Raw genomic sequence first — 139,078 nt, forward strand, 5'->3', positions numbered from 1 at the left:
ACCTTATGAGATACGTGCTTTTATCATGCTTGCTTTATGGCCAGAGAAGTGAGGTGTGGGGAGAGAGAATAATTTGCCCTAGAACACACAGCTGATAAGTGGCAGTTAGAACCCAAAGCCAGGCAGGCTGGCCCCAGAGCGCATACTACGGTCAAACGCTTCCATTGGTACACACGGCAAGCAGCAGTCGCCATTTGCCGAGGGCCTACTCTGTGCCAGTTCCCACGCCAGGTGCTTTCCACTCACCATTTCACTTAGTCAAATCTTCTTAACAACCTTGAGAGGCACGCACTATTAACTTCAATGTATAGCCGAAGAAATGGAAGTGAGATAATTTTGGCCAAGGTGACTCAGCGGTAATGACAGAGCCAGGATTATGAGAGATGGTTATTGTTTGAATTCCCTCGGATACTTGAGCTAGTGGATGAGGATGCTATGGTAGATTGCATTTTCCAAAGATGACCACAACTATATATTTATCCTGTCCCACATCTTCTGCATGCAGTGTTAATATGGGGGTGGGGGGTGTCTGTATTCCTCCTCCATGAGTCGGGGTAAAGCTGGCGATTGCTCCAAAGAATGGAGCACAACCAAAGTGATGCTGTGCTTCCATTCTCTCTTTCTGGAGACACCTGCCCTGGGCTTCAGTCACTATGTTATGAGGAATCCCAGGCCATCCAGAGTCCACAGGTAAGCTCCAACCGACAGTCCCAGCCAAGGACACTGCTAATAGCCAGCATCACCCGCCAGACATGTCAGTGAGCAAGCCTTCAGGTGACTACAACCCCAGCCAATACCTAATTCCAGCACAGACAGAGTCCAGGCTGGAACCGTCCAACTCAACTGCTCCTGAATTCCTGATAGAAGCCACCAAATTTGGAGGGCAATTTGTTATGCAACAATATATAACTAAATCGGATGCAAAGGAAGTGGTAACAAGGGCTAAAGCCAATGATCTCCCTTATCACAGTCATTATAGCAACTTACTCACCCTTGTGTGTCACCTCTTGAAGAAAGACTCTGATATGATATCCCTGGATCCTAGCACAGAGCCTATGGGTGTACAGCAGGCATTAATGGTGGGAATATTCTTCTCTGCCCGTTTTCTTTAGCTCAGTCCCATCACGGGGGAGGCAAGGAGACAAAGGCAGGATGGGTGGTGAGCTGGGCCAACCTCCTCAGTTCCAGAGAAGATCAGCAAGGACTCCCCTTTGGCAAGAATGGGAGTGGATTAGAGTGGGGGCTTATAGGTGGTTATGGAGGCAGGAAGATCCAGCTCCCAGTTCCAGGTTCACCATCTAATTGCTGGGTGACTTTGGCTGAGTCAAGTTACCTCTCTGAGCCTAAGTCTCTCAGCTGTAAAATGAAGCTGAGAGCAGACCCTTGTTACAAGGAGGTTGGAGGATGAATAAGATAATGTGCACAAAGCCCCTGGCATGGCACTGGGCCCATGAGAAACCCTAATAGATAGCAGTGATCATGGAAAGGAATTTCTTTTTTATTTTTTTAATTTGTTTTTAAAGAGAGAGCATGAGTGGGGGGAGAAGGGCAGGGGAAGGAGAGAGAGAGAGAGGGAATCTTAAGTAGGTTCTGTACTCAGCACAGAGCCCAAAGTGGAGCTCGATCCCATGACCCTGGAATCATGACCTGAGCCAAAATCAAGAGTCAGATGCTCTGCTGACCGAGCCATCCAGGCACTCCTGGAAAGATAATTTCTTATTTAAAAAATTTTTAATATTTATTTTTGAGAGAGAGAGAGAGAGCATGAGTAGGGGAGGGGCAGAGTGAGAGGGAGACACAGAATCCAAAGTAGGCTCCAGGCTCTGAGGTGTCAGCACAGATCCTGCTGTGGGTTCAAAGTCGCAAACTGGGAGATCATGACCTGAGCTGAAGAGGGACGCTTAACCAACTGAGCCACCCAGGCGCTCCCTGGAAAGGTAATTTCTTAATCTAACAGAGGTAGCTTCTTGAGAATCACCTGGAATTTGTTTTTAATACTATAGAAATTGGAAGGGAATGTCCCCTCCCCACCCCCCACTCCCCACTCCCTAGCCCCCACCATCTCCAGTCCTAGGCCTGGGCTTTTTCTGTGTGTGTTGGAGGTGGAGAGGAGATGGTATGAGCCCAGTGGGGAAGGGAGGAGGCTGAGAAAGGTCCTCATCAGCCTTTCTTGTAGATCAGGACTGACAGTAGTTGCTTTCCAGAAGTCTAGACCAGGGGGTAAAGGATTCAAATGCCTTCAGGAGCCAGGCAAGCAGCTCAAATGAGGGAAGGGGCTGCCATGCACTGGAGGGCAAGTGCCTTTCAAAATGTGTGATTTTTACAAGACACTAGCCAACTGCACCATATGGGAGATGTGGACCCCTTCTGGCTAGAACTTAGAACTTTCCAGAAAAGCGGGGATTTTTTTTTTTTTTAATTCTGATGAAGTGCCTGTAAATGTAAGGTCCTTTTTTGGCAAGGTCTTTGTTTTGTTCACTGCGTATTCCCAGCCTCCACAGTAGGGCCTGGCTTATCATGGACACACACACACACACAACTTGTCAAGAGCGTGAATTGAAACTTTTGATTTTAAGATACTGGCAACTAAGTCAGATTTCAAAAGTTATTCAAATAGGGACGTCTGGGTGGCTCAGTTGGTTAAGCATCCAACTTTCGGTTTCAGCTTAGGTAATGATCTCACGGTTCATGGGTTCAACGCCTGAGTTGGGCTGACAGTGTGGAGCCTGCTTAGGATTCTCTTTCCCTCTCTTTCTGCCCTTCTCCTCTTCATGCTCTCTCTCTCAAAATAAATAAGTAAACTTAATAAAAAAAAGTGATTCAAATATATGTTGTGGGACACACGCACACATGTGCACACGTGTGTGCACTCACACTGCTGGGCTCCATCCCTGGGACTGCCAGTTTAACAACTCAAGCCCCGAACTATAGCTGAGTGAGCTGGATGGAGGGAAAACAGACACAAGGAGCTTGGGATTGGAGGTCACCAGAGTAAGGCAGACCTCACCCTCCCTGGGCGTGAGGAAGCAGATATGGAATGTTGGGTCTGCGCTCTCACCTGATGGATGCTCACGAAGGCTTGAATGTGAGAAATGCTGGAAAGAATGGCCTGTGGAGTGCCTCCAGGCCTCAGGTTGACCAGAAGGCTGAGGGAGGAGGCAGCAGGACCTCCCAGGGCCACTCTGCAGCCTGGGTGAGGGGCAGTGGGCACAGCCAACACACACAGGGGGGACTTGTTTGGGGCCCAAGTGCATCCCAGGGAGGGGAGGGCAGAAGAAGGGAGGAGCGAGGGTTCCTGGACTGGATTTCATTTGAGTTAGAAGAAAGAAATATGAGAGAGAGCTGACAGACGCAGCGACACGAGTGGATCTCACAGGCATTATGTTGAACAAAAGAAGTCAGTACGATTCTGCTTCCATGGAGATCAAAAGCGGATGAGACAAGACTCCCCCATGGGGATAGAAGTCAGAAGAGTAGTCCCCTCTGGGGGCAGGTATGACCAGGATGGGGCATAGGGGAGACTCTTGGGTGATGGAAGTGTTCTGTCTTGAGATTTGGGCAGTGATTACATGGGTGTACACATAAGGAAAGAGTCATCGAGATGTACATTTTATGTATGCAACTCAATTTAAAAAGAAATTTTAAAATTTAAAGAAATTTTAAGAAATGTGGAAGAAAGGAAGAAAGAAGAAAGACAAAGGAGGGAAGGAAAGAAGGAAGAAAGAAGTAAAGAAAGAAGAAAGAAAGAAAGAAAGAAAGAAAGAAGGCAGTGGGGAAGAAAGGGAGGGAGGAATTAAGGAAGAAAGACAGGCAGACAGTGGGCAGGCAGGAGGGCACTCCTTTGCTGGAGGACTCAGAAGCTCATCATATCTATTACACCATCTGGTTTTTACTACCACGTTTATGTGGCTTTGACCCAGATTTTTCTCTCACAGGACTGTCTCTGAAATCAGGTGGCATCTTACAATGCATGTGTTTAATTCGCAGCACATTGGCTTTCTTGGTAGTACGTACAAAAGACTGGTGTCATGTGGTGCCCGCGGGGTCCCCTCTCGAGCACCCTGCAGATGAAGGAGGGGGGAATTACGCCCTCATAAACTGGACCGAGAAATGGAATAACTACAATTATGATTGTTGTTTGCAGACTCCCAATTGCAATCCCCACCCCGCCACCCCCTTGGACCTCCCACAGGACCCCGGTCATGTGAAGGGAGCTCATGCCCCCTTCCAGCCTGGAACCTGCGGGGAGGTGGCCGAAGCAGTCTCACACACGAGCAGAGCACCTGTTCTCTCTGGGCTAACAGCCCCCAGAACAATGACAATGACAATTGCGCCAGCAGATTCTGGGCCCTGTGCTTAGCACTCATCTCTCATCTCTGTGTCCCTTCCTCCCAGGCAGAGAGTGCTCTGAATCCTTAATATTTGCCACAAATGAGCAAAATCAACACAGTGTGTTCATAAGCCGACACATTTCTGGTCTTTGGACAAGTGGGCTTTGGATTTCCCATAGGTGTGGTGTTGGTTATTTGACAGACATAATATACCAAAGGTTGAGGGTCTCCATTCTGCAGATCTGGAAACTGAGGCCCCAGGGTCATCTGGCAGGTCAGTGTCACAGCTACGACCAGAACCCAGGGCTCCAGCTCCTTATCCAGCATCACCTGGCTGCTCTCCAGGCCTCTGAGAGCAGGGAATGTGGGGCCCTTACCTGGGTTATGGCTCCCGTCACCTGGGACCTTCGGGTCTCCTCCACCTGCCCCTGGAGTGAGAGCCAGTGTTGGAGAAGAGCTTAAGTAGCAGGCAGGAGGGGGCGGGCAGGTGCCCTGGGGGCCCTGAGCAGGGCTTCTGGAAGACTGGCCACTTGTGGCTGATACCAGCAAGGAGGTAGGGTGGAGAACAGGAGGCCTGAGGAGGATGAGGCCATGAGGTCAGCTGGGCGGGAACTTGTCACTTCCTGAAACCACCATGAATCCCTGCGTGTGTGTGTGTGTGTGTGTGTGTGTGTTGCATCATGTACGCAATTGTGTGTGTGGGTGTGTGTATGGAGGGGTTCTCTGCAGGCACCCACGTCTCTTGGTGTGCATCTTGCAAAGTTCTGGGAAGAGGCCACGGCTTTTACCTGATTCCCTGAGGCATCTTAAGTGCCCCGGAAGTTAGCTCCCATTTTTAGGCAACTTCCTGTGGAGTCTCTTAGTTTTCTTGGGGGAGAATCACTGACTTGGGGGAGACTGTCAGCCTTTCTGTGGGTGTCAGAAATCTCAAAATTCGTAAGGAAACTCACATTTCTGAGAGGACACTCGAATTCTTGAGAAATGCTAACCTTTCCTTACGAAATCTTTCTATGTTGAAGAGCCTTTGTTTCTAAGAATTCTAATGACAGCTCAGAAAGACCAGTGTTCTGTAAGAATATAGTGTCTGGGGGTGGAGGGCGGGGCGGTGCACTAATCCTGAGGGAATTCCAGGGCATTGTCAACATCCCTAAGGAGTCTCAGTGTTGTTGGGAGAATTCCGGTTCTGGTTGAGAGAAGGGCCACATTTTCTCTGGAAATGCCAGTACTCCTGTGGGAATTCTCCCTCCTCCCAGGGGTCACCAAAGGAGCGGCAGAGCCCCCAGGCTGGGCTCAGAGTCCCCAGAGTGGCTTTAGGGGCTCTGTCATTGGCCAGCTGGGGAATCTTGAATGTGTCACGTCCTATCACAGGGTCTCAGATGCCCTCCAGGCACTGGCCTCAGCAGTGCTTCCCTGGTGGTCGGGAAGGCTGACCGGCAAACTCTAAAGGGTGGTGCCATTGGAAGGCTGTTGTGGCCACGAGGATGGGTCTTTCTGTCGCCATTCACTCATCCTCAGTGTGTTTCTCCTGGGAGAGGAGGCTGTGGCCCAGAGAGGCAAAGGGGCTCAGCGAGATCACACAGCAAATGAGTGCTGCACGAGGAGGGACCCAGGTCCCCTGACCTCCACAGGGGAGGAGGTCTCACTTCATCTTAACCCCACTTTCTCATCCCTCCCAGGCACCCAGGCTGTGCCCTGTGTCCTTAGGATGCCACTGGTGTGGGAATCCGGACCTGGCCACAAGGTGACCAGGCCAAAGGACGCCTGGGCTGGGCAGGCTGCCTGGCAAGAGCTGGCTGGCCTCCCTCTCTGCCTGCAGGCTCTTTGCCCATTTTGCACCTCGCTCATGGGAAATGGTGGGACGGTGCCAGGCCTGAGGGATAGGACAGTGTGACCAGGCTCAGTCAGGGCTGAGGATGCTCACAACCAAACAGCCAGGGTGGCTTTTGGGTAAGTCCCTTCTCTTGAAGCCTCAGTTTGTACCATCTGTAAAACGGGCATATATGGGTCTGGAGACCTCCATCGGGGAGGGTTGGGAGGAGGTTTATCTGCTGAGATGGGGGGATGGGGCAAATCAGCCGGGCCAGCTCTCCCTCTCATCTCGGGGTCCGGATGCAGAACCTTGTGGGCTGTCCCTTTCTCCACCTGCCCACAGCCCCGGGGATTTACGTGCAGCATCGCCCCAGAGCCTCGGAAGACACACTAATTGTTAGTCAGAGAAACCTCCACCTGAGCAGACTCCAAATCATTTTGTTTGTACTAATACAATTTGGTTTAAACCATGTGCCTCTCACATCTTTACTGAAGCAAAACATGCAAACACGAAGTGCACAAATCATAAGCATAGAGCTGGCGGCATTAGCATGAAGTGAAGCTTCCTGCGTGCTAAGGGCTGGCTTGTGTCCACCTCCCAAATCGATATACTGAAATCCCAACTCCCAGCACCTCAGAATGTGCCCGCACTTGGAGAGAGAGAGCCTTTAAACAGGTCATTAAGTTAAAATGAGGTCATGAGGGTCAACCCTAATTCAATCTGAATGATGTCTTTATACAAAGAGGGGATTGGTGCTAAGAGGGAAAAAGGCAAGGCAGAGAGTATGAAGCATTGAGAGAAAGGGGGAGAAATTTTTGATACAAAGGTCGGAGAAGTCCTCACTGAGAAGGTGACTTAGAGCAAAGACTGCAGGAGGTGAGAAAGGAGGCCATAATTATATCTCGGGGACGAGCTGTCTGGGCAGAGGGGGCAGCATGTGCAAAGGCCCTGGGGTGGAAAAGGTGCCGGTGTGTTAGAGGAGTCGTTAGGAGGTCAGCAGGGCTGTTGCAAAGCTAACAAATGGGAAAAGAACAGGGGAGGGGGGTGGCAGGCAGAGAGGAAGGTGCACTCCTCTGAATCAAAAATATGTATCTTGATTAAAAGTTCTTCAATTTTGTTTTTTACCATAAGGCACTGTTTAAAATAATCTTTTACATTGTTATTACAATTAACATTCATGGATAGTCTGTTAACAATTTAATAATGGTTAAACACAAAGTAATATTGATTTGGAAGTGGATGTTTTAAGGAAATGAACAGAGCTTTTTCTCAATTTGTTCTTTTATCTGCACATGAATTTAGTCACTGCTGGAAGGGACAGGATTCAGCTAAGCAGCAGAGACCTAATTTTCAACTTCGGAGAACTAAGTGCTATAAAAAATTGCTGTTTGTTTGTTTGGCAAACGGGTGGACATGGGGGAGTTTCATTAAGACGGTGTTGCTCAATTCTCGGAACTGCTTCCAACATTTATGCCAAAAATCACAAGATTGTGATCAAAGATCGTTTCCCAATAACTCTAAGTAGATCGGTAGCAGCAATAACACTCCTCTTCTGCTGAAAGCAAATTGAAAACCACCTGGCTCGCTTCCCGGGCATCGGTGGGGCCATCACACCCCTTTTGTTCAGAGCCCTGGCGGCCAGGCTCCCAGCCGATGCCCTTGAACAGGGATTAGGGACGGAAAGGGAACTATCTTTCAGAAAGGGGGAGAAGGAATGTCTGTAGAAGGGAAGGTGGGGAGCTTTGTGGGAGAAGCCACTTTTGAGAGGAAGGTTCTTGGGAAAAAGAACACAGTTCTGCAGATGAAGCCATAGAAAGTTCTCTTGTATCCCCGCTCCATCCCCCGGGGACTCAGTGAGGAAGCGCATTGCGGGCTCTGGGTTCAAATCCTGAGTCTGCCCTTCGTTATCAGTGTGTTCTCATACTGATTGACCGACTCGCCTACGCCTCAATTTCCTCATCTGTAAACGGGGACAAGAATAAGGCAGTAACGAATGGTCTGGCCAGCACATGGCAAGTGCTCAGAGAATCTTGGCTGCTTCTGTGAAAAGATTTTAATAGGACTTTATCTCCACTGTCACCACTATTATCCTCATTGACCAGGGGCTGTCTTGGGAGGGAGAGGGCCTGGAGGGGCAGGGCTTCCAAAGCCCACTGTCCTGCAACCCAAGCGGCCCAACCCCCAAAGCTGTTTTTCTATCAGGCTGCCCAGAAACTCTCATTTGGTCAAAGAGCTCAGTTTGAACACTCTGGTAAGATGTGGACTGCTGATTCCCAGCCTCACACCCCGCTCCTCTGGTCATTTTGCATGACCCCGTGTTTGGCTGTGTTTAAATGTCACCCCATTGTCTCTGTGGCTTAGGTTAGAAGCACGTGCTCTGAAGTCAGGACAACCTGCATTTGAATCTCAGCTTTGCTCTTCACGCTTGAGGTGGCCCCAAGCTACCTTTCTGAGCCTCCGTGTCCTCGTCTGTCTGTCAGATGCAGTTGGCGCTTGTACGTGAAGTAAAGGGCTATTGCGACGGCTGGCTGAGTCGCCTGCCAAGGGCACATCACGTGTCAGGCACCAAGTAAGCCCGAACCACGGCTGCTCTTAGGATGAGGGCGAGGAGTCTTTTGGGCGTGAGCAGGAGGCCTGGCTTGTCACCGAGCCCTGTCCTTTCCTCACCAGGTGGCCTTGGGAAGTCACACCTTTCCATGCCCCATGCCTCAGTCTCCCATCTGTGAAATGGGAATCCCAACCCCTGCTCTGCCTCACAGCTCCCACGTCAGGGTCAAATGAATCACAGCTACAGCACATTCTGTAACCCTCCAGTCGGGGAGGGTCTGCCCAAGTCTGGGAAGAGGAGCTGGGGCCTGCACCCTGCTCTCTGCCAGTGCCGTAGAGAGAGGAGAGGACCCTGGCATTTAGAGGCTGCGTAGCGGCCAAGATCCCAAGACTGGCAGCCTTGGCAAAGATTCCCAAGATCCAGCATGGCCTCTCAAACAGTAGAGACGCCTAAGCTCAAAGGACAGGAGGCAGGGGAGGCTGTCTTACTCATCCTGTGCCCCGGAACATAGTAGTTGCTCAATGAACGATCAGTAGATGAAGAATCAGATGCGTGGCCCATGAAAGCGTAGATCTGGGCAAGGGCAGGAGCCAGGAGACTCTTCTGGTGCAGAAACCAGGGAACAAGGCCCTGAAGCAGGACAATGCCAATAAACAGTTTGAGCGATCTGGGCGACTTGGAGAGAGGGTAACGGTTGCACATCCGGGATGAGGGATGAGGGCAGGTAGAGGGAGGACAGAGAGAGCTGTGAGGGTGCAGCCAGAGAGACTGGGGGTGAGGGGTGGTGCAGAATTCCCCAGGGGGCAGGTGAATCGGGGCGGCGGGGGGGGCTTCAAGTGAGATGTTAGTGTTCAGATGGGGCGGAGGTGGGGGCCGGGCCAGGCAGGGGGCTCAGGGCTGACAACAAGGGCTCCTGAGAGCTGAGCCCTGTGGCTCCCCTAGGGCAACAGCCCGGCTTGTTTTTATCAAGCCCAGGCCAGGCCAGTTTCTGCATTTGCCCTTTTCCAAGTCACCTCTTGTGGGGAAAGTGCAGGGGGGCCAGGAGCTGACAGCTGGGCTGGCTCTCTGTCATAGTCACCTCCATGCAGGGGACAGGAGCAGACTCATGGGATTTGGGGAATCGCTTGAAACGCCCTCAAGTCCGTCAGGCCCAGCTGGGTTCAGCATCCAATACCTGGGTCCCAAAACCAACTCTGTCACCTGCTTGCTATGTGCCCCTTGCTCTCTCCAGACTCAGTTTCACTGATTGCACAATTAAGAGTGTCGACTAAAACAGTGTTTCTCCAGGTCTTTCCCCCAGTCCGCCCGTGAAGCTTATTAAACTCAGATTCCAGTTCCCCATCTTGAAGTTACTGAGTCAGAAGCACTGCGAGGGGGCCTGGTGGCCTGCATTTTTACATGCTGCCCTGGGGATTCTATGTTCACCAGGGTGTGACACAGATGGTCACAGTGATGAAGTGGAAGGGGCTTTGATGTGAACTCAAGAGACTTGGTCCTGACCCTGCCACACTACTGGCGTGTAGCCCTGGGCTAGCCCCTTTGCCTCTCTGGGCCTCAGTTTCCCCATCTCCAAAATGGGAAAGGCTATACTTAATGATCCACAAGGGGTGGGGGCGGGGTTTGCATTTCTCGAGCACCCGCCAGGTGTTCAGAACCCCACCTTTGGGGCTTTTAGGCTGATGGATCACTGAATCGCAGACATTGACTCTTCCCCCAGAATTGTGCGAAAAATGGAAAGCTGAATCATTTGAGGGCAAGCTTTGGTGACATTGGTGAAGTCCTGTGTCCAGTCAGAGAGCCTCAGTGTGGCAGCGGGCAGTTGGGGGCATAGGACGGCCCTCTTGCCTAAGCTCAGACCTCAGGGCTCGGGGGTAGGGACATCGCAGGGGTCTGGGCCTCAGACTGGGTGGACATCCTTTTCACACAGGGAGGTCCTGGGAAAATGAAATGTCAATGTCCGGTTAACCAGGCCTATACCAGTGGTCTCCTCTCTTCCTCCAAGGCCCTGACCGAGGCTCCAGCCTTTCCCACTGTGGTCTACCTTGTCCACGCTAGCATAGCCAACACCAACATCAGGTTCCTCTCCTCCTCAAGAACCTTCCATAGCTCCCCACTGCTGACGGGAGGAAATCCAAACTCTTCAGCCAAACCTGCAGGCCTCCACAATCTGCTGTGAGCTTCCTGCTAGTTAAGTTCCACCTTCCACTGCTCACTTGCTCTGGTCAGACTAGTCTTTTTTCTACTCCCCAGAGTCTCTGGGCTTTCCTCCTTCTGGCCTTTGCTCTCTGTGGTGAAGTGAAAAGGAGCAGGTTCTGAAGTCAGACCTGGGCCACGCTCCTGTCCCTCTACTTACTTGCTGTGCTAACTTGGCCAAGTCCCTTGAGCCCTCTGAGCATCACATCCTCATCTATGAAGTGAGGATCATCCCCTTTGTCCCCCAGAATGGTTTCAAGGATTTTGCGAGATAATGGGTAGGAAGTGCCTGTCACTGCTCCTGGAACTTGCTAGAACTTCCCCTTCCATCCTTTTGCCTTTGTTAACCTGACCTGCCTTAGTGGGTATAAACTCAGAATGTCGTGTCTCCCTCCCGTGCTTTGCCCGACCCAAAGACCAACCCAATAACACCAGAAGGATCAAGGTTCTTTTTACCTGAGGAGCCCCAGGGTGGGGCCCTGGGTGCTGCCTTCTCAAAGATTCCCAGATGGCTTTGAGAAGACCGTGACCAGAGGTGTGGGGATGGACAGGCAGAAGGGGCCTTGGGAAGTTTGTATTCAAAGAAGAGGCTCTCTCAGCGGGGTTGGTGCTGCTACAGGGGAGGGCCACGCTCAGAGCTGAAAAGCTCCAGCCGTGGGGAGTGTGGGAGCCACGGGCCACAGGCCAGCGTGTGTGGCTCATTGTGCGTTTTCTTGTTTATCAGATGACATCACCATCTTTGAACAACCCTTCCAGGGGACCCAACGTGGGTGCTCCACCATATGGACCACTGGACAACAGAGATGACCACCACCTCCAGAAAAAACCAATACACCGAAAAGCATGCGTGGGGTCTCTCTCTCTCTCTCTTTCCTTTCAGCCTTTTTCTTGCTGTGCCAACTGCTTGTTACTCCTCGTAAGACCACCACCACTGCCTCCCCAGCTGTCACCATCCCCCACCCCCCCGCCACGACCACACGGCACCAGCTAGAAGCTCCGGGAAGCCGTGGGGCCGGTCGATTGTCTACTGTCCTTACGCCACTCCTGTAATTGTCCAGGCGCCCCTTGCCCAGATATTAAATCAGCAAAACTTGTGTGTGGCACATAGCACTGTTCTGAGCACTTTCTCCACATTCATGCATTTAACCCTTACACTGCCCTGGAGAGGTTAAGGAGCCTGCCTGTGGTCACACAGCAGGGGTGGCAGGATTAGACCAGGCAGCCTTACTCAAGGCCATGCTCCACCCTGTGTCGGATCCCTTTCTGTGTCAGAGACAAAGGAGAATGTGGGACACGCACGCATGTGTCCTCCACAGAACATCTTTACCTGCGGGGAGTTTTGCTTGTCAGATTGTAATGTTTCTAAGGAAGACCAGGAACCCCACTGAGTCTCTTAATGTCCTGTGTGAGTTAAGAGAGGTGGGATGGGCCGTCACCACAGGCCGCAGGGTCTGCTCTGGGGAAAGCCACTCACGGGATCAGGGCACCTCCTCCCCCAGTCCAGCTGGCCGAGGCCAAGTGCGACGGCCGATGCCAGCTCTCGTCTTCCCCCAAATCTAAGTGAACCGAGTCGGTTTTGGGGCTTGGACATCTCAGAATTTGAGGATGCCGGCTTGAGGCCAAAGTGAGGCGTCTTGTAAATAACACCTGGGTTTTCCTGGCACTCTACTTAATGGGGAATAAAAACCCGTAAGTCTCCCTGGCTGGCTTCTGTCTTCTAGGGTCCCGAAAGTTCGCCTTATTGTTATAAAAAAGGAATCCAAGCGCCATCCTGCCTAGGGATACACGACATCTCTGGTTTGGGCAGATTCCAAAACAATTATGTTCGATTACCCAAAGGTCCTTATAACTGCTCCTCAGAATGATCGCTCCCAGTGTACAGATGCTTGATGACAGAACCAGTGATGATACTGGTCTCTCCCCAAGTAAAGACTTGTGATGCGGTGGCGGGAGGTGGCTGGCTGATGTGGGGTTCTGGCCATGTTTGGGAGTGACAAGCTACAGGCTGAACGAATGTCCTCTCTGTGCCTGGCTCGGGACTGGGTACCCACTTGGTGCGTGTTTACTAGGGTGATCTTACGTCCCTTCTGCAAGGTTCCGGCGGTGCCTGTCCTATGTACGTGTTAATAGCGCCCCTTTCACTCGCAGAACTGTCCCAGGTTGGATGATGGATTAAATGGCTTCACCATGTTTAAACCTCATGACAATCCCACGTGGCAGTTTTGGGGAGGTCTTCATCTGACAGCAGGGCACCAGCTTCAGAGTGTCCTAGGCCTGGGAAAGAATCCCAGTGCTGCCACCTGCATACCGTCTGACGATGGGAACTTAGCTTCTCAGAGCCTCAGTTGCCTCATCTGTGTAATGGGAAGAAGTAATCATACTTGCATGATGGTAGTTGTGAGTGCTTAGCACAATCCCCAGCACATAGTAAGTGCTCAATAAATGGCTGCTATTATGGCAATGACTTCGATGACGACGATGTCTTCCCATTTTTGACCCAAAAGACGTACCTTCTCAAATCGTCAGAGAAAGGCCGAGACTCCACAGTACAGACCAGATGGGCTCAGCGTGGGACTCAAGGAGTGGTCTGGTGCCCTTAGGGACTACAGTCCACTTCACAGTGCTTCTAGGTCAGAACCATCTGCTTAAACAATTGTTTTTAATGTTTACTTATTGTTGAGAGAGAGAGAGAGAGAGAGAGCAGGGGAGGGCCAGAGAGAGAGGAGGGACACAGAATCCAAAGCAGGCTCCAGGCTCTGAGCCCAATGTGGGGCTCCAACTCACAAACCGCGAGATCACAACCCGAGCCGAAGTGGGACGCTTCACCGACTGAGCCACCCAGGCGCCCCTGGAACCATCTGCTCCCTCTGGGATTGGCGATAGGGTCTTGGCACTCCCCCCCTCCCCAGATGGGACCTGGGCTCAAGCAGAGACTGGAAGGACTTGCAAGGGTGTCAGCCAAATGCCAGTGTAAATGGCCTAGGACAAACAGGTCCTACGGGAGGACACTGGCAGGGCCCAACCTCTTTGGCTGCCTAACTGACACCAGAAAACTAAGCAGGTGCAAGGAAAGGCCTCAGGCTCAACACTGGAACTCGCGGCCACCCTAGCGCCTAGTCAACATCACACATGGCAGAAAAATGGCCCCGTTAACCCACAGAAGCAGGATAAATAATCAATTGTTGGGATTTTTAAGCCATTAAGTTTTGGAGTGGTTTGTGATATAATAATAAACGATTGAAACAGAGTATTTCCTAGGAATCACCAGCCTCAAAAGCAATGTTACTGAACACACCAGCATCCTGTGTTGTGCCTGCTACTTCGACCTGGGGACGGCCTTCCCCTTTCTGCACCTCCCCGTACTCATCTGAAAAGTGGGAGCACTGGACTAGAATAGTACTGGTTCTAGTGGAGGGCCTACAAGTGGGTTTTTAGGTGTGGGGCTGAAGGTGAGGGTGGTGAAGGTAAGAGACAACGAAGTGAACTTCACAGGCAGCAGGGACGCTCACAGGTTTCCATGACATTGTGACAAAGTAGCCGTTTTGATGAACCTGGAAGGGCCTTTGTGACTGCTTTGACTGAGTACAACAGGGGGGAGCTTGGGTGGCTCAGTCGGTTAAGCGGCCAACTTCACTCAGGTCGTGATCTCATGGTTCATGTGTTCGAGCCCTGCGTCGGGCTCTGTGCTGACAGCTCGGAGCCTGGAGCCTGTTTCGGATTCTGTGTCTCCCTCCCTCTCTGCCACTTCCCTGCTCACGCTCTGTCTCTCTCTTTCTCAAAAATAAAGCTTAAAGAATTTTTAATAAAAAAAATAAATGAGTACAACAGGAGTGACACTACATGACCTCCAAAACTAGATCATAAAGTGCCACACAGGTTCCATTTTGTGCCCTTGGGAGGCTCACATTTTGAACCCAGCAAGCACATGGACAGGCCGCGTGGAGGTGTTCTGGCTGGCAGCCAACATCAGCCCCCAGACGGGTGAGTGAAGAAGCTTCCAAGTGATTACAGCTGCAGCCCTCAAGTCACTCTCGGCCATTCTTCCCAGCTGAGGCCCGGATATCTTGGAGCAGAGAGAAGCTGTCATGACTCACAGAATCTGTGAGGAAACTGAGACTGTGTTTTATGTCACCAAGTTTTGAGATGGCTTGTTACTCAGGCTTAGCAGCAGAAACTTCTACATGAGCTCCTGGCGGTGGGGGGCTTCCAGAGTTTGCTATTCGTCAGCTATGACTGAAGAAGACCAGTGAAGTTACATGGCAAGTCTCATGGCCATGTCCTGCCAGGAACCTGCTCAAGCAGCCCCACTTGCCTCGAAGCTTGTGGAACTGCTTAATAGAGGCTCTTCTCGCTTTTAAACTTAAAACAGCAGTTTAGGGGCGCCCGGCTGGCTCAGTCGGTGGAGCGTGCAACTCTTGATCTCAGGGTTGTAAGTTCGAGCCCCACGTTGGGTGCAGGCATCACTGAAAAATAAAATCTTAAAAAGTAAAATGAAACAACTGTTCACTTGGTGGTTCGGTCAATATCATTGTGAGCTGAAGGAGGATGGGGCAGCGTGGTCCGAGGCCTGAACAATCCGGCCAGGTGTTGATGATCCTCTATCAGCTGCACTAATCCCATCATGCCGCACTCCTCCACTAGCACCTGCCAGTGCCCCAGAAGTCCAAGCATTCTGGACCATGTATCATCATTTGGACCCTCAACCCCGTGCTACTCTGCCTAAATTCTAATATGATCCAACCTCGTCCCTTCCTCCTTCCCTATTCTTCCAAATCTTTCCGTCTTCCTACTTTAAAGAATGACTGAATGTGTCCTTTGAATGTTGAGAAACCACAGTCGATGGAAAATGAAACGAGTTATTTATAATCCAAAAGTTCTACACCCGCCCCCCCAAAGTTTTAGAAATCCCCTAGAACATTAAATAGCAGAAGAAATTAAACTTGTTGGAGCATACGGGTGTGTTTTAATGTCTGAGGAAGGGTTGTAAGGGGCCTATAGAGAGTTTCACTGCCCCTCCTCCAGGGAGGACCAGGGGACACATGGCTGGGGGCAGACCCTACAGGGGGCCTTGTGGACAGTGATGTGGGATTTGGATTTTGCTCTGGATGCCATGAAAAGCCCATAGAAGGGCTTGAAGCAGGGAAAGGAGGTGATTGGATGTCTGCAGTTACAAAAACCTTCTGGCCACTGAGTGGAAAATGGATAGTATGTGCCAGCCTGGAAGAGGGGAGACCAGTGACAAAGTTGGAGTGGTTCAGAAGAGAGATGATGGGAGGAACCCAGGTGGAGGTAGAAATAGAAACAAATGGACGAATTCATGGGAATTACAAGAGTTGGTTCTAACACAATGGCAGTAAGAACAGCAAAGCCATGCATGACCCATCTGCCTGGGAACCAAGTTTCAGATTCTCTTCACAGACACCGCCCTCTAAGGCGGGACTTCCTCTCCTCTAGCCTTTCCCAGAACAGACTGGACAGGAAGTCCTGCCCCACTTCTCTCTGAGCTGCCCCTCCCCCCCATCTCTGGGGCTAGGATTTGGGCGTTACCAAGGAGACCAGGGGAGAAAAAGACCTTAGATCCTTCCGCTAGGAAGAAGAGTGATAATACAAACGTTTCAAAAAAAAAAAAGTTTTAAAAATCTCGTAGAAAATTAAATGGCAGAAGAAATTAAACTTCTGCCCCAGAGAGGTCTGTCTGATGATGGTGTGTTTCCTCTTTGGAGAGGTTGACCTTCCTTGACCACCCAATGGTGCCTCCCCCTCTCCTTTCCCTCTCTGATATGTGTCCCTGTTTATTCCCTCCCTTTATGACCCTCAAGACAATCTCAAAATAGCCTTTTTGGTCATTTGCTTATTGTTTTCTTCATCCTTATTATTTAAGGTGTGTCTTGTGGACTAGAATCTAAGCTTCTAAACTTCGTGAGGGCAGAATGGGCACTCAGAGAAGGAAGGAAGGAAGGAAGGAAGCAGCCAGGAATACACCCAATACACTATTGAGTTACATAAACTATTGGGAAAAACCAAACCAACCAACCAACCAACCAACCAAACAAACAAAAACAACAACAAAAAAAGTCTTTAAAAAAATCCCTGGGAGGAAAAGCTATCTTAATTCTGTAAAAGGGACTTCAGTGTTTCTGTGCCCTCTCAAGGCTGGAAGCTGGGATCAAATAGCTCTGCTGAAACCGCTCTGAATGTGCCCTGTGGCTCTAAACATAGCCACGGAGCCATTTGGGAGAGCAGCCTCTGCCTTGCTCTAGGAGGGGTTCCTTGGGCACTTTCTTGCCAGCATGTCAAATGCCCTTTCTTGTTCTCAGTTTAGCTCTGATCAGAGGCAAGGGACCCTGAGTGCTCACACTTGCGACACTAGCACTAACCACAGCAAGCCCAGATTGAGTGCTTAACTGTGTACCAGCCTTAGTGCCAAACATTTCAGAAAAAAAAATCTCATTTAAATAGCTTCACACTTAGAGTGTAATAACAATTATTATTATCCATTTTACAGATGGGAAAACCGAAGTTCAGAAGGCTAAGGGTCTCACCAAGTCAACCAACTGGCAGAGAGGGAAGAGCCCCATCCTTCTGACGCCAAGATGCTTATTCTCCAGTGACCTCCTGACACCAGAGTTGAGTTTAGTGACGCACAAAGCTGTCTTGTTGGCAGGGGAACCTCTCTGTAGAATGCCGTGTGATTGTTTTGAACATGAAGACGCTGGCTGTTCCCCTCGCTGTCTGGCAGACAGGGTTTCCAGGGTCCTTTGGGTGTGGGTTAGCCAAACAGGTACTCTGAACTGACAATACATTGGCAGGGTCTGGGTTTCAGCAAACCTGGAGTCATTGGGCTTTATTTCTAGAAACCAAGGGCATGCATGAGAAGGACCAGTTTGTGAACCTCATTTTCTGGGCTGCTGCTGCATCTGGGCCTCCCCAGTTTGGACCTGAAGGCATGAGGTGCCTTGGGTTTCTGTAGAATCTCTGTGCAACAGGAGTCTCGCTATCCCCCTGTCCTAGCCTCATCTCCCCAGGAGGACATGGGAGAGCGTGGAACACAGTGCCTATGCTCAGCAATATGTCTGGTTTTCCTCCCCTTCCTCGCCATAAGAAAGGATCACACTTCCCTACCCCTTGAGGTCAGGCAGGGTCATGCGACCTGCTTTGGCCAATGAAATATGAGAAGAAGTGATATGCCTCTCTTCCTAGCAGATGCATGGGAGCAGTACAGGTGTGTGACTCTCTGTGCTTTCTTTCTGCTCAGGACAGTTTTGGGGCCAAACTCAGTGGGGTTTCTCCCTGCAGCTTATGAACAGAATCAGTGTGGTGGGTGGTTAAGACATGGGCTCTGGAGCTCACTCATCAGGTTCCAACCCCAGCTCTGCCACTTTGCAGCTGTGTGACCTTGGGCAAGTCCCTGCATTTCTTGATCCCTCGGTTTCCCCATCTGCACCTGGTACCTACCTCATGGTGCTCTCATGAGGTTAAATGAGATCAAGACACAAAGCCTGAGTGCAGGGCTCAGCAGGTAGTTAAGCCCTTGACGAACATGAGCTCTCAGAAAGATGGGGCAGAAGGGTATCTTTTTTTGTCCCCTGGGACCTGGGATACAGCCATCCACCCTTTAGGACCTGGGAAAGTCTTTCTGGGGACACAGAAGAGGAAAGGAAGGGAGAAAGCAGATGAAAGCTGAGAAAGGAGAGGAGACCCTCATCATCATGGCACACGGGAGGTAGGCTAGATGGCAGTTCTTCTGGCAGTGTGGAGCCTGATGATTCTGAACTTGTTGCTTCCGAGTCTGGGCCCTCCCTGTGTGCTGAGGAGTGGTGGGGGAAACCGAGGCAAGAGGAATCAGCCAAATTGAGCCCTGAACCAAGGCAGTGAGAACTGAATTAAATCCCCTCCTGTCCATCTGTAGGGTCCTCATAGGTATCTGACATTGTTTTCACTCATGACCTGAACCATCCTCCATCAGGTCATAGCTACAGCTGCCAGGTGCCCCTGGCCAGCCATCGAGGGAATAAACACCCAGACCCTGAGGGAAGGTCTTTGTGGAGACTTGCCCCAACTGCAGGGAAATTGGAATCTTTTATTGAAAGTGTAAAGTATGCAGTGTGGAGTCTGGCATGGAGTCCAAAAGGCCTCAGTCCTCCAGGTGACCTCCTTCCCCCTGTGGGTGCTGACTGTAGGGCTAACCGTGGATGGGACTGTTTGCCCACAGGGCCAATGGCTGGTTCCTTTTTTGGGTGGGGGCATGTGGGAAGAGGGTTGCAGGGCTGGGGAAGGACTGTCATAGGGGGCTGAAGGGACTCAGGGCCAGGGGCTGTGTTAGTCAGAGCCTTTCCAGGGCTGGTTCTGGCTTCTTCCAGGGCTTCGGCAGCATCTCTGCCTCTGCTGTTCAGGCACTCAGCACCAGAAGGTCCTTGGAGAACAGAAGAGAGAATCCAGTTAATGGATGAGATGACTTCTGCCTGCAGCCTAGTAGTCACCTGCCTTTGGATTGGGCAAGTCACATTTCTGGGAAGGAGCAGTTCTGAAGAGAGGAGACAATTGGGGGCAAGGGGTCTGAAGATCACCCTGGCCATGTCATTGGCTTGCCCTGTACAGGGGAATCTTGGGCAAGACACTTCCCTCCCTACCCCTCATCTCTTTCTTCTCCCAGATAAGAGAAGCAGGCCTGGGCCTCTGTCCACACTCTCCCCAAATCCAATTTCCACAACTAAAAATATCTACAACAAAGTAAATAATAGGTTTAACCCACAGAACAAAATAAATACCCATGAGTCTGTACTGATATAAATTATTGGATCAATAAATAAATGGTGAGCAGGGATGGTTCTTCCTCGTAGGAGATTTCTACCTAATAAATGTGAAAGGAGTTATAGAGTCTCCATTGGGCAAACACCGCACTAATAACTGTTGCAGACAAGAACCATTAAAGAATGCTAAAATGAGTGGCAGAAAGCATGATGAGAAGTAGGATATTTGGGTCATCTCCAAGTATCTCCTTGTGAGTTATTAGTTACAATGGGAAAAATCGTAACTTAGCAGTGGGGGAACTGGCAGGAACCACCTTAACCACATGATCAAAGTCAGTATCCCTGGGAAGAAGGCGTTGACATTGTGTGCCCCCGATACGGTGTACTGAGAAGGCACACAGCATCGCTTCAGTGGGGTTCTTGCCAAAAATACATAACCTCAATCTAATCATGAGAAAACATCTGTCAAATCCAAATTGTAGGGCACCCCACACCACAGGCCAGACTCATCAGAAATGTCAAGGTCATAAAACACAAGGGAAAATTTAGCAACTGTCACACATTGGAGGACACTGTCGCAGATTTGGACTGATGACCAAATGCAAAGTGGGATCCTGGATCCTAAACCAGACAAAGGACATCAGTGGGAAAACTGTCAAGGAAGGCCTGTAGATCAGTTAATAGTTTTGTATCAGTGTGAACTTCCTGGTTTTGATCATTATACTCTGGGTATATAAGATGGCAACATTAGGGGAAACTGAGTGAAGAGTGTTCTAGTGCTCTGTGTACTATTTTTGCAACTCTTCTGTAAGTCTAAAATTGTTTGGAAATGAAAAATTAGGGGTGCCTTGGTGGCTCAGTTGTTAAGCATCTGACTTTGGCTCAGGTCATGATCTCACAGTTGGTGAGTTCAAGTCCCACATCGGGTGAGCTCAAGACCTGCTTTGGGTGAACACGAGCACACTTCAAGTAAAAGATGAACCCTGCTTCGGGTGATCCCTGCTTCTCTCTCTCTCTCTCTCTCTCTCTCTCTCTCTCTAGCCCTCCTGGGATTCTTCCTCTCTCTGCCCCTTGCTCACTTGCGCCCTCTCTCTCTCTCTCAACAACAAAAAAAGAAAATGAAAAATTAAAAGACATGGCTAGACCCATATAATAATAAGAAGAAAGAGGAAGAGGAAGAAGAGGAAGAAGGAGGAGAAGAGAAGGAGAAGAATTAGCTACTATTTACAGAGGTTGTACGAGACCAAGACTGGACTGGGTCTTTAAATCAGTGGTTCTGCTACTAGGAATTTATCCAAGGGATACAGGAGTGCTTATTCTTAGGGGCACATGTACCCCAATGTTTACAACAGCACTTTCAACAATGGCCAAATTATGGAAAGAGCCTAAATGTCCATCAACTGACGAATGGATAAAGAAGATGTGGTTTATATATACAATGGAATACTACTGGGCAATGAGAAAGAATGAAATCCTGCCATTTGTAGCAACATGGTTGCAACTGGAAAGTATTATGCTAAGTGAAATAAGTCAGTCAGAGAAAGACTGATATCATATGTTTTCACTCATATGTGGATCTTGAGAAACTTAACAGAAGACCATGGGGGAAAGGAAGGGGGAAAAATAGTTACAAACAGAGAGGGAGGGAGGCAAACCATGAGAGACTCTTAAATACAGAGAACAAACTGAGGGTGGATGGGGGGTGGGGAAGAGAAAGTGGGTGATGGGCATTGATGAGGGCACTTGTTGGATGAGCACTGGGTGTCGTATGTAAGTGATGAACCACAGGAATCTACCCCAAAAGCCAAGAGCATTCTTTACACAGAGTATGTTAGCCAATTTGGCAATAAATTATATTAAAAAAATAAAAATAAAATGTTTATGCACAAAAAATAAATAACTCAGTGGTTCTATACCTTTCAGAACCAACACTCCATTTTACATTTTATTACAGGTATTTGTGTTATCTCTCTTATTACTCTTTTTTTCTCTTTTATTATTCTGCAATAAAATTCATAACCTATATAATCTACTTACATCCCTTACTAGAATATAAAGAAGAAATAAAAGGTAAGTAGTTTATAATGAAATAATATGTATTTTGATGTGAAATACTCAAGCATGATTATCCAGGAAAGAAAAAATCATCCCCAGTAATTTAAAAAGGGCTCTCAGGTTGGGGAGGGGGCTTGCAATACAGCCCCCGTCGAGAATCACTGGTTGGCGCCACTTCCGTTATTTCAGTGCAAAACCTACTTCTCAGGAGCTGGCTGACCTCGGGCAGGTGGCCTACCCTTTCTGACCCTCAGGTCCTACATCTATGACATGAGGGCAAACAGCAGCCAGGGTCGTGCTAGGGCCCAAATGCGTACGAACTAGTGCATGGGACACAGGATGTGCTTGGGAAATGGCATATGATGATGATGGTGACGGTGATGATAAATTTGTGCCAATCCCATCTGTATTTCCTAACCCCCCTTTAAAAGTGAAGAGTAGTTAACACCAAGATGCTGTATCTTGGGGCGCCTGGGTGGCTTAGTCGGTTAAGCGTCTGACTGTAGATTTCAGCTCAGGTCAGGATCTCACGGTCGTGAGAGCCTGCTCAAGATTCTCTCTCCCTCTCCCTCTGCCCCTCACCCCTGCTCACATGCGGGTGCTCTAAATAAATAAATAAATAAAATGCTGTATCTCATTTAATTTCTCATCACAAACCCTATGAGAGGGGCATTACCGTTCCCATTTTCAGATGAGGAAACTGAGGCTCAGGGCAGCACTGAGGCCCTCCAGGAGCTCAAGAGATGGGACCAGGACACGCACCACTGAGGACCATCCCAGCGCCTACATCTGACCTCTGTCCGCACTGCCCCTTCAAGGTCACTGCCCGCCTCCTTTGACTGCTCCCCTGAGGTGGTGGTGGGGGCCACCCCTGGGCTGAGACCCAAGCCCGGCAGGTGTGTGAGGAGCTGGGCTCTCTGCATGCTGCTGGAGGCGGTGTGGACGGGGTCATCTTTTGAAAAGGAAATGGTTGTTCTGGGGGAAAAGCCCATTCTTTCCATTTCTGTGTTCTGAGGAGCGTACTGAATCCCAGACCCAGAAACACCTTTGTGCACCAGGATCTTTATTACAACGAGGACACTGAGGATGATGGACCCTTCTAGACTCCTCACTGTGTGCCAGGGGCTGTTTAAGGCACTTTACATGTAGAATCTCACTTTATTCTAAAAGTAGCCTTATAGTTAGTTACTATGGTTAGCCCCTTTTTACAGAGGAGAAAACAGGCTCAGAGAAGTTAAGTAACTTATCTAGGGTCTCCCAGCAGGATACTGGCAGAGGCAGGATTTGAACCCAGGCTGTTGGGTTCTAGCATCCTCATTCTTTAATGCTAGTGCCCTACTGATCAAAATTGTGTTTAAAAATAAAACTCCAGAAAGACTGAGATGAAAACAGCGAAATGCTCTAAATGTTCATTTCTAGGTTGCAAATATGTCTAAGAGGATAAACAGGTGTTTGTTTAATCTTATCTGTATTTTCCAAATTGCAGATAATGAGAATATGTGGTTTTTATAGTGGAAAAAGACCCCCTGCATTTGAATTTCAAGGCAACTGCCATGATTATAATTAGCAATTACTTCAGGAATATTTATCCAAAGGCCCATCTTCCCACTGGCTGAGCGAGCTTTGCAAGGGTCAGGGTTGTACATTTTGCTCACTGCTGTATTCCCAGCCCCTTGCACATTGTTTGGCACTCAGAAGGTGCTCAGTAAAAGTTTTTCCAACGAACTACATCACACTTCCACTTTGGGTGAGCCCCTTACTGTTCTGAGCCTCAGTATTCCCATCTGCGAGATGGGGGCGAGGATGTCTGCCATGAGGACGAAATGAGATGGTTGGTTGGAAAACTTTATTTAAGGGTTCTTAAGCTTTATTTAAGCGTTCTTAAGGTTGTTCCCCCAGCCCCGCCCTTTGAGGAAACAGGCCCCTCTTGCCCCACCCTTCACCTCCCTTCTCTTCCTCCTCCCAATTCCTGGGCATGGAGCGGAGAGCGAAAAGAGCTCTTCCTCCCTTACCTCCAAGACGTCGATGTCTGCATTGCTGAAATCGATGTTGAGGATTTTGGGGAGAGGGACGCCAGAGCCCAGCACGGCTGTGAAAAGAGACAACAACAAAACGGTCAGGCACAGTCAGCGTGGCTAAGAAGTGTCAGCCACACGGGAGGCTACCAATATTTTCAAGGAAACCAGCCATTTCTCCTCTGTCTCTAGGCCTTTGTCCTTGTAGATGCTCCCACCCAGAGCACACTCCCTCACCGTTGCCTGCCTGCCGGTTCTGAGCCTTCCCCGGGACTGTTTGGATGTCATGCCCTCTATGAGATTTCCTCCACCCCAGGCCGAGCAACCTTGGGCTCCTGCCTCTTCCTCGAACTGCCCCCCCACCATTATTGAAATCACAGAATGTTAATTCTCTGCTTCCACATCTGTCACCTCTACCCGTCTTGTGAGTTTCTTGCAGGCAAGGACTGTGTCCCCGGTGTCACCCAGCTCTGGGCTGGGCACAGAGAAGTGGACAGATGTTTGCTGAATGGAGGTATGGAAGGATACACATGGGGCCCCAACAAGTGACTGCCATGGGATGTGCTGTTTGCTTTTAGATTGGCAGAACTGAAGTAGATTCATACTGATTCATGTTCTGGGAAGGAAGGAAGGAAGGAAGGAAAGAAGGAAGGAAGGAAGGAAGGAGAGAAGGAAGGAAGGAGAGAAGGAAGGAAGGAGAGAAGGAAGGAAGGAAGGAAGGAAGGAAGGAGAGAAGGAAGGAAGGAAGGGAGGAAGGAAGGAAAGGAAGAAGGAAGGAAGGGAGGAAAGAACGTAAGAAGGAAGAGAAGGATGAAAAGACAAGTGAAGGAATCTGGATTAAATGAAGTCAAACAGATTTTCTGCCTCCAGCAGGACTTTTCAGAGAGCAAGGGACATTGTAAACCTACCCCAGAGTAGTATATTCAGAATTTCCCAAACTTGCTTGGCGCCACAGAACCCTTTCCTTAAGAGTATCTTATGGGATGAATTTTTTTTCACGGAACCCACTTTGAGAATCCTGGCTCTTCTCCAATCTCTCACTTTTGAGAATGGTAAATTGCATTACAGCGAGACCAAGGGGCCTCCACCAAGAGGTTCACACCACCTCTTAGTGACCAAGCCAGGGTGAGAGTCTCCACCTTTTGCCTCACAGGTCAGCCCAGCCCAGCCTAGCTCCTGACATCGTCCTCTCCCGCTGGCGAACGTGCCTGGCCTTGGTGGCCAGGGCTTTTCTGTGATTGAGATTTGGCCTCCTCTGGTGACAGTTTTCGGGATAAAGGTCCATCTGACATCAAGAGCACCCCCAACGAACCCTCGCTGGTAGAGCTCAGAGCAGCCCCTCTCTGTCCTCTTCTCCATGATGCAGAAGCAGGGAGAGGGAGGGTGCGGCCAGACCGGCGGAGGCCTTGGGGGCGAGGTTTCCAGTTAAAACGGGGTTCAGCTACCTCAGCCTCCAGTGGCCCTGCAGGTCAGGTGGCTTCCTGATAACATCCTTGAGGCACCACAGAGTGGGGGAATCATACTCAGTCCCTTCTTTTTATGAAGTTGGGCAAGAAAACCCTCTCATGATAACGTGGCTGCCTAGGGTCGGATTCTGGGTTAGGAGGCTGGGGAGATCGGTAAGAGCAACTTTAGCTTTATCTGTACTGACGAAACTTTCTACAACAATAATGTATTCACACTGTCTCTGCATGTAAAATTAAATACGTGATATCAAAGACAAAAAAAAAAAAACACAAAACGCAAAACACAAAAAACAAAAACAAAAATCAATCAGGGACATAACAATGTCAATATACCTAATAATACTAAACTATATACCTAAAAATGATTAAGAAGGTAAATCTCACATTATGGGTATTTTACCACGACTAAAAATAAACCTCAAAGATTACAGGAAATATCTTAGGCCATATATATTTTTTTAATGGGGAAAAAAGAGTTTAATAGGAAATATAACCAGGGGTCGAGATTAATTGCCTCTGGGAGGTGAGATTTTACCTTTTATTTATTTTTTATTTATTTATTAAAAATTTTTTTTAACGTTTATTTATTTTTGAGACAGAGAGAGACAGAGCATGAACAGGGGAGGGGCAGAGAGAGAGGGAGACACAGAATCTGAAACAGGCTCCAGGCTCTGAGCTGTCAGCACAGAGCCCGACGTGGGGCTCAAACTCACGGACCGTGAGATCATGACCTGAGCCGAAGTCGGACACTTAACTGACAAAGCCACCCAGGCGCTCCGAGATTTTACCTTTTAAACTGTTCAGGACTTTCTAAAACTGACACACATGTAATTTTCATGAGTGATCAGAATTTTACCTGGATAATCAGAAAAATCAGCCAAATAAGTGAAGAAGAAGGAAAGGGAGGAGGAAGAGGAGGAGGAGGGGGAGGAGGAAGAGGAGGAGGAGGGGGAGGAGAAGGAGGAGGAGAAGGAGAGAAAAAGGAGGAGAAGGAGGAGAGAAGAAGGCGGCAGAAGCAGCAAATATGGAAGTTGATGCACGCTTGGGCAACATTTGCACTCAGAGGGTTAAATACATAAGCTTAGAATGAAGTTCTCAGGAATACGGTTGAGGTAGAATGGCTGTGTGTCAAACATGCCCGACAAACCAGCAGCCACCAGGTCCCCAAGCCACCCCCCACCCCCGCGGAGGCACAGGCACCGCTCTCACCGTTCATGGCAGGCAGAAACGCCAGGTCGAAGATCTTCCCCACCAGCACCTCCAAGAGGCCAACCTGCAGGGGAAGGACGAGAACTCAACCCAGGCATTGGTTCGCTCAGATCCCCGGGGGCCCCTTGAGGCCCTGCCCTGTGGCCGGAAGGCGCAGAGCTGCTCTGGGAGAATCTGGGAGCTGCCGTGACTTTAGAACCACCTAGGTGGACAGCCGCAAGGCGCATCTGTGCACCTGCTCTCGGTGTAGTTGGGGAGACTGAGGCCCAGAGCAGGGCAAGCACCGGCCCCAGGCTCATGGTGAGGCAGGGACTGGGGGAGGCCCGGAGCACTGGTCTACCGTGGCTCGCTCTGCAGCCACCCTGGTGTCATGGAAGGCCCTCGGGCTGTGTAGCCAACACTCTGGGGTTCCATCCCAGCTCAGTCTCCGTGGGCCTCTCTGAGAAGTCTCCCTCACCTCTCTGACCCTCAGTTTCCTCAGCTGTAAAATGGGCCAGCAAGCCCAGCCTGCAAGCTGGCTCACACAGGCAGATCAGGATTACAGACAGATCAGGTAAAATACCTGTCCTTGAGACTTCTCATGTGCACACGCTCTTGACTTCTCTAAGCCCTGGTTTCCACAGCTGAAGATAGGAGTGAATACTCCTTTCTCGTACAGCGGTTGTAAAAGCCGAATGTAAACTCCTCCGTGTAAAGTCCCCACCTTGCTGTAGAACCGCATGGTGCGGCCGCGACAAGAGCATGGGACTTTCATCCCAGCGCTGTGACCTTGGGCAAGCCCCCCAGCTTCTCTGCATTGGGCTGCCTTATCTGGAAAACGGGCTAATAGCTCTACCCAAATCATAAGTTTGTTGTGAGGATTAAACGAGAGAAATTTGGTTAAAAAAAAAAAAAAAAAAAAAAGAAGCTTAATTTGGTGCCAGTCTCTGTGGCCCCAGAAATAGTCTCTAATTTCACACTGTGCGAGCTTCTTTTCTTCTCGGAGTCCAGAGATGCCAGTTCTGGTCCCAGCTGTGCCCCAGGCAGCTGTGAGGCACGTCGCTGCCCAGCCCTGGGCCCCAGCTTCTCCATCTATAAAATGCGGCTGGTGACACCAGCAACATGGGTTGTGGAGGCTGGGGGTGGAAAAACCCAAAAATAGGCAACACGGTAGGTATTTGACTCTCTCTGTGCACATGGAAGTCTCACCACGACTGTTCTAGAAAGCAAACGTCTGTTGTCAATTTGTAAAAGAGAAGAGGGGCATTTCTGGAGACTCTTGGTGGTGTGGGGGGACCCAAGAATAAACAGATGAAACGGGACCCACCCCTAGAATCTGAGCTTCTCTGGTTAGAAAGGCAGAATTTCAGAACGTGGTGGTAAAGGGGTGGTTAGAAACATATCCGAAACTGTTTGCTTTACAGATGAGGAAACTGAGGCTCGGAGTGGGTTGGTATTGCCGAAAGTCACATAGGAGTCAGTGGCAAAGCCAAGCGTCCAGATCCAGAAAGGAAGGGGTCCTGGGACGTGGCTGTCCCTACCGCCCCCCCGCTTCAGAGCAGAGGGATTTGGGCCACGTTGCCTCCACGGGAACAGGTGGTTTAAAATGGGACAGCCTGGTGGCGCCTGGGTGGCTCAGTCGGTTGGGCGTCCGACTTCGACTCAGGTCAAGATCTCGCGGTTCATGAGTTCGAGCCCTGCGTCAGGCTCTGTGCTGACACTCGGAGCCTGGAGCCTGCTTCGGAATCTGTGTCTCCCTCTCTCTGCCCCTCCCCACTGGTGCTCTCTCTCTCTTTCTCAGAAATAAAAAATAAAAACCATTAAAATGGGACAGCCTCATTGGCAGAGTTGGAGCTGTGAGTCTGTACTCTGCCCCTCACTGGCTTTGGGGGCCTCAGTTTCCCCACCTGTAAAGGAGGCCTCACAGAGATGGTGCCAATGTTTTGGAATTCACAGACTCCCTCGGCCCCAGCTAGCCACGTGGGGACACGGTTCCCAGAATATCTTGCCCTTGAGCTTGCGCTTAGTACTTACATCAAAGTTGCCTACGTTTGAGGTTCTGAGGTTGAGGTGAGTCCTGCCAATAAAGCAAACGACCAGTTAGAAGTGGTGATTGCCTGAGAATCATAAGGGGTTTATATTCCCATAAACTATCGAAAGCCCCTCCGCGAACATCCTCACAAAGACCTTGCTTGACCCGGGGGGCAGTCAGTAAGAACGACGTTGATCTCCGCGTATTGAGCACCAACTATGTATTAGACACGACGCGGAGGCTTTTATACTCTACACAGGAGCCCCTTAGCGGAAGTTTTGTTTTCCGTGGTCTCAGTGACCCGCACTCAGCTGCAGTCTGGAAGAGATGATCCCCCTTCTGATGTGCTGCCGAAGGTCAGTGGTAGCCTAATGCTACATCACAGTGCCTACATCATTCACCCGGCTTCATTCATCTTGGCACCTAGATATTTTATCGTCTCGCATCATCACCAGGAGGCGGGTGAGTACAGCACAGTATTTTGAGAAAGAGAGACGTAAATTTTATTATGGGGTGTTGTTATAATCGTCCTCTTTTATTATGGTTGTTGGTAATCTCTTACCGGGCCTAGTTTATAAATGGAACGTTATCACAGGTACATTTGTACAGGAAGACCTAGACCCAGTAGAGGTGGGGTTTGGTACCGTCTGCACTTTCAGGCGTCTGCTGGGGGTCTTGGAACGTATCCCCTGCGGATAAGGAGGGACTGTACATAAGGCTCCAATCATAACTGTGACCCCTACTGGCTGTATGTCCTTGGCCAAAGTACTTACCCTCTCTATGCCTCAGTTTCCTCGTCTGCAAAGTGAGTGGCTGCAAGGACTAAAGGAGTCATCCAAGTCAAGGCCTTGCCTGGTACATAGTGCGTGCCGTGCACACATAAGCAATGATCCCTACCTCGCCGGATCCTTCCAGCAACCCCGTCTGGGAGTAACCTGAGGCTCCCGGGGTAACCGACCATGGCCACAGAGCTCAGAGGGGAGAGCCCAGGACTCTGCCCTGAGGTGTGTTTTTGGCTGCTGGGCTATTCTGAGGAGGGAGGCTCGAGGCCTGGGTTTGAGGTCCCTGTCTGTGCTGTGAGGGTCTCAGTCTCACTGCACTTGAATCTTACCTGCAAACCCACAGCCCTACATGCGGCCAGACCAGACTCACCCATGGGGCAAAGCCATTGGGGCCGTAGGGCATCCAGCAGGACAGAAACCAGTGTTTTACTGCCGACTTCCACTCCCTTCCCTCCTTTTCCCTCAGACCCTCCATCCACAACACCGCAGCTTTTTCCTGACCTTTAAAGTTTGCCTGCACTGCTCTGGCTGCCCCCAAGCCCCCACTGGCCCCTTCTCATCATCCAGGACTTAGGTCGGGCATCACCTCCTTAGAAACTCTTGGATGGCTCTGAGTCATGTCTTATTTTGAGTAATTCCCATTGTTGGGCTTGATCAACTGTCCTAAGAAGAAAAAGTGATAATGAACGAGGCACACGCTGACAATTTTACACACAGTCTCGCTTATCTTGAAGTGGGAATGAGAATAGTACTTACTGCCATAGGCTGAGGTCAAGAATGAAATGAATTGAGACACATTCAGGGCTTAGCTGAATGCCTGGCACGTAGTGTTATTATGAGTCCTATGAGGTAGGGACTATTATCCCCATTTTCAGATGAGAAAGCTGAGTTTCAGAGAGGCAAAGTCACTTGGCCTCTGTCACACAGCCTGTCAGTGGTCACGTTAGGATCTGAGCTCATACGGCCTGGCTCCAAAGCCTGCACTTGTAACCACGCGATGCAGCTCCAGCTCAGACAGACCTGGGCTGGCCCAGAGCCCCTCTCTGGACCTGCTGTGTGGGCCTGAGTAAGGCAACCCGCCTCTCTAAGCCCTAGTTGTCTCCTCTTTAAGATGGGAGATGCCGCAGGGCCATTGCAAGGCTGAACAAGAGAAGGCACATAAATACCTAGTGCAAAGCCTGGCCCATCATCATCACGGCTGTCATTATTATTATTGATATGGTAGTTGTTGTCGGCAGTAGGTTCCTTCTAGCAAGCTCGCGGCATCACCCCCATTGCCCAGCTCGTGCCAGCGGCCTTGGCGGTCACAGCCCATTTTCACCTTTGCAGCCTTTTGGATCTACCCAGCCCTGACAGCCATGCTGGGGGACCTCCGGTGACCTCCCAGATGTCCCTTCAGGAGCTGGCACCAGGCACAGCAGCACCAAGGAGGCCTTTCTGAGCAGCAGGGGCCCGAGTCTGCAACCCCCTTACTTGTCCAGCTTGGCGTCGATCATCAGCTTATCCCCCTCCACGGAAAACATGGCCAAGAGTTCTGTGTCCTGGAGGAAAGAGGGATGAGAATGAAGTGTCGCCACTGGGAGCGCTCTGTGCACCAGGCGCTGGCTGGGCGCTGCGTCAGCACTCAGCGTAACACAGGCTGTTCCCCGAGGTCTTGGCCAAACCTCCTTTTACGGGCCGGCCGAGGCCCCAGTAACGCTCACTCGGCCAGATGAAAAAGAAGGTGTGAGAGTGATCCAGGCAGTGGGAAGGGTATGTGCCAAAGCCCTGGGGCAGGAAAGAGGATGGCGTTAGATGGAAGAGAGAAAGCCGGAGAGCAAGGAGGTAAGAGGGCTGCAGGAGACTGAGTGGGAAGGGTCCAGATCGGGCAGGGCCAGAAAAATCAAGGCTGCATCCTGGAGGCACTGGAGAGCCATGGCAGGACTCTGAGCTGGATCATACAGACATTTAGGCTATTGATGGGAAAATTTCCACACAGCAGGGGCTGATCAACAGGGGACTGAATCAGGCACAGCCATGTCCACTCCCTGGGTGAGAACCAGCCCTTTGAATCTGACATCTGATGATGCCCAGAAAGGACCCCCAATACACCATGGCTTGGCATGGTCTAGCTGAGAATGCCCACTTCCCGGATTAGAAGTGGCTCATTTGGTCTTGAGCCCTGGGAGGAAAGACTGAGAAGACATAGCAGATGGGGCAGAACCCTAAGTGTCTGAATTAAGCTTTAACCACCAAGGGGGAAATGGCACTTAACACAGCACATTGCTTCAACAAATAGGTGCTTTACTGAGCACCTACTATGTGTAGCACTCTGTGGCTAGGCTGAGGATGCTGTAGTGAATAAGACAAATTACATCTCTGTCCAGAAATAAACTAACAAATGCATTTTATAGTGTCAGGTTAAGGCTACAAACCAAGTAACGCAAGAGAGGCCGAGAGAGAGAGAGAGAGAGAGAGAGAGAGAGAGACGCATCCAAGCTCACATAGCTAAAAGTGCTAAAGGTTGAATTTGAATCAGATCATCTGGCCCCAAGTTGGGCTTATAGTCACTACGGTTGGTTTTGTGGGGGATCTGAGGGGGTCTGGGGACTCCGGAAGACCACTCGGCGCCCCCTCCCCCCCCCCCACTGATACTCACCACATCGATGAGGCAGATGGTGGTCTCAACGTCATTGGGCTGGGAGACCATGACCTCGGAGGTGGCGAACACCCTCACCAGTGCCTTGTCCTTCTGAAGCGTCACTGAAGGCGGGTTCGGTACCTGGATCCTGATGGTGAGTGGGCGGGACTCGGGGTACTGCTGGAACACCTTGCGGGGGGGACCCCAGGCCAGAGTGAGTGGGGCCCTGGGTAGCGGGGTCAGCAGCCAACTCTAAACACACGGCACAGGTGTCACCCCGGGCACCTGCAGCAATGCCCGAGCCCTACATGCATGTGAGGGCTCTTACCTGCTGCCGCGTTTGGGGAGGCGGCTGCCCCCTCCGAACCCCTCACAGGGCGTTGCTACGAGAATTAAATGTGGGGGTGCCGGCAAAGCCTCGAGCTCAATGCCCGATGCATGGAAATGCTCAGAATTTGCGACTGAGCAAGATGGGTTTGTCCGGACATTCACGGTTGCATCGAATCATTACCACAAATCCATAGGGTATCATTTTCTCCGTGTGACAGAGTTAAAAAACTGAGGTTCAAGCAAATTGTCCAAAGTCAGCAGGCGAGCTGAGATGGCAGCCCAGGGCTGTGTCACTCAGAAGCCCAGGGCCCATCTCCCCTCCCGCTGCCTCTGGACACCCCACCTGGAATGAGAAAGTTTGTATTTTGGGGCACCTCACAGTGAAAACTCAGAGCAAGGCACAGCCTACCTGGGTTTGCAGGGGTCTCTGGAGCCCCCCAGGTGGGAGGAATCTGAGCCTGTTTGCTGTGAATGGACTCCCCAAAAGCTAATGAGCTAAAGGGACGGTTCATCAAAAAGTCAGTTCCCATATGTGCTGAATTACTGCTTTACCAAAAACTTTATTTTAAGGAACATTCTTCTTTCTTCTTTCTTTTTTTTAAAAAAGACTTTAATCTCTACACCCAGCATGGGGCTCACATTCATGACCCCCAAGATGAAGAGTTGCATGCTCTTCTGACTGAGCCAGCCAGATGCCCCGAAGGAACACTTTTCTTAAAAATACTAAATGGCGGCGCCTGGGTGGCTCAGTCGGTTAGGTGCCCGACTTCAGCTCAGGTCATGATCTCGTGGTTTGTGAGTTCGAGCCCCACGTCGGGCTCTGGGCTGACGGCTCGGAGCCTGGAGCCTGCTTCCCATTCTGTGTCTCCCTCTCTCTCTGCCCCTCCCCCACTCACGCTCTGTCTCTCTCTCCTTCAAAACTAAACATTAAAAAAAATTTTTTTAAATATATATTAAAAGAATTTATATGGGAAAAACTACAAAGTTACTTTAAAAAGAAATCCATGTAAATGGAAACTTCTCCACAGGCAATGCAGCAGTGTGGATCCTGGAACTAAGAAGATTCTACTCATGTTCTTGAACACATTGTCAAGGTGAAATTCTTTTATTTATTCTTACTTATTTTTAAAAAGTTTTTGTAAAGTGTATTTATTTATTTTGAGAGAGCACAAGCGGGGGAGGAGCAGACAGAGAGGGAGGGAGAGAGAATCCCAAGCAGGCTCCATGCTTTCAGCACAGAGCCCGAGGTAGGGCTCAAACTCACGAACGGAGAGATCATGACCTGAGCCAAAATCAAGAGTCAGATGCTTAATTAACCGCATCCGACTGAGCCGCCCAGGCGCCCCAAGGTGAAATTCTTTTAAACAAACTCTTGATCTGTTGGCAAATCTAGCAGATTTAGCCAAATGACCACTGAGCGAATTCACCCTTTGGCAAATTGGCTTTCAACAAATCAATAATTTGGTAACTGGCTTTTCACAAGGGGATTTTGGGGATACCTGGAGGAGCCAACCCCAACATACACGGTCTCCAGTAATTAGCAACACCTTCCTTCACAGGGACGCGGAGAGGTTACCTCAAACTCTCCCCACAGCAGCAGGAGACCCAGGATGCACACCCCAGCTCTGATTAAGCCTGGATCTCCGGGGGACACTCTCCCGTGTCTAGCCTGAATCTCCGCTGCTGCAGACCCAGAGTCCCATTTCAAGGTCTGAGTCTTTGTGCCAGCACAGCATTTGCCATGTTGTGTGACTTCTCTGAGCCTCTGTTTCCCTGTCTGTGAAATGGATTGCTCCCCTTTTCCGGCCCCATGAATGAGGGGGATGATTAAAACCAAATAAAAGAGGGAATTCTTAAATTTTTTTCATAAACTGTAAAGTGCAGTGGACATAGAAGTGGTCCAGTAAATAAAAGGTCCATTTGATAGAACTCTACCTGCCCCTGACCTCAGATAATGGTGCTATGCCATTCAGCTTCCAACCGCATGAGGGCGATAGTGATCATTTGTTGACTTGGGTCTCCTTTCCTGCTTCTGAAGTCGAACCAGCAGAACAGAACAGGTAGAAAAGAGATGAAAAATGTCTAAAATGGTCGTAGGTTACAGCAATCCTTTGTACCTGCATAGCGCTTTCTGTGTAAGAAGCTCTCTCCTGCCAGGTGCAGGCTAACAGGTTTTGGACCAGCGCTGGGGCAAGAACTGGGATCAGAAAGGCCTTTGTTCCAACCGTATATAGCTAATAATCTGACAAGAGCACACTTGCCCTTTTTAAAAAAAAAAAAAAAACAAACGGTTTTGTTATTATGAACAAGAACAATAATAGTGAACATTTATCAAATGCCTACTCTGTGCTTATGTTCAACTCCCAGGTTCACAGCCACATGGTGAAGTGGGCATTGTTAGCCCCATTTCCCAGAGGAGAAAACGGAGGCTCAGAGAGATGTCATTTGCCTATGGTAGTATGGTTGAGACATGCTTAGCTGGAATTCAAGTTCATGTTTGCTCCAAAAATCTGGCTCCTCCCATCTGAGCCACCATGCACCTGCGGGGGTCAGCATCTTTACGTGAACCATCACCTTCATCTCCTTCACTCTCCTAGACGAAGGTGTGGAGTAGGAGCTCGCATCCGTTTTTTAACGATGAGGAAGCCAAGGCTCAGAGATGTTAAGACTCTTGCCTGAAGACACACAGCGATGAAGTAGCCAGACGAGGATTAGAAAGGTGCAGACCAGTCCACTGCTACAGCTCAGGGTCTTTCCACCTCAACCCTCCATGCCCTCCTGGCATGGGGATTTGGACACCACACCTTTGTCACTGCACTCGGATCACCCCACCCTGGTTGTGGGCGTCTCCCCTTCTGACCCAGTTCCCGGGACACCTAGAAGGAGGGGAGGGCTGAAGACAAGGGGACGTGTCTGCTTTACGTACCTTGGGAATCAGAGCTCCCAGCGTGGACGTGGTGAGAGGAGGAAGTTCTTCAAACTGCAGGGCAAGAAGGGGCATGTGAGTCCCTGAGGCTGCAGGGACAGACAGGAGTTGCTAACACAGTGCTTAAACACCTACACACCCTCAGGCAACCAGCAGGGGCATCTTCTTCCCTTCAAAGACCCCTTGGGAGGTCCTGCCTGTCCAATGGCAACCCACATACTGATCACGGCAGCCGTTTTGTGGTTAAGGGGACAGGGCCAGCCACTTAAGCTTACTATAGGCATGACTTTATGGGGCAGGAGGTAAGAAAAGACCTGACTCTTTCTCCTCTAGATGTAATTCTTAACTTTTTTGTTTATTTATTTATTTATTTATTTATTCATTTATTCATTCATTCATTCATTCAGAGAGAGAGAGAGAGAGAGAGAGAGAGAAAGAGGCAGAAAGAGAAGGAGAGAGAATCCTAAGCAGGCTCTGCCCGCCAGCTTGGAGCCCCACGTGGGCCTTGAACCCACAAATCGTGAGATCATGACCTGAGTCAAAGCCAAGAGTCAGATGCTTAACCGACTGAGCCACCCAGGCGTGCCTAAATGTAATTCTTTATCAAAACAAGGTGAACATCCGTGAGTCCATGTGGATAACCCAGTGTCCACTAAATGCATAATTCTGCCATATCCAAAGATCTGCTTTTGAAAACCTCAAATACTAAAAAATGAAAAGTCAGTACCACTTGACAGAAAGAAATGGCAACTGTGAAAGTAAATGCAATAAAAATGAAACAGTGCCATTATATTCTCCATGGATCTTGTTGTCTGTGGAGGGCTTTGAGGGGGGTGAGTCCTGTTCTCTCTGAGTTACAAAGAGGACACTTAAAAGTACAAGAGAGGATTAACTATGTACTATCACCAAATGGAGACTTCTTGGTGGAATCAAGATGGACGTAATTCATACGGTGGTTTTTTGGAGAATAGCTTGTTCTTAGGAGACACACACAAATTTATGGAGTGGGATGTCATGTTTCTAAAAACTTAAATTGTTCAACAATAGCTAGCTAGCTTGCTGATAGATAGGTTAGATAGGTGGATGAATGGAATGATGGAAGGAAGGAAGGAAGGAAGGAAGGAAGGAAGGAAGGAAAGAAGGAAGGAAGGAAAGAAGGAAGGGAGGGAGGAAGGAAAGGAGGGAGGAAGGGAGGAAGGGAGGAAGGGAGGAAGGAAGGGAGGGAGGGAGCAAGGAAGGGAGGGAGGGAGGGAGGGAAGAGGGGAGGAAGGGAGGGAGGAAGAAAGCATGGATGAGTAGGTGGGAGGAAAGGAGGGAGGGAGGAAGGAAGGGAGGGAGGAAGGAAGCATGGATGAGTAGGTGGGTAGATCAGTGGGTCAGCAGATGGATGGATTCGTAGACATGAAGCAAATATGGCAAAATATTAACTGGTGAATCTAGGTGAAGGATATTTGGGCACTGATCGTGCTATTTTGTAACTTTTCTGAAGACTTGAAATTTTTAAAAGAAAACATTTGGAAAGAAAATCATTCTGGAGCATACCTTATTCTTATGTATCTTTTAGTTATTTAATACCAATGTTTACCAAGTAAAAGGATCCTAAGCATTTATATTGAGATACGTATGTAAGAATATATACTATGATTTTAAAGAAGGAGTGACATAAAATTAAATAGAACTGAATAGAGATCAACTTTCTCATCATATGATTTGATGTTCTTTAATGCCACGTCTACGAATCGCCTAAAATCATCTCAGTCACCGTGCTTTGGTAAACACTGACATAACCAATACATGCCCGTGAGTGCGAAATGAGTCAGGGGCGCACTGTCTACTTACTGTTCTCACTTGAAAGCAATTTGCCCAAGGCTGTGGGGACTAGACAGGACCAACGGGGAGCTGTTTGCTGCCCGGCCCAGCCCACCTCCGGATGGGACCATGACTCACCATGCCGTTGGTGATGTCGATATCCAGTGCCCCTTGTTTCTGCAGGAGGGCCAACACTGAGCCCAGGAAGTTGGCAGAAATGGCCAGTTGGGAGTTGGTGTTGTCGCCCATGGGGGGTAATTCTGGCATCTTTTGTCTGGGAGTCATGGCTGGTCGCCCCAGTGGATAGTCAATGAGCTCTCCTCCAGCCTCCCCGACCAGAGTCTGGGGAAGCAGAGAGGGAAGGGGTCACAGGGAGGGTTACAGGGAGATGAGCGGAGGAGGCTGAGACTGGGGTGACGCCCTGGCAGCCTTCCTCGATTAAACCCCCTGGGTCTGAGTTCCCCTTTCTTTTATGGTCCCTGGCTTTTCTTTGTTTGTGATGGCACGGAACCTCCTGCAGTTCTCACTTCATGACCACTTACAGCCATGAGCCCTTTATTTTAAATACGTGTCCAACATGGATTCTTGCCCCTCCGCCCTGCCAAAAGGAGCTAATTACGTGTCCGCACAGTGCCCATGGCGTATCTACTCCCTGAAGACCAGACCCCTCTCCCTGCTCTACAGATGCTGTGTGGTCTGCCCGTGGGGACTTCTCCGCCTCGTTGAGAGCCACTCCGTCCCTACTGCCCCTGGTCAGTCCCTGCCACCACCTCACTACTCCCACCGTGGCTTCTTCCCACATACTGTTCCCTGACCCACGCTCTTCTCTTATTATGGCCCACTTACTGGCAGGTCTCAGCTTACATGTCACTTCCTCCAGGAAGCCCTCCATGACCTCCCTGGATACAGCCTGACTCCTTGCTTTAGGCTCTGATATCCTGGGACCCTCTTGCACAGAACTGATTATCTTTAATTGTGTATTTGTTTGAGTGACTCTTGGATGGCCTAGCCCCTCCAACGGATTGTAAGCTCCATTAAGGCAGAGGTCTTGCCTTGTTCACGGTGCACCCCCAGCCCCAGCACGGAGTCTGGCACACAGCAGGTAACCGACAAACACCTCTTGAATGACTACTGTTTGTGAATAGACTGGGGGGCACGTATATGTGTTCACACGTATCCTGTGTACGTGGCAGCGTGGGGTTCACCCACAGTTCTGTAGCTGATAGAGCAGCGGGGGAAGCACCCATGTTGGTACAGGCTGGGCAGGGGGGGGGGAAGAACGTGTGTGTGTGCCCCGTGCACAGGTAGGGGTCAGATTCAGTGGTGTGCTGGAACCCGCTCACACCAGCTCGGAAGAGCAAAAGTTCCATGCATGTGATATAAAGTTAGTAGCTTGAAACTGGCCATGGTGGGAGTCTTTAGAGCATGGACATCAGCACGGAGGTCACCTTATTATGTCATACAGTGGCTGTGAAGACAGACGGAGTCAATCTACATAAAGCACTTGGAACGTGCCTGCCACGCAGCGAACACTTGGTAAGTGTTGGCTGCGATTGTGTTTCCTGATGTGGCTTCTGGAAGGTCTTCAAGTAATCAGAAGAGGGTCCTGGTCCAACACTGCTTCCCAGACACTGAGTAGAAGCCCATGGGTCTGGCGCTCACACCCCTGCCCGCCTTCCCTTCCCTGAGGCCCCGGCACTCACGTTGAGGTCCAGCTCCAGGAATTCCCCGGTCACAAGCGGGAGGCTGGAGAAGGTATACTGAACACTTCCCAATATCCCCAGAGGAACCAGAGCTGCAGGAAAAGGTGGGGTCATAGGTAGCACCCTTCATCCTCCCAGATGCCTTCCCTTCTTATGCCTCAAGGCGGGCGGGGCAGCAAGGCTCCAGCTCCAGACGGCAGCATGAAAAGAGCAAGAGTTCTGGGTTCAAATCCCACCTCTGCCTCTTCCTTGCTGTGTGACCTCAGGCAAGACACTGTGCCTCTCTGAACCTCAGTTTCTTCCTCTGTAAAATAGGTTTGTATAACTCCTTGGACTATATTGTGGGGTCTGTGGGATTCTGGATATTGATAAGCTTTGTAAACTGTGGAGCACTGTGACCAGGGAGGAAGTTTTAAGGTTCCACAACGTGGTGCTTAGTTGAAGCTGGCATTTCCCTGACTGCTTATGACCAACAGCCCCATCTTCTGGGCTCTCCCTCCCTTGTTCCTGGCCACAAAAGGACAGAATTTCACCCATCTGCAAAAGCCATCCCCAAACTTCCTGGGGTCCCAGAGAGACGGGAGCGCCACCCAAGAGGGCCGCCCTGTATGGCTATAGATACTGTGCACCTCACAAGTCAGGTGCCTCCGTTATGTTGCAGTCTATGTGAAAGGAGGTCCCTGCCATCCTGCTGTGCGTGAACTGCACAACCATACGGGGCAGGCTTGCCTCCAGGTATGTTCACTCAGAAATCGTGGACCACGGCTGGTGTCGGAGCCTGGTTCTAGGGACCTGAACGGTATTCATGGTGTCTCCTGTTATTCACTCTCCGATCCCTCTGTGGGCTGAAGCCAGCCCCCCATATTAGAGTTGAGGAAACTGGAAGGAGTCTTTCCAAGTCCACACAGCTGTCAGGAAAGAGCCAGGACTCTGACCAGCCTCACTGTCTCTGTCCAGAGACTTAGCCACCGGGCCAGGTGGGATGCTCCTCCCTCCGGAGGCATGTCTGGCGCCAAGAGGGAAGGCCAGGTAGCCTCTCTCCTGTGACATCAGCCACACCGCGCTCTAAGGGCCCGAGAGGGGCCTGGTGCCCCCACCACACTGGACCTTCCTCCCAGACATGCTATGCCCCCCGGCGCCTTCCCTGGCTGGGCCCAAATCAGGGCTGGAAGACGCTGGCTGAATGAAGCAAAACAGGAAGGACTTACAGTCCACGAGACCCAGCTGGTCGTTGACAAGACCCAGCACCACATCCACGATGGGGCAGAGCTGTGGGGGGAGAGATGGCATGAGGTTCTGGAGCCGGGGCTGGGCGCTGGGGCGCGGGGCTCAGGAATAGCAATGACAATAGCTGTGTTTACTGCCTGCGTGCTCTGTGCCTGGCACTGTCCTCCCCACAGCCCTGCGGGGAAGGCGCTCTCCTGATCCCCATTTTATAGATGGGAAAAGCGAGATCAGAGAGGTGATAGGATTGTCACGTGGCCCGGAAGTGCCCGAGCTGGGATTCAAACCAGAACTGTGTGACTCTTAAGCTCCACTTCCTTATCCCGTCACTCATCTGTCCCTCCACATTCGTCAGGGTCCTCCCCAGACCCCCAAGAACAGGCCCCAGCCCTCTGGCTCCTCTGGGTCACCTGCACGCCCGCAGGGATGGAGGCTGGACTGCGCTCCCTCTGTCTGGGGAAAGTCTGTGCTCCTTGCTCCCCATCCCTGGATAGGTTCTTACCAAGTCAGGGAGGACGTTGGCCAAGACTCGGTTCACCAAGTTGTCCACGAGGTTGGGGAGAAGCCTGAGGAGAGAGGAGTGGGGGAGGAGGAGGGAGCTCACCAAGCTTGTCCACGCAGCGTCCCGAGCCAGGCCGTGGGCAGCGAGAACCCCTGAGTGCTGGAAAATTGTTCCGAAAGCCAGACAGACAATGTACATTCACCACAGACCTGGCTGGAAAGGCTGCCCAGGCAAATTGCTTGGCTTTTCATTCGCTCATTCACTCATCCATCCATCCATCCATCCGTTCGTTCAACAGACGCTCCTTGAACTCTGCACTGGGTTAGGCCCAGGCTGGGATGCTCCTGTGTGCAGAAGTCACTCCCTCCTGCTCATCTGCCCCTCTAGCGGGCTGCTTGCTGCAGGAAAACGAACATATTCCTCTGTCCAAGCACCCAGCACAGTACCTGGGGCACCGTACGTGCTCGATAAATGTGTGTGGAAGGGAGGGGAGGAGAAATACTGGCCGACAAAATGTGCTCATGGGGTCCACAGGAGAAAACGAGCTGTTGCTGTTGAAAGTCTGGGAGATGGGATTGGTTCTCCAGACAAGGAAACAGCTCTGGAGAAGTGGTCCAAGTGCATCATCCAGCTGTAAACAAACGTCCTAACCAGTTGGTTAAGGGGGGAAAGAGATCATAGTATTGATGCATAGGCAAGACACATAGATGGACAGACAGACAGACTTGTAGGGCAAGGGTTTATTTCCCGAGGCCCCGCAGTGATGAGAAGGTGAGCGAAACATGGTCATCCTCACGCAGTGTCACCGATAGCTTGGCCCCTTAAAAATCCGCCCTTCTGTCCCCACTGAACACTGCCCTGCCTGCACCCTCCCAGCTTGTGTCCAACGCTTGCCAGTTTGACAGAGCAAAGTGTTTCTTGAGATCATGTCCTAATTAGAACATTTCTGTACACGTTTTGGTCTCCTTCTTAGGTGGATTCACAGCTTAAGGGACCTTGTGTTAGTTCCAATGCTCTGTGGATGATAAGGCCCTTGAGAATTTATCCATGTATGGGTGCGTGCGTGTGTGTGCATATGTGTGGAGGGGGGGTAATTTGAATTTAACCTATGTCCATTCAGGGCACAGACTGTTGTCTCCTTCTGAGAAATTATCCAACAGATACACCAGCCCATGTTTAAAATGTACATAATTCACTGTAACCTATTCGTCAGAGCAGAAGATTAGACAAATTGCAATGTCCCCACACCAGGGGACTGGACGAATACATGATGGCTCATCCGGACAACGGAATACCACACAGCTGTAAAAAGTTGAACAAAAAGGAAGCTCTCGCTGTCCAAATACAGGAAAATCTCCAAATAGAGTAAATGAAAAAGTGCAAGGTGATGTTTACAGTATGTGTCCACTTGTGTTAAAAGGAGGGTGGGGAATGAGACTCTATGTTCATGTTTGCTTCATTTGTAGAAAAGAATTGGAAGGAGAATCAAGAAACAAGCACAGTGAGCTTGTTGGGGGGGGGGGTGGGCGGGGAGATGGGAGACAGGGTGAGAGGGGGCTCTCCGGTCTGTGCCTTTGTATTTTTTTTATATCTTTGAACCATGTACTACCAAAAATATTTCCTAGAAAATTAAAAAAAAATCTGTGAGATTTTAGGATGCCTGGGTGTCTCAGTCGAATAAGCATCCAACTCTTGATTTTGGCTCAGGTCATGACCTCGTGGTTCATGGGTTCAAGCATCGCACCCTCTCCCTCACAATAAATAAATAAACTTAAAAAAATCAATCTTTGAGGTTTCTGGGTGCTTCTCTCCCCTCCTCTTGTCACCAAAATATCAGGGGCCAATTTTCTCTGTCCTGACCCACTCTAGAGCAGAAACAAAGACTCAGAGAAGCTCACATGAATCAGAAATTCTTGGGGTCAAGTCGTACAGTGAGGTTATCTGCTCCCAAAGTCTAGATAAGATGAGCACTGGAGTGACAGGGGCAAAGAGATTGATAAGACAGGAGGGGGAGGAGCAGGCAGCCAGAGGCCTCAATGGAGAAGCCAAAAAGACACATTTCCCATGATGAAGGCTAGGGAGGGAGGAGAAAGGGGCTCAGCTCTGAGCTGCCCTGGTGTGCCCTCATCCAAGACCATCACCTGGAGGCAGCGTACCCCTCAATACACACACACTTGGAACGTCTCTGGTTGTGTTGGCCACTTTGTGGGGAGGCTATGATAGAAAAAAACCCAACCCCTAACCAAGGTTGCATTGAATAGAACCAACTGGGAAACTTCCCCATGAGTTGGGGCTCGAAGGGACAGAAAATTCCTGCTAGACAGATGTTCAGAAAACTCTTAAAAAATTTTTTTTAATTTTTATTCATTTTTGAGAGAGAGAGAGAGAGAGAGAGAGAGAGAGAGAGAATGAGCGGGGGAGGGGCAGAGAGAGAGAGGGAGGCACAGAATCTGAAGTAGGCTCCAGCCTCTGAGCTGTCAGCACCGAGCCAACGTGGGGCTCGAACCCCCAAACTGCGAGATCATGACCTGAGCTGAAGTCGGATGCTTAAACCGACTGAGCCACCCAGGCGCCCCAGAAAACTCTTTTTCAAAATATTTATTTATTTTTAGAGGGGAGAAAGGGCAGAGAAAGGGAGAGGAAGCATCCCAAGCAGGCTTCACACTGTCAGCACAGAGCCCAACACGGGGCTCGAAGCCACAAACCGTGAGATCATGAGGTGAGCCGAAATCTAGAGTTGGAGGTGTAATCAGCTGAGCCACCCAGGCGCCCCTCTTCAGAAAACTTAAAATGTGCCAGGTTCTGTACTGTTTTGCATTCGTTATCTCCATTCCAAAGGGAAAGAGAATTAGCCCATTTCACAGACACAGCAAGTGGAGCTCAGATTCAGAGGGCAACAGAGTTGCTCAAAGTCACACAGCAAGGAATCGTGGAGGTTGAACCGCAGGCTGCTTCTAGAGCCTCTGCTCCTGACCACATGGCTTATCAAAGATAGACCGCTCCACCGTCCACCGAGGCACTCCACTGCCCACCGGTACTCACCCTCGAAGCAGCTTGACTTTGATACCCCCCAGGAGGGTGTCACATCGCTCTACAACTAGCCGAGGGTAGCCTGTGCGGTCCATGGTCAGCCGGACCTTGGCCGTGATGTTCACTTCCACCGCGATGTCCAGGAAGCCAATGAGACTAGAGGAGGTCGTGGGGCCAGGGAGACGGCTAGTCAACCTCAGCCTCCAGGCCTCCAGCCTCGTTCAGTTCTACCCAGCACCTTGCACCTTGGGCTGTCTTTGCTGTCCCCGCCCCTTGCTGTCGTGTATCTATTCTGTGCCTTGCTCATCTCTCGGGGTCCCAAACCAGAAGGCTTCCCAGGTCCCTCTACATCCATGAACAAATCCATCTCCCACTTAGTCAATGAGAGAGCCTCAGAGGCTGGGAACAGGAGTCAATAAATGAACTCTACACATACATTCTGGTTTTCAAAGTGACTACCCACTGACCTAGCCTTATAGACAGGACCTCGTCCCATGGGGAGAAATCAGCACAAAAGTCCACTGTCTACAGTCCTCTGCTAAGCACCTACTTTGTGGCGGGCACTATCAGGGAGACATTTTCTTGCTTTCCCTCCCTTGTGGCCACAGCCACCTGGAAAAGGAGATGTCACTATGTCCGTGGTAGGTGAAGACACTAAGACTTGGTGACATTAGGGGCTGACCAGAGGTCACACAGCTTGTAACAGAGTCAGGATTCAAAGCCAGGCTGTCACCTGTCTCTAGTCTCCCAGATCTTAACACCCATGCAGGCTACCTTCACTGCTGACCGGGACCGGAAGATGGCCTGAGCCCAAGGGTATAAGTCAGGTGCCGGTAACACATTCGGTGTTAGTATTCCTCACATTACGGACAAAGAGGCTGGGGTGCAGACAGGGGAAATGACCTGCTCAAGATCTTTCATCCAGGACCTCGGGTGGTGGGGACCCCTCCAGGGCTGAGGGTACACACCTCTTCCCATTGATGGCCACGCGGGTGTACAAGCTCAGGTAGACGCCCACACCAGGCAGGAGCCGCACGGACACTCGGGGGAGGGTCAGCTCCACGATGCGCAGCCTGCATAGGACCCAGGCTGGTGAGATGGTCATCCCTGGGGTCTGCCACGCTTCACTGGGGGTGCCCTGTGTCATACACCCCCTTCTCTGTGCCATATTCATTCCCGCTAACTCTAACGAGACCTGAGGTTTGTGGATAGAACTTGGAAAACACAGAGAAGTGACAGGGAAAAAATGCCATGACCCACACTCTCATTGCCTGGAGGCCCACTGTTTACATTTCCTTGTATTTCCTTTGAATTTTTTTCTTGTAAAGATGCCATTCTCCCTGCTTATCCTTGCCCTTCTTTTCCTGGTTCCTTCCTACAAATTCTCTGCTTTCAGTTTAAGACCCTCTTCCTCCAGGAAGCCTTCCCTGACCTCCCCCACTATACACATCCTTATTTCTCCATGAGCTGCTAACCAGTGTTATAATTGCATGATTATTCTCAGGCGTCTTTATCAAAGCTCATATACCCCATCGGCCTGCAAGCTCTGTGAGGACTAGAGATGTGTCTTTTCTTGGTTAACCATGTGTCCTTGTCCCCAGTGCCAACACAGTGGCCTGCACATAGGAGACGTTCTCAGTATTTGTTGAATTAAATAGTGACTATGAGAATATGAGAAGGAGACTGGGCATAGCTGAAATTATATGTGTGTAGTTTTAAATCCTTGCACATTTTCTACTTTAACTATGATGAATGACCATTCTGTAGATGAGGAAATTGAGACTCAGAGAGATGAAAACAATGGCCCAAAGTCACACACATACATAAAAAGGTGAGCTGTGACTCAAATTCAGGGTTGTTTTGTGACTAGACCCCAAGCCACACAACTTGGGACTCTCAAGACGTCCAGTCCTGAGGCCAAGTCTTGAAGTGCATGGGGCTCTGAAGACTGTCACCCCTCCAACTCTAGGCCCCTGGGGTGATCACCATGTTTGTTAAGTTCATCATTTGGGCTTGATAGGGAGAGCCTGGCCCCTCCTTACCCGGTGATGCCCTGCACGGTGCTGAGGATGCCGCCCTCGCCAAGCACGCCCAGGACTCCACCTCCTCCGAGAAGTCCTCCATCACCAAGGAGACCACCTCCTCCGAGCAGGCCACCTTGGCCCGACAGGATGCCATCGGCTGCCAGCATGCCCCCAGTGCCCAGCAAACCACCTGGGCCCAGCGCCCCAGTGGCTACACCGGGTGGTATCTCTCCGGGCCGCAGCTCCCTCCGGTGAAGCCTGCCCACGGCTGCCGCACCTTCGGCCGACCTGTACTGCCCACGGCCCCTGTGGCCGCTATATGCATTGTCAGCATTGCGGTAGTCACCTTTTCGGAGGTCCCTGATGCTTCCATCTGACTCAAGGATCTCACCGTATCTGTATTTGCCCCCCAGCTGAGCAGTGTTGTCATTGGTCTCGATGTGACCATACTTGTAATTACCGCCAAGCTGCTTGCCATTGGTATATTTGGGGGGGCGCTCTCGAACATGGAAATCGTTGTAGGGAATGCCACCGACACCTCGGGGGAATTCAACGCGTCTGTAGTCATCGTAATGGTGTCGGCCACCACCCAGAAGACCACCACCGCCACCCAAGAGACCACCACCACTGCCACCCAAGAGCCCCCCACCACTGCCACCCAACAGCCCCCCACCACTGCCACCCAAGAGCCCCCCGCCTTTGCTGCCTCCGCCGCCCAACAGCCCCCCACCACTGCCACCCAAGAGTCCCCCGCCACTGCCACCCAAGAGCCCCCCACCATTGCTGCCTCCACCACCCAACAGCCCCCCACCACTGCCACCCAAGAGCCCCCCGCCATTGCTGCCTCCGCCACCCAACAGCCCCCCGCCACTGCCACCCAAAAGCCCCCCGCCATTGCTGCCTCCACCACCCAATAAGCCTCCCCCAACCCCACCCAACAGGTCACCACCACCCCCTCCGCTCCCACCACCAAGCAGGCCCCCCAGAAGGCCACCGCTCCCACCACCTCCACTTCCACCAAGCAGACCCCCCAGGAGAGGTCCTCCACCATCACCACCAGCTTTACCCATGGGCACCTCTCTCAGGGCTGAGCGGAGAGCATCACTCTGCTGCAGGGTGCCTGAAATGGCTGCAGAGAAGCAAAGGCATTAGTGAGGGCTTCCTCCCCCAGGCGCCACCTCTGGCCCACTCCTTGGCTCTCTGGGCCCCACCTTTCCCACCGGTAGAATGTCAAGGTCGAATGGGAAGACTCCCCCAGACCAATCCAGCCCTGACATTCAGGTGGGCTCACTGACTGCTAACCTGGACCTGCTCTTGCTTTAACTAGATTTCAACATCATTCACCGAACCTGGAAAGATTCTCTTCCTTCTACTCCCTTTCAAGTGCTCCACACTTTAGAGCTTATAAACCTGCTTGGATGGCATCAGAGCAGGTCTTTGTTTGCCAGATGACAAAAATGAGCTCCCAAGAATTAAAGGGGGGAATAATTACAGCCCCCACATTTGAAGGCCTTCAATGTATGTACCAGGAACGGGACCACGCTTTCAGAAGGCTACCTCGTTCATTCTCAAACCAGTCCTCTATGATGGGGGCCACAATCACATCCATGTTGCAGACGAGAAAACTGAGGCTCAGAGAATTCAAGTTGTGGACTTAAGGTCGGTCAGTATTTGAACGCTGGGAAGGCTGACTCGAGGACCCAAGCTCTTAGTCACTGCTTCTACCGCCTCAGGCATGAAGTCCTCAACATGGCGTGAGTGTGTAGGGAATGGTAACCAAAAGCAAAAGGGGGAATAATTTACCCACCCACCTGATGTGAAGAGGGTCCTTGGGACTTCAGAGTTGGCTGGACTGCCCTGCCCACCCCACGTCACCCCTGACTGCCGCAGGCCTGGACTCACCATTGCTCAGCACGTCTTTGGTAACCCTGAGGACAGTGTTTGTTTCTGCACGGGTGCCACAGAGAGCTGCCACAGACAGAGCAGCCACGCACCAGGCTGTCCACATGCTGGCACTGCTTCCCTGCTGAGGAGACAGTGCATCAGAGTCACCACCCTGGAAGTAGGTGGAGCTAGGCACTCCCTGCCAAGAATCATATCGGGATCCCGAGGCCCAGGGACATACGGGGAAGGGTCCAGAATTCCCAATACCATCTTCTAAGTTGAATGAATGAAATGAATCCGGAGACACAGAGCAGACCCATTAACCAAACTGTCCTAGAGCCATGGATGTCTGATTATCCCCCAAGATGAAATTTCCAAATGGAGCATCAGGGAGAGAGGTCATGAGGACTCCAACCAAAATAGCAAACTCACAGCAGGCAGACTCTAGGGAGAATCTCTCTAGCATCTACCCATCTGTTCACCCACCAATCCATCCATCCTCCCATCCACTCATCCTTCCTTCCTTCCTTCCTTCCTTCCTTCCTTCCTTCCTTCCATTCATCTGTCCATCCATCCTTCTGTCTACCCATCCACCCCTTCATAAATCCATCCATCCATCCATGCATCCTTCTATCAGTTCATCCATCTATCAACACATTCATCTAGCCACAATTTCATGCATCCATCCAGCCAAAAATCACTTCTACCTCTTTGAAGGAGACAGTTCTATACCAGGTACTTGAGATTAAGAGCTCTGGATCAGAGCTATCTGGGTTCTAATCCTTAGACAAGAGAGTTTACCTTTTCGAACCTCTGCCTCCTAATCACTAACACACTGTTTCTGGTACATAGTAGGCAATAAACAGCAGTTACTGTTACTGTTTTGGCACTATTATTTTAGACCCCTAAGAAGTGGGTGGGGGGCGCCTGGGTGGCTCAGTCGGTTAAGCGTCCGACTTCGGCTCAGGTCATGATCTTGCGGTCCATGGGTTCAAGCCCCACATCAGGCTCTCTGCTGACAGCTCAGAGCCTGGAGTCTGCTTGGGATTCTGTGTCTCCCTCCCTCTCTGCCCCTCCCCTGCTCACACTCGCTCTCTCTCTCTCTCTCAAAAATAAACATTAAAAAAAAAAAAGAAGTGGGTGTGGAGTGTTATCGATTGGGAGCGAGGAAGCATGCATTTTGGGATAAGCTGCTCAGTCTTTAAGAAACCTTATTTTGCTGCCTCCATGCCCTCACCCACTTCTCTCACTCTGTCAACTCAGTCTACCTGAGCACCAGCTTCAGAGCACCACGGACTCTCCTCTGGGCCACATTGTAAAATCATTGGCTTCAGCCCCCTCCACTTATGCACCTTCTTCCCTTTTCCAAAGCCTCCAGGTTTTTTTCCCCACTCCATCTACTCCCAGAATATTGGAAGCACTCATTTATACTAGAATATGAAGGGTTAACATGTGCAAAAAAATCTTTTTCTGGTTTCCTTACCTCATCCTAACCCACTACCCAGAAAGTTCTCTGTTCAAAGAGGGATCATCACCTTCGGTTAAAAAGATGGCACCAATGGAGGGAGATCTGGCAAGCAGCTGAGGAGTCTCAGAGAAACAGCAAAGGCACCAGATACCCCAAATCCCTGAGAAGTGTAAGTGCACCTCTGTTAACTCAGGTCACTGGGGTGACTCAGGCCCTTTTCAGAGCCTCCCTGAGAGGCTTTTCTATGTCCATGTTATAGGAAAGACAGAAGAGGCTCAGAGAGGGGTTACGCAGGCAGGTTTCCAGTCTGAGACTCTCCTCATTGCCTCCTGAGGCCTCAGCCTCCCCAGTGCCCAGACACTGAGTAGGGAAGGGGCTCCTCCTTACCCTGCAAGGTCCCGGCAGCTCAGTCTTGAGAGGTCCTGTTCACCAGGCCCTCTGCTTTTGCCTGAGTCTATTCAGAGGCTGGCCTTATATAGCAGCTGGGTCTGAGTCCAGACCTAGAGAGGGAAACACCATGTAATTATGAGAGACTGGAATCCAGATTTGCTCTGCAAATCAGACATCGAGCTCCAAAACCACAAATAGCTGCGGTTTGTGGCTAATTCTGAGAGCTACGTTCACTCACTCCCGGATGGTGTCACATGAGCTGAGGTTTATCAGCCCCTGGTCCGGACACGTTACTGGAGACTCCAGCTAGGCCCCCACGTGGGGGAACCAAAAACACCTACAGGTGCGTCTGGTTGCCAGCTCTAAGTCAGGCTCTGCCCACTCCAGATGGCCTGGGCAGCCAGGAAGTGCCCCCAAACTGGACTCAGCAGCAGGCTAACTCAGATTCAGACTCCGCTCAACCCCCAACTCGCCACATGACCTTGGGCCAGCCACTTCCCTTCTCTGTGCTTCTCATCATTTCCATCTGCTAAATGGGTATAACACCTGCTTCACAGGACTGATTTGAAGATTCAGGGAGATGTATATAGATCTGACTCTCCAAACTTGGGGCTGGTGTGAAGAGAACAAGTAGATGGGCTTCTTTTGACCTGAAGATTTTTCTCCCAATATTTCATTATGAACTATTCACACATACAGTGAATTTGGAAGAACTGTAAACTTCAGGGAGCGGTACATTTCCCCGTAAACACTTCAATACGTATGCCATTGCGATTGTTTTCTTTGGGTATAAAGCTTACAGATAGTGAAATGCACAAGTCCCAAGTGTTTATTTGTTGAACTTTGACAATTTTATTCAATGATGGAGCCCACACCCCTGTCTCAATATAGAACTTTCCATCACCCCAGAATGTTCCCTCCCGCCCCTTCCCAGGTAACGCCTCCAGAGGCAGCCACTGCCCCTCCAAGACCTGCTGGGACACAGCCCAGGTCCCTTCCTTGGCATCCAAGGTGGGTCTGCTCCTCTCTCCACTCCCCACCTCCGTTCCCTGTCTCTGGGCCTTTGCACGTGCAATATTTGCCACAGAACACCCTTCTCTAGACTCCACTGGTCATAGTCATACAGAAATGTCAGCTACTCTGCAAAGCTGTGACAACCCCAAGCCTGCCCCTTCCTTGGCCCACCCAGCACCTTCGACAGCCCATGTGATATGGTGTGGCTCTGGCGAACCAGGCGTGTGCCCCACCGCCAGCCAGCACAGGCACAGACGCCAGTGTAGGGAACGGACCACGCATGCTCTCACTCCCCACCGGGTGCACTGTAAACTATAGAGGGCGGTGCACACAGGAAGGTGGTTCTCTCAGTCGCCTGAGGCTCCGTGCCCTCCTCAGGCCCGAGACCAGCCAGACCCTGGGGGCCATGAGGCTGGCCTGTCCCCCGGGGCACCAAGAGGATTAGTACAGCACTGGCGCCAGGGAGATCACCTGGACTTAGTGTCCAAAAGGCTCCTTTGTCTGGGGCTGAAGCAGCCAGGCCCTGGGAGGTGACTGAGTCACGCAGGGGGCCAAGTGGGGGGCTCACGCAGGGGGGCTGAGGGAGCAGGAAACAGAACCGCTCCCATTCCTGACCCCTCCTTCAGCCCGTTCCTGTCACGAATGGTCAGCGGCCAGGGCTGCAAGGGAGCTGTCCATGGTGGGGGGGGGGGGGCTCCCTGCACATCTCATTTCAGGCCTCTACTCTAAGTGCAGAGGTTCAGAGCTGGGCTGTGGAGCCAGGGGGCCTGCGTTCAAATCCTGGTCTTGTCACTTCCCAGCTGTGTGGCTGTGGGTAAGTCACTTAACCTCTCTGTGCCTCAGCATCCTCACTTATAGAATGAGGGTAAAAGCAGTTCCTAGAAAGCACAGTTGGTTCACAGAGTCAAAAACATGGTGTATCTAAATAACAGTAAATACATAACAAATGTAGCAGGTATTACTTTTAGAGCATAGCAGTGAAAAATCCAGGCTTTGGAACTAGGGTCAGAAGGATCTGGTTCAAGTCCTGGCTCCGCCACTGAGAAGCTGTCCAATTTCGCGTCTCTGAGCCTCCGTTCCCTCACATGTAAAACAGAGAGACCCTGTCCACGGATTATGGTCGCGATAAAAATGAAGTGAGGTAAGGGGTGTGAAGCATGTAACACGAGACTGATACACGCTTGGGGCCCAGTGGAGACAAGCTTCTCTCACTGCTACTCCATGAGGCCACAGGACTCACCATAATGAAGTAGATACCTGACCTGGCGGCGCTCTTGGTCGAGCGGGACAATGGGACCAAGGGGTGACAATCCAATGTGGTGGGTACAATAATGGACCCTGCCTGTGGCACGGAGAGGCTGGGGGCTGAGGTGCCCTGCGTGTTGAGGGACAGCAAGTTTGCCAGGCACACTTGGGGGGAGTGTCTGGTGCTCAGGAAGACGGAAATGCCATCCAAGGGCCTGGTTCCACATCACGTACATTTACCACAGGCCAGGCACTCTTCTCTGTGCTTCACATTTTCTCATTTAATCCTCAGATGACCTCTGAGTGAGTCCGAGAGTGTTCCCATTTCACAGATGAGGAGCCTGAGACACAGAGACGACTCCGCTCCTTCTCCGTGCTCCCAGAGGAGTTGGCGGAGGCCAGGTCACAGGCGGTCTCAAATGCCACCCTGGGATTTTGGATGATTTCCTGCTGGCAGTGAGAATCCAGACAACGAAGGGCTGTCAGCGGTGATGAGATGGTCAGATGAGGACGAGGGGGGGCTGGTGGAGGATGGGACGGGAGAGAGGAGGGAGGGACAGATTGATGAGGAGGGTGTGCGGGGTGCAGGCGGAGAGGAGGGAGTAGATGAAGCCATGGTGAGAGGGCAGAGCAGTGCATGAGCCCACCATGCTAAGTGCTGGGTAACCCTCAAAACCTTATTACTATTATCCCCAAGTTACTGATGAAGAACCAAGAGTCAGAGAGACTGAATGACGTGCCCAAAGTCACGTGGCTGATCAGCAGGGAAGATGGGATTTGAACTCGGACAGCTAACCCGGGCCACTCAGTTAACCATTGCCCTGCTCTGGACAGGAGTGGGGGGACAATGGAAGTGGGAAAAGAGTCAAGATAAATCCCAGCATGCCACTTCGCACCGGGCTTGGCATACATGCCGATAGGTTCCCATAACTGTAGGGTGAGTGGATGAAGGGGGGCAGAAGGGAAGGAGAGAAGGAGGGTGGGAAGGTGGGAGGGTTGATGGGTGGTCACGGGGTCATTCCTATGGTGGACAAACTTTGAGATGGGCTCCAACTCTGCCTCCCCAGATCCTGTGTCACTTCCCAAAACTTTATTGGCACCTTGAGCCCACCCATAAATGCCAACTTGAGGCCATTCCCCAGGACCCAGGAGGCCCATCCTGAGCAACGGGGAGGAGCCAGGACCGAGGTGGGACCCCCAGTTTCCCACCCCAACTCTGCCGCTGTATGGTCTGGGGTCCGCCAACAGTTTCCCCATCCGCACTACGAGCATTTAGCGTAGCTTTGTTCTGTCCCCAGGTAAGTCCACCGCCAATGTGCAGACAGTAGGGATCCCTCCAGGGCAGGACCAGGTCACCCTTGCTTCCTGGAATGCTGGCTCCTTTTCTCCCTAGAGGACTCCTATTCACCCTTTGGCTCAGAGAGAAGTCCCATTCTGTTTCAGAGACAGAGAGAGAGACGCAGAATCAGACAGCTCAGAGAGACAGGGTGAAAGACACAGGTCCTGAAAAACAGACAGTGGGGAGGGGAGTAGAGGACAGGGGAGGGGACAGGAGGAGCTCGAGGCAGAGGTGAAGGAAGGCAGGACAAGACACAGAGGCTTCCCAGGCCAACCGGGTAAGTCTGGGACGCAAAGCTACAAAGACCAGGCCCCAAGTCCCTCACCTCCCAGGAGCCCTGGACTGGAGCTGGAGAGGGTCCAGAAACGGAGGCCAAGGCAGCCCCTGTGTGACTGGGGAACAAACCAGCCGGGAGGTACTGAGATAGAGGAGTGGTTTATTGAAAGCTCACAACTCTCCCCTGAGGCCAGAGCTCTCTTCGAAGCGGAGTCCTGTGGCCAGCCCTGTAGTCCCCACCCCAGGCTGGGGGGCAGAGCTGCAGGGCCAGAGCACCTGGGTGGTCCTGGGTGGGTAAGGGACACTAATACTGTCACCGACACAGGCTAGAGGCTGGGAGGGAAACTGAGGCAGAGTGGGCAGATGTACAGACTCTGGCAGTGAACGGGGAGGGAAGGTGGCCGTCTCTCAGCTTCAGGATGCCACGGTCAGCACAACAGCGTTCTGCAAGGAGCGATGGTTCTCAATTACATCATCTGGGTCCTTGTGCCCAAGACCCCTGCCATGCCCTCCGTCCCTGCAGCCACCTCTGTGTCGTCCTCCTAATTCTCCCCTTGGCCCCGCACCCTGGAGTTAGCACTGAACCTGGAGCACAGCAGGCACTCAGGAACGGGATGAATGAGCGAACGAATGAATGAATGAATGACATCCAGTGCGGGAGAGGTCACTGACTTTCGAACTTAAGTCAAGAGACCCAAGTTCACGGGCCATTTCTCCTGCTAATTTCCTGCGTGGCCTTGGGCCAGAAATTTGGCCTCCTTTATCCCTGATCCTCATCTGAGAAATGGATCCATAACTCCTGGCTCTGCCCACCTCCCACAGCCATTCCAAGACTCAACACTGAAAAGGATTGTGAGGCCATGTTGCTATTGAGCAAGAAAAAAAAAACTGTCATGATCTACTAGCCATGCCTGCCACAGGCACAGGGTCAAGGAGAGACAGGACATGTATTTGCCACCCCTGGGCCAGCAGAGCTGTGGTTCTGGGAGCAAATCTGAGAGTCCATTCTATAGGTCAGACACGTGTCTGAATTCAACAGGAAAGGACTCTGTGACCGACGAACAGTGTCAGGAGTTTTAAGTGAGGCTCTCCAGAGACAAGATGAAGGCCTGGCGAGGCCACACCTGTACGGGAGGCTCACCTCTATGATCTCCAGGGCTGCAGTGGCAAAATTGACATTGAGAACCTTAGGCAGGGGAATTCCAACATCCAGGTCCACTGCGAAAAGGAAATGGTTAAAAGCAAAGGTACGTGGAGGCTGGGACCAGTTTCCTTAGGCCAGCCATTTCTGTTCTTGGGGACTCAGTTTCCCTTGTTGGCGGACTCATACCCATCCTACTAAACCCAAACAAAAGCGCTCCTTTTCTGTATCTATATCATCAGAGTCTCCCCTCAGGTTCTGTCAGCCCCCTGCACACTCTGAGTCATCTATATTCTTTTTTTTTTTTTTTAATTCTTTAAATGTTTATTTATTTTTGAGAGAGAGAGACAGAGTGGGAGCAGGGGAGGGGCAGACAGGGGGAGACACAGAATCTGAAGCAGGCTCCAGGCTCTGAGCTGTCAGCACAGAGCCCAACTCTGTGGGGCTTGAACTCACGGACGATGAGATCATGACACGAGCTGAAGTCGGACCCTTCACCGACTGAGCCACGCAAAAGCCCCTGAGTCCATATTCTAGTCATTCGTTTATAGGACTATTTCCCTCTGGATTGTGAGCTTGAGGACAGGACACTGGTCAGATAGCTCTCAGGGCCCGGGGTCTGGTGTGATGGAGGTACTAATCAATGTGGTTTGAAATGGAACATTGGTGCCTCAGTTTCTGCATCTTGGAAATGGGGATCAACCCCCCTCCAGCCTCAGTGTCTCTATCAGAGCAATGAACAATCCTGAGTTCAGACACTCCATGTTTCCAAGAAGATAGCAAAGTCCTCCCATACCATTGAGCTTCGGCACGTAGGCCACCCGGACCACATCACTGAGCCATTCTTCTAAATGGGATGCCTGCAACAGAGCACAGGGACGGCTGGGAGGTGTGGCTTCACAGGGAGCAGCACACCTCTCCCCAGGGAGGGAATCTAGAGGTCCAGCTTCTGAGCCTCCCCAAAGCCTGAGGACACAGTTCCTGGTGGGCACAGGGCCCACTGGGGTGGCTGTCAATGACCCCAAAGGGGACTCTGATTTAGGACAGCTTCACGCAGGCCCCGTGAGCTTGGAAAAGTTGCCTTCCTAGAGGAAGGGTCTGTGGGGCCTGGAAGGGGCAGTGCCTGCGAAAGAGAGCAGAAAACATGCCCAGCTCCCATGTCCAGCTCCAGTAGAACTTTGAGCGGTCTGCTCTTAGATTCTTATTCATTTAGGGACCCTTAGAATGTTCTAGAACCTGAGACCATTGAGAGACTCCAGGACTCTCAGAACTCTGAGAAGCAGGACACTAAGGGCTCTCTGGGGCTCTGAAGTGCTAGAACTTTCTGAGTTCCGGAACATTATTACTTGTGCAAAGTTCCAGAATTTTGAACCCTTGTGAGATTCTGGATGTTTACGATTTGTGAGCTTCCAAGACTTGGCAAGACGATGAGATTCACCTTCCTAAGACGATGACTCTTTCACACACACATACACGCACATGCACACCTGCTCTGGCGTTTGGCCACTCTGGCTTGCTGGGGCAGAGCTCAGACTGAGGCCAGCTCAGTCGTACGACCGTGACTCATCCTGCCCCTTTCCACCCCCCACTTGAAGACCCTCACCACTGGCAAGCTGCTCTCTCTCCCAGGAACTTACATCAAAGGCGTGGGCAAAGGAGGAGGCCAGCTTGACACGAAGCCTGGCGGAGAGAAGAGAGGTGTTGGGGGGCCCCGCCGCCCACCACACCCCCAGTGCACCCCACTCCTAGCTCTCCAGGATCAGGAAACAGGGTGACAGCTCCAACACTGCCTCTATCCGGCCTCGACTCAGAGACTCAGTTTTCTCACCTGTAAAATGGGCCTGAAGGGATCTAACTTCCTTCTGAGATATCATGACTGCCCCCTCTGATGCTCTGGCCCTGGAGCCTTGGTGTCACTCCCAGCTGGCCCCGGGCCAGTGGCTGAACCTCTCACAGACCAAGCTCTGGGCACAGGGTTCCCCGCATCCAGCACACAAGCACTAAAGACAGCAACACCGACGGATCCCAGCTGACCCAAATGCAGGGCCAGGGCCAGAGCCCGGATGCACGCCTCTATTTCCTGAAGCCTGAGGCATGAACTGCCACCAGGAAGGGGAGGCAAACCCAGGCAGTGGGCAAGGTTGGAAATGGTGGTAACGGAGCCTTGCAGGGGGGTGCAGGGGACACTAATGTGGGGTCAGGTGAGCCCTGGGGGCCTACGGTTCAGGACAGGCAGATCCCAGAGGCCCCTGGGAAATCCCCTGCACCCAGAGGAGGGACAGGCAGGTCCCCAGGCCTCAGGCCAACGTGACAGCACTGGGTCTGGAGAGCGGAGGCCCAGACCGCAGACCTGCTTCTGGGGACAACCCACTGTGTGAGCCTGGGCTTTGCCGACGATAAAGTGCTGGGCGTGTGTCGGGAAGGACTGCCAGCAACATCACCGTCTCGGTTCTTGTGATTACCATGGGGCCTAGTTACCACGGGGGTGGGCCCTTGAGAGAAGTACGCAGTCTGCATGAATAACAAAGCACGTCACAGCCATCTCTGTGGCTAGCCTCTGCGGCTGATCACTCAGAAGTTCAGACTCCGTGTCCTGGCAGCAGGTGCATCTCCCAGGGTCAGATTTGGAGCAGGTGCGATGGAAGAAGCCTGCTCCGGATCCTGCTTCCCTGAGCCCCTATTGTCTCATCTGAAAAGGGGCTAACACCGACCCCTCCCTGGCAGGTCCTGGAGGCAAGGAAGATGCTGGTAACTTAGTTGATGCTCAGTGAATGGGAGGCGGTTCTAGCGGGTCCCTCATTCTTGTTCCCAAAGACAAGGCCCAGGACCCAATGTTACCGTTCCAGGGACAGCGAGAGGTGCAGCTTGGTAGCCGAGGGGGCCAGCTGGGCATTTAAAGTCAAAACCTGCATGGGGAAAGCAGGTGGAGGTTACCCATGAATTCAGCAGGAGGAGCTTGAGGGCAGGTCCCCTTGGGCCAACAAGGGACCCACCCGTTCCCTCCACAAATCCTTGCTACGGCCCTCTTGTGTGTTAGGGCCCGTGCTGGGCTCTGAGGAGGTAGCTTGAAGGTTCTGGTGTTCAAAAACCGGAGGACTGAGAGTGACTGACGTTGTATGAGAGGAAGCTCTGGGCCTCCAGGAGCCTGGAGAGACCCTCAATCCAGCCTACAGCGAGGAAAGGTGTCCCCAGCGAGGTGACGCCTGAACTGAATCTTGAAAGATGAAGCCAAGTGTGGGGGGAGGGGACGGCACTGCAGGTGGTGGACCCTGCCCAACAAAGGTGGGGAGCTGGCACCTGGCGGCCCTGAGTAACTGAGGCTTGGGGAGAAGGAAAGGCAGAAGATGAGGCAGGAGGGCACTGAGTGCCAGGCGAAGGTGCTTGGTCCTGGGGGGGCAGGGCAGAGAGTGAGCAGGGGAGGGACCCGCCTCTGCCCCGAGGTGCCTTGGGGAAAACGAGCAGAGGTGGAGGGCCGGGAGGAAGCCCGAGGGTCACCCGAGAGACGTCTGAGCACACAGAGGCTGAGGACATGGGGAGTCTCTCCTGAGATCCGAGGAAAGCAGAGCGGACGGGACTCGGGCCAGGACAGATGTGTGACGGGAGCAGGCAGGAGTCTAAGCGGGCACCGGGGCTTGGCCCAGACGATGACAATGGCAGGGGACACTTCCTGTGCTGTGCCACGCAGGGCGTCCCACTCTGAAATCAGGGGGAAGGCCCCCCAGCATCTCGGAGAGGGCAGCCCCGCTCAGAACCCCGGTGCCAGGCCCCCTCGGGCACTCACCGCATTCAGCTCGAAGAGGGCTTCAGGGGTCCCTTTAGGGCGGTAGGACAGCACACGGATGTTAGCTGGGATAGACACTGTGGCCTTCTTGTTCTGGAGAGTGACCGAGGCTGCCTCTTTCACCCGTATCGAGAGCAGGAGCTGCTGGCCCGGGGGCAACTTTCCCAGGGCCTGGAGAGAGGCAGGGGCCGGGCAGAGGGCATGAGGGCAGCTTCAATGCCCCGATAATCGAATCAGTCAACAAACACTCACTGAGCACCTAATGGGCCCTGGGCACCATGCTGGGTGCTAAGGTTATAGCTTGAACCAGACTGTCTTGCTCCTGGCCCTCTGAGGCTAATATTCAAGTGGGGAGACATCAACCCATGGGGCAGATGAATCAGACTCCCACCTCGCAGTCAAAATCCCCTGCAAGAGCCACAGGCTCTACATGACCCGTCCTCTGCCCTCCTCTCCATCTCACCTCCAACCACTGGCCCCTCGTTCTCCTCTCCAGACTCACTGGCCACTCTGCTGTCCCTCCAACCTGCTAGGTACACTCCTACCTCAGGGCCTTTGCACTTGCTGTTTCCTCTGCTGGAAATGTCTCCCCCAGGTATTTGCGTGCTTCCCCCCCTCAGCTCCTTCAGCCTACTGGTCAAATGTCACCTTGGTGAGGCCTTTGCAGAGCACCCTGTTTAAAAGCACTATCTCCACCTTCCTAATCTGCCTTCACTGCCCCATTCTCTTCCACCTTCTGATGCTATGTATATTCTACTCATTCATTTGTCTGTCACCCCCCCAGGACGGCAGCTCCTGAAGCAGAGGCCTTTTGTCTGCTTTTTGTCTTTTGCTCCATCTGTGTGCCCAGTACCTAGCACGGGGCCTGGGACTTAGTAGGTTCTCAGTGAATGGTAGTTGACTGACTGTATGAATCACACACTCAAGAGAGTCCGAGTTTCATAATCATGACGTCATAGAATGATAGAAGTGCTGGGAACCACGGAATCACAGAAGCTTAGAATCACTTGAATACTGGGATCTGGGGACGAATCCAAGCCCAGACTCCCAGAGTTGCAGGGTCATAAGGACAGGGAGTCACCAGATTCCATCCTTATGTGTCCACAGGTTCTGAAGCCACGGAACCAGATTGAGAGCGGGGGCCATGGGGCTCTGACGCTGTGAGAACAAAGGCTACAACCTCCCGAGACAGGCCCAGCCTCCCTGAGCTGGAGGGATGTGGCCCGGCTTACTGCAGGCATGGGTCCCCATTCCTGCCACTTCTGCCTCCCCAAGTCTTCTCCATCTTACAACTCCTGCTCTCAGGAGGTTCTTCTGAATGTCTAGCCCCATCTCTTCCTTTGCCTAAGACTCCTGTGCCCTTTAGCCAAGGACTCCAAGAAGCAGAGGCTTCTACGACATCCACCAAGGCTGATCTGAATCACCACCACCGAGAGTTCAATTTGTCCTCTGTGTCTCCAAACTCAGCTGCCCCCTCGATCTTCCCCAGTGGAAACCTTCTGGGCCTCACCCCCACCCCTATCAGAATCTGCTATTACATAAGGACCTTGCAGGAGTCATTTCAACTTCAGTATGAGTTCAGATGCCCACGGCTAGCAAGTGGCTGGTCCAGCCCTAGTGGAACAGTCAGGAAAGCTGAAGCCAGGCCCTGAAGCCACACACTGATTGATGTGCACTAGTCAAACCCCCCTGCCGAGTCCTCTCCTTTTCCTTCCCTCCTCCAGGCCAGCACCCAGAGTCTTCTCCCTGGGGGCAGAGAAGACCGAGACCAGGATGAAGCTGGGCAGGTGGAAAGAGGGGAAGAATCTCCTGTCCTCTGTCATGGAGAGGACAAATACCCCAGCTGACTTCTGGGCAGTTAAACTCTGATCCTTTCCTCTCCAAGCAAAAATCTGCTGTCAGGAAAGTTTAAGTGTAAGGGATTCAAACTTGAGTGGGGATTTGGACCCAACATTCAATTGCAGCTGTCTGGAGAGCTGTATTGGGAAAGATTCTGGAGTTCACTCAGGCTCATCGGGAAAGAGCTACAAGGATCAAAGCCCATGAGAGGGTCACTCACCTCGGGGACCAAAGCTGCCAGGTCTGTCGTTGTCAATGGCACGTTGCTGGGAACCTGGACCCAAGACCAAATGGGGTGTAGGGTGAATACAGAGACAAGACAGGAATTCTTGAGCACACACAAAGCTGTTTTGCCCACACCCCACCCCACCCCTGCCAATTACGCACACACAACCTTACACACACTCATGTTCCTCCTATTGGCCAACGATGAGTGTTTACTACTCGCCAGGCACACGCTAAGGGTTTTGTGTGCCTTTGCTCACTTCCGCATCTATGACATTAACTCAGAGAGGTAGGTGCTATGATTACTCCCATTTTACAGACAGGAAGCCTGATGCTCCTGCCCAAGGTCATAAGCTGGTGAGTCGTACTGCAGGATTTGACCTGGGCAGGCTAACTCCAGAATTTTTAAACTCCTCTGCCAGAGCTCACAATCTGAAGGTCCAGGGATCTGGTCCCAGACATTTCTGCCCTTTATCCAAACAGTATTTTCAAAAATGATGAGTTTGCTTCCAGTGTTAACAAATCAAGAAATTTCATATAAATGTGCCAGGCTCTGGCTAAAAATTTGGAAAACCTGGTCACACCGGGCCTGTACCCCATCCCCTTGGGGAAGCGGAGTGGCAGGCAGGCACAGACTCCCTCGTTCACTACAGTCCGATCAGGCAGGCTTTCACTGATAATGGCCCAGCGCCCCCAGCCCTGATGGTTGAGGTCCCTGAACTACACGTGCCTACTTCTCAGAACATGCCTGTTCACACAGGATAAATATACACACACGTTCTCTCCTGACCAGAGGATTCCAAGACACTTACCCAACACACAGCTATCTCCCACAGGGGAGGGCAGCACCAGGACATAGCCACTATGGTCCCTTTCTCCTGCCACCCACGCACACTCACAAGCCGCTCGGACACACACATTCTCACACTCGGTCTCTCCCTGGCCTTCCCAGTCTCCTCCCCCTGGCTCCCGGCTCAGGGCCCTATTCCCACCTCCCACAGGCCTTGTCAGTGCTCTCTGGACCCCTACCTTCAGGAAGTGAGTGATCAACCCTTGCTCCCTTCAGCCTGAGCTGCAGGCAAGGGCCCCAGTGGCTCAGACTCACTGCCTTTGGAAAGGGTGAGACCAAGAAAAATGTCTCTGGGTGGGGCTCCTGGGGATTAGGCCTTCCAGACATCCGTGAGGGTATGAAAAGGGCCAGAATGGAAGCAGAGAGGTCCGAGAAGCTTTAGAACAAATGTCCGAGTGACTTTGGTATAGTCCAGCCCTAGTTTTCTTTTTTCCAACTCAACTCTGCTCTTGAGAAAGCAGTGGAAATGTGAGCCACTCACACTTTAGTATAAAATCGGGCTCCAACTCCAGAAGAACTCATAAGGTACAGGGATGGAAAACTAGCTACATTTCATATGCCAGTTCTGACCAATCGAAGGTCACTTCCTGGAGTGCCACGTTGAGAAGGATTCAGAGGTCCCATTCAGATTTAGCCAAGCAGAGGGCCATTATCGATTAGCGATGCCTGCCACAAGGACAAGAGTGGGCACGTGCATGCCATAAATTGTCCAGCCCTCTCCAACTATAGAGAAGAGGGCTAGTCAAGGCTGACCAGTGATGATGTGACTAGCTCATCACTAGCACTGCCAAGCCATAGCGGGACAGGGAGCCACACTTACCAGCTCGGGGGTGATGTCTATGTCGAGGGCACCGTTGGCCTGCAGAAGCCCAAACACAGTGTTGAAGAGGTACAGAGGCACAACCACCTGAGATGTGTGGTCATCCTTGGGGGGCACCTTGATGGGTTTTGGGGGCTTGGGGAAGTCAATGATGTCACCGGCTACGCTTTTCACGATGGGCTGTATGGGAGGAGACAGAATGGCTTATCCACCTCGCTCTGAGCCAGCATCCCCTACCCAGCCTCTGCCAGCGCCCCAGCACACCCCGGCGGTGGGCAGGGCCTTGGCGGGGACTCACGTTGATATCCAACTCTATGTACTGGTTAGAGATAAGAGGCAGCGTGGCCAGAGTAAATTCCACGGACCCAAGAGCCCCAATGGGCACCAGGCCTGTATGGGGAGGGGAGGAGGGAGAAAGACGCCATGAGCCCAGCCCCCAATAACAATAGGCCCAACTACTATTTATTGAGTGCCTGGCCTTCCACTAAGCATTCACTTGAACACTATGGTCGTCCCCATTTTATAGATAAAGAAACTGAGGCTCAGGCAGAGAAGTCACCAGCTCAAGGTGACACAACGCCACATATAGAGACAGAGGTGCTCCTAATTCTCTCTCCTTATCCTGGTTATGCCGTTTGGTATTTTTCAAAGGCATCCCTGTCTCCGTAAGGCTCAGGGAGACTGGGGACCACTGCGGCTGTGGGACTTTGGGTTCCTGACTTAAATTAAGCTCTGGGCCTCAGTCATCTGGTCTGTCCAGATAATAATATCTGCCTCGTGCTCCGGACGGTGCCAAACACACCATCAGTGTGGACAAGTGGCCTGCAGCCCCCGGCAGGGAGAGGCCTGGGTGGCTCAGGGCCTCTAAGCCCTGCTGAACTGGCCTCGGCCTGGAACCCCACCATTAGACCTCTTCTATGTGGAGGCCTCATCAGTCTGAGGAGGGAGTGAAAGGTCCCGGAATTCTGCCCCTTCCTGTTTCCCTTGGTACCCCCACCCACCGGGGTGATAGGAGGGAGGGGTAGGAGAAGAGGCAAGGGGGAGGGGGTTGGGCCCCAGCTTACTCAGCGCAGTCCCCAGGAGTTCATTCACCACGCCCAGCACACTGTCCACCATGGGGCACAGCTGTGTCCGGAAGAGACATGTGTTACAGAAAAATAGAAGTGGCCCCAGCCCAGTGCAAGGGACAGGCTACATTTTCTCTAGAAGATTTGCTCTGTGGTCCTGGGGACCAAGGCAAGTCAGAATGTGAGACAGATTGGGGGACACACGGGCGGGAGGCAAGGGGGGGGACTGGAGCCTGAAGTGTCCGAGGGGGCAGGGGGTGGTACAGAGGGCCAGTTCCATGGGCCCCCTCAGAAAACCTCGAAGGATGCCGGAGGAGCGGGGGAGGCACTGTTCAGAGGCCAGCTGGGGTGTGGGGACAGAGCCCTCCACTGTGGAGCAAAGGCAGCTGCCCCCTCTGAGGTCTCGGGCCCCTCCCACTATCCGGGGGGGCACTGGGCAACCTAGGATTCAGACACTGAGTGGGGGGGCAGCCCCAGAGAGTCAGGCCTGTGCCCTGGGGCATCTGCTGCACACACAATACCACTGTGTGTTCGCTGGGCTCTGAAGACGGAGAGACAGTGGTGTGGCTTCCAGAATCCCGGGTCTGGAAGTCATAGAATCTGAGTCCACCAGAGCAGGAACCCCAGAGTGACCCAGTCCAGCCCCTTCATTCTACAGCTGGGACAGGAGAAGAAAGGTGACCGGCCCAAGGTCCCAGAGAGACAAGAAGGTCACAGAGAGACAAGAAAGGGCTGCCTTTTCATTACACTCAGGGCCCCCAACTCCAGGGCTTCTGGGGTCAGGCGTGTCACAGAAACAGGAGGAGGAGACCAGAGGGCCCAGGCCGGGCAGGAGGAACTCCTTCCTGGGTGCCAGCGTGTGTCACCTGCAGGAAGGAGGCTCTGTGAGGCTAGGGTGGCTGGCTGCACGAGAGAAGCCAGAAATTGGATTGCTACGAGAAACCTCCAATCTCTAAATGCTAGTAACTAAGTCTTATTTTTAAAACCTCTTAGAGCTACACAAATCCTACTTTGCAGTCAGTTGTCCAGGTTAGGGGCGGTGATTTATTGATTTATTGATTTATTGACTTTTAATGTTTATTTATTTTTGAGAGACAGAGACAGAAGGCGAGTGGGTTGGGGGCAGAGAGAGAGAGAGAGGGAGGCACAGAATCCGAAGCAGGCGCCAGGCTCCGAGCTGTCAGCACAGAGCCCGACGGGGGGCTCAAACTCACAGACGGCGAGATCATGACCTGAGCCGAAGTCGGACGCTCAACCCACTGAGCCACCCAGGTGTCCCTAGGGACGGTGATTTAAACGTACCCACTCCCGCTTGTTGAAATCCGCCTGAAATGGGCCTGGGTCAGGGTCCTTGCCGCCGGGACCTTCCCTCCTCCTCCTGCACTTCGTTCCCGACTGGCTTTGTCAAGCCCAGGCCAGTTTTGCCAACCACAGGCTCCCACAGCTATTCCTCACAAGGACTCACAAGAGAGGTCCTGCCAGAACTGTGGGTCTGGAGGTCTGGCCGCCCTTTGCTGGCTGTATGACCCCAGCAAGACCATCCCCTCACTGGCCTCAGTGAAAGGGGGCTGTGGACAGACCAGCTTTTCTCAGGTGTGGCTCATGTCCCCTGGAGGAAACCAGGACGGCTGGCGCAGGCCATGAGCAGGCATCCTAGAGCAGCTTAATTATAACACGTTTAACTTCCGATGTATCAATATATGTGTATGCAGTTTCCTGAACATGTTTGCCAAGCCCAGGGCTCTGCTTTAATTTAATTCAAAGTTAGTTTGAAGAAAACCATAGGGGCGCCTGGGTGGCTCAGTCGGTTAAGTGTCCAACTCTTGATTTCGGCTCAGGTCACGATCTCAGGGTTTGTGGGATCAAGCCCTGTGCCGGGCTCTGTGCTGACGGTGTGGAGCCGGCTTGGGATTCTCTCTCTCCCTCTCTCTCTCTGCCCCCTCTTGCTCTCTCTTTCTCTCCCTCAAAATTAATAAATAAACTTTAAAAAATAAAGAAATCGAGAAAACTATTAAGTCAATAATGTAGGAGGCAAAGACAGAGCAGGGAGGAAGAAAGGGGCTTGGATTTGGGAGCAGGGGACTCAGGTCATCTGGAGCTATAAAGTCAGGATCCGGAAGTCTCGGGATGGATTGTGTCCTGCCACCTGCAGACTTGCCGGAGGCACCTGGGGGACTCGTGGGCAGACCAGGATGGGATTACCCAGTGGGCGTGGAAGGGAGGAACAGCCTAATCCTGCCTGGCGCCCGGATTTACTCAAAGCCGAGGAAGGAGAGGCACAGTCATGGGGAGGGGCATGCCTGGCCCGTGACTCACACACTCACCAATCCCGGGAGCACCTTGAAGAGGGTCTGCTCCACGACCCCAAAGAGCGGTGCGGGCAGCAGCCTGGGTAGAGAGAGAAGTGTGAGGGTGTGGCCACCACACAGGGACAGCACCAACTGGGATGACAAGGCAGAGTGGGCACTGGGGGCTCTGGATGTCTCCTGTCTCCTCTCCTGGGGCTGAGGGGGTTGACTGAGGCTTTGGAGACCTGGGTTTAAATCTTGGCTCTGTCTTGCCATGGAAAGCAGGGGGATGACTTCAGTTTCCCCACCTGTACAGTGCCCACCTTAAAGAATTGTTGCTGCCGAGATTAAGTGGGAATGTACTCATGTCTGGTATACAGTCTGTGCTCCGTAAATGTCTGTTCCCTGCATCTCCTCCAACATTTATAGACAAATGACATTTGGGTCCAGAACAGGACCTGGCTTAGAGCGGGGGCTCAGTAAATATCTGTTGAGTGAATTCATGACCATTTGCTGAATGATTGAATGACTGAATGAATAAGAAGATGTTCAGGTCTGTTTGGATTCTAGGGGAGCCTGGAGAGCAGGGGTGGCAACCACAGAACCACAACCACAGGTCGCCAACACCATCCAGGCTCTACTTCCTCCAAGGCCGCCTCCAGCCCAGAGGAGCAGGAGGGAGCCACTGGAATTTAAGGAGCCCAAAGACCCCACCTAGAAACTCTGGAAAGCCCTTCTGGAAACATAGGCATCCCTGGTTCCCCCTATTTATGGGAGCTAACACAGAGCTGTCTGATTACCCCTCGCGGCTACAGCCACCCAGCAAAGATGGGCTGGCAGTGTGGGAATCAGCCTGGAGTCTAGAAACTAATGGGGCGGCGCAAAGTGTGAGGCAGGGGAGGGGTAGGTGCCCCAGGGGTGTGGGGAGGGTGCAGAGCCCTGGGGAAAAGCCTTGGATGCAATCTGTGTGAGACCTTTGACAAGTCTCTTGCCCTCTTTGGGCCTCAGTTGTCTCATAGGAGTGATGGTTCAACACAGGTGTAGGGAGGGCCACTGTGTCCTGAACAGTTGGGGAAAGAGAGGGAGGTAAAAGTGCCAGAGCCTTCTGGATCATCAAATTTAGGTATTCATTATACAGACGGGCCCAGAGGAGGAGGCTCCTCTGGGGTCACACAAGTCACAGGCAGAGCTGGGTCTCTGATGTACTGAGTTGGGGAACTGAGATGGCCAGGGTCTGCTCTATCTGGGAGAGGGGACGACAGGATCTCGGGCCAGGGTGGCTGGGGTGGAGAAGAGGGATGCCCAGGAGTGGGTGATGCTAGCTAGGGGCTGGGCAGTACCCCCTGTCCGTGCTGGGCCTCAGTCTGCGGGTCCACGAAGCCGGCTGAACTTGGCATGACCGACAGGAAGCTGGGTGGTATCAGGACCCGCCCAGCCGGAGACCCAGGAGATGCCCCAGTGTGCGCCCCTCGAGGAGCCCCCCACACACACCCCCGCACGTGCAGGCGTGGAAGCCGCCCTCTGTGGGCTCGAGCCCGCGGACTCACCCAGAGAGCAGACTGATGTGGCCCAGGAGCGTGCTGCAGCGCTTGAGGACGAGCGTGGGCGTGCCCCGAGAGCTCACGCCCAGAGCCACCCGCGACGACACGTTCACCTCCGCGGCCAGCTGCAGGAGGCCCCCCAGGGGCCTGCGAGACCCGCTGCTGGGGGCGTGGCCAGGCTGCCCGGCCGACCCGACAGCGCCCGCCCAGGCCACGCCCCCCCCCGCCCCCCCGGGGGCTGCGAGGGCCCTGAGGAGTGAGTAGGGACCAGCGAGCTGGCTGGTCCCCACGCCTTCCTGCCACTCCCTGCCCCATTTTCGTGTTCCTGCATCCTCTTCTCCCACCTCCTCGAGTGAGCCCTGAGCCACGGGGCAGGGGTCTCCAGGAAAGTGAGATGGAAGTTGCTGGAGAACAGTGTGATGGAGGTCTCCGGGAGGGGAAATGGGGGGGAGAGGGGGGAGATCCAATATGGTGGGTGTCCCTTCGGGAGGAAGTAGGCTGGGAGAAATGGGGGGGGTCAGTGAGATGGGGATGACAGGACAACAGAGTGGGGTCCCCAGTGGAGCAGTGGGCTGGGCTGGGGAGCAGTGGGGTAGAGGTTCCCCGGGTCGCACTCACCCAGAGCCATGCAGGCCCACCTTGGTGTGCAGGCTCAGCTGCACCCCAAACCCAGGCAGCAGCTTCAGCGACACCTTTGGCAGTGTGAGCTCCTCAATCTTCAGCCTGGGACGGCGACAGGAGTCAGGGGGAGGGCCACTCACTCCCAGCCATCCTCCAGTGTCAGTCCCTTAGTGCCTGGGCCATCTCGGACCAGGTGGTACCTAGACCCTCCAGGGGGGGTGGGGATGTCCCAGATCCCATCTGTAACCCATAAATCCAACTGTGTGCCCAGTGACTTCACCTCTCTGGGCCCCAGTTTCTTCATGTGGAAGGTGGGACGATACAAACACCCACCTCAAATGTTGCAAAGACAAGTAAGACGATGTGGGTACTGACGCTGGTACAGCATGTGTTCAATAAATGTAATATCATCCTCATTAGAGGCTCAGTGTATTAAAGTGATCTCCCCACCCCATCCCCATGGCCTCAGTCCTGGTTCAGTCTCTGACCTGGACCATTGTCTCCCTACTCCTATCTCCAGGCTCATGCACGTGCAACTCAGGTGGCTTCTTGAACACAGCTCCTTGTGTGTTCAAGACAGCTGATTGTTTTCTGTCTTTTGAGCCTCTGCCCAGGCTGTTCCTTCTGTCTAGAACACTTTTCCTTTGACTTTCCTTCGGCTAACTAACTCCTCCTGGCTATCCAGATTGACCTTCCCCTGATTCACCACCAACGAGGGAATGGTTCCTACCCACCTGGGGCAGGCCGTAGGGCCGGTGATTAAACACCCGCACCCCCACCCACCACTCCCTACCTGGGTGAACTTGGGCAGGTCCCCTCACTGCTGGGGGCCTCAATCTCACCTGTTAAATGCCATTGATAACAGTCCTCTTCTGGATTACATGGGATAATTAATTTACAGTGTTCAGCACAGTGCTGGTTACATAGAAAACCCGGCTAAGCGGTGATTAAGTTATAAATATTAGCTATTATGTGATTTCATTCATTCATTCAAAAATATTTTTTGAATATCTATTACGTATTAATGATATTAATGATATTAGGGATATGGCAATGAACAGGCCAGACGAAAGCCCTACCCCTCCTGGGGTTTATAACCTAGCAGGGGAGGCAAGAAACAAACCAGTAAAGATAGGGGGTGCAGGGGAGTGATACATCTTCTGGAGAACTTGAAGGCAGGGGAGGGGAAAAGGAGGGGCTGGTCGGCATAGGGCTCTTTGGAGCAAACGCCCAAAGGAGGTGAGAGGGAGCTGTGCAGATACCTAGATGAGCCCAAAGAGACTAGGCAACTTGCCCTAGGTCACACAGTGAATAGCTGAAGTCAACCCGGAATTGGAACCCTCAACCGCAGGGACATGCTGTCATTCCTGTGTTTCCTGATACACAGTAGACTCATTATTTTCTGACTCAGGCCCTGGGACTCCTTATGCAGGGCTCCCCACATCACCCCCACTGCCTGCCAAGAAATCGAAGACAACTTCTCCTTTCTTCCCTGAAGCAAAAAAAAAAAAAAAAAAAAAAAAGAAAGAAAGAAAAAAGACCAACCTTCCTGTAGGGCACATAGCATGTGGGCAGTTGAGAGGCCACAGTGAAGACTCACCCAGAAAGCTCTTCCACAACGCCAAAAATCCCTCCATAGCTCAGCAGGCCGCCTCCTCCGAGCAGTCCCCCAGAGCCCAGGAGGCCCTGGTTCACAGATGTGACTGTGCCCAGCACGTTCTGCAGAATGGGCCCTCCAACCAGCGAGTTCTGGATGGCTGCAGGGAGGATTGAAGGGGGAAGTTCATTTTACAGAAGGGGAAGTAGGGTCCAGAGGAGGGCAGAGACTTGCTCAAGCTCATACAGCAAGTTGGGTTTGGGGCCAATAGTATGACTAGAGCTCCTTGACTCTGGGCCACCTCATAGCACCAAAAGAAAGGGCAGAAGCAAAGGAGGGAGCACATAGCCACCAGGGCTTGACCAAAATGGAGGAGGTGACCCCTGCTCTTCCTGGGCCCCCCTGGCCTGGCTCTGCAGAGAAAGGCAGGACAGAAGAGGCCTCCTTGGGAGGGCTGGGGCAGGCCAGGCCGATTCCCTGAAGAGTTTCCTGTTCACGAGTGCCCTACTCTACCCCCGAGACAGTCACCCTGGGCCATTGGGCCCCAGAGCATGCAATGCCTCGTTGAGTCCCCCCACCCTGGAAACGTGGGGCAGAGACTCTGGGCCCGCCAGCCTCCTCCATCCCACCCGGCCCCATCCCTGAGGCAGACACAGCCCTCACAGGCCTCATCCAGTCCTCCTCTCCGGAGGAGGTCAACTGATCACCCAAGGGGGCCTGCAAGCAAATTTTAACACCTGAGCTCTCCGAGCAGATGAGAATCACAGCCTTCACTTCCTTAAAGCAGCCACTCTAGCATCACCATGCGGATGTCTACACTGCAGCTGGGCCCCTCACAGACTGCCCGTCTTGGGCTCACCTTTGCCAAGTTCATCTTTGTCAATCCGAGCCAGCGTGCCCACCGTCTCAAGTAGCCCCTGGCACGGAGTCGCCAGACCCCAGAGGAGGAGCAAGGACCACATGCCCAACATCATCGATGGCACACCTGTCAGGGGCAGAAGCAGGAACTCTGAGGCACTGCTCGTGCCCAAGACCTCACCTGACCCCCGTGCCGCATCACTAGCCTGGGGCCCTCCCGCCTGCCTGGCCCAGCTCCATCCAGCCTCACTCCCAGGAAAACAGCATCTCACGTCAGCCCTTTGCGTCCCTGGTGAACGTGGACCTGCCAGGCCTCGGAGGGAGAGTGACAGAGGGGCCTTCCTTTCCAGGACAGCAGGATTGGGAGCTTTGTTTCCTGGACCTGCTTTCCCATTGGCTCATGAGACCGTTTCAGAAGGTGTGGCTGACTGGGGACCCCCCCATTAACAGGCCCCATTTCTCTCCTCCTCCCTGGCCTCTATCCTTCCATGTTGGAAGGAATGAGATGGGAGGTGAGAACAGGGCTAACTTACTAGTTTCATAGCATGGCACTTGTCTTTATGGAGTGACTGCTAATGCGGTCACATATCCATCTAACCCCTCATGTAATCTCTGCTTAAACCCCACTTCCCACTGCCCTTGGGATACAACCCAGGCTTCCTGCCATTCCCCACTAGGTCCCTGACTGCCTTTTTGACCTTCTCGGTCTTAAACACCTAAGCCCCTTTCCACCTCAGGGCCTTTGCACATGCTGTTCTTGCTGTCAGGAAGGCTCTTCCCCTGGTTCTTCGCATGACTGACTCCTCATCCCAGGCTCTGAATAAATGTTGCCAGCTTGGAGAGGCCTCCCTCCTTTACCTTGTCTAAAGAAGCCTGTTGGCCGCTAAGCATCGCTTGGCGTATTTATTTTAAGGTGCTATTATGCTATCATACATTATGCGTTCGTGTCCTTGTTTGCCATCTCTTTAAGCTCCCCGGGGGCAGAGACTGTATCTAGGGCTTCTGTGCATGATGTGTGCTGGATGGGTGTTTGCTGAGGGGGCAAGAGGGGATGGAAACCCAGCTGCGCTTCACTAGCCCACCGTTTGCCCTGGCACAGGCTGTGTCTGCCCAGAGAGGGCGCTTTTCCTCGTCTGCGCAAAAGTTCATATGGGTGCCATGTGCACCAGGAGCAATCTCAGCAGTGTCCGTCTTCTGTCTCCAAGACTCATCCCAGAGTGGCTACCTGAAACCTTGGGGTCCCTTGCGGAGGGAAACAGTCCCACAATGGGAAACCAGTTGGTTTCCATGGCTTAGAGAAAAATGCACACCCCTAGAGCCCTGTCCATAGGACATCCCTGCCTTTGCCCCCATCTGAGCCCCAGTTTTCCCGTCTGCAAATGGGCTTTTTCTCCCATCACCCTCCAGGCAGCCCCAGTGCCCTCCTATGGTGAATTCGTTCTGTGCCCATTATTCAGATGGGATAGCCGGGTGGTCGCAGGGTCAATGGTTGGGGATCTGGATGAGGCTAGGGCTGCTGCAGGCTGCCTTACCCACACCTGCAGCTCCACGAGGGGTGGGTGGAGGCTCCCAGCCTCTTGCCGGCTCCTCCACCCTCTTGGGCCCCGGGGCGGCCCTTATATGCCCACATCAGCTCTGGGGACACAAAGGGGCACAGCCGCCAGAAATCCGTCAATGTGTCATGTCAGAAGCAAATTGCGGTTTTTCCTGAGGGCCTGGGCTAAGCCTTCCTTCTGGGGGGAGAGAAGGGGGAGCGGGTGGGGGCTGGGGTTAGTGCCCAGGGGCGGGAGTGAAGGTCTGGGGCTGTGGAGGCAGCCACCTCCTCCCAGAGCTGGGGGCAGGATGGGGCGTTCCGCCCGCCTATGGAGTCTCCCTCCAAGGTTCTCCAAGGGCCCCTGATGGCACAGAATCTACCCTGCCTCCCACCTACTCCAACTAAGGCCAGGGAAGAGAAGAAAGGAAGACCCCTGCCACCCCTACCCCAGGCCTGGCATGGAGATGGCCATGGGACCTGGAGAGAGGAACTCTGCACCAACTTGGGGGAGGGGCACCAACTCCCCCCCACTCCCTACCTCCCAAGGCCCCGTGTCCCCTGGGCTCCAGAACAGGCACTTTTCCCCATTCCTGAGGCTGGTGCCAGTGATAGTGGAGAGAAATTCATTCATTCGTCCACTCATCCATCATCCATCATCCATCCATCCATCCATCCATCCATTCACTCATCCATTCATTCATACATTCTTCAGCAGGCATTTGTGGAGTAACTACTACTTGTTAGGTGCTGGGGATACAGCAATAAACAGGAGAAACAAATCCCCACCCCTGAAGGAGATGACCGATAGAAATACAAGGCAATTTTAAATGTTCTAGTAGCCACATTTTTAAAAATAAGTATTTATTCATTTCTGAGAGAGTGAGTATGAGCTGGGGAGGGGGAGGGGCAGAGAGAGAGAGAGACTGAGGATTCAAAGAGGGCTCTGCGCTGACAGCAGCGAGCCCGATGTGGGGCTCGAGCTCACGAACCTCGAGATCATGACCTGAGCTGAAGTTGGACACTCAACCGACTGAGCCACCTGGGCACCCTCACATTTTTTAAAAAAGTAAAAACATACAAGTCCACTAATTTTATTGTTTTTTAAATTTTTTTAACGTTTATTTATTTTTGAGACAGAGACAGAGCATGAACGGGGGAGGGTCAGAGAGAGAGGGAGACACAGAATCTGAAACAGGCTCCAGGCTCCGAGCTGTCAGCACAGAGCCCGACGCGGGGCTCGAACTCACGGACCGCGAGATCGTGACCTGGCTGAAGTCAGCTGCTTAACCGACTGAGCCACCCAGGCGCCCCGAAGTCCACTAATTTTAATAGTACAGTTTATTTAACCCAATATATCCAAAATATTATCATTTAACATTTAATCAGTATAAAATTATTGATGGGATGATTTATAATCTTTTTCTCATAGTATATCTATAAAATCTACCAACAGCACACCGAATTTAGACTCACCACATTTCAAGTGCTCGATTGTCTTTTAGGGATATTGCCACCCTATTGGACAGTGCAGCCCTGGAGGAAACAGATAAACCCGTGATACAGTAAGTCAGAGGCTAATGACAAAAATACAGCAGGGGTGGGATGCAATTTTCAATATGGTGGTCAGAGGAGGGCTCGTACCGGAGCAGGCATGACTTTTGACCTGCAGGACGAGAGGGAGTGGGCCCAGGATGTCTGGGGAAGAGCCCACCAGGCACAGAGAAGGGCAAGAACAAAGGGCTGCGATACTGTGTTCCAGGAACCCCAGGGAGGCCTGTGCGGTCAAAGGGCAGTGGGGAGCATATGGCCGAGGACACGATGGGGCCCTACAGGCTACTATATGGACGTAGGGTCTTAGGCTTTTGTGTGCCATTCTTTTCCGGGAACTGGCTTAGGCATCCCTTCCTCCAGGAAGCCTTCCTGACCCCCAAGCTGGCTGTGATCCCACAGCCCCCTGGGATTCCCTCTGTCAAAGTCTGTGACCCATAGGGCTGTCGCCTTGTTTCTGGGTGTTTGTAGGTCTGTCTCCTGCATGGAGCCCTGAGCCGCTGCCTGGTGAGATGGGAAGGTGGCATAGTATTTGCCTCATTCACCCCATAATCTCAGAACCCCTGCCGGTACAGTGTTCATCCTGATGACTTCAGACGCTGAGCCAGGTTACTCTTTAAAAATCAACTTTAGGGGTGCCTGGGTGGTTCAGTCAGTTAAGCGTCTGACTCTTGGTTTCAGCTCAGGTCATGATCTCACCGTTTGTGAGTTTAAGCCGCACGTCGGGCTCTGTGCTGACAGTTCAGAGCCTGGAGCCTGCTTCAGATTCTGTCTCCCTCTCTCTCTGCCCCTCCCCTACTTGTGCTCTCTCTTTCTCTGTCTCTCAAAAATAAATAAACATTAAAGAAGAACAACAACAACCTGAATCAAAGACCTGCTTCCTTCTCTCGCTGTGACCTTGAGCCAATCACACACCTTCTCTGGACTTCGTTTCTTTGAAGGAGGATGATGCATCCTGCTACTGAGTGTGGTGTGCGGAGGAAGGAGGAGACACACTCGGGCAGACAGGGTTCACGTCCCATTCACACACACGTGTGCCCTTGGGCCACTCACTTCACCCCTCTGAGCTTCCATTTCCTCATCTAGGGCTGGGAGAGTCTTGGAAGGTGAGCCATGCACATGGGTAGAGAACCTCCATCGTTACCTTCCCAGGGGGTGGGGTCACAGCACCGGGCTCCCCTTGCCAGCCCGGCCCCCATGTCTGCCCAGGGTAACTGACCACTCAAATAATGTTGAAATCAGAGTGGAGGTGAGAGCATCTGACCCCTCTCTCATTTCCCAGATGGGAAGACTGAGGTCCAGAGAGGAGCTGGCACACACAACATGCCCCTGGTTGTACCAAGGTGAGAGCCCAGGCCTCCTGACTCCCACAGATCTGTGCCTTGGTTTCTCCCCGAGCATGGGCCTGGGGAAGGTGGCAGCGAGGCTCTGGTGGCCACGAGCGTACTGTATGCACATCCAAGGGCGGGACTGGGGGAGTGGAAGGGGCGTCTCTGGCATATCCAGGGAAGAGTATCAGCCACCCCTGGATCACACAGGCCTCTGTATCTGCCAGGCCTGCCTCAATGCTGCCATTGTTCCAGCGCTGGGGAAACGGTGGGTGATGGGATTAGGCCTGCGGCAGGAGACAAGGAGACAGCCTTGGCGTCTGGGTCTGGGCCAGGGAGGACCCCCTCTCCTCCCTCCCCTCTCCTCTCCCTCCTCCCTTCTCTGTGGCAGGCATGGGTCGGGGCCAGGATGGGACAGGATGGACCTGTCCAGGCCCCACAGGCTCCGGGAGTGCTGGCCTCCTGACCAGAACTCTGGCCACACCATACCACCCACAGACACCTATGTGTGCCCAGACATGGACCCCCCACTGTCACAGACCCACCCAGACCCCCCCACATACAAAGACTCATCCCCGAGAGGGGGGATAGAGACATTCTAACGGACGCATGCACCCACACCGAGAGATACAGACACATGGCCACCACCCCAGTAATTTCCAGGACTGGAGTACCAACCAATCTCCCCTCATGTACATTTTTTTTCAAAGTTACGGATTTTTTTTTTTTACCTTCTAGCAAAAGACACTGATTTTGAGGGTCCACATAGAAGACACTTGTTTTAAAATGCATTGTTCACTTTATTATGTATAAACTACATTTTCTTTTATTTTTTCTTCCTTTCTTTTATTTTTTAATATCTTTTTAAAAAATGTTTATTTATTTATTTAAAGAGGGAGCACGAGTGGGGTAGAGGCAGAGAGAGAGAGAGAGAGAGAGGGAGAGAGAATCCCAAGCAGCTCTGTGCTGTCAGCACAGAGCCCGACGTGGGGCTTGATATCACAAACTGGGAGATCACAACCTGAGCGGAAATCGAGTCGGACACTTAATCGACTGAGCCACCCAGGTGCTCCTTTATTTCTTTATTTTTAGTTGAAATATGCTTGGCCTATTGCCTTGTGTAAATTGAAGTGTCCCACATTTGCTATTAAGGGGAGTCGATTTGGAGACTAGGATCAGTGCCAGTCTCGGGAGAGGTGATGGGGCAGATATGACAAATATTGGGAGCCAATCCCCCCACGAGTGTTGTCTGTGAGACGTGGAAATGCCCCCGGCACAGACCGCGTCCACAGGAACACACAGACCCACAGACATGGGTGGACAGGACACCGGAGGCCTTTTCACACACAAACCTCTACAAACGGACCTTCCCGTCTGCACACGCGGCTCAAACTGCCCCCACCCGTGGGCTCTTCACACACTGACGGGGGCTTGAAAACACACAAGCTGGCGCTTGGTTTTGCACAGTTAGCACCCCTTCCCCGACCCTGACCAGACACACCTGTTCACATCTCTTTCGGCCTCAACAACTCATCTGTGCTGAGCGCTTATTGAGCACTTACTGTGTGCGCAAGAACTTTTCATCGCTTGATTCATTTAATCCTCACGACAATGCTGCAGAAGTTAGTACCGTCATCATTCCCATTTTCCAGGTGAGAAAACAGAGAGGAAAGTGACTTGCCCAGGGCACACAGCAGCGAGGAGGCAGAGCCAGGATTTGAACCCAGACAGACGGGCTCAAGAGCCCAAATTCCAGTTCGAGCCCTGGCCTTTGACTTGCCAGGTGGCACTGGGCCAGTAGTTCTACTTCTCTGAGCCTCAGTCTCCTCATCTGTGAAATAGGTACTCACCTCCCTTAATTGTTGTGAGGATCGGAGGGGGTGACACAGGAGAGCTGGGAACACACTGGGCTTCTGCAGGCTCCCTGTCGTCAGAGCCACCCTCAAGATAAGATTTGGGGCAAGTAGCTGAGACGGGCTGCGAAGAGTTTTGCTATTTGCTAAACTGTGTGACCTGGTAAAGGGAGCTGGCCCTGTGCCTCAACTTCCTCGTTTGTAAAGTGGGGATGGCAATGGCTGCCCTTCTCTCATAGGGTTATTGTGTGGATGAAATGAGATAGTACAAGTAAAGCCAGAGCATGGCATTCAGCAGGTTTTCATGAGGGAGCCCGTGCCTGCCCCCCAAGGCCGTGACCAGCATCCCTCGGACTCCAAGCTGGTCTGATACCCCAAAACCCACGGAGGGGGAAGAAAAGGCAGACGTCAATTTATTACAAATAAAGAGATCAAACCATCAGATGTTTGTGAGGATCTTTCTCCTGTTTATTGACAAGGCCCAGCCCGGCCTGCCCTGCTTACTCCTCTTCAAAGGAGGTGTCCACTGGTGGGAAGGGGCCAGGCCCACCGGCTCCAATCGGGGGCTCCTCCAGAGGGCACAGCCGGTCGGTGGCACACGGGCAGACCCTGCCCCCGTCAGTCCAGCTTCAAGTCGAGCACCAGCACCAGGGCATTCTGGCAGGAGGCAAAGGGCCAGGTGGGGATGAGTGGCCGTGGCAGGGGATAGGACCGGTCGGGCTCATGGCCAGGAAATGGAAGCCAGGAGCAGAGGCTAAACTAGACCCGCCTGTGGCCCTTCGTGTCTCCGGGTGTCAGTTTTCTCAACGGTCAGGTGGGGACAGCATCCCTCCCTCTCGGAGTGGAGAGATCAAGTGAGAAAAATGTACATTTAATGCTCCAAGCACAATACTTGGCATGTAACTTAAAGCTGGTATTTATTAAGCACTTACTGTATGCCTTCAGGTGAACTATCTCAATAGCTCTCTGAGGTGGGTACACCCCTATTATCAATGGAAACACGGAGGCAGAGAGAAAAGTGAAGTAATTTGCCCGAGGTGACGGAGAAGGAAGGCAGCAGAATCCAGGGTCCCTCCTGGGGAGCCCCTGGCCAAAGGGGGCCCAAGTCCTGAGGGGCAGGGTCTTGCTCAAGGGAGTGGCAGGATCGTACTGATGGCCACTGCCCTCCTCAAGCCTCCTCCCCCCAGGCTGAGAGAGGAAGGCTTTTGCTCCTGATTCACTGGCCAAACGTGTTGACTGACACGGCTTTTCTCAGCTCCTTTCCTCACCTCTACTATGTCCAGCTCCGCCAGGTTGTAATCTATGTCCAGCAAGTCTGGAAGTGGGAACCCGACTTGGAGCACATCTGAGAAACACAGTAAGAGTCATTTCAGCGACTGCTCTGTAGCTGACTACTCCTTAAAGCCACTCCTTGGCTGTCTGGAACAGAGTAGTGGGAAACAGCACGGTGAGTGATGGATGACGTCTGCCAGCCGCACAGGCACAGAGCACATAAGCCTTACCACCATGTATTTATACCCCAGACCTGGGTCAAGATCAGACCCATGGCATAGGGTCAAGGGGCAAGGGTCCCAAGTTGTGGGAGGGGCCTTTGTCCCCAGGTAGGTGACATTAGACTACATCAGCCTTGGGGCGCCTGGGTGGCTCAGTCGGTTGAGCGTCCGACTTCAGCTCAGGTCACGATCTCACGGTCCGTGAGTTCGAGCCCCATGTCAGGCTCTGGGCTGATGGCTCAGAGCCTGGAGCCTGCTTCCGATCCTGTGTCTCCCTCTCTCTCTGCCCCTCCCCCATTCATGCTCTGTCTCTCTCTGTCTCAAAAATAAACATTAAAAAAAAAATAGACTACATCAGCCTCAAAGACTCAGCAGTGACTATTCACTCCCTTTTAGCCTCCCTTATCTGGGGTCAGTGAAAGGGCCTTGAGAGCACCCAGGTGGCATCCCTTCCTGCTTACAGTGCTTCTTAACAACCAGCAAAATCAAAGCCCACAGGAGCCCTCACCATTGACGACTGGGACATATGCCTCTTGGAGATAATCAGTGATGAAGCCAGTCAACTCCTTCTCCTGAGGGTGAGAGAGGAGAGGGAATATTCACATCCATCATTCACTTCACTTCAATTCACTTCACTTCACTTCAATTCAATTCAATTCATCCAGTGTGAGTAACTGGATGGAAAAGTGGATGTTGAAGTAGGAAATCTGATGCTCAGATTTTCACAGCCCTCACTTCGACTGGGTGTGGGGACCACAGGAATGAATATTAGAGACATCAAATAATTTGTCCACCTAGTGTCAAAACTGGGCTGGACCCTGCTTAACTGTAGGCTGATGCCCTATACCTCCACTTGGTCCCTGTTGAGTGACATATGGGCCTGGGGTCATAGTGCAGGAGGAATTCAAGACACCGTGGGTGACCTGTGGACTTCATTTTGCTCCTACAGAAAACTCAGTAGTTTCAATCAGTCATTCACTCACCACCACTCTGTACCTCAGTTTCCCCATCTGTGAAAGTGGAATGTAATAGCACCTATGCACAGGGATTTGGCAAGTTTGGGTACAGCCCAGAGCAGAGTGAGGACTCAACAAGTGCTGTTGTTATTATTGTTGACCAGCTGCTCAGGTTCCATCTTGGGCCCTGAGGCTACAAAGACTAATAAAAATGACAGCTGGGCCAACTGAGCCAGCCTCAGGCTGCTGCTATGCATGACAGTGTTATTAAAACCAATCCAGGGAGATGTCCAGAATCTATCCAGAAAAGGAGATGGACTCAGAGAGGCTAAGTGACTCTCCCAGGGTCACACAGCACGTCAGCTGCCCCAAGACCCACAGTGGTCGCTCTATTCACTCTGCCTCCATTTCAGGGCCCGTCCCCGCAGTGCCGAGGGAGAATAGGCACAGTCTTGCCCCCACACCAGGTCAGGCAGAAGAACTTGAGGTACTTACACTGAAGGCACCAATCGAGGAGGACTCCCGTGATAGGCTCAGTAATCTGCATGGGGTGTTGAGGGGGACAAGGAGCAGGCAGCACAGTCAGAGCCACTGCCCCTGGCCATGGATAAAGGGGATCACGAATACCCACAACCCCTCTCTGAGGCAGAAGTCCCTGTACAGCCTTCAGACCAGGTGCTCATAAGCCTCTGCTTGGACACTACCTATGACGGGGCACTCATCACCTTTCATTATAGCCCATATTATTTGCCACAGCTCAAATCACTTCCTCATCTCATCGGTCCTGACTCTTCCCTCTGGGACCCCCAGTCACATCTATTGCTCCTGCCCAAGGCCAGGTATGCAGAGGTTTGCTGCCCAACCAGTCAGCTCCAAATCCTTGCAGGGCACAAGATTAGGACCCTTCACGTGACCTCCTTCCCTGCACAGCCTCCAATAAGCACTAATACATGATGGCACCAGAACAGGCCACGTGATAGTCGTCTGGGGGCTTTATCTTCCCAAATTCTATTCTTTATTCCAGTAGCAGACCCTCCATTTTCCACTCTCATTCCAAGGCCTACAGAGTCGCAGTGTGAGCACATGACCCAGACCTGGCCCATCTGAGCATTTCATCTCTGGTGTCAGTGATTGGTTTAGGATTGGCCATGTCGTCCATGCTAAGCCAATGAGAAGCAGTCTTGGTAATTTAGTTAGAACTATTGGACAACAGGCCTCTTTTGTTGTTGGCCTCTTTGCCACCACCCGGTGGGGAGAGGCTGCCTGAGAATTTAGCCAACAAAGTGGACAGCAAAGGCCAAGGGAGGAGGGAGATCCTGAGGACTTTGGGCACCTAAGATCTAGCCATGCCTGAAATTAAGATCTACCCCTAGAGTCTCCAATCACGTGAGCCCAAAGATTCCCTTTTGGGCTTAAGCCAGTTAAGTTGAAATTGTCTCTGAAAGAATCCTGGCCGAATACAAGTCAGATCAAAGATTAAGACAAATATAACAATTAATGAGTAACTGGATGGAAAACTAGGATGTTGAAGTAGGATAGTGAGTATAATATACGTAGCCACTGCTCCCATATAAATGTTAGCAGTTGCTAGCATGACAGGCTTCCAGGAGGAGGCATTTGAAGTGGCACAGGGAAAAGCCTATTAAGGGAAAAGGGGACATGGACCCACGATCAGACGTGCTGTGCAAGAGCCTAGTGGGAGCACTGATGGGAGAATTTGAGAAAGGACTTGAGGGCCAGGCTAAGATTTGAGAAAAGATCATGCAGATAACAAGCTAGTGAGGATTTTAGGACAGGGGTAGTGACCAGAGCAGCCTGGCAGTGTGGGCCATGCTGGATGGACCAGTGGGAGACTATGGAGCAGAAAACCAAGCACTGGTGGTAATGCCCACGCGGGAGTACAGGGACACCGGCACAGGCAGCAGACTCCTACCTGTCCAGAGAGGTGAGCATCAGCAGCCGGTCCTCACGAACTGAGTACTGAATTTTCAGGTTGAAGTGCTGGTGGGTGGCGGGTGGGGACAAAAGCAAGGAGAAGGCAGTGGTAAAACCAGGGGCCCCACCTTCCCAGTACTATTGCCGTAACAAAGCAGAGGTCTTCCTCTCTGCCCATCTTATCTGCAGGAACTGAATCCAGTAGTCTCCCCTTGCCCCCAGCCCAGGCTCCTTAACTTCTCTGTACCTGCCCCAGGACAAAACTCTCAGAATACCTAGCACATTTGTAGGTCCTTGTGTACACCGCATTATTGCTTCAGCCTTTGAACATCCTGTGATCTCTACCTGGAGTGCCCTCCATCACCAGCCTCCCCAGCATCAACCCTTTCCCTGGCCAGCTCCTGCTCAACCTTCAAAACACAGCTCAGGCATCACCTCCTCTGGGAAGTCCTCTGTGATTTCCTCAACTAGATTTGGGATCTTCCGAGCATCCCATAATCCCCTGGGTGAGCCCTTCTCTGCCTTTGTAGATGCTAATGAAGGTGGGGGGGGGGAGGAAGGGGGGGGAGAACAAAAGGAGAGAGGAAGGAGAGAGAAAGGAAGGACTGAACTCTTGACCTCAGTTTGTTGATCTTTCTAGCCATTCAAAGGTTTAGTGGCAGAGCCAAGGATCAGACGCCAGGTGACAGTTCCCAGGAGGTTAGGATCACATAAATGACAGTAATTAAGGATTCTTCAATCCATTACTTGGCTATTAACTAAGATCCTACACTCCAGTCTTGAATAGCCACAAGGCTGGGCCTAAATGGGGAACAGATTCTACTCACAGTTTCCAGGAGAAAGAGGGATACAGGAGCCTTCCCTCGCCTCCGAGCAGCAAACATCTCCAGGGTGCCATGGAGGTGCAGCAGGCTCTTGCCTGTCTTCATGGTGACCTTGGGGGGCTTGTTTATCCTGATCTGGGTCACCAAGGGCTTCGGCTTGGGATAGGCCTTAGCTACCTACAGAAAGCAGGAAATTCTCCTCAGGGAATGCCACCTCAGACTGGTGGCTTCAGTTGAAACCAGGAGTCCCTCCTGAAATAAGGCGATTTGTACCTTGGACACAGGAAACATGGCATGCAAGGGCTGGAATGCGTCTATCAGGAAATAAAACAGACAGTCTGGCTATTTCTTATTGGACATAGAAAGTAAATCTCACAAAACCTGAGCTGCTTCTATGCTGGACCCAAAGAGCACTTTATGGAGACGTTGGGATGATTCCACATCAGCCAAGGGAAATGTGGTCTTGAAAAGCTGCCTCCCAAGGGTGCCTGGGCAGCTCAGTCAGTTAAGTGTCTGACTTCAGCTCAGGTCATGATCTCACAGTTCACGAGTTCAAGCCCTGCATTGGGTTCTGTGCTGACAGCTCAGAGCCTGGAGTCTGCTTCAGCTTCTGTATCTCCCTTCTCTCTGCCTCCCCCTCCACCCCCGACTTGCACTCTGTCTCTCTCAAAAATAAACATTAAACAAAAAAAAAATTTTTTTAAGAAAAAAAAAGAAAAGATGCCTCTCAAATCCCTTGTCCCTTCAACTGGAAAACAAGGCCAAGTAGGCATGGTGGTCATGGCAGGTCAGGGCACTCACTTTAGGGATGAAGCCAGCCAGTGTCTTAGTGGTTTGTGGGGGCAGCTTACCAATCTACAAAACAAAATCAAGGTTAGGACTACTAAAGCCCTCCCCCACCCTTCCTAACAGACTCTATAAAGTATGCCCTCTGAGGTTCCCTTCATCATAACCTTATTACTCTGTGATTAAGTAGATAAGGAGACCCTGGCTATCCCAGACTGTGGCTTATACATCCCAATGCCCATGGTTCTTAGCGTAATGTCAGATGCTGAGAAAATGTTGGATGAAAAAGTGGCAGACAGATGGACGGATGTGATGTATGAGAGGGGGTGGGTGGACAGCTTTGTGGATGGATAGATGAATGGGAAATGGATAAACAAATGAGTGTTGAATGGATGCATGGATGGATGGATGAACACTTATGTAGGAGAATGAATAATAGATGGACAGGTGGGGGGTGGATGGAAGGATGAAAGGAATGACGTATGGGAGGAGAGTGGATATGAAGATGTGGAATGGTCTGATAAACAGGTGGGAGAATGGATGATGAATGGATTGATTGGTGGGAGGATGGATGAGAAAGTACATGGATGGATGGTGGTTACATGGATGGGAGGATGAATGTCTTGATCAGTGATGACGGATGAATGGATAGATGAGTAGGAGGATGAATAATGGAGAGTTGGGTGGATAGATGGGTGTTTGGGTGACCAAGGTCAGATACGTGGACTCACTTGTTCAGTAGTACCAGACCCTGTTCTAGGTATGGATGGCATAAAGGGTGGATGGATACTAGCTGGAAGGCTAGAGTCTACAGCATGAATATATGATAGCGAGATGAATGAATGAGTGGCTGATGACTGGATAAAAAGGTGGATGGATGGCCAGTATATGAGAGTTGTAGGTTGATGGATATATACCTGGCTGTGTCAACAGTTGGAAGGATAGATGAGTAGATGGTGGTTACATGGACAGAGAGATGGTAGGTGTTGGGGCAAACTGATGATAGAAACCCAGATCAGTCCTGGCATCTCCCAGTCTTGGTGTTGCCCATGGCCCCAGGATAATTCTCAGAATAGACACACCGGGCAAGGACTGTCATTACAGGGCAGCTCACCTTCATATCCTGGACATTCACATTAAAGGACTTCTGCAGAAGGGCAAGCTCTGTGGTGAGGAAGGTGGCCGAGAGCAGCAGCTGTGAAGAGCCTTCAGCATAGCCCTCAGGGAACTCGAGGGCCTCCCCGGCATCAGCAAGCTGGATGGTGTTGCCCTCTTGCTGCTGCACCACAGGCTGTGGGACAGCGGGGAGAGACATGCTTAGCCTTGGCCATGAAGAACTATGGCTGCGGGCAAGGCTCTGTCCTCAAAACTAAATCAGCCTCCAAGTTGGCAAGTCCCTAGATGGGAGAGCCAAGAGCAGGCTACCCTCCCAGTGTACAGATGGGCAAACTGGGACCTGTGAAGATAAGGGAACCAGTCACTAATCGATGGTGGTTGCTGATGGGATTGCTTAAGTAACCTCATTTAGTCTGACTGACCAGTTGGAGCACTCATTGATACAGACCTGCTTTCTGTGTATTCTCAGAAGAGGTAAATAGCAAACAACATGGGGCCTGGAAGAACCACACCAGAGGGAGACTTCACAGGGAGATGACATTGCGGGATTTTTCTTCCCATTCCTGGAAGAGGCATCTCACCTAGTCACCTGGAGATCTGGAGACCTGAGTGAGGACCCAACTCTGCCACCAGCTCACAGTGAGACCCTAACCAAGTCCTGCCTCCTCCCTGGGCCCCAGTGTTCCCATCTGTACAACTGGGTGGGCCACTCATTGGGAGAAGCAGACAGCCTCGGAGAAGGTGCATGTGTGGGGTCAGCAGTCCTGGAAGTCAGCTCAGGACGAAGGGTTCATGTTGAGAGCAGAAAGAGGGAGAAGGTTTCAGTTTCGGGGAACACTTTTCATGGCGGGCCTGGTCTGCCAGGGCCCGAGGAGCCCTCGCACCCTCCACAACCCAGTCCAGCCGCCTCCCCTGGCAGAGGCAGGCTGGTGAGAGCCCTGTCCCCTGGTGGCCCCCTGGCACTTACACTGAAGTCTACTTGGAGATAGTTGGCTGTGGTGGTTGGCATGGATGTCAGGACATATTTGACGATGCCCATCTGGCCCACGGGCATGGGAGCTGTGCAAAAGGAGGTTCTACTCAGAGAGGCACCAACTGCAGGCAAGCCATAGAGGCTGGCACCAGTCAGCTGCCACCTGAGCTGGCCTGGGTGCCAGGAACCCTTGCCCTCTGTGTGACCCAAGGCAAGTTACTTGAGCCTCTCGGGGTCTTAGTAATTCCATCTGTAGGAGGGAGGCCGTGGTGGCTGGCCTGGAAATCCTCCTCCCACACACCTCTCTGCAGGCACAGAGCTTGAGAGTTCCCGAGGGGTGTTGTGGCTCAGTTCCCACAATAGACTGGCGTGATTAGGATTATTGGCTCTGTTTTACAGACGAGAAAACTGAGGCTCAGAGGAATGAAATGATTTGCTCCAGGCCACACTACTGAGCACACGAGCCAGTTTTCTTCAGGCCCAGCCATTGGGCTCTCCTCTCACCTGACTAGGGAACCCTATGAATCCTGAGAAAACAGAGGTAGTAAATCCCCTCGACAAAGGAAAGAGAGGTCACCACTATAGGATTACTATTCAGGGTGTAGGCTTTGTGGATGAGCCTACGATAGCTGCTGTTCTTGGAGTCTAGGGGGTGAGGGGTAGAACACTGGATGGAAAGTGGAGACAAAAAGCCCAGAGTCCCTCAGGGCCTCAGGCCTCCCATCTGGACAGTAGGCAGATGGAGGGACACCATGACCTTAGACCTCCTCAGTCCCAAGCCTGGGCTTGGAGCAGGTGCTTGAATGGAGAACGGGGGCCTCAAAGTCCAGCCATCCTGATGTCCCCATGTGTGAGCGAGGCATGGCTAGGGCTACCCACCATTCAGGTTGGCCCACTTCCTGTTCACATACACCAGGACCGCGTCGATGGCTGGACACATCTGGAAGCAGAGAAGGTACTGGGCTGAGGGGGCCCCTGCATGGAAGGCCTCACTTCTCACAGCTGAATGGTACTCCATGGGGAGACCCAAGAGCCCTGGAGGGACAAGGGCTGAAGGGGAAACCGAGTCTACACATCACATGGAAAATCAATGGCAGAACCTGGACTAGGATCCAGAGCTCCTGACCACAGCCTGAAAATCAGTAGACTCATTCCCCAATGAGAGGAATGAGTAATGGAGGCGGGGCAGGGGGGCAGGCTGTGGTATGTAGTCTGCCATTTTCTCCTTCTGTGCTCATGGCAGACATCACTAGAGACACCAACAGCCTCAGAATCCTCCTCAGCTACCATCAGTCAGTCAGGGTCACAGCCAAGGGAAAACGCACTCGCCATGGTCTGAGCACGCCTATGGATGTGGGTTGACACTTGCCCTGGTACTCACCAGGCTAGGAAGCACTTTGTGTAGGGTGCTGTCCAGGAACTTGTTGACAACCTTAGGCAGCATGCTGGACGCAGAGGATGGGGACAGGGCACAGATGGCAGGAAATTAGGCACAGGACATTCAGGGACACAACTGGAGAAGTGCAGTGGCTCGGGAAGTGGGAAGCTGGGCAGGGGTGGTAGCGTGGACCCCAACTTCCTCCCCAGCCACAGAGACCCTCACTTGCTAGGCAGGTTGGTCTTCACGCTGACCAGGATGACCTCACAGCCCTCACTCTTGAACGTGGGGAGACCCGTTTTCTCATCCTGCAGAAGCCGGTTGGTGGCTGTGATGTTCAGAACCACGATGATCTCCATGTTCCCACCTATGAAGCTGGAGGAGAGGGCAAGCAGGCATCATGGGCAATCTTTGCCACTGTGGCCACTCTCCCTGTCTCCTCTTTGCCCTCAGTCTCAGCAGCTCTGGGAGGAGGAAAGGGTGAGGCACCACCCCCACAGGATAGAAAAGAAGATGGATTTGCCCAAGGTCACAAAATGGGTCTTTCCTGTTCCCTCTTGCTTTGGTAACCTCCTACACATCCTTCAAAACCCTACTCAGCTATCATTATCTCCCCCAAAGCCTTTTCTGATTCCCCTCACGCTGCCAGTGCTTCCTCTGTCCGAGGCTAGTCACTGAGTTTGTGATCGTCTGTGCTCGTCTGTGCTCAAGTCTGGTTCCCATCAAATGCAGGAACCCAACATGCACTATCTCAGACCACAGTGCCCAGGTGGCTCCCAGTAGGTATGCAATACATGTACATGTAAGAGTAAGACGAGGCCATCTCCCTTCCCTCCCGCCCTCCTCTGCTGTACTCACCTCTTGCCAGTGATGGTCATGCCGGTGGACACACACTGGAAGATGCCCACCCCAGGTAGGAAGCTCAGTGTGATGACAGGCAGCTGCACATCCTTCACCTTCAGACTGGGAGGCGACAGACATCCACAGCAATGAAACCAGGCAGGTGAGAGCCAGGCTCTTAACCCACTCCTCCACCCCCTGGCTGGGGAAGTCTTGCGTTAATCCCCCCATCCCATGTCATAGGGAGAAGCCTGCCTGGCCATTGAGAAACGCAAGGGCTGGACACAAACCAGTTTGTACACAGAAGTACTTGTGTACGACTTGGCCGGGTGATCTGGGGCTGCACCCTTCCCCTTGGTGGGCCTCAGTTTCCCCACTGGCAAAATGGGGAGGTTTGCCTGGATCAGGGCTTTTCAACAGTGGCACCATTGACATGTGGGCAGAATAATTCTTTGCTGTGGGGGGCTGACCTGTGCCTTGCAGGATGGTTAGCTGCATCCCTGGCTTCCACCCCTGGAGGCACCATATGCACCTCCGCCTACCCTCTCCAGCAAGTCTCGATAACCAAAAATGTTTCCAGACATTGCCGAACGTCCCTTGGAGGCAAAACGCCCCTGGCTGAAAACCACCAGTTGAGATCCAGGATAACAAAGACATGGCCCGCCTAATCCTCCCCTCCATTCCTGAGCTCTTGGCAGACATTGCTAATTGATCACAGTCTGTGCCACAGAACCCACCCTCCCCAGCACCTCATTCCAGGCAGCCCCTACCAATCGATCCCACCGAGCACTTGCACTGGAACCAATTTGCCTCATCATTAGATGGTGGTTGATACCTTTCTGGCTCTGTCTTTTGAGAAATTTTCCTTCAATTTCACGTGCATTCAGTGAGTCCCGGCTGCATGCAGGGAGCTGGAATTTGACTTCTCAACTTTACTTCCTCCTCTCAATGCTCACAAGAGGCAGGAATTGTCTCCAGTGGATGACTGAGGCCCAGGTAGGAGCAGTGACCTACCCAGGGTCACATAGCAAGCCACCGGCAAAGCAGGGCAGAGGCCCCAGGCCCTGCCCCAGCTCTCCCTCCTGCCTTCTCAGGTCCTGGGCACAGCGTTCCCCACCACCCTCTCCCTGCCACCCCCAAAGCCCTTCCCCTGCTCACTTGGTGATGCCCTTGATGGGTTTCATTCCCGGCCGCTTCTTGCCGGCCTCAGCTGCCATCTGTTCCAGGATATGGCTCTCATCCATGGCACTCTGCACCTCTGGAAAAGGGGGGTATCCAGAGAGACACTTAGCTGGTCTCCCCGCTACTTTCCTGCCCTGGGCCAACCTCTCAGGCATCCCAGGCACAGGCCACTCACAAGTGACACCACTCTGTGCCCAGAGTCACTGTGCCCCACCCTGGGCTGGGTGATCCAGAGACCCAGAGAGGAATCATGCCTGACCCCTGTCCTCCTCCAGCCTCACAGGGGAGACAGTTGCCAGCAACGACGGTAACAAGTGACAAGAGCCATAATACACTGGGGCAGCTGGAGGAACCACAGGAGGAGTTTGGGCCAGAAGAGAAGAGCTGGGGAAGGCTTCCAGGAGGCGGTGCCATCTCAGTTGGTCCAGATAGGAGCAGGAAAGATAGGAATTTTCACCAGGAAGCAAAGAGGTAAACGAGGCCACTGCTGGCAGTGGGCATACAAAATGCAAAGGTGGAGAAGCAGGGAAGAAGGTGGCAGGGTGAGGCAAGGGTGAGAAACCCAACATGGCTGGAGGGTGGGGAGGGGCATGACAGAGACTAGAACAGTTTGCGGGGGGGGGGGGCGTATCAAGAGGGGGCCCTAAACCCCAAGCCAGAGTGGTGACCTTATCCTGTGGCCCAGCCACTCTCAAAGCGGGGGGGGGGGGAATAGGGAACTCGTCTGACAGCTTGTTAAAGATGCAGATTCTGCTGGTTCCCCAGGCCAGGAGGCCCCAACCCTGAATGCCACGATGCCAGAAACAAACAGAAACAAACACCTGCACAACGGTCATAGGCCGATTCCCAGAGAGGGGACAAACACGGAGCCGGGAGAGCTGTCACCACCTCTTTGCACCTCCGTGCGACTTCATTTCCCTCAAAGTCATGGAGCTGGGAGGTGGGAAGTAAGTTTCACTAAAGCCCCTCCAGGAGGTTTTAATCTCACATTTCATTTCATCTGCCCAAGTAAGGACCAGTCACCCTATTTTACATTTCTTTACATTTTATATTTACAGATGAGCAAACAGTAACGCGGAGCAGTAACACTTTGCCTGAGGTCACACAGCAAATCGGTAGCTGAGCTGGGATTTGGCTCACGTCTGTCTTCCCCACAGCCCTCTTAGGCCACCAGCCCTGCAGTCGGGGCCAGGAGAGGCTCCGGGGAAGCAGGATTTCCTGTTCTGCCTCCAACTTGCGGAGGGACCTGGGCCAAGTCACCCCATTTTCTCTGGGCCTCAGTTTCCTCCTCTGTAAGATGGCAGAGTAATATCATTGCTGCTCACTTTGTTTTGAGGCTCATAGGGTGTTCACGGCCATGCAAACGAGTGATCGCTACCTGCCCCTCAGCCCCGGCCCCGGGCCCGCCAGCTTACCGCGGTTCATGATGTCCAGGCCCAGCCGCAGCAATGCCCCGGGGTCAGCTCGTGTGTGGGTCAGCAGGCCACAGAGTGCCAGAAACAGGATCCGCAGCATGGCTCCACCTGTGCCGTGGGGCCTGAATTGGTTCCTAGACCCTGGTCCCCTAGACCCTGGTTCCTCCGGGGACCTCCTGGGCTCCAGAAGACAACAGGCCCCCTGGATGGTCTTGGGGGTCCAGGGGCCTCTGAACTCCAGTTCAGCAAACCTTATTTCTGACGTCCAGAGGGGTCAAAGAGTGTCCTGATTGAACACGGGGCCTCTGCATCACCCCAGGAAGGTCACTTCCCCCTCTAAGCCTCAGTTTCCCCATCGGTCGGCGTGATGCATGTTCTGACCAGCCCGCTTAAAGGCGGTGGTGGGAGGTTCAGCTGCAGGTTTGCATGAGTCCAAGTGTAGCTCAGTGCCGGGCAATGCTGGGGCCACAGAGGGGACTGGGAACTCCCAAGGCAGCATGGGAACGGGGGCCCTCTGCTCCCCCGACCCTGACACTACAGCCAATGGCACCCCCACTCCCTCCAGCTCAGTCTCACCTCCAGAAATCTCAACTTACAGCCCCTTAAGACCCCTTGAGATGAGACACTACCACACCAAAAGAGAAACTGAGGCACACACCCACAGTCCCACAGGCAGTGAGTAGACCTCCTACTCCAGACCCTTCAAGGTGCCCAGAAAAGCCTCACCCCCAACCCTGGGCCCCCAAAAACCCCTCCCTCTCACCTACTGAGACCTGAAATGCTCCCAAGCAGAGGCCAAGTGTTTATTTCAGGTTTGAGCTGTGGCTGAAAAGAATCCAGAAGGGACCGCAGGGCCTGGCCCGTGTCACCCAGAGACGGGGAGCTCTAGTTGGACTCCTGCTAACAGCAGGCTCGGCCACTGAGGGCTGCGCGGATCCAGAGAGAGGGGCGCCTACCGGGGCCGCCTCCCCAGTCCGAGCCCATACCTGCGTTCATTCATTTGCCTCACATTTATTGAGTGCCTAGTGTGTGCCAGGCAGGCCGGGCTACAAGGTACACGTGGCAGAGAGAGTCCTGCTCCTCCTGAATCTTAAAGAGAAGTGATAGAATGGGATAAAATGCATGAGTTGTGTATGTGCGTGCGCACGGGACACGGGGTGGGGTGCTCAGGGAAGGACTCTGAGGAGATATTTAGGCTGAGATCTGAAGGATGAGAAGCAGGCAGCTTTTAAAAAGCCAGGGAGGTGGGGCGCCTGGGTGGCTCCGTCGGTTAAGTGTCCGACTTCAGCTCAGGTCATGATCTCACGGTCCGTGGGTTTGAGCCCCGCGTCGGGCTCTGTGCTGACAGCCCAGAGGCTGGAGCCTGTTTCCGATTCTGTGTCTCCCTCTCTCTCTACCCCTCCCCTGTTCATGCTCTGTCTCTCTCTGTCTCAAAAATAAATAAACGTTAAAAAAATTTTTTTTTTTTTTTAAAAAGCCAGGGAGGGGCACCTGGGCGGCTCCGTCGGTTGGGCATCCAACTCTTGACCTCCACTCAGGTCCTGATCTCAGAGTTCGTGAGTTCGAGCCCCACTGCACTGACAGTGTGGATCCTGCTTGGGATTCTCTCTCTTCCTCTCTCCCTGCCCCTCCCCCACTCTCTCGTGCATGCTCTCTCTCTCTCTCTCTCAAAATAAATAAACAGTAAAACAACAACAACAACAACAACAACAACAACAACGACCGCCCCAGGGAGACCATTCAGGCCTATGATCACAATATTTGCTAAATGAAAGTGTGATCTATTTCTCTCTCATCCCATTCAATTTGTAAAGCTCTATCTGGGCTTGAATATAATCACTCTTGGTGTTTCCTTGACCTCTATGGACACACACACTCGTGTGCCACGGGCATGTGCCGGGTACATGCATGCCCAGTGCCAAGTGTCTTTGAAAATCATCCCCAAGGGAACTGTGAAGTTTGGTGTCAGGGTGTCAGAGCTGGTAGGGGCTTGGTGAAGGTCTCCTCCAGCCCCAGCCCCGGCTCCCAGCTGGGGAGACTGAGCCCCAAGAAAGCACCACCTCAGTCTCCACATTCCCAGGCCAGACCTATTGCCAGGCAGTAAGGTTACTCGGGCAGGATTTTTTGCCCTTGGGGTAACAATGTCACGCAGGTATTTCTAGGACAAACGGCCAATGCCAGGGTTTTGTTTCTGACTTTGCTTGACTTTTGCCTGAGCTGTTCCATCCTCTTAGAATGCCCTCCCCCCACCCATCCACAGCCCGCCTGTCCATCAAGTCTTAGTTTCAGTCTTTGCCTCCTCCGCCGGGAAGCCTCCCCTCCATCCCCAACCACCCTCAGTTTCAAAGATCACAGCTTGAACTTGATTGTATTCTTAATCCATCCCACCCAAGATGAGTGTTCCCTGCTGCCCCCACCCCATCCTTTGCTCACACATTTTCCTCCACCTGAAGTCCCTTCCTCCCTCTCTTTGCCTGACAAATGCCTAGCTGCCTGCTCCCTGCCGCTGTTGTCCCAGCTCAGCTCTGAGCTCCTGCAAAGAAGGACCTCCATGGTCTTCCCTCAGCTTCAGATGGAGCCCAGGGAGGCCCCTCGGGTCTTCTGTCTCCTTGATCTTGCCTAAGTCCTGCAGCATCTGAAGATTTCAATGTCCAGTGGCTTCCTGTTAGGTGGGGAGCACTGGGTAGCCGTCAGGACATACATCCAAGCCCTTGCTGTGTGATCTCAGGCAAGTCCCTTCCCGTCTCTGGGCCCCAGTGTTCTCAACTGTAAAAGACATTCTCTGGGGAGAGCTCCACAGGTGGGGCCTGTCCTTACCTTGCTGAGCCCAAGGATATCCTGCAGATGACCGACCTCTGCCTCCTGACCCAGGAGCGAGAAAGTCCTTATATTCAGGAGCCTGATTAGCTGTTTGGATAATTAAGGGCTTAATAAGGCCCAGATAATTATCTAGAGGTCCAAAGAACAGAGCCCTGATGTTCACGTGATGCTTCAGTCCGTTCCAATGTAAATAGCACAGAGGAGGAGAGTGGCTGGGGAGCCTGGGTGGCTGCATGAGGGTGGGCACTGGGGAGGGGATGCGGTTGCCTTAGCAGGCCGCAGGGCTCACGCTGCCCCCTCCCCTGGACTCAGCACCTCCCACCAGGCTGGACACATAGTGGGCACTCATCTGTTTCTTCCACATTGATTGAGAACCTACTGTGTGCCAGGCCTACTAGGGGTGCTGCAGTGAACAGGGTGTTGGGGCTCCTCCTGGAGCCTACAGTGGGAGACGGGCATGTGACAAATCAGTAATCACAGAGCCAGGTCATTCCTGGGGAGGTAAGGGTGGTGGAAGCCACTGAACCAGGGGGATGGGATAGGAAGGGAAGAAAGGGGTTGACATTAGAGCCAAAGATTCCTGGGGCAGAGGGTGTTGGAGCTGATGCCTGAAGGGTGAGCAAAGCCAGCTCTTCAAGGCAGTGGACAGGTGTCTCAGGCAGGTGCCGGCGATGCAAAGGCCTGGTCAGCATTGCCTGGAGCATCTGAGACTCATACAGGGCACTGGGAGCTAATGGCCCAGTGGGGTATCATCAGAGGGACCCTCCTGGAGGAAATGCCAGGAGCTGGCAAATACCAGGTGAGCTTCTGTCGAGCTCCAAACCTAGAGGACAATGAAGGCAGAGTGATCCCAGGGCCACACGCAGGCTGGCCACGGAGCTGGGGCCGGAACCCAGGCCTTGGGTGTCCAGCCTCTGGTGTGCTTACCATGAGACCCTCAGGGGGCCTGGCTGGGGGCACCTCGAGAGTGAGAGAGAGTCGCAGGGGGCTGCTGGAGGCCTGAGGTTTTCCTCATCTACCCACAGGGAGCCCATAGGTCTGAATGTTGGAGGACGCTGCTGTGCCCAATGTGCACATGGGGCCACTGAGGCCAGAGGGGGCAAGGGCCTGCCTGAGGTCAGCAGGACTGAAGCCAGGTTGGGACAGGAGGAGAGAAGGGCCTGGGCGGCCCAGCCAGACTTCACCCTGATCCGAGCCCTGAGCTGGAGGAGTCAGTCTACAGATAGCATCATTTTATCCCTGCTGATCCACCCCCAACAGACAGAGGGACAGACAAGCCTCACCTGCCCTCCCCCTGCAGTGCAAATCCGCCCTGGTGTACCTCAGGTCACCTGGCTTTCCTTGCCTCCCCCTAGAGCCATCCCAGGTACTGTGGGGAGAGCGGGAAGGCTGGAGAAGCCCCCTGCCTAGTGTCAGCGATCTGGGCCCCAGCCCCAGCCACTGTCCCCACAGTGTGGCCTTGGCTGTTGTTTTATCCTCTCTATAATTGTGAGAAGAATAACAATACGCTTTCCGAGAGGGAAAAGGACCTTCATGTCATCCCCTGTCCCCCCCAAGTTCAAAGTAAACTGGTCCTAACTGACTTCCAATGGCCAGGTAGGAGGCAATCTCCTTAAAAATGAAATTATTGTAAGGAAGCAGAGAGTTTTTCCTGGGGCCCTGGGTCGCCATGTGGCTTCAGGGTTCCCGCGGGGAATACTGGTCCAGCAAGCTTGTGGCTGGACCTCTCAAAGCTGCTCGGACCCAGCTTTCATTCAGCCAATAATAAAAACAATAAGAGGGCCGTTTACTGCGCCCGTGACCTGCGCCAGGCATCCTGCTAAGTGTTTGATCTGCACTAGAGCATTTAAACCTTAGGACCACCCTATGAGATGAGCACTTTGGCAATTTTCTCCATTTTACAGATGGAGAAACTGAGGCTCAAGGTCATACAGCAAGTGACGGCACAACCAGGAGTTAAATCTGGATCCAAGGGACTCCAGATCCCAGGCCAAGACCTTCCAAGGCACACCCAAGAAGGCTCCCGCCTGCTTGTCTGACCTCCCTTCCACACACCCCAGGATCGCCCTGCCTGGTCCCCTATAACACCCGCCCACCACTGCTCCAAATTCAGCCTGCTTCCTCCAGGGAATCCTCCCAGCCCCCCTGCTCCCCCTACATCTCTGACACAGAAGACTGGGCTGGTTCTGAAGTTCGGTGCCATCTTTCCCCTTCCTGGAGATGCTTTGGGGACACAACAAAGGTGGCTCCCCCATTTACCTATGGGGCTTGGTCTCCACGCGGCTTCTTGGGGCTGGGGGCTGGGGCAAGCCCGGACCAAGCATATGCAACGGTCAGCAGCTCACTAACCACACATTTATATGCACCTGCTGTGCTAGGCTCTGTGAGGGAAGCCACAGGCCCCAACGACAGTGGTCTGAAATTGAAGGACGTCAGAGTCACCAGGGTGGAGGGGTTTGGGTGTGACCAGGGGAGACTGCATTTGAGCTGGTGGACAGGGGTAAACTGGTTCAGATTCAGGTGTCCCAGGGGGAGAAAGAGCAACGGCTCAGAGAGAAAGTGTGTGCAAGGTGTGTGTGGGGGGCGGGGGGACACGACCCGTGAAGGAGCCAGACCAGACCTGAGAGGGCGCAGGCTCGCCTTCTCTGCCCCACGTGTCAGCAGTGACTGTCCCACTGCTCTGCATGCACCCTCCCACACTCAGATTTGTTTCAGCGTTTCCCCTTTAGAGTGAGTGTGCCCTCAGCTGTGGGCAGGGGAGGGGCGTATAAGAGGAAGGGGCTTCCTGCACTTACTTAGTCGTGTGGCTGCCAGACCGTCCAACTGGCCCAGAATGTGACCCCCTCTGCCACCCTGCAGCCTCAGCCTGGGACAGGCTCTCTGCAGCCCTTTCCAAACAAACCAGAGCGCTTACCTCACCCCCCACCCCACCCCTCTGGTGCATCCGATCTGAAAGCCTCTTGCCCGTGCCAGGGCCCGGACTCCCTCTGTAAGCACCCACATGTGTCTGCATGCAGCCGCCACCTCCCCAGTGCTCATCCCCTCCTCTCGAAGGAGCATCTGTTGTAGAACCTGGCACATCATGGGTACAAACAAAGGCCTGTCTGGGTGAGGAAGCTGATTGGATAAATGGGTAGATATGTGGATGGACAGATGGATGGAAGGAAGGAAGGAAGGAAGGTTGGATCACTGGACTGGCCACTTAATAGATGGACCCTATATACCGAGCTTACAATCCTTTTCTAAGCTATTAACTTTCTCTCCTGATTGGGTCTGTATTCTTAAAATTTTTGCCTTTGTCATATTCCAAATCACCTAACCCTGGACTGAGCCTATTTTAAGTCCAAATAAAAGCAGGATTAATGAATGAATTCACTAAGCAAGCAAATGAAATAACAGCCGTGCTGTCCTGAGCACAATCGCGAGGTTGGATGTTAGGGTCGGGCCTTCCCTTTTCTCGGTGCTGCCCGTGCCCCTCCCTACCACCCAGGCCCTGGGGTTGCTCCAGGCCCCTCCGCCTGTCGGGATGAACCTGTAACCCTTAGAGGGTGACCTGTTAGTGTCACACTGTACCAAAGGTCTTGGTGGGAATTCAGGCCTTTTCCCGCAGAGAAATAAACAGAATGTGAATCCCGTATATCTAGGCAGGAAGGAACACTCTGTCTGGCTAAGAGCTTAGCTTATCAAGGGAAGAAAATCACATGGCTTTGGCTTGCCAGGGTTCGCGTCCCTTGGTCTTCCCTAGGCCATCTTGTCGTGCGTGAGCCGCTGAGTCTGAAGAGCTTTCAAAGGGAAAGGACTTAGACACACTTGAGGCCACAGGCCCAGGAGGAGGCAAGTCCCCTCCTTCCAACAGACCCTTACCTGTGTCCCGGTAAGCCAAAGACAGAGACGCCGGCCAAGAAGACAGTGCACTCCCTGTCACCTGAGGCTCGTGACCCAAGGACACCCCAGATGGGGTGCTGGTGATGGAAGAGGGCACTGGACATCTTATTCCTGGAGTCCTGGAAGGGCCCTCTCCTAGAAGTCTGCCACCATCCCACTCTGCGACTTGCCATGTTCCTCTCCTTGCTGGGCCTCAGTCCCTGCATCTGGCAAATGAAACCCCACGGCCTGCCTGCCTGACTCATGAGGCTCTTCTGAGGTGCTAGGAACAAGATGGGACTTGACGCTGTAGAGGGGAAATGCCACCAGCTGAGGACACAGTGCTTAAAGTGCCACTATGACATTGGTAACTGCCAGCCATCTGTGCTGCTCTCCAGGGTCCCCTTTCAAAATATGAGCTTCCCGGGGCAAGGAGGTGAGGGAGTCAATAGATACAGTCAGCAGAGATGTGGTCACATCCTCTTCTGTGGCTCTGGTGGCTCCGGGGACAAACAGGACCCAAGAATTGGACGTAGGCAACTAGCCTCAGGTTTGCACAGAGTTCGCTGGGTCTGGCTGGAGGTTGCAGCGAGAAAATGTTTAATGCGAGAGGGGACAGGTCTGTACAGCCTGGAGAAATGGTCTGTGCTCACAGGGACGGAGGAGGGAGGGGGGAGGAGGGGAGGGAAGGAGGGCGGGGAGGGGGAAAGAGGGAGAGAGGGGAAGGGGTAGGGGAGCTCAGGCACTCAGTGGAGATTAAACAGCCTGGCTGGATCATCTGGCTTGCCGGTGATGGCTAAATGTGGCTTTGCCTCAGTTTCCCAAGTGGCTTGAGGCAAGAGAGACCTTGAAGCAGGCAGCCGGCCCACTCTCAGCTCCCCTGGTGGTCCCACCTCAGCGCTGGTATAGGAGTCCGCTGGATATCACGACGTAGCCCTGGAGGGCAAGGAAAACCATGGGCCAGGTCAGAGGCCACACGAGGGCCAGTAGGACCTCCAGCCGCCCCATCAGCCTGGCTTTGAGCTCATGTTCTGCCACTCTTCCTGCAGGTATCCTGAGGGCCGTCTTTCGCCTCTCTGGGACTCAGCTTCCTGCTGTCACTTGGGAGTGGCCACTCTATAGGCCTACAACGAGGATGCAGCCAGGGCACATGGGCAGAGCCCCCAGCATGGGGCTGGGGCTCAGTGCGTGCTTGCGGACGCCATTGGGACCAGCGCTGTGTTAGGACAGGGGGTCCAAACCACTGAGCGTCTTCTCCACGTCCGGGTCTCCCCAGGAGAGTCAGACGCCTTCCCTATATCCTCCCTCCCTGCACTACAGAACTGTGCCCAGGGCCTGCCGGTCATCCAGTCATTCCTTCCACAAATCTTCATTGAGTCTCTGCCGCAAGCCGAGCCCTGTTCCACATGCTGGAGACAAGCCAGACCCAGGCCCTGCCCACCTGTAGCTCATACATGGTCCGGTGCAGTAGCCATTATTAAATTAAAGCCAATTAAAATTACATGAAATTTATACTTCAGCTTCTTAGTTGTACTGGCCACATTTCAAGTGTCCAACAGCCACTTGTGCCCAGGGGCTGAGAGCGCCTACCGTGTTGGACAGTGCAGATTTCCACCCTCACAGAACGTGTTTTTGGACAGTGCTGGTCTAGAGACCTTTGACTTTGGACCCAGTTGGCTACATTGGTGAGCACCCCGGCGGGTGGGTCAGCCACTGACCCTACCTATCTGGGAGAGTCTCCGGGAAATTTTCACTAATAGCCCAAGTTCCAACATGTGGTAGTTGTTCCTTTTTTGGGGGGGGGAGTGGATCACCCAAGTGCCTTCGGACCATAGTTCTAAAGCAACATGGGCATCATCCCTGGGAAAACATCAGTGGTCCCACTCGGAAGATGTGAATAACACACACAGATGTTGGGCTTGAGGGACCTTGGCTAAGCTTTCTGTCCTTTGTACATCTTGATGAGTGAGTAGAAAGAACATTATCATTTATATCTCAGGTGACACGGCAAGAAGTTGTAAGGTCTCACCCTGGAATTTCACCCTGGGCCACAGTTTCCCAACAGGGAAGGTGATTTTAGAAGGGTCTGGAAGCCCCCGTCCCCCACCCAGCCTATGGAGGTTTGTGTATAAAACCAGAAGAAGCCAGACACCAAAGAGGCTGTGCCCTCAGCCCAGGGCATAGATTGTGGGATAACTGAGTCCCCTAATGTGGCCTGGCATATTTGTTGAGGACCCTTGTACCAATGTCTCTAAACATCCGAAATTTTCCGTCTCGTTACAGCCTAGGATTCATGGCATGGTCTTGACAGGAACAGAGGACATCCCAGGCCTGGCTGACCCAGAGACCCCACTGTTCGTACTAGCAGGAAAGAAGGGTGGGAGGCACCCCTGCCTTGCTGGGCCCAGCCTTCCCCCGAGGGTGGAGGAAGCCCATGTGGTCACATCCAAAGGCTCTCACCTCGTAGACAAAGACCTCAGGGTCGACATAGTGAAGGTTGACCACGTTGGGGAGGGCAATCCCCATGCCCAGGAGAGCTGCAGGAGGGGAAGGAGAAACAGGTCAGCCAGGAGGCCGCAAGGGAGCACCACCAGGAGACGGCCCCGTGCTGAAGTCCTCACGTGCCTCGTGACTGAGTCCCACAGACAGCCAGGGAGCGGGAGCCATTATTATTAGACTCATTTTACAGAAGGGACACCTGAGGCTTAGGGAGGGGAGAAAAACTTAAAAACGCCCACCCTCATAACCTCTGAGCCCTGGCGGTGGGTAGGGGGCGAGAAGGGAACCTGGAGCAGAGGAGGGTCAGCAGGGGACCGTAGGGGCCTGCTGGCGTGGAGGGCAGGGCTCACCGTTGAGGTGATCCAGCAGGGGCTTCTTGAACACGGCGTCCATGAGTGGGTGCACTTGGTCCGTCTACAGCCACGTAGTCGGGGAGGCCGTCGGCCCGCTCCAGTGAGGGGCCGAGAGAGATGGACAGATGGGCCACACATGAACACGACGACAGACACAGACAGGCACACAAATGGCAGAGGCACGGGTGCGGGGAGGAGGGCAGGTCATCCCAGTCCCGCCTCCAAGCAGAGCCCAGCTACTCCTGGGGTCAGGACAGCTTTCTGAGCATCTGGCCCCCAGAAACCGCTCTCGGGAGAGGAGACAGACCGGCACCTGGCTGACCCTGTGTGCCCAACAGGTGGCTGGCAGACTGCCCGATGCCAGGGGACCGGCTGCCTTATTGGTGCTGACCAATGGACAGATGGACTGATGGTGGATAGACTGATGGACCGTATTGACTGACAGGCCGGCCAGCAAAGGACGGCGTGGTGGCTAATGACCCGGCCACGGCACATGACTGAAGGAGCAGCCAACCCTGTCCAACGCTGGCTTGTCTGATTACTGACAGACTCAGTGATTCTTGGCCTGACCGGTCATCGACCACCAGGCAGTGACAGGCAGGCTAACTGACGGGCCCCACTGAAGAACCGAGGCTGACGGACCGACTGACCAGCCGACAGACAGCCTGGGCAAGACAGACTGGCCGCTGTCCCCAGGCACCCCAGGAGGAAGCTCGATCACAGTGGTTCGTGCAGGTGCACTCATGTGCAAGCACACGGCTCAAGGCCTGCCCAACCCAGTGAGGGGGTCTCTGGAGACCCCAGCCCCACACTCACATCAATGAAGCCCACATTGGAAGAGGCCACGGCGAGCTGGATATCCCTGGGAGAGAAGCAGGAGGGTTAGTGCTGGGGCCTAGTCCCCCCGCCCCGCCCCCCACCATGTACCACGTGCTGCATTCCAGGCTCCCCTGCCCGACACTGATGGGTGACACTGTGACAAGGGGCTGCAGGCCCATTGCACAGAGGAACACACTGAGGCTGCTGGATCCAAGAGGCCTTCCTTACCCCAGCACAGATGTGGTCCCCCGAAGCTTCAACTTGGACACAGAGAGCTGGAGGCTCAGGTTCACAACCTGGCACGAGGGGAGAGCAAGGTCAAAGAGCACAGAGCCACGTGGGAGTCCTCAGTTGGCCATCAGCTCCCACCCCTTCCCTGACTGATTCAGGTGTTTGTGGAGCCCCCGGAGGTGCCGGGCCCTGCACACAGCCCTGGGACAAACACAGTGTGAACGAGACACACCAGGTCTCTGCCCTTGGGAACCCTCACAGGCCAGGGGAGGTGAACAATAACCAAAGTAACCAGACAAGGGACTTGCAGAGAGTGGCAGGTGCTGTGAAGGCAGAGTGGTAGCATGGAGAGGGCTGGTGGGGCCTAGCTTTCTCAGGGTGGTTCAAAAAGCCTGCCCTGAAAAGGGCTGAAACTTTAAAATTTTTTTTAATGTTTTTATTTATTTTTGAGACAGAGAGAGACAGAGCATGAGCAGGGGAGGGGCAGAGAGAGAGAGGGAGACACAGAATCTGAAACAGAGTCCAGGCTCCGAGCTGTCAGCACAGAGTCCAACGCGGGGCTTGAACTCACAGACCTTGAGATCACAACCTGAGCTGAAGTCGGACGCTTAACTGACTGAGCCACCCAAACGCCCCCAAAAAAGGGCTGCAACTTTTAAGCTGAGACCTGAAAGAGGAGAAGCCAGCCATGCCAAGAGCTAGGGGAAGAGTGTCCTGGGCACAGGGGACAGCACATGCAAAGGTCCTGTGGCAGGAATGTCATGGCATAGTGAAAGAACAGCAAGGAGCCCAGTGTGAACAGAGCAGAGCAGAGCAAGTGAGGAAAGTGATGCCGAAGTGGGGTCTTGGGTGTCACCACCCTCCCAGCCAGCCCCACCAGCCCACCTCACTCACCATATCAAAGGAGAAGAGGGACCGGAAAGCTGAGTTGGAAGCCACTGCCCGGACCTCCACGAAGGGCTGCAGCTGAAGCGTGGCATTGTGGGTATGGAGTGTGACCACGGGCGTGGCACCCAGCTGCACCTTGAGCGCCACAGGCATGGGCTTGGGGAACCAGCGGGCCACCTGGGGACAAGGGGAGGGAGAGAGGGAGGAGGGCACCTAGGGGCAAAGGCTGGGCGGACTCTCCACTCCTCACCCCTCCGTCTCTGCTCAGATGTGACTGGGTCTCAGGCCGGCGTCCTCAGGGACGCCCCGCCTGAAGGGGTGGTAGCTTTGTGATCTGTGCCAGGAGGGACAGGAATTCAGGGGCCGAGGGAGCTTGAGAAGGCTCCTGGACCAGGCTAGGGGTCGGGGTCTCCCCTAGGAGGTAACCCCGAGCTTGGTCTTGAAGATGAATGAGAGAAAAGGAAGCAGAAAAGGCCCAGAAGGGCAGAGGGCAGTGCCCGGATGAGGGCATAGGAGGGAAACAGCATAGGAGCTGGGGGCGCTCCTCAGATAGAGCAGGTGCAGCTACAAGGACAGGCACTGAAGCCCGCATGGGACACATACGAGCCAGCAGAGACCCCACAGCCAGAGACTCCCCCACTCCAGTCCCAGCTGGGCCTCAGCCCCCGAAATGACCGAAAATGTCACCAACCTCGGGGATGAGCTGGCCCAGCACAGATGTGTTGAGTAGGTTGTCACCCGACTCCTGAAATCAGTCCCCACATCACGACAGGTTTGAGGGCAGCCACTCCCCGAGCGAGACCAGATTTGCCTCCCCGTAACCCCCATTTAACCTTCCCAACAGCCAACCCGTGGCCCCAGATCTCGAGCTGCCCCACCCACGATTTGACCTTTGCGGGGCCTCCCCAGGCTGGGCCACCGGGCATGCCTGTCCCACGTGCCCTGGGCAGCAGGTCCGACCCTCACCAGCTGCCCTGTGATGTCCAGGTTGAGGGCACCAGCCTTCTGCAGCAGCAGGAGGACAGAGTCAAACAGGTCCCGGGAGAGACCCACGGTTGCCATGGTTCCATCGGCACCCACGTGCAGTGGCAGCACAAAGGGGGTGGTGTCCACGGGCAGGACAATGGGCTTGCCCAGTAGGAAGAGAACAGCCTATGGGGTTGGGGGGTGGTGAGAGGGAGAAAAGCAATGGGGCCTCAGCGGGGTGGTGGCTCCATCACAGAACCTGGGGCTCTGAGATGCCACCCACCCATATGCCACATGCTGTCCAGCCTCACACCTTTGCCCGCATGCCTTGCTCCCGCCTGGAAGGCCATTCCAGCTCCTCCTCCCTCCTGTAGTCCAAAGATGCCAGAAGCAACAAGCCCAAGGACTCTGGGCTGACAAGGTGGCACTTACGTTGATATCCAAGGAAATGTAGTCCTTAGTGATGTTGGGCACACTGATCATGGAGTAGCGAATCTGGGACTCTGGACCCACAGGGTTGAGGCCTAAATGAAAGCGGGATGAAGAAGAAAAAATGGCATCCTTAGCCTTACCTACCGATGCCTCATCTATCCAGAAAACTCAGTTATCTGACTACCCAGGCCAAGAAGCCGAGGAGGTAAGAAAAAAAAAGGTCTCTGAGTAAGTGAACTTATGTCACAAAATGCACGCACCCAAGATTCAGCCGCTTACAGCCTGTGGACTCTTACTTTACACACAATTCTAACAGTTTTGGTTTCTCACTTTCCGAATCAATGGAAGACTAGAGACCCCAAGTTAGAAGGAAAGGGAAGGGTCACTCTAGGCACAAATACCCCCTGAAGAAAGCAAGAAGGGACGGCAGAAAAAGAACGGAGCTCACATGTGTCAAGGTCTGGACATTTGACTTACACTGTCCCATTCAATCTTTACCACCAGCCTGTAAGGTTAGGAGCCCGTTTTACACACACACACACACACACACACACACACACACACACACACAGAGTTTGGTGAGCTCAGTTGTGCCGGGGACTGTATACCTGTCTGTCTCTCTCCACCTGATCACACAGCCTCCTACAGAAAGTCCAAAGGCACATGCCTCTGGGACCATGCACTGTGGGAGCAGAGCAGTGCTGCTCCCCAAGAGACCCTCAGGGAAACTTTTGTTCCAATTACAGTCCAATTGCTATAAGGCAAGTTCCCCCAAGGCTCAGAATATTGTGACTGGGAAGGTTGCAAAGGGTGAGTCACTCGTGGGAGCCACATCTCTGGACATGGCTAGGCTAGCCGGCGTGGCAGGTGAAGGCTCAACCCTGCGGTCAAGAAAACCCAGCTTTTAGCAATAGGTCCTCCAAGGCTCTGAATGACCAAAGTGTGTGTGTGTGTGTGTGTGTGTGTGTGTGTGTGTCCATCAGATTTCGGTCTGATTTTCTAATGTCTCCTCCGGATTTAATTTTGTTTCCTCAGTATTCTGGAAATTTCTTGTGCTTGTAAAAAGCAATATAGTATGACTCCATTTCTATAGCTCCGTGGCCGTCAGAAGATTGGGGTGGGAGGAGGGGGGCAGCCCAGAGGAATCTGCGGGGCTGGCGAGGTGTTCTGTAGCTCAAGTTTGGAGGTGGTTACACAATTGTATGCATTTGTCAGAACTCAGAGGACTGGACACTTAAAAGAGAAAATTACTGTATGTTTTCAAAATGAATGAAAACATTAAAAATGTTTAAATCCTGCACTGTGGACATACAGAAGGGTTTTTTTTTTTTTGAAAGATGGAAAAAATATAGCCCAGAATCTCAAATTTATTTTTGTCGGTATTTTCTCCTGCAGAGACTAACTCCCTGCCATCTGTCCTCCCCTCAGTAAAGCTGCACCGAAGCCGTGTGTGGCTTTGGGTCCTTCTGTGGTTTCTTTACGGGGTGGCGTTATAGCTTAGTCAAGAGCATGGCTCTCAAGGCAGGCTGCCTCAGTTTCTCCATCTGTAAAACGGAGCTAATAATACTACAGTAAATATTAGCTTTTATTATACTGTATTTTGCCAGGCATGCTGCTGGGTGATTAAATGCCCCCTTTTTTTTTTTCAACGTTTATTTTTGGGACAGAGAGAGACAGAGCATGAACGGGGGAGGGACAGAGAGAGAGGGAGACACAGAATCGGAAACAGGCTCCAGGCTCTGAGCCATCAGCCCAGAGCCTGACGCGGGGCTTGAACTCACGGACCGCGAGATCGTGACCTGGCTGAAGTCGGACGCTTAACCGACTGCGCCACCCAGGCGCCCCTTAAATGCCCTTTTAAGCTATGCCTTTTAATGGCTCCTGTCACTCCACGCTGTAGGTTTACGTGACTCGTATAAAGAGTCCCCTAGGGCTGGACGTTTAGATTTCCTTTACCAGATTTTTTTTAATTCCTCAAAGAAAAGGGCAAGAGCTGGTCTTTGCTATGAGCCGAGCCACAAGCATCTTGATGGCGCTAACTCCACGAGGGAGAAGGGAGGGACGAATGTTTGTTGAGCCTACTGCCCGCCAGGCACTTACCCTGTGCTGTCCCATAGCAGCACATGGGAGAAATAGGGATTTTGAGCCCCGTTTGTTTGGATTGAACTCGTCAGGCTCAGAGAGGTGGAGTGACTTCCTGAGACCACACAGCATTTGAGCAACAAAGCCAGGATTTAACTTCATGTCCTTTGGTTCCAGGTCCAGTTTCCTTGACGTCTCGGTGCCTCCTGCGGGGGGCGCTGCAGCAATGAGGGGAGGAGGCCAAATCAAGGACTGTTCCCTGTGGGGACGGTGAGTCGGGCCATGACGTGTGGGCAGAGCAGTGGGTGGACACGTGCGGAGGAGAAAGCCAGCGTGAGCCAGCTCATGGGTGGTTCTAGCACCGTGCTGAGGATTTTAGACTCGGAGCCTCCAATTTCCCGTCTAGAAACTGGGGGGACGGAGGCCGCCTCACGGGACTGTTGTTGACCGTTTGCCCAAGAAAGCCAAAGCTACCCTGATACGAAAGTCTTCACTGAAGAACCCACCACAGATAAACATGGACCCTGTCGGCCGTCCCTCCTGACCTGACACCAGCATGCCGCCCTGCCTCCTGTCCCCGCACACCTGTCCCACGAAGCGTGACAGCTAAGAGGTAAAGCCCTGACTCCCATTGCAAGGCATATCTGCCGACAGTCAACGCCTCTGGATTTTACGAAGGCAGCGATGGTGACATGGGGAAGCACTAGAATCCCGGGCAAAGTGCTCAGATAGAGGAAGGTGTGCTTCCAACAGGAGCATCTTTAAGACAGGTTTGCGGGAAAACGGAGGGAGCCCTGGATTATGCTCAGGCTCGGGAGAACATATAACCCCCCAGATCAACAAAGGATGCACTCTTTGACCCGACCGGGGCAGGGCAGGTGATGGCCAGAGTGGGTTTTTTTCTTTTTTTAATGTTTATTTACTTTTAAGAGAGAGAGAGAGAGAGAGAGAGAGAGAGAGAGAGAGTGGGGGAGGGGCAGAGAGAGAGGGAGACACAGAACCCGAAGCAGGCTCCAAGCTCCGAGCTGTCAGCACAGAGCCTGATGCAGGGATCAAACCCAGAGCTGTGAGATCATGACCTGAGCCAAAGTCGGACGCTTAACCGACTGAGACGCACAGGCGCCCCACCAGGGCCAGCGTGTCATTAATGCGGATAAACAACCGCTGGAACAAAACGAGGCCTGCCTGCTTTCACAGCTTTTAGCTTTGTGTCGTAAGAGCAAGTCCTGACCCAGCCTTGTTCAGGTCACTACTGCAGCCATGCTTCCACGTGGACCATGCACTTGTGGCTCCGAGCCCTGGGAGCCTGGCCGTGGTAGCGGAGGCAGGTGTGGGGGGCAGTGGGGATGTGACCGGTGACTGCTGGGAGTTGACAGATGAACACCCCAGCTCTTGTCCCTCGGGCAGGATGCAGGCACGTTGGCCTCGGCCGCCAAGAGCCCCCCCGGTGGCATGAGCCCCAGTTGCCCACCATAGCGCCTCTGATCAAGAATACACCTTCCTGGGGCGCCTGGGTGGCGCAGTCGGTTAAGCGTCCGACTTCAGCCAGGTCACGATCTCGCGGTCCGTGAGTTCGAGCCCCGCGTCAGGCTCTGGGCTGATGGCTCAGAGCCTGGAGCCTGTTTCCGATTCTGTGTCTCCCTCTCTCTCTGCCCCTCCCCCGTTCATGCTCTGTCTCTCTCTGTCCCAAAAATAAATAAACGTTGAAAAAAAAAAAAAAAAGAATACACCTTCCTTCCCCTCCCACAGGCACCCCTCCCCAACCAGTACCCCTAGAACCCACCCCACTCAGGCCACATAGGCTAGCAGCTTGTCTCAGGGTCTGCTTGGCGGGGGGGTTATCCCCACAGGCCTCACTCCTAGTATACTCCCAGTACTCCTGCATATGAAGACCCCTGGAAAAATCAGAGGCCTACAAGCCAGACAGAAGATGGAGAGAAGAGGGAGGCTCGCCTCTGGATGGGTGGATGGCAGCTGAGAAGGCAAGTGGGGGCAGGGGCACTTGGGAGCAGACGAGCTTGAGTTCACATGCTGAGTCAGAGAAGCCTGCCGGAGAAGGTGTCCAGCGGGAAATAGAATACATTAAGCCCCAAACTGCCAGTGGGGAGAGTCTGGCAAAGAATGTGGGAGATGTGGGAAAAAACCAGGGGACAATGGGGTCTCTGGTCTCCAGGCAGGGGAGGAGGCAACTGCAGACTGAATGTACTCCCCCGCCCCCTCACACACACGCATGTGCACACTTGCACGCACACGGCAAACATTCGAAGACATGATTCTAGAATTTGGAGATTCCCCAAGTCCATCAATAATTGTTCAGTCATCCTACGGTTGATCTCCCAGAGGTCAGCCCTGAATGGGGGGCCCTTTGAAGGGTCTTAGGGACCCCAGAAGGGGCTCAGAGGCCCCAGTACCCTCCCCCTGGGCCCCAGTTCTTACCAATTAAAGTGCCCAGGTGGACGTTGAGGCCCTGCACCAGGTTGGAGACACTCAGGCACAGCTGTGGCAAGACAGAGGCGGAGGCTGGTTAGGATGGCACTGGGGCTGGAGGGGTGAGGCGGGGAGGGTCTAGGGTCCCAGTCTGGAAGCCTCCTCCGGCCCACCAAGGTCTGGAATCCCTTCCTTCCTCGGCCACCCAGTGGGCATCTTCCAGCACCTCTCCTGGGCACTGAGGATTCAAAGAAGTTGGGGCCCATGAGCGTCGAGGAAAGAACGGGGCAGTGGGACACAGCAGGAGGGGACCACAGCTGGGCCCGGACAATTGGGTCAAGGAGCCTGCTGCACTGGGGCCCAGAGGCCAGCTGGGGGATGGGTGCTGCACACGGTGAGGGCAGGCAGTGGTCAGGGAGCAAGTCCAGAGTTCTGGGCACAGTGGGCAGCCCGAGAAGTGTATTAAGCCGGGGTCAGTGTGATAGAAGGTGGGGCAAGGAGAGACCACAAGGCCAAGGGTGGTCACTGCCTGGTCCAGACAGAGCTGCTGGGGCTGGGCCAGGGGACACCAGGCGGCAGAGGAGAGGGCCAGGTCAGGCTATACTGCCTTCAGCCCTTGGGCCTCAGTCTTCCCATCTGCAAGATGGGAACACTGGGGCCTGCCTCTGTTGGGTGTGGGATGGCACCGAGTCGGCTGATTTGGGGTTGTAGGCACCAGATCAGGAGATGGGGTGGCGTGGGAAGGGGCAGAGGTGGAGAAGCGGCCCGCCCTTGGCAGTGCGACCCTAGCTCCAGAGGCACTGTCTCTGACCAATGACAAGGGTGGAAATAGCGACAGGAATCACAGCGCTCACTCTGCCAAAACTGTTCTAAGCTCTTCACAGATGTTAATGTGCTCAACTCCACCCTACCTGGCCGGAGAGGGAGGTTTACTCTCTGTGCTGCGCATGTGGAAATGGGGTCCGAGGGAGGTTCGGTGACTTGTCCGAGTGTCACAGCCGGGAAGGAGGGGACCAGGATTCAAGCCCAGGCCACACCTGGCTCCAGTGTCCATGCTCTTGTCCACCTTCCTTTTGTCTTTTTCATAAGCCCCACGGCACCTGATAGCACTGCCTCCCCGCCACCCTCTGGCATGGAACTGGGGCTGGCCCAGGAGCAGGGGCCTCCCTTCCCCGCAGCCCCCAAATCCACCCTTATTTCGTCCTCTCTGTCACTGCCCCAGACCTTCCACTCAGCCTCTTTCCTGCCCTCGTGGGAAAATTGGAGAAGTCCCATGGCCTTCTATTTTAGAAAAAGCACTGACAGTCCCAATGCCCCCATGCCTACAGTCCCCCGTTCATGCACCACGCCTTCACGGGGAAGCAATGGCCTGGCCCTGGGGAGATCTGGCAGGAGGTCTATTTACCTTGTTCCGCAGGACAGCTCTGACGTGCTTCTGCACCAGGGCCAGCGGCCCCGGGGCCACGCTGAGGGAGAGTCACAGAAAACGCTCCTGAGCTCCGGGGCACCCATTCCGGCCCGTTTCTCCCGGCCCACAGTCTCAGAGACAAGGGTGTCCCCTGAGCCAGGGGGGCGAGTGAATCCCATTCCTCACTCCCATGTGCCAGACGCAGTGCTGGCACCATTGTCCCCGCAGATGAGGAAACTGAGCCTCAAAAAAGAGGTCACTGGCTTGGAGATTCGGAAGTGGCCAAAACGTGATTATGAGGTCAGGCTCGGGGGAGACAGAGAAGACGCCGTGAAAGCCGGACTCAGCCCCGTCCTTGGCCCGCTGGCTTCATGGCCACTCTGAGCCCAGGGAGCTGGGGGTGCTTCCTGCTCAGGCTCCAGTTCTCGGTGACACAGCCAGGAGAGTCCCTTCCTCATTCTGCGCCTCAGTTTCCCCTCTGAACAATGGGAGATGGGTCTAAGTTGTTTCTCAGCGGGGATCCATAGGACTATAGTTCTTCGGGGTTTTTTACTTTAAGTTTTTATTTAAATTCCAGTATAGTTAACATACAGTGTCATATTAGTTTCAGGTGTATAAGTTAGTGACTCAACACTTCCGTACATCAATCACCCCGCACTCCTCAAGGCAGGTGCACTCCTTCCTCCCCATCACCTGTTTCCCCCCCCACACCCCCTCCCCTCTGGTAACCATCAGTGTGTTCTAGTTAAGAGTCTGTTTCTTATTTTGACTCTCTCTTCTTCCCTTTGCTGGTTTGTTTTGTTTGTTAAATTTCACATATGAGTAAAATCATATGGTATTTGCCTTTCTCTGACTGACTTGTTTTGTTTTGCATCCATGTCATTGCAAATGGTAAGATTTCTTTCTTTTTTATGGCTGAGTAATATTCCAGTGTGTGTGTGTGTCTGTGTGTGTGTGTGTGTGTGTGTGTGTGCGTGCTATATCTTCTTTATCCATTCATAAATGTTGATCCAAGCCTCAGCCCAACCTCACTGAACTGCACCTCAAGGGAGGTGGGAGAAGGACAGCTGTGTTTCTAATGTCTTTAACTTCTGGGCTTTCCTCTCCATGAGCAGCCCCTGCCCGTGAGGACGGCGAGGGGTCATGTGTTACACGTGGAGATCATGGGACCCAAGATGGGCGGACTTGTGCCCAGCCCCCTCTGGGGGGAGAAAGGCCAGTCCCAAATGCCCACCCAGCACACATGTGAGAAGGTAGACATCATGCAGGAGGTGAGTCAGGCTACGGGGGTTTGAACGCACTCCGCCGTTTGCCAGCTGTGTTACTTGGACAAGTTACTTAACTGTTCTGGGTCTCCATTTGTTCTCTCATAAAACAAGGGAATACTTACATCTTCCTGGTAGGACTACTGTGATGTCGTGAAGGGCTTAGAACCTGCACAGCACACAGCAGGTGCTCTGGAGGTGGGAGCCCCTGTCAGCTTTCGATGCAGCCCTGACTCACAGTGAGGTTGACGGGTCCCAGCCCCGTGGGCCTCAGAATCCCCATCTCTGCAGGGAGAGACCTCTGAGGTCCCTAAGAGCCACGTCAGGCCAGTATCCTCCCTGAGCAGTATGGTAATGGCTGTGCATCGTCATGTGCTGTGGGTCGGGGGGGAGCGCAGTAGAGGGGACATGACCTCGCCGTGTGGCCTTGGGCAAGTCCCTTCCCCTCCCTGAGCCTCAGTGTCCTCAGCCATAAAACAGGTGTGATACTGGGGGGTCTCTTAAGCCCCTTGGGGCAATTGGATGAAAGCTTGAGCAGGAAACTCGAGAAATGGTACCACAGGCTGGGCAGCTGGGACTCTGCAGCCCCGCCCTCACCAGGCACTCACCTGGAACTGCCATCGGACACATTGGCGTTGCTGAAGAGCGGGAAGCAGGCAGAGATGCTGACCACGGGGGTCCCGATGGAGCCCTGGGCCACATGGGCATCGGCCAGCACTACCACGGGCAGCATCAGCTCCAGGGGCTCTGGGACTCTGTGGGACACCATTCCTGAGCCCCAGCGGCACCACCCAGCGGAGCCTACCCTACAAACCCCCCACCCACGGCCCGAGCCTGCCCTCCACTTGACGCAGGCAGGTGTGAGATGGCCCCGCCTGGGGCAGGCTCAGAGCCCTCCACACTCCACTCAAGGTCACAGCCATTGCAGCAGATGGCTGCAGATGGCTTGAACTCTGGTTCCCCATACCCTCTCACTGCGAGACCCTGGGCCAGTCACTCCCCATACTGAGCCCCAGTTTCCTCTTCTGTGAAATGGACATAAGCGTGACGGTGCCTATCTCTCAGGGCTGTGCTGAGCTTTCTATGAGGTGGCCACGTGAAAACACCCTGCGTGGAGCCTGGCCCACAGCAAGCACTCATACGGTGTTCGTGTCAGCGCAGAGGGGTTGAAATAAGAGATTCCTCTGGATGCCCACGCTGATGGTTTGGAAATCAAACACACATAAAGTGCCTGGGACACGGGGATAATTCTGATAGCTACATCTACCGAGCACCTGTAGGGGGTGTGATTTTAATTACGGCAACAGATCCGTTCACTGTGTCCCTCACAGCCATGCTGCAGAGTGTCATCCCACTTCACAGAGGAGGAAACTGAGGGCTGCAGGAGTGAAATGGCTTCAACACAGCTGTTGAGCAGGGTCCAGGTTCTCAGAAATTCTCTCATCGTCTCGCTCCCCAATTGGAGGGTGGGAAGGAGCACTGGACAGGAAGTGGAAGGCTTGGGTGCAGGCCTTGGGACTTGCTAACTCCCCTCCCCTCACTCTGCCCCTTGGAGCTTCCCTGAAAATCCTGCTGCCCACCCCTGCCCCCAGGGAGATTTGCTCACCGAAAGACCTTGAAAGTAAAATTGGCTGCTACCAACAATCGCACCCCGAAGTCGGCAACGAATTTCAGGTGGAAGTGAGGCACGCGGATGTTCAAAGTCTGGATCCTGTAGGGTGGGAGTGGAGGTGATGGGGTGGCCTCATTAAACCTTGGAATCACCTCTGGGGTGGGTGTTCTGAGCTACGCTGCTGATGTTATAAAGAAGGACTTTCTGACCGTGGGAACCATGGCATGAGGAAGAGGTAGTGAGTTCTCCACCTTAGGGGGCATGCAAGTCACTATTGGACAACCAGCTGGTGGGGAAAGGATGCAGAGAGGATTCCCAGCCTTGGGCAAGAAGTGAGTGGGATGATTGTTCGGGTCTTGGAGAGATTTAGTTTCTGACAGAGGTGGGAAACCTTGGAAGGTGGGCTCCAGAAGGCAGAAACTCCCCTCCATGGCATTCTAGTCAACAGCTTTGGCTTGTAGCCTTCCAGGGATGGGAAACTCATTCCCTTCAAAGCTGCCTATTCTGATCGCTAAGCACTTTTTTTTTTTTTTTTTTTTTGAGAGAGAGAGAGAGAGCAAGGGGTCAGGGCCAGAGAGAGGGAGAGAGAGAATCCCAAGCAGCCTCCACACCCAGTGCAGAGCCTGGGACTTGATCCAGAGACTTGATCTCACAACCGTGAGGTCATGATCTGAGCCGAAATCAAGAGTCAGACACTTAACCGACTGAGCCACCCACGTGCCCCCTCTAAGCATTTTCTAGCTATCTTTTCCTTTTTTTCCTAAATGAGTCGTGTTTTCCCTCGCACAGTTGGAGGTGGGAATTCAGACAATACAAAATGACATAAATTTTAAAAGTCACATCAAAACTCCACCTTCGAACAATCTCACTGTTAGCACTTAGCTGACATCTTTCTGTGACTCTCTTTGGGACACAGGCTGACCTAGAACCTGCTTCTTTTCACTTGACACCCGCCTTGGCTGGCTTCCCACTTCTACAAACAAGGACACGTGTGGCCAACTATAAAACATTAAGGAATCCCTGACTCTTGGGTATTTATGTCGTTCTCAGTTCTCCACTGTAAGCCAAGAGCAGTGCCCCAGGCCTACCCTAAGAGTCTCAAACTGGGGGCCTCCACACCAGCTGTTTTAAGTGTTTTTTGGTAAGTTGCCATCATTCAAAATCGATAGATTTTTTTATCAATTTTTTTTAATGTTTATTCTTGAGAGAGAGAAAGAGACAGAGCATGAGCAGGGGAGGGGCAGAGAAAAAGAGGGAGCCACAGAATCTGAAGCTGGCTCCAGGCTCTGAGCTGTCAGCACAGAGCCCGATGCGGGGCTCAAACTCACAGACCGCGAGATCATGACCTGAGCTGAAGTCGGACGCTTAACCCACTGAGCCACCCAGGCACCTCTAAAATTGATAGATTTTAAATATATATATATATATATATATATATATATATATATATATGACTTCTCTTAGGTATCCAGAGATCTGGCAATAGTCAATCTGTTCCCACATGGAAGGGGACAGTTGGCCCAGCCCCTGGGGGTGTCTGAGCTTGAGATGGCCCCCATCCACCTCTGCCTTTGTGTTTCTATTCATTGCAGGGCGTGTGGGGGTACTTAGGCTCAGACTTGTGTCTCAACTCAGTGTCTCGCTTTTGGAGGAAGTAGCCAAGAGTCTTGCCAGCCCTGGGGACCCAGGAGTTACAGTCTTGGCTCCTGGGGGCAGAAATCTGCTAATTTAGAGGCCCCAGGACCACCCCCACCCCCATGTCTCCACCTTGGTCCCAGCTCCTCAATCATCTTGTGACCACTCGCCTGAAGGGTGGGCGTACCTGATGGGGGAAGCCCCCCTCGAGCTGGTAGGGAGCACTCCCCAATATGTGGGGCACTCATCTAGTGGACTGAAGCATTTTTCCCAGGAGGTGGGAGCACTCACCTTGTGGGCTGATGCACCTCTCCATTCCAGTCCAGGAAATACGGGACTGTGACGTTCAGGGCCTGCTGGAGCGGGGCTTTCCCAATTTCAGACACTGCAGGGCCAGAGCAGGTGAGGTCAGACTGTCCTCGGGAGCTGCTGAGCAAGACCGCACCACCCACCACCGCCTGCCCCACATCTTGGGCAGAGGGGACTTGGAGACTGGAAGGGTGTTACACTTGCTCACGGGCAGGGAGGGGGTGGGGGATGCAGTTGGGTCCCCATGAGTGTTACTCACACCAGGCCCTGCAAGGCATGCCTTTCCCCTTCTTGCTTCTGCCTTTCGAAATCTTTTTTTTTTTTTAATGTTTATTTAGTTTTGAGAGACAGAGACAGAGAGCGGGGGAGGGGCAGAGAGAGAGAGGGAGACACAGAATCCGAAGCAGGCTCCAGGCTCTGAGCTTTCAGCACAGAGCCCGACGCGGGGCTCGAACTCACGGACCGCGAGATCATGACTTGAGCTGAAGTCGGACACCCAACTGACTGAGCCACCCGGGTGCCCCCTGCCTTTCTAAATCTTGTCTGCCCCACTCCTCATAAACAAGAACATCCTTTGCCCTTCTGCAAGACTCTGATCGAATCCCATCTCTTCTGGAGCCTTCCCCCAAGTCCCCAAGCAGAAGGAGCATTTCCCAGTAGAGTGGGACAGAGAGAGTGGGCGTGCTGTCCTTGGGGGGCCAGAGGCTGAGGATTCTGGAGTCCCTCAGATTCTGGGTACAAATCCCAGCTCTGCTACTCACCACCACTGTGGCTGCTCTGTGCCTCAGTTTCCCTGTCTGTAAATTTGCAATGATTATAAAGGTACCTGTCACACAGCGTCCTTGTAAAGCCTCAATGCACAGTAAATGTTAGCTTTCACTGCTATTTATTTGTATAATAATAATGACTGTCACTTCTCTAGCACCTCTTTTGTGCCCAGCACTGTTCTGAGGGCTTTGCCTCTCCTCACAGTTCTATGACGTAGGTACTACATTGTGCCCAGTTTACTGAGAGTGAGGACATCTGGCAAGGGGATGCTGGATCAGCTGAGGCGTCTGGCTTCCAAGCCCTTGAGCTTCCTCATGCACCTGTGCGGCCAGGCGAGGGAGGTGCTCACTAAACCATCCAACATGAGTGGGATGAAAACGAGAGGTAATGGTGCTGGAAGGGAGCACCAGATGAAGAGTCCAGAGGCCTGGACTTCACTCAGACTCACTGTGGGAACCAGGAAACCACTGCGCCCCTCTGGGCCTTGGTTTCCTTAGACTTGGAGCAGAAGGCCAGCGGCCTCTATGTTCTCGATACTCCTCTCCAGCCTGACCTTCTGTGGCTGAGCCAAGACTCACACCCAGGCCCCTAGACTCCACCTACAGTGCTCGCCTGACACAGGTTTGCAAGACGGGATTGGAGAGACACTGTTAAGCCACCCAGCGCCACCATAGAAAGAGGTGTGTGTGGTCTGAGCCTGCTGCTGGATTTCCACCAAGAGCACACGCAGATGCACCTGGGATGGCTCTCGGGGACAAAGGAGGCTCACACAGGACAGGCAGAGCGAAGACGGCCAGCGGAAGGCAGCAGGCCTCATGTCCCTGCCTGTAGTTTCCACGCACGTCTCCATGCCCCAGCGACAGACTAACACGGGTCACTGACCTCTTTCACTGCCTGCCTATCTGCCCGGATACAAGGTCCCGGAAGGCTGTGTGTGTGCCAGGGGCGCTGCTGCCTCCGTGCTTCGTGGCCTGGGCCACTGAAAGTCCCTTCTATTGTCTGACCTGAGTGCCTCATGCTGTAATCTGAATTTGGTCTGGACTTGGGAGAAACGGCTTCTGATTTCTCACCCCTGACCCAGCTCTGGTGGGATCCCGGGGGCAACTGGGAGGTAGCTTTTGTCCCTCCCTGGGCCTACGTCTTCTCATTGTGCCCTCCTCGGGGGATGAAGCAGGTCTTCGAAGGACGGGCAGAGTCGTAGGATAGAGACCTTGCCCGAGAGGGGCCCAGAGCAGCGCTGGTCTTCTTCCTGTGAACCCCACAGAGCTCCAGCTCCAGTTCTGTGCCAGATGTGTCTTCCCCCAGCACACGTGTGCGCACCTACAGCCCACCCTGCACGCACGCATGTACATGTGCAGGCCTGGCAGCCACACCTGTATGCTCACACCCAGGCACGTGCGTGGTGCTTGCACACGTACAAGTCAGTACACGTGCTGACACTCAAGTGCACACATGGGCATATGCATCTCCATGAACTCTCAGGCTTGCACGCAGACACGCACGAGCAAAAGCAGACACCCACACCAACTCTTGCCCACCACGCGGGGCCACACGAGTACAGCCGTGCGTGCGCACACGCGTGGCAGACAGGACATATACCCCCGCTCGGGCATTTACTTAATAAGCGTTTGCCGAGCCGCACTTCGTCAGCCATTATCTGGGGGCCAGGGACACAGCGGCCCAGGAGATAAAACCCAGGTCCCCGTGCGGCTTTTGAGTTCACAGATCCGCAGGCACGCTTGGGACCGTGCCCATGCTCGTGCCCTGTCACACGGGGTAGCCCGGCAGCATGCCTCTTACCGTAGCTCAGCACGGCCCTGTTGAGTCTGACCACGGTGCCCGGAATGGAGGCGCTGACCACAGGCAGCAGCAGGGACAGCAGCAGGCCCACCCTGTGTGCCGGAGCCATGGCTGTCCTGGCCACTGCCTCCCCGAGATCTGTGGGCTGGGGCGGAGACGAGCATTAGAAAGCTTGCCCAGAATGCGTCCCCACCCCGCTGGCCGTTTGAACCCCACCCCAGCCCGGAGGTCGCAAGCCCTAGGTGGTGATCGCAGCCCTACCCGAGACCCTCACACGTCCGTTTTGCATCTCTGCATTGGGAGGTATCACCTTCCCAGCCTGCTTCCTCAGGAGCCACAGGGAGATCTGGTCTGGAAGCGGGCCCCAAGGCCCAGAGAAGACATGGCTTTGCCTAAGGCCACACAGCAAACTAGGGCCGGCGGTAGGACCCACGCCATGCCAGAGGAGGTGGAGGAGATTCCTGGTTAGGGGGACTGAGAGCAGCCTCCCGCCCCAAGGAGAGAGCCTGGGCCCACCACCCCCAAGCCCAGGGCTGTTCTTCCTGATGCCAGGAGTCCAGCCCAGTGTGACAGCCCATCCTAGTGTCCAGCTGTTCGAACCCAGCCAGGGTGGCTCCTGTCCTCACCTTATCCTGTACCAGCTGAGGACTGTCCTAAATGCAGGCCTCTAGCATGGCCCCCAAACCCCTCCAGACCCAGCCCAGCCAAGCGGATGGATCTGTGTCTGACTTAGGAATGAGGGGCCACTGCTGAGATGGGCTAATGGAGGCCCAGCGAAGTGGCACTTGCCCAAAGTCCCACCACAAGACCGGGGATGGACCCTTCTGTGGAAGGCGCTTGGAAGTCGTATTCCCATTAAACAGATGGGGAAGTCGAGGCTCCTCCCCGGAGGGGTGCCAGCCCCATTCCCATTCCTACCTCAGGTGGTTTTCTGGGACGGGTGGATTCTCAGCCCCTAGCAGGTGTGGAAGCTGTTTTATGAGGCTCCCAGGTGTGTGGGGCTCACTGCAAAGGGACCCAGGGAGGGGCAGATTTGCTTGTGGTTGCGAGTGTTTTCCCTGCAAACATGGCCTGTGCCAAAGTGTTTCATCCTATACGTGGTGGGGCGGCCACGTAACCGGGCTGCTGCCGAGAGCCGCAGGACCCTGGGGATGGGCCACCCTGGGGCCTCCTAGGCCAGGAGATCTCTGGAAAGAGGACCACTCTTAGCAGGGCCCCCTCAGCACTCCAGCCAGGCCTGGCCAGGCCCAAAGTCAGGGATACGACTCACTGACCTCTCAGGCCTGGTGGCTCTAAGCTCTCTCAGAAACGTGGCCCTTTCGGGAGGAGCAGGAGGCTACCTGATCCCTGACCCCAGTCACCGACTGAGCCCTGCTCCTGGCCACACTCTGAACCCTAACTCAAAGGGCAACGGATGAGAGGGTGCGTGGATGACCGAGTTCCTGCTACCTAACACCTCAGGCTCTCTCCGAACGCATATTTCACTCGCCATGGGTGTGGCCCGTCATCTCTTTCCACATTACAAACTCCAGGCCCCACCTGGGCCATCTGGGGCCCGAGGAGCTGTGTGTATACGTGAAGAAGTTTGTATATATGTGTGTATGAGGGCTGTGTGTGTAGTATGTGGTTGTGTGCGTGTAGTCACACATACACATGTGCATTAGGTAATAATCACTAGCATCAGAGGAAAGTGTATGTGTTGCAAGCGTGTGTGCGTGTGTGGTGTGTGTGTGTGTGTGTGAGTAGTTGACTGTTTCCTGGCATTGGGAGGGTGTATACGTGTTTGTGTGTGTACACACACATACGCACGGGAAGTGACAGCACAACCACAGGGCGCCCGTGTGTTCCTCTGCGTGGCTTAGCTGGAGTGTAGGCACAAGGGGACTTGGAGCCTTCCCCCACTCCAGAGCCCTTCATGGCTCCCGCTGACTCCACACCAGCCCAAATACCAGGCCCAAGCCCACCCTGTGCTGGATCCCCACGAGTGCCCCCAGAACTGACAGGGACCACGGACATCAGCAAGCCCTCCCCTGAAAGGACGGGAGCTCCCCTGCCCTATTCTTATGCCAGCCACAAGCTCCCTAACATCCGACTCCTGGCCGCCCAGCCCTCGCGGTAGCCGGGGCAAACAGCTGACGGTGGAGAGGGGCACAAATATTGACCAAAGCCACTCTCAGTGTTTGCTCTCAGCACAAACACTTCCTCTTCCTCGACACATCCAGCACGGGGGACACTGACTGATGACCAGTGGATACAAAGGAGGGAGATTCTCACCAGCCCCTCCTCCCTACAGCAGTGGCAAGCATGGGCAGGCGCCTGCTACATGCACAGTGTAGCATCCTGGGTGATCTAGCCCCTTGACCCCCCTCCCCAGGGATGGGAGCTGGTTCTGCTCACCTCTGCAGCCGGTGCCTGGAACATACCGGGTGCTCAGTAAATATTCGTGGAACGAATGCATGCATGTGCGCTTGGAAGACGCTTGGAACAATTATAGTGGCAGCATTTCAGGGCTTCCCCTTCACCGAAAATTCTTAAGAGTACTGTATGAGTTTCCTATTGCTGCTGTAACAAATGACGACAAACGTCGTGACCTTAAACACAAATTTCTTGTCTTATATCGCTGGAAGTCGGAAGTCCAAAATGGATCTCGCTGGGCTGAAGTCAAGGTATTGGCAGAGCTTTGCTCCTTTCCAGAAACTCTAGGGGAGGATTTGTTTCTCTGCCTTTTCCAGCTTCCAGAGGCTGTTTTCACTGCATGCCTTAAGGCCTCTTCCTCCACCTTCAAACCAGCAAGCAGGGCTGAGGGCTGCTGGTGCAGCCACCCTCTCCCATCCGCCTCCCTCTGCCAGGTACAGGACCCTGATTACACTGGGCCCGCCTGGGTGATCTAGGATATTCTCCTACCTCATGGTCAGCTGACTAGCAACCTCAATCCCATCGGCAAGCGTCACATCTTTGTTCCATAACCTAACACACAAACACATTCTGGTTTTGTATGCCGGACTCCCTGAGGGACCCTTCTTTAGCAGACTGCCGGAACTTAGCCTACAATTTGCTCAACTACCATCAAGGGGCAAAAGTGAGTTTCTTTAAGCTTCACAATCCAAACTGGCTCTCCATTGGCAGGGCTGACAGAAAAAATATCTATAGCCAGACATTTCCACTCTGCTGTGCGTTTATTTTTCTGCAGCAGAAGTAGAACTTGATTAAAGCAACCACATATACATTATTTTGTGTTATGCAAAACCTCCACTAGCGAGAAGACAAGCATTATAAACCTTCACGGACAGCCTAAGCAGGTGGCAAGTCCGGGAAGCTGGAGGCAGGAAGGGGTCTGGGGGCAAGAACAAAGCATGGCCTGGATATGGGAGCCTCGGTTCTCACCCCTGCCCAGGCCCTGAGATCCTAGCATGGCCCTTCCCGTCCTGGGACCTCAATTTCCTCATCTTATAAGTAGAAAGGGAGTCAGAATGGGCTCATCCAAGGGGAAGTTCTAGGGCCAAGCTGGAGACTGGGCAGAGCCCCTCCCCCCCGCTCTGTGAGGTCACAGTGCCCACGACTCCACTTGACCCGGCTAGATCCCACATGGCACCTTCCAGGGAACGCTAGGAGGTGGCAGCAGTGGTAATCTCTTCCCCCTTGCCGACTCCCAGAGAGCCCCAGCACCGTTTCCCTAGATTTCCTAGAGAAGGAAATTGATGCCACGGTCCTTGAGGAACCCCAGGGACCCGTGTAACCCGCCTGAGAATGCCAGACCCAGGAGGTGAGGACGGCAGCCCCCCTCTCTGCCCAGTTCCTTGCGGTTTACTAAATGCCTTTGCCCTCTCCTTGGAGGTGAGCGGGCGGTCACCGGCCGCACTTGACAGAGGCAGCTACTGAGGTCAGAGAGGTCTGACTGTGGCTTTCCTAAAGTCTCCCAGCCAAGGGAGTGATGGGGCAGTCACCCTTTCCACATGTGTTCATTGAGCACCTACTAAGCACTGAGCAGGGGGCTGGGGACACGGGGCTGCGCCAGGCGGAAGTGCTTCCTGCCCCCACGGAGGTCACAGTCCAGTGAGGGAGACGGTAAACGGGCAAAAATCACCTCTGCCATCTGTCTGCCCACTTCTGCGCCCCCAAAAGGGGTGTATATCCCAAGAGGGTATACAAACCAGGGGCGCCTGCGTGGTTCAGTTGGTTAAGCCTTCGACTTCAGCCCAGGTCATGATCTCACAGTTTGTGAGTTCGAGCCCCGCATCGGGCTCTGTGCTGACAGCTCGGAGCCTGGAGCCTGCTTCTGATTCTGTGTCTCCCTCGCTCTCTGCCCCTCCCCCGCTCACACTCTGTCTCACTCAAAAATAAAATAAAAACATTTTAAAAAATATTTTAAAAAAAGGATATACAAAACAATCTGCTGGGGTGAGGGGACAAATCATCCGAACTTCAGCGTATATTTTTAGCCCACCCTCTTTTAATTTATAGTCCTCAAGAACGTATAAATATTTGAAAAAGTAAATAATATGTTAGCACACTTGGAGCTATGCACATATATATGTATATATGGTACTATATATATAAAATTGCTTCATAAATAAACATAAATACATCGGGGGGGTATGATAATAAATGTTTGGAGACCTTCGCCTTAAGAAATAAAGACAATTTGTTATCTCACATGCCAAGAGGTCCCAAGACGTATGTGGTTCCAGAGCACGTTAGTTCTGTGGTTCTGCAATGTCCCCTAAGATCCAGGTCCCTGCCACCTTTTTGCTTTTCCTGTCGGCCTCCTCGCTGTCACAGGCCACCAGGGTTCCAGAAGCACGGAGAAGCATGGCTGTATAGGGTGCAAGGAGAGTGGACGTTGCTTCCTGTGGGTCTCATTTTAGCAATGAGAAAGCCTTTCCCCCAAGGCCTCTATACCCAGCCCACCCCCACACCTCACCCCGTGGGAACTCCCCTCCCCCCCCCCCGCCCACCACCAGAGCCAGTCACAGCAAAGGCACTGGGAGTGTGACAGCAGGGCTTGGAGCGATCGGGATTGTCTAAAATCACATGAGGTAGGAGTGGACGAGGGACCAAAATCAGCCTCCTGCCAGTGACGGGAGCGATTGGCTTTGCGGGGATAACCACCTGTGACTGCCACAGCAAACCGAGTCCTCTCCTCAAAACAGACTTGCGTTTGGGGTCAGTCAGACCTGGTATGTCCCTGATTCGCAGGCTGGTGGTCTTGGGCGAACTTGTCCACCACTCAGTCTCTCAATCTGGAACACGGGGACACCACGTTTCTTGAAAAAATTATAAAATGCGATTGTGAATCTTGTTATCCCCAGGGTCGCCCAAAGAGGCCGGAACACCTGCAGGATGGCCCAGGACGCCTTGCCAAACGCGAGTGAGCAGGGAGGGACGAGAGGGGCCCTGGGGTCTTCGTGAACAGCAAGGGCCCGAGGCTCAGAGATGTCAGATGGGCAGCCCGGAGTCACCCAGCAAGGGGCGGGCTAGGGAGCAGGCGTGGCCGCACCACGCTCTGGGTGCTCCCCGTATCTGTGGGCGCTGATGTGACAGGCCCTGTGCTCTCTGCAGGTGATGCCATAGTGTTGCCCATCCGCATCAGTGCCCCGGCCCTGAGCCTGGCCCAGTGCGTGCTGCCCTGTATCTGTACGTATACACCGAAGAGACACCCTGGCCGTCAACGTGGGCCTGGGTGGGGGTAAGGCCTGCACTGGGCTGCAGGGGAGGGAGGGAACCCTGGAGGACTTCCCAGCGAAGGTGGCAGGGGCGTCATTCCAGCCAGAGTCTCTTTGGTGGTCGGGGAGAGGGGATAGGAGGCAGACTTGCTGTTTGGAGGGGCTGACTGTCGGCCCTCCGCTACTCTCCCGCCAGCCTGGCCCCTGGGGCCGCTGATGAAGCCACGGAATGGTGTGACACGCTGTGCCCTCCCTTCGGGCACGGGGTCTGACCACCCCCTAAAGATCAGCCTTCTATGCCAGTGTTCACCCACCCACCCCTCCATTTCCTCATCACTCAGTCATTTCTCCAGCCATCTGTCCTCGTATCCATCTGCTGTAATATCCACGCACCCCATGGGTTCACTGCGTCAGCCATCGGCCACACGTACCTTTATTTGTTACTACTCACACCCATCCAGTCACCCACCCATCCGTCCTTCCATCCATCCTTCCGTCCGCCCCTCCTCTCAACCGTCTTCCTATTCATCCACCTTCCAAACCATTCTCTTACCATTCTCCTGTCCGTTCGCGTGTCTCCCACCTACTCATCCATCCTGAACCCCAACTTTTTACCTAGCTCCATGGTGGGCAACACTGGGTACCTGGAGATAAACCAGACAAGGACTCTGCCCTTGAGAAGCTCCCAGTGTCTGGGAATGGGCATCGGCACATCCCAGGCTTCGTGTGCCCCTGAGTCTCTGCTAGGTGCCTATTAACTGCCGGTCACAAGCCGTGCCCACCTCTAGGGCCCGTCCTCCCTCTGAGCAGGTGCTTACCTGTGAGCAGAACAGGGCTACCCTGGGCTCGATTACAAAATTGAGAGGGTCTCCCAGCAGTAGGACCTCGCCTCCTGCAAGGGTTGGTGGGATAAAAACAAGGGTGGCTACTCCCTGCTCTCCTGCCTCCTTTGCAGCCTGGATCACCTGCCTGGCCTGCTTCCTGAGGACTCAGGCTCACCAGATTCTGTTCAACAACTGCAGGTGAGCGGGGGCAGGTGAGGGGAGGGTGATGGGGGCTGGGAACACGCAGCCCATTCCTATGGCAGCCCCCTCACTGGTCTGGATGATCCCTTGATCACTGGACCAGACCAGCCATCCCAAACCTGGCTTTTAGCATATTCTCTCACCTCAGAACCCACTGTGGCTCCGCAGGGCTCCAGCACCTCAGCCCGCAACCTTCTGGAATCCTGCCCCACCCTTTCTTTCCATGCTGCTCTCACTCTGCATCCTGTTGTGGACCCATTGGGCCAGCAAGACTAGGGCTCTCACCCCCTGGGCCCGCCGTTCCTGCTCCCACCTCAGCACCAGGCGCAGGCTGTTTTTCTTCCTGGCATGCCTGTCCCTTCCTTTCCCTTCACTCTCCTGTCCCACGCAAACTCCTCCCAAGTGCTGCAAAGCTTTCCCCCTCATTCATCCATTTAGAGCCTGCATCCTAAACATCTTAAGGCCTACTCTGGGCCCAGCCTTGACCCTCACCACTCCTGAGCTCCCAGTAGGGGAAGACACCAAACCCGGTGTTAAGGGTGTGGGTGGGCAGTGTTGACTCTGAAGGTCGTAGGAGGAGGGGACGTTTGTTTGAGCTGAACCCTGAAGGGTGCGCTCACCAGGACAGAAGGGAGGGAACAGACAGTACGTAGCTGGAGACGGGTGTGAAAAGGACGTGGTGGACCACGGTCAGTGTATCTCTGATGGCCCCAAATGCTGGAGTGAGAGCTTTCTTTCCTCCGTGAGGCTGTGCAGTCACAGAACGTGGTCAGCATCTTGGAGGGGGTATCACTACCCAGGGAGGGCCCTGCCCTTCAGGGTTGGAAGAGGGCAAGGGCCAGGCCAGGACTTGCTAGCCTATGCAAAACCCCACTTCACCTTGACCTCTGCTTCTCTCTCTTCCAGATGCAGGCTGCTCTTCCAGAAGCTCATGGAAAAGACAGGTGTTCTCGTCCTCTGTGCTTTTGGTAAGTCTCCAGGGCCCTGTCCCATCCCAGGTGGAGGTATCCCTGTGCTCTTGCCCAACCTGGGGAGGAAAAGAGTGAAGTCTGTTAATGAGTATTGCTGTGAGGATCAAATTAACTGATGACCAAGAACATGTTTTGAACACTAAGAAAAGCGCTGAAAACTCAAGTTCTCCCCCAACCGTGGTATGATCGTTATTACTTGTTTCTGAGCTTCAGCGGATTCCTTCCAACCACTGCTGTCACCTCCCAGGTCACAGCTTTGCTTTCTCGAGCAAAGGAGTCTCCTCCCTCCTCTCGAGTACACTGGCCCAAGGAGGCAGGGCAGTGGGGTGGGGGTGGGGTCGAGAGAAGGTCTTAGGAAATTCGAAATTCCTAGGAAACTTAACAAATAAGTTTTTTTTTTTTTTTAAATAACAGCTTTATTGAGATATAGTTCACATACCAGAAAGATCACCATTCTAAAGTGTACAATTCAGTGATTTTTAGTATATTCACAAAGTTTTGCAGCCATCGCCGTTATCAAATTCCAGTATTTTCACTGCCCCCAAAAGAACCCCCCACCCCAGTCCCAGACAGTTGGTTCCCATTCCCCCTCACCCCAGTCTTAGACGACCAATCACTAATCTATGTTCTGTGACTATGGATTTGCCTATTCTGGATATTTAATATAAATAGAATCATACACTATGTGGTCTTTGTGGCTTCTTTCACTTGTCATAATGTTTTCAAAGTTCATCCATGGCGTAGCATACATCAGCATTTCCTCCTTTTTTATGGCTGAAAATAGTCCATTGTTTGGATATGCCACATTTTGCTTATGTGTCCATCGGTTGATGGATATTACGGTTGTTTCTGCTTTTTGACTACCATTAGTAACGTTCCTGTGAATGATCCTGTAAAATGTTTGTGTGGACATGTGTTTTAAATTATCTTGGGTATCTATTTAGAAGTGGAATTTCTGGGTTTTGTGGCAACTGTATGCTTAACTATCTAAGCAATTGGCCAAACTTTTTCCCAAAGTAGCTGTACCACCTTAACATCCCCACCGGCATGTATGAGGGTTCCAATTCCTCTGCCTCCTCACCAACACTGGTTATTACCTGTCTTTAATTTTATGGGGCGCCTGGGTGGCTCAGTCGGTTGAGCAGCTGACTTCGGCTCAGGTCACGATCTCACGGTCCGTGAGTTCGAGCCCCGCGTCGGGCTCTGTGCTGACAGCTCGGAGCCTGGAGCCTGTTTCGGATTCTGTGTCTCCCTCTCTCTGACCCTCCCCCGTTCATGCTCTGTCTCTGTCTCAAAAATAAATAAACGTTAAAAAAAAAATTAAAAAAAAAAATTTTAGCCATGAAGTGTGGTACCTCATTGTAGTTTTTATTTCATTTGTCTAATGGCTAATGATGTTAAGCACCTTTTCATATACTTATTGGCCAATTATAGGTCTTCTTTGGAGAAATGTCTATTCAGTCTTGGCCCATTTTTAAATTGGGTTGTCTGTTTATTATTGAGTTTTAAGGGTTCCTTGTATGGTCTGGATAGAAGTCCCTTATCGGATATACAATTTGCAAATATTTTCTCCCATTCTGTGGGTTGTCTTTTCACTTTCTCTTGATGGTGTCCTTTGCAGCACAAATTTTTTAAATTTTGATGAAGTCCACTTTATCCATGTTTTCTTTTTCCATAGATACTTTAATGTCAGGTGCAAGAAACTAGTGCTTAACCCAAAGCTATAAAAATTTACTCCCACTTTTTCTTCCAAGATTTGTATAGTTTTAGCCTTTACATTTAGGTCCATGATCCATTTTTGAGTTAATTTTTGCATATGTTGTGAGGTAAGAGTCCAACTTCGTTATTTTGAATGTAGATATCCAGTTGTTCCATTTATTGAGAAAACTATTATTTCTCTTACTGAATTGTCTGCTACCCTTATTGAAAATCAATTGACCATAAATGTGAGAGTTTAGTTCTGGACTCTTAATTTTACTCCTTTGATCTATGTGTCTATCTATTTGCCATCTATCTATTTGTCTATCTATTTGCCATCTCTCTATTTGTCTATCTATCTACCCTGGATTAATTGCTATAAATCCGTAATAAGTTTTGAAATCCAGCATTATGAGTTCTCCAACTTTGTTCTTTTTAAATTGTTTTGGCTATTATAGTCCCTTACATTTTCATATGAATTTTAGCATCAATTTTTCCATTTCTTAAAAAAAAAAAAGGCCATAGGTATTTTGAGGGAGTTTGCATTGATTCATAGATGAATTTGGGGAGTAGTGTCACCTGAACAATATTAAGTTTTCCAATCCATGAACATGGGCTGTCTTTCTATTGTTGATATATCTCTATGTTGTCTTTAATTTCTTCTAATGATGTTTTGTATCTTTTAGAGTGCAAAGTTTATACTTCTGTTGAGTTTATTCCAAGTATTTTATTCGTTGAGATGCTATTGTAAATTGAGTTGTTTTCTTAATATCATTTTCAGATTATTTATTGCTTGTGTTGAAAAATATAATTGATTTTCATATACTGATCTTGTATCCCGCAACCTTGCTGAACTCATTTATTGCTTTGACACTGAGCATGACATCCAGTCTTAGATACTTTAAGATTCTATATGCAAGGTTGTGTCATCTGCCTTTTATTTCTTTTTCTTGACTAATTGACCTGGCTAGAACCTACATGACAATGTTAAATAGAAATGGCAAGAATAGACATAATTGTTTTGTTCCTGATTTTAGGAAGAATGCATCCAATATTTTACCATTAAGTGTTTTTTAGCTGGGGGATTTTCATAAAGGGCTTTATCAGATTGTGGGAGTTCCATTCTATTCCTGATTTGTTGATTGTTTTATCATTAACAATGAATAGGTTTTAAAGAGCTTTAATAATGGCTTGAATGGTAGGATTTAAGGCAACACAGAGATTATAAAATACAGGGAACATTATCCCATTTTCTTCTCTTCATCAATTATCCCCAGTAGAATTGGAGCAGGGGAGAGAAAGGGGACATGGATTATTTGGTTTATGTGAGACACTCTACCTATACGATATCATTTGATCATGGAGTGGATATTACTGTTGGTCCCATTTTAGGAGGAGGAAATTCCCAGAGGAGGAAATTGAGGTATAGAGAGATTAAGTAAATTCTTCCAAAGTTGTACAATGTTAGTAAGTGCCAAAGCTGGGATTTGAGTCTAGATGCCTTAACTCCAGAGCCTAAGCTTTTAACCTTTCATCTTAAATGTCTCACTCTCATTCTCCTGGCCTCACAGGATTCTGGATATTTTCTATGCATGTACCGTCTAAAATGGAAGTCTGGCAGGTAAGTATGTGCTTTCTTCAGGCCTCAGCACTGACTGGCCGCACCCCAACTAGTCAATGCTGCCTACATCAGCTTCTCTCACTCTCATCACATCTGGAAACTGATCAGTTCCTGACTCATTCCAGCCCCAAATCTCTGTCTTTGCAATGCCACCCACCTGGAACCCATCTCTCCCACCAAAATGTGACTTTAAAGACCAGATTCAATAGTCCATCCTACAGAATGGCTCTCCTGCCTCTCCCTCCCAGAGGTGACCTATCTTTCCTTTATCAAATCTCCCTCCTAGAGAACGATAGTGAGAATGGAACACAATTCTCTCTACTCAAAGCAGTTTGTTCTGTTCAAATGAAATGAGATCATTTGCTTTGTGGTTCCTGGGGAGAAAGGAGGAGGAAATCATGGCTAGCGCTCCCTGTCAGAGGACAACAAAGAGTCTCAGAATGCTTAAGGAGAAAAGAGATCTGATGAGCTTGTCCTTCCCTCTACTCTTTTATCCTTATAAACTCCTTCATATACTTCAAGATCCAGCTAAAATGTCACTTCCCCCAGAAATACCAGGTGGAGGTGATGACATTCCCCTTTCCTCCCACAATTTTCTCTAATCATGAATGCAATCATGACATTTTCCCAACTTTTTGGGGTGCTCTTGAAGGCAGAGCCACGTCTAATTCACTCCAGTGATGTCCACCTCAGGACTGGGCAGAAAGTTGCCACTATCAGTATTGGTTAATTGGATGATCAGATGGAAATGTGGAATGGAGGGAGAATGGATGAGACGATAGAAGTGATGGATGTAGGGATGTGGGAAAATGGCTGGGGGGATAGATGGATGGATGAATGGAAGACTGCATGGATGAGAAAATGGACAGATGGACAGATAGGAGGGCAGATTAGATATATGGATGGATAAATGGATGGATGGATGGATGGATGGATGGATGGATGGATGGATGGACGGTTAATGGGAGTTTGGATAGATGGGAGGGTAGATAGATGGGAGGATGAATTGATTGATGAAAGGGTCAATATATAAGGTAAGTTATATGAATGGGAGGGTGGATAGGAGGGATGAGGCAGGTTGGATAAATGGAGGAGTATATGTGTGAGAAAGGGTGGTTGGATGGGCTGGTGGATAGGTGGAAGGGTGGATGAATGTGGATTTGGATGGATCGACTTAAAATGGAGGATACACTGGATTTTGGATAGATGGTAGGTGAGTGGATGGATGGAAGAGTAAATGGGAAGGCAGATGAATGGATGGATTTATGGTTGTGGGACATTGAATGGAGGAAGTTCTATTGGGCCCAGATGAGGCCATCTGAAAAAGATCCTTTGTTTCTGCAACACCCTACCAGGATGACAGCATAGATAGTCCACTGCACAGCTTGAGGTAAGAAGAATCTGCTAAATAATCTTACTATCACCTAAAAACCAGAACTATATCCAGGACCTGTAAGGTATTGGCTAAGAATGTGGGCTCCACAGTCAGATAAACCTAGGTTTAAATCCCAGCTCCCATACTTCCTACTTGGCTAAACTTTTGCAAATCACTTCACCTCTCTGGGCCTTCAACTCCTCATTTATGAGATGAGACATAACACCCACCTTGCTCTGGGTAATTATGAACGTTAAAGATGTCAACTGTCCTGAATAAATCACACTCAGCAAGTGGAAGCTGAGAAGAAATTTTAACCAACAGTATACCACCTGGTGGCATCATCCTTAATTGCAAACAAAATAGGAATATTTGGAAGGAATGAGTTAAATTTAAAGATATTCCAAGTAGGAGGAAGAGACAAGAACCTGCTGGGTAGGGCCAGGGATGGGCCCAGAAGAGTGAGGAAATGTGAAGCTAGTTCTTTGTAGGTTGACTGACACAGATAGAAGCTAAGGGTGACAATAGCAGCATTGCAAATCAGTCACTCCATGTTCTCACTCCTTTCTTGTAAGAATGTACCAGGAGAAGGTGCGGCATCACTCTGGGGAAATCCAGGACCTCCGAGGTAACATGACCCAACTCATTGCCAAGCTCCAGTTGATGGAAGCCATGTCAGATGAGGTGAGATACTGGCCATTCTGCTCCCAAACATCTGACTTCTTTGTTTGATGCCCTTTTTCCTATTTCCCAACTTTTGGTGGAGCACATCCCCCAATAATTTCCTGGGAAAGAGTTAAATAAGAGGCATATTAATTTGCTTAGAACTTGCACATTTGAAAATATCTTTATTCTACCCTTGCATTTGATTGATAGTTTGGCTGGGTATAGAATTCTAGATAGGAACTATTCCCCTGAACATTTTGAAAGAATTCCACTGTTGTGTTCTAGTTATACTGCTGCTGTTGAGAAGTCTGTTAGTGCTCTTATTATTGGTCCATTGAGTGTGATCTGTTTTTTTATCTCTGGGAGTTTGTATGATGTTCTTTTTATCCACAGTGTTGCATATTTAACCTTCTTGGGATTGGATTGCTGAGCTTATCGGATCTACAGATTTATTTCTTCAATAGTTGCTAAAAATGCTTAGCTATTGTTTCTTAAAATATCGTTTCTTCCCCATTATCTATCTCCTCTCCTAGAACTCCAGTTACATCTATGCTAGACTGTTAGAGTGTGTTCCACATAATTCTTATGCTACTACCTGATGTGTTTGATTTTCATTCTTTTTCTCTATGTGCTTGAGTTTTGATATTTTCTATTCACATTTCTTTAAGTTTGCTACTAATCCTGTATTCTGTTCTGTCCAATCTACTGTTAAATTTTTCCACTAAGTTCTTAATTTCATATATTGCATTGTTTTAGAATACATATTTGATTCTTTTTCATAAATTTTAATTCTATGGTGAAATTCTCCAACATCTTACCTATGTCGTCCATTTTTTCTTTCTTTTATTTAATATATTGTTGTAGTAATTTTTATATCCTTATCTGCTAAGTCCAATATCTGGATCATCTATGATCTTTTTCTATTGTTGCTTTTCTTTGGAATATCAATCATATGGTATTGTCTTTTCATGTCCAGTAATTTTTTAGTGTTTTTCTGGACATTGTATACAAAATAACTCTGTGCTCCAGATAGGTATAACTTCAACTAGAGAGAGTTCCCCATTTTCTTTGTAAGGAAGATGAGTACGCTTATCACTTCTATGTAGATGTTCATTGAGCTGTTTCAAACCTGGGTGGCAATTTGTGTAAGATTTAGTCAGATGTTTTCAGCCTAACCCTTTAGTGCCCTTCCCATGTAGCTTCAAACTTTTGGTAGATATCTTGATGGGAAAGACTGACCATATGTCTGAGGCTTCTCAAGTCTCCAATTAAAAAAAATTTAAAAAGTTTTTGTTTGTTTTAAATTTATTTATTTAATATGAGAGAGAAAGGGAGTGAGCACGAACAGAGGAGGGGCAGAGAGAGTAGGAAAGAGAGAATCCCAAGCAGGCTCCACACTGTCAGCAACAGAGCCTGATGCTGGGCTTGAACTCACGCACTCTGAGATCACAGCCTGAGCCGAAATCAAGAGTTGGACACTTAATGGACTGAGCCACCCAGGCACCCCTCTCAAGTCTCCAATTTTGTCTCTCAGCCCTGCATGAATGCAAAATCTGCAGCCCTAGTGGTAACCTTCTCTGCCAGGGGCAAGCTTGGATTCTCAGCCTCTAATTGTGCCCATAATTGGTTTAGTGCCTCCAGGTGCGGCTACAGCCTCTCAGTATTGATTCACCACTCCTTCTAGGGCAGCGGTTCTCAAAGTGTGGCTCCCATATCAGGAACATCAGCATTACCTGGGAAAATGTTAGAAATTCAAATTAATGGGCCCCCTCAGACCTACTGAGGATGGGAGCCAATCATGTATGTTTCAACAAGCCCTCCAATGTTCCTGATATATACTAAGAAGATGTTTGTAAGGCTTTAATCTCTTGCTTATTTTGTTTTGGGGTCCCTTCACGGAAAGGGGCTTGGTTTCTAAGCATTATGAGACTGGGAAGTTTTAATATGTCTTTCAGAAGCTTTCAAGTTAGCTCTTTGGCCTCTTCAATAGTTCTGGGTTTCAGTTAACATCTTATGGGGAAAAGTGTTCAGGTTTGAGGTTCATCAAGTCTCCAATTTTGTCCTTTTAGTCCTGTGTGTCTATTAAAATCTTTGCTGCTTTCTCTTTCACCAATAGCAGCCATTGTCCAGCCTATGCCCATGTCTTCAGCCCATGACCAGAATCATCAAATGCCCCCAGGCATTAAAAAATTGTTCATGAATTTCAGAATGGTTCTCTCCTCTCTAGAATTTTAATACATCTGGTCCTCATTGCTCCCATAGCTCAGTGGTGGCTTTACAATATGATTTCGTAAACTATCTGGTTTTACTAGTTGTTTTTAGTGGGAACATTGATCCTCTGTAACTTACTATATCTTCCCTGGAAGCCCTACATCTCAGCTTACATCTCAAATGTCATGATAATTTGCCTATGGGCTAGCTACCCTTGGGGCCCTTTCAATCTGGAAACTCATGCCCTTTAGTCCTAAAAAGTGTTCTTTAATTGTGTGATTAAATGGATGTATCCCCTCCTATCCATATTTGGTTTATTCTCATTTTTGAAACTCCTATTATTTGGATGTTAAATTCTTGAACTAATCCTCTTTCTCCCATTTCTTCCTGTTTTCTTCTATTTGTTATGATATGAGAAAATAGTCTCAGCTTTATCTTCCAAAACTTCTATTGAGTTTTTCATTTCTGCTAACATAGTCTGAATTCCTAAGAACTTCATTTTTGCTCTCTGGGTGTTCTTTTTCATAGATCCATATTCTTGTTTTATGGATACAACATTTTTTCTTACCGTTTGGAGCTTAGGCAGGTCATCAACATTTCTGAGTTTCCATATCAACAAATCCCTGCCCTGTAGCACCGTGGCTGGTCTAGTTACTACTGCCACATAGCAAACCACTCCAAAACTTAGTGGTGCAAAACAATTGTTTTATTATGCGCAGACATTCCGTGGGTCAGGGATCCAAACGGAGTGCAGTGGGGATGGTTTGTCACTGTTCCACAATGTCTGAGGCCTCACCTGGGAAGACTTGAAGGCTGGGGGTGACTTGGCATCTGGGTCTGGACCCATCTGGAAGCATCTTCACTCACATGTCTAGAAGTTGACATTGGCTATCAGCTGGGAACTCAGGGCTGTTGACTAATGCAACCATAGGTGGGCGCTCAGTGTTGTGTGGGCTTCCTCACAGCTTGGCAGCTCCAAGAATGAGCCTCCCCATGAAATAGAGCTGTATCCCCTTTTAGGCTTAGCCCAGAAGTCACACGGCATCACCTCTGCCATAGCCTCAGGCCCCCCCAGACTTATGGGAGGGAACCTTAGCCCCACCTCTCAATGGGAAGAGTGTCAAAGTCATATTGAAAGAAGGGTGTGGAGTGGGAGACCTGGTTGTGAACACAGTTTTGAAGAGTCTAATAAAAATAATAGCCAGCATTGGGGCGCCTTGGTGGCTCAGTTGGTTAAGCGCCGACTTCGGCTCAGGTCATGATCCCATGGTTTGTGGGTTTGAGCCCCGCCTCAGGCTGTGCTGACAGCTCAGAGCATGGAGTCTGCTTCGGATTCCGTGTTTCCCTCTCTGCGTCTGCCCCTCCGCCACTCGTGCTCTGTTTCTCTCTGTCTCTCAAAAATAAATACACATTAAAAAAAATAGTGGCCAGCATTTACTGAGTACCAAGCATGGTAAGTGCTTTGCAGTCTTTATCTGGCAGGAGAGTATAGTAGCTCAGAGCCCAAACACTGGAACCAAACTGCCTGGCTCTGCCTCTTACCAGCTGTGTGACCTTGGACACCATACCCTTTTGTGCCCCAGTATTCTCATCTTTAAAATGGAAGTGATAATAGCACATACCTCCTGGGGCTGCTGTGAGGGGATAAGAGTGAACTTCCATGACACTGAGGACAGTCCTGGCACACGGTAGCAGCCTTACAAGCGTTAGCTCTAGTCCTCACAGCAGCAGGAGGAGGACGTAATTATCATCCCCATGTTACAGACAAGAAGGTCAAGACTCAGAGGGGCGGTAACTAGCCCAAAGCCCCACAGCGGTAAAAGTCTGTCTGACTCCAGACACCCTGCCCTTAACTTCCCTGAGACTCTGGTCCCACGTGTGACCCCGTCATAGACCCGGTGGGTGGGGTAGCGATGGCACCGTGTCACCCGGGCCTCCTCACAGTGTAGTGACCGGTGGTCTTGTGCCAGGACGAGCCACGGCCTCCACAGGCAGGGGTAAGCAGTTAGGGACACGAGGATACCTGCAGCCACCTGTCACCGGGTGCAAACCCGCACGTGGACAGGATCTATAAGAACACACCGGCACACGGTTTGTGTTTTCTGCCTTCTCAGCAAAAAATGGCCCAGAAAATAATGAAGATGATACAAGGAGATTATATTGAAAAGCCAGACTTTGCCCTGAAGTCTATAGGTAAGCGACTCCCCTCACTGCCCCCACCCAACAGCCTGCCTCAAGGGTCCTCAGAAACTCTTCAGTGGGTGGATTTCAGTTCTGGTCTGGTATCCTCTGCTCCTGGCAAGTTCATGCTCAGAGCTAGCCTCTGCCCCCCAGATGGCTTTTTTTTTTGCTACAATTTTCTATTTTCTCTAAAGGGGGCTGAGGTGGGGAGGGGAGGCCCTCCACTCCCCCCCCACCCCGCCCCGCATCTACTCCCCCCCGCCCCGCCCCTCCACTCCCCCCCCCCCCCCTCCAAACCCAGAGGCCGGCAGAGCCGGGGAGACTGACCGTCTAAAAAACCAACGCAGGCCCAGTTGTAGTTGGGAATCAGTGTTGTGGGAAACCGAAGCAGGTGACTGGCATGGAGGGGACCTGGGCAGAGACCTGTGCGGAAGGATGTTTGAGTTGAGACCTGGTGAGGAGGGAAAAGTCTTCCAGACCTAGGGGAACCCATGTGAACGGTGCTCCTGTGACAGCGCAGCAGGAGTGGGGGGGGGGGGGACATGCGGAAGGAGGAGAGGTGGGGCCGGCCAGGCGGCACCAGCTGACCCAGGCCCAGGGGTACGTGGGGTCAGAGGGCACTGGCTTACGCTCTCGGGGCCTCACTCGACCTCTCAGAGCCAGAGTGCCCTCCTCTGTGAAGCAGGAACAGCAAGAGCCATGGAAATAATAATGAGGCTGGCTGGAAGGACTTTGTTGTGTTGACTCACTTCAACCTCACAACCTCACAACCTCACAACCTGTGAGGTAGGGGGGTGTTACCACGATTATGGCTTCTATTATTACTCCCATCACCCAGGGAACGTCTGAAGTTTACAGAGGGCCAGTGACTCACCTAAAGTGTTCGCCCGGCACGTGGTCAGTGCCCAATCTGACACCGTCACTCCCGCACAGGGGCCTCCATCGACTTTGAGCAAACGTCTGCCACATACAACTACGACAAGGCTCGATCCTGCTGGAACTGGATCCGGCTATGGAACTACGCGCAGCCCCCGGACGTGATCCTCGAGGCAGGGGGAATGGGGGGGCTGGGGGGGGAGTGTCAGGGTCCTGGGGGCAGGACCTGGAAGCAGACACTGGGGGTGCGCACAAAGTGGGTGGGGGCCCGGGGTGGGGCTAGGGATAGGAACAGGAGACTGAGACACGATAGGGGCAAGAGGCAAAAATAGACAGCAGGAACCACGGGGGGACTGGGCAGGAGCAGGGGCGGGCGCCGGGCAGGGACAGTCTGCTTTGGCACTGGAAGGGGGCCCTTCAAGACTTGAGGGTCAAGGAACCCTCGCGGCCCCAAGCAGGCCCCTGCCTGCCCTGCACTGGGCTGACGGGAAGGTTCATTCTTACTGTCAGCAATCAGGAGAGCTTCCTGGAGTTGGTGGCGCTGGAGCCAAGCCTTGTAGATGGAAGGATCCGGCTCACCCAGGAGGCAAAGGAGGTCTAGGGGAGCCAGGGTGGGATGAGGAATTCACCTTAAACCACCCACCCAGCATAGCCCCCATCGCACCTGCCCCTTCCAGCCCAACGTGACACCCGGCAACTGCTGGGCCTTCTCGGGTGACCGAGGCCAGGTGACCATCCGAATGGCCCAGAAGGTCTACCTGTCCAACCTGACGCTGCAGCACATCCCCAAGACCATCTCACTGTCGGGCAACCTGGACACTGCTCCCAAGGACTTTGTCATTTACGTGAGCACGTCCCCACAGGGAGCAATGCTTAACTAAGGAGACAGCCTCGTCTGGTGGGATTCCAGGCACTCTGTCTGCACAACCCAAGCAGGCTAGAGGGGCTGGATGAGGCTTAGTTAAGGCTGAGAATGGCCAGGTTCGGCGTTGATCACAGCCTTTAAGGATAGGAGATAAACAGCCACTTTATTTCAACCCAAGCTTTTCAGAGCCAATTTAGTCTTCGGAGACACTGATAAGGAAACTGAGGTCCAGAAAAGGGTCAGGGAAACACCCAAAACCTACAACTCAGTGGCATAATTAGAAGAGGACCCTCAGCCTTTTGATTCCCAATCCAGTGCTCTTTCCTATCTATTCCTCTGTGCTGCAATGCAGTGGTGCCCAAAGAGGTAGGGAGTTCCCCATCCTGGGAGGTATGCAAGTCTCAGCTGGAGAGGGGCAACACCCTCTGAAGGCCCTGCCCGTACCTGACCATTTTGCCTTGGTTCTGGTTCCACAGGGCATGGAAGGCTCTCCCAAGGAGGAGGTGTTCCTGGGGGCGTTTCAGTTTCAGCCGGAAAACATCATCCAGATGTTCCCGCTCCAGGTACCTGAGAAAGGCTGCCTATGTTGAGCACACAGCAAATGTGCACCATGTGCAGGGCTTTCCCCGGGAGCCCCATTGCATCCACCGACAGCCTCGCAGTGCACACTTGTCACTAACTCACGTGACAAACGAGGAAACCGAGGCTCAGAGTATGGAGCCACTGCCCAGGGCCAAAAGTGGGACCCGGAGGAGACCTGTCCAGCTTCTAGCAGTGCATTGTCTCCCTGACTTGCCCAGGAGCACTCCCGTGGCAGTTCCTCCTGTGGCAGCTCCTCCCGTGGCAGTTCCTCCCGTGGCAGTTCCTCCCGTGGCAGTTCCTCCCGTGGACAGGAGCTCTTGAACAGGGGGACCACTTTAGCATCTCCGTACTGGGAGGCCCCATCGTCAGCACCTGATCTAACCACAGCAGGGCAAACTGAGGCCTGAAGGGGAGGGAGTCGGGGACAGGAGCAGGACACAGCGGGGTGGCTGCTAGGATGGCCCTGAGACTCAGTGGAATGTCAACACTTGGGAATCAGTGATACTGCTCCAAATCCTGGTACCACAAATCTGCATGATCTTGGGCCATTCCCTTCGTCTCTGCGCCTCAGTCTCCCCTGGTATAATTCCCTGGAAGGTTAAGAGCATCCAGAGAGATCTCAGAGACCAAGCCCCAGCTTCTGCACCGGGCTCTGTCCCCTCTCAAGGAGGAGGCGTGCTCACCGAGCATCTCCTACAGGCCAGCTAGCTCCAGGGCCTGGTCTCATGGGAAGATATTACCGCCCCCCCAGCCCATCTTACAGAGCGGGGAAACTGAAGCCCCAAGAGGGGCAGTGACTTGCCCCAGAGTCCCACAGCCATCTGTCCAGGGCCCCGAGGCTGGGACACTTTCCCCATCACGGTATATCTGTCTTTCTCACCTCAGTACCTTCCATCCCAACCCCTGAGTACCAACTTCCTGTGCGGCTTTGGGACAGTTCATTCCGCTCTCTGAGCCTCAGTTTCTCCACCTGTGAAATAGGAGGGTTCCCTTCCACTCCCAAACACCTCTCTGGACAGGCAGAGTGGAGGCCAATGGCCCCATGTCTGTGACTCTTCCAGAACCAGCCTGTCCGAGCTTTTGGTGCCGTCAAGGTGAAGATCTCAAGCAACTGGGGGAACCCACGCTTCACCTGCCTGTACCGAGTGCGCGTGCACGGCTCCGTGACCCCACCTCGACAGCTCTAGAGAGCAGCCTGCTCAGAGCTCCTACCCAGAGAGAGATTAAAGTTTATTCTTCGCAGCCCAGCCCAAGTCGGAATGTCTTTTTGGCTCCAAAGAGTGAGGGTGGGCTAGCATGTGACATCTGAGGCCACACTTAGCGATTCTCAGTCTCATCTTGGGTGTCCAGGCACCCTCACAACAGGCCCACGAGGCCCCATTTCACAGATGGGGACAGTGAAGGCACTGAGCAAAAACTTGCCAGAGGTCACAGCTCACAAAGGGCAGCACCAGGATTCAAACCCAGCCAGTCTCATCCTTGTACGTACGTCATCTCCCTGGCTTCGAGTCATGCTCTGCCCCTGACCAGGGGCGACTTTGGACAAGACCCAGCCCTCTCGGGGCCTCACTCTCCAGGTGTACAACAGGAACAAGATTATGGCTGTTGTATTAGATGAGGTGGGAGATGAGAGGTCCCACCCTTGCCCAGCACAGAGTGTTTCAACATCACACAGACCATTTACTGGGTGGCATCAGACAGGACACACACCCTCTCTGGACCTCAGTTTTTCCAGGTATACACATATCTATTCCATGTTGTGCCTCCAAAGATAGTGTGTAAACAAAGTAAAAAGACAACCACGGAATGGTAGAAAATATTTCAAATTATATAAGGGATTCACATCCGGAACATATAGACTCCTAAAACTCAACCACCACCACAACAAAAAAATCAATTCAAAAATGGGCAAAGGGGGCGCCTGGGTGGCTCAGTTGGTTAAGCGTCTGACCCTTTATCTTGGCTCAGGTCATGATCTCTCGTTTCATGAGTTCGAGCCCCACATCAGGCTCTGCGCTGACAGCAAGGAGCCTGCTGGGGATTCTCTCCCTCCCTCTCTCGCTCTCTGCCCCTCCCCCACTCGTGTTCTCTCTCCCCCCACCTTCTCTCAAAATATATAAATGAACTTATAAAAAATGGGTAAAGGACTTGAATAGACATTTCTCCCAAGAAATATGCAATGGCCAATAAGCACATGCAACGTCACTAATCATTAGTGAAATGCACATCAAAACTCCAGTGAGATCCCACCTCACACCCATTAGGATGCCTACTACAAAACAAAACAAAATCAATGCTTATTGTTGATGAGGATGTGGAGAAATCAGAACCCTTGTGCACTGTTGATGAGAATGTAGAAGGATACAGTCGCTGTGGAAAACAGAATTATCAGGGGCGCCTGGGTGGTTCAGTCGGTTAAGCGTCCAACCCTTTATCTTGGCTCAGGTCATGATCTCTTGGTTTGTGAGTTCGAGCCCCACCCTGAGTCCAGCTCTGTGCTGACAGTGCGGAGCCTGCTTGAGATTCTCTCTCTCCCCATCTCTCTCTGCTCCTCCCTCGCATGCTCTTTCTCTCTCTCTCTCAAAATAAATAAATCAAATAAACTTTAAAAAAATAGAATTACCATACGATCCAGCAATCTTGCTTCTAGGTTTATACCCAAAGGAATTGGGTATACCTCTCAAAGAGGTATTTGAACACCCGCGTTCGTCACAGCATTGTTCGCAACAGCTAAAACATGGAAGCAACCCCAGCGTCCAACAGCAGGTGAACAGATAAAATTTGACATATACATACATACAATGGAATATTATTCAGCTTTCAAGAGGAAGGACATTCTGGAACATGCTACAACATGGATGAACCTTGAAGACATTATGCCAGATGAAATAAGGCAGTCACAAAAAGACAGACATGGTGTGATTCCACTTACATGAGATCCTTAGCCAAATTCACAGAGACAGGAAGTAGAACGGTTGCAAGGGGCTGGGGGTAGGGGAGAATGGAGAGTTAATTGTCTAGTGGTAGAGAGTTCTCGTTGTACAAAATGGAAAGAGCTGTGGAGATGGCTGGCGGAGACGGATGCACTTTAGTATGAATATAGTTAATACCACTGAACTGTAAATTTTAAAAGTTAAGATGGTAAATTTTATATTGTGTATTTTACCACAATAAAAATTTGAAAAAAAAAATCTATGAAATACCTTAAATCCTTTAATGGAAAAAATTTGAGATACTTCAGAAACATAAGAAAATCCTATAAATTCTGATAGCACATTCTGTCATTACTGTATACTATTAGAAACGCAGATGTAAATTTTTTTAAGTTGCTGTTCCCTGAAGTCGTCACTCATATTTTGCATGCAAAATCTTTGCCTTAGCTGAGTCCCACCTGTTTAGTATTTACTCAAGAGCTTACAGAAATGCTAAACACAGGGGCGCCTGGGTGACTCAGTTAAACATCCGACTTCAGCTCGTGGTTTGTGAGTTCGAGCCCCGAGTCGGGCTCTGTACTGATGGCTCAGAGCCTGGAGCCTGCTTTGGATTTGTGACTCCCTCTCTCGGCCCCTCCCTGCTCACACTCTGTCTCTCTCTCAAAAGTAAAGCATTAAAAAAATTTAAAAAAAAAATGCTAAAAACACTACCTACCATGACTCTGTCCACAGAGCTCTCACACGGAGCATGGCACACAGTAGGTGCTGGGTAAATGATCACCAAGGTAATTGTCAACCTCCATCCCCATGCAGGTGATAAGAGGCCCAGTCCTCTGGGCGGAGAGGGGGTGACACTGCCCCTAAGCAGGGCCCCAGAAGGGGACAGGCTAGCCAAACCGGAAAGGGCACAGGGACTGGAGTCTGCAAGGGAGGGAATTCATATGAGAAGGGGCAGGCAGGTGTAAAGGCTGGCAAGGGTCCAGCTGGGCATTAGAAGGATGGATGAATCAGAAATGTGCTTGTCTCCTGGGAGGGCATGCTGGACTGGCACATGCCCTGTGCCAGAATCTGTCCCTCTGGACATCCGCCAGGCTCCTCACAAGCACCTGGCCCCAGGACCTGCCATCCAATGGTCTCCATGGTGGGATGGGCTTCAGGGGTCACCTCATAATCCTGCCACTCTCTGGCTGCTACCAGCAATCAGCGGACCAGGGAGAGACAAGTATCCAACCTGGCATTATTTCTGTAGATTTTATGAGAACCATTCTTGTTATTAAAAAGCTATACCGTACCAAGATTTGATGAAAAGCAGAGCCATAGACACCCCACTTCCTCCTCCAAATGCCCCTCCCAGCCTCACTCTGATGTTCTACATGTTTTCTTCCAGTAATTTGTCTTTTAACTTTGTTTAGAGTGTATTTTGTTCAGCAGGGATTTCTGAAAATTTTATGTAGTTAAATCATCTTTTCCTTTATAGATTCTTAGTTGTA

General features: G+C 52.3%; 6 protein-coding genes across 6 annotated transcripts; 1 reads left to right on the forward strand and 5 right to left on the reverse strand.

Moving 5' to 3' along the window:
* Positions 1–3,779: 3,779 nt before the first annotated feature.
* Positions 3,780–5,334, reverse strand: LOC123579643 (U1 small nuclear ribonucleoprotein C-like). Its single transcript, XM_045443767.1, has 3 exons — positions 5,120–5,334; positions 4,709–4,905; positions 3,780–4,061 (listed from the first exon to the last, which is right to left on the reverse strand). Exons 1-3 carry the CDS (start codon positions 5,134–5,136, stop codon positions 4,027–4,029), a joined length of 249 nt encoding a protein of 82 aa, XP_045299723.1. The 5' UTR covers positions 5,137–5,334; the 3' UTR covers positions 3,780–4,026.
* A 13,608-nt stretch (positions 5,335–18,942) lies between these two features.
* BPIFB4 (BPI fold containing family B member 4) lies at positions 18,943–47,346 on the reverse strand. The gene is made up of 16 exons (XM_045443768.1): positions 47,241–47,346; positions 46,405–46,467; positions 45,357–45,876; positions 44,283–44,387; positions 43,327–43,470; positions 40,285–40,348; positions 39,767–39,827; positions 38,559–38,650; positions 36,994–37,197; positions 35,047–35,100; positions 31,809–31,979; positions 30,644–30,711; positions 28,391–28,433; positions 26,378–26,441; positions 23,700–23,776; positions 18,943–19,295 (listed from the first exon to the last, which is right to left on the reverse strand). Exons 1-16 carry the CDS (start codon positions 47,344–47,346, stop codon positions 19,272–19,274), a joined length of 1,860 nt encoding a protein of 619 aa, XP_045299724.1. The 3' UTR covers positions 18,943–19,271.
* A 5,889-nt stretch (positions 47,347–53,235) lies between these two features.
* On the reverse strand, positions 53,236–69,701 carry BPIFB3 (BPI fold containing family B member 3). Its single transcript, XM_045443769.1, has 15 exons — positions 69,584–69,701; positions 68,728–68,884; positions 67,125–67,229; positions 66,513–66,653; positions 65,002–65,065; positions 62,675–62,735; positions 61,909–62,000; positions 61,611–61,790; positions 59,936–59,989; positions 57,877–58,047; positions 56,934–57,001; positions 55,733–55,775; positions 54,892–54,955; positions 54,096–54,172; positions 53,236–53,398 (listed from the first exon to the last, which is right to left on the reverse strand). Exons 1-15 carry the CDS (start codon positions 69,696–69,698, stop codon positions 53,369–53,371), a joined length of 1,422 nt encoding a protein of 473 aa, XP_045299725.1. The 5' UTR covers positions 69,699–69,701; the 3' UTR covers positions 53,236–53,368.
* A 6,588-nt stretch (positions 69,702–76,289) lies between these two features.
* BPIFB6 (BPI fold containing family B member 6) lies at positions 76,290–88,843 on the reverse strand. Its single transcript, XM_045443770.1, has 15 exons — positions 88,747–88,843; positions 87,305–87,404; positions 86,165–86,269; positions 85,532–85,681; positions 85,310–85,373; positions 84,808–84,868; positions 83,923–84,014; positions 82,954–83,130; positions 81,855–81,908; positions 81,057–81,230; positions 80,228–80,295; positions 78,790–78,835; positions 77,847–77,910; positions 77,114–77,190; positions 76,290–76,502 (listed from the first exon to the last, which is right to left on the reverse strand). Exons 1-15 carry the CDS (start codon positions 88,841–88,843, stop codon positions 76,464–76,466), a joined length of 1,368 nt encoding a protein of 455 aa, XP_045299726.1. The 3' UTR covers positions 76,290–76,463.
* Positions 88,844–96,022: 7,179 nt separating this feature from the next.
* Positions 96,023–115,055, reverse strand: BPIFB2 (BPI fold containing family B member 2). The gene is made up of 15 exons (XM_045443772.1): positions 114,922–115,055; positions 112,336–112,429; positions 110,404–110,508; positions 109,406–109,552; positions 107,530–107,590; positions 106,134–106,194; positions 101,616–101,707; positions 101,184–101,369; positions 100,909–100,962; positions 100,224–100,394; positions 99,327–99,394; positions 99,096–99,141; positions 98,277–98,340; positions 97,888–97,964; positions 96,023–96,363 (listed from the first exon to the last, which is right to left on the reverse strand). The coding sequence occupies exons 1-15, from the start codon at positions 115,028–115,030 to the stop codon at positions 96,322–96,324; spliced, it is 1,377 nt and encodes a 458-aa protein (XP_045299728.1). The 5' UTR covers positions 115,031–115,055; the 3' UTR covers positions 96,023–96,321.
* A 3,435-nt stretch (positions 115,056–118,490) lies between these two features.
* Positions 118,491–135,902, forward strand: SUN5 (Sad1 and UNC84 domain containing 5). The gene is made up of 13 exons (XM_045444886.1): positions 118,491–118,684; positions 120,231–120,289; positions 120,481–120,555; positions 121,540–121,606; positions 122,516–122,577; positions 125,850–125,899; positions 127,255–127,289; positions 127,850–127,958; positions 132,266–132,344; positions 133,266–133,381; positions 133,886–134,053; positions 134,550–134,636; positions 135,717–135,902. The coding sequence occupies exons 1-13, from the start codon at positions 118,620–118,622 to the stop codon at positions 135,840–135,842; spliced, it is 1,098 nt and encodes a 365-aa protein (XP_045300842.1). The 5' UTR covers positions 118,491–118,619; the 3' UTR covers positions 135,843–135,902.
* The last annotated feature ends 3,176 nt before the right edge of the window (positions 135,903–139,078 follow it).

This window comes from Leopardus geoffroyi, chromosome A3, assembly GCF_018350155.1.
Source record: "Leopardus geoffroyi isolate Oge1 chromosome A3, O.geoffroyi_Oge1_pat1.0, whole genome shotgun sequence".
In the NCBI taxonomy this organism is placed as follows: Eukaryota; Metazoa; Chordata; class Mammalia; order Carnivora; family Felidae; genus Leopardus; species Leopardus geoffroyi.

What these genes read in the sequence shown, in the direction of transcription:
- LOC123579643 (XM_045443767.1), bottom strand. An exon ending in TGACGGGAGCCATAACCCAG is followed by an intron (nt 4,062 to 4,708) that starts GTAAGGGCCCCA and finishes CTTCATCTGCAG; the next exon opens with GGTGCTCGAGAGGGGACCCC.
- BPIFB4 (XM_045443768.1), bottom strand. Translation starts at nt 47,346, where the DNA reads ATGTGGACAGCCTGGTGCGTGGCTGCTCTGTCTGTGGCAGCTCTCTGT. An exon ending in AAAGTCAAGCTGCTTCGAGG is followed by an intron (nt 40,349 to 43,326) that starts GTGAGTACCGGT and finishes CTCTCTCCTCAG; the next exon opens with GCTTCTCCCCAACCTCGTGG. An exon ending in ATCGACGCCAAGCTGGACAA is followed by an intron (nt 28,434 to 30,643) that starts GTAAGGGGGTTG and finishes CTTTATTGGCAG; the next exon opens with GACTCACCTCAACCTCAGAA.
- BPIFB3 (XM_045443769.1), bottom strand. Translation starts at nt 69,698, where the DNA reads ATGATGTTGGGCATGTGGTCCTTGCTCCTCCTCTGGGGTCTGGCGACT. An exon ending in CACATCAGTCTGCTCTCTGG is followed by an intron (nt 65,066 to 66,512) that starts GTGAGTCCGCGG and finishes CTCTCTACCCAG; the next exon opens with GCTGCTGCCCGCACCGCTCT. An exon ending in CCTTTGCCCACGCCTTTGAT is followed by an intron (nt 54,956 to 55,732) that starts GTAAGTTCCTGG and finishes GCTCTGTTGCAG; the next exon opens with GCATCCCATTTAGAAGAATG.
- BPIFB6 (XM_045443770.1), bottom strand. Translation starts at nt 88,843, where the DNA reads ATGCTGCGGATCCTGTTTCTGGCACTCTGTGGCCTGCTGACCCACACA. An exon ending in TGGCTGGCTTCATCCCTAAA is followed by an intron (nt 81,231 to 81,854) that starts GTGAGTGCCCTG and finishes TGCTTTCTGTAG; the next exon opens with GTAGCTAAGGCCTATCCCAA. An exon ending in CCTCGATTGGTGCCTTCAGT is followed by an intron (nt 77,911 to 78,789) that starts GTAAGTACCTCA and finishes TCTCACCCTCAG; the next exon opens with GAGAAGGAGTTGACTGGCTT.
- BPIFB2 (XM_045443772.1), bottom strand. Translation starts at nt 115,030, where the DNA reads ATGGCTCCGGCACACAGGGTGGGCCTGCTGCTGTCCCTGCTGCTGCCT. An exon ending in CAGGGCCGTGCTGAGCTACG is followed by an intron (nt 112,430 to 114,921) that starts GTAAGAGGCATG and finishes CTGGCCCTGCAG; the next exon opens with TGTCTGAAATTGGGAAAGCC. An exon ending in GGGACCACATCTGTGCTGGG is followed by an intron (nt 99,142 to 99,326) that starts GTAAGGAAGGCC and finishes CTTCTCTCCCAG; the next exon opens with GGATATCCAGCTCGCCGTGG.
- SUN5 (XM_045444886.1), top strand. Translation starts at nt 118,620, where the DNA reads ATGCCACGGTCCTTGAGGAACCCCAGGGACCCGTGTAACCCGCCTGAG. An exon ending in TCTCGTCCTCTGTGCTTTTG is followed by an intron (nt 122,578 to 125,849) that starts GTAAGTCTCCAG and finishes CTGGCCTCACAG; the next exon opens with GATTCTGGATATTTTCTATG. An exon ending in TGGAAGCCATGTCAGATGAG is followed by an intron (nt 127,959 to 132,265) that starts GTGAGATACTGG and finishes CTGCCTTCTCAG; the next exon opens with CAAAAAATGGCCCAGAAAAT.